The sequence below is a fragment of the Trachurus trachurus genome (assembly GCF_905171665.1).
Source record: "Trachurus trachurus genome assembly, chromosome: 11".
Taxonomy (NCBI): domain Eukaryota; kingdom Metazoa; phylum Chordata; class Actinopteri; order Carangiformes; family Carangidae; genus Trachurus; species Trachurus trachurus.
In genome coordinates, this window is record NC_139904.1 from 27,330,371 (window position 1) to 27,474,549 (window position 144,179).

The window sequence follows — 144,179 nt, forward strand, 5'->3', positions numbered from 1 at the left end:
AGTTCTTTGCTAAAGCCATCGACCAATACAAAACCAGCACTGAGAATGAGTACATCATTGGCAGGTCAGTGTTCACTACATGATACTCCTTGTGTAATTTGCATTGTCAAAGTTCATGCACATATGCACATGGCAATAAAAAAATATTGGTTGTTTTGTCCACTTGTGTGTACATCAGTAGAGGAAGCATCTGTGAGCATCATTACTGGTAACACCACAGCACCACTGTGGTCACTGTCCGTACTATGAACCGACCAGCCTGAATTAAATATTATTTTATTTTATTGAGTAGTATAACATGGTTACGGTACATGGCAAAGATAATTCATTACTAGGTTCATAGAGGGACATGCAATGTAAATGTAAGTGAAATTTCCGACCAAGTTGTTACTTTTACTTCGCTCAAGCCTAGATAAATGTAAGCCCATTTATGAGAGAGAGTGAGCTTCATTCTCACAGGTTCTATCTTCATTTCAGTTGATCGGCTGAAACACAAGAAAGGGCAAAGTTGTAAAAGTACTGCAGTTGAGGCATTTTATTCTGTGAAAAGTGATATTTTGAAAATAAAGAATGTATCTGTTTAAAGCATGTGGACACAATACATTGAGGGCTTTGGGCAGTGCATACTCTGAAAGGTAGAAGTATAGCCTATTCATCCAGCAGATGGCAGTATGTAACCAAAGTTGAAATTGAAACTGAAGCTAGGTTTCCTTATGGTGGAACCAAAATGGTGTCAAATGTAAAAATGTAGGAACTGATGATCGACATTAAAATATAAAATACTAAATCATTTACATTTTGTAATAAAAATTAGAGCAGGCAATAGAAAGATTTCCTGGCTTGAAAGTAAAGATTTGATGTTAAAATGCAGATTTCTCTAAGAAGGAAGGCCCTGTTGGCCCTGTTTCAACTGCTAATCAGCTTTGTCACAAACTCAGTTTTATGTGCTAATCTCAACCTCCCAGCACATCCAAACTGGGCAGACAGAACAAAGGTAAAACTCTTTTAAAATCAAATTACAGGGCATAAAGCCTCTTGTAATCCGCTGTATTGGAGCCTTCTTAGCTCTGCTGCTGTTTCTGCATTCACAATGCTAATCCCTAAGACAAAGCGATAAAGGAACATAACAAATCAGCTTCCCACTGCTGAAACACACACGCATCACATGTGGCTGCATGAAGACATTAACCACGTCCACCATGCTGTCAAGCAGGTTTGCTTGCGCTTTCTCTGAATTCACACTCTAACCAATCAAGCCTGGAAATGAGCAGGTACTGTAAGTGAGAGTTGTCACCAGCCAGAGCCCTATCATCCAGCCAATCAGGACACTGCTTTATGCACACTTTGTCCATTTGGATTGTAGTATGTGCGGTTTCTTTTTTTTTGTGGCATTTGTTGCTGTAGTTTACACAAACCTCACAACAGTTTGATGATTTTCTTGAAAGTTGGCAACACAGTAGGCTACATCTGAAATAAGGCAAGGAAGCCATTAAAAATCCAAAATCTACAGGGCTTTTGGAGCACACTGGAACAATCTTTGTCCAATTGATAAGATATAATATACACTGGTAGCAACTAGCTATAATTACTGGAACATATAAACCTTTTTAGGCATTTACCCTATGGTACCCTTATGGTCAAATAACCTAATTCAGGTAAAATGATACCTCGTTTGTTGTAAAAAAACAAAACAAAAAAACAGTTAATTTAATCCAGAGGAGTAGTAGGAAAACAACTCGGTGCTGACCTGTAATCTGCCTATTTTGTGATTTTACAATCAGCATCTCCTCCTTGGTGTCAATGGGGTGAAATGATGTCTGAAATCCTCTCACCTGTTGACTTCAGGCCTGCCTCTGCCCACCCTCCACCTTATGTTCATCAGTTGGTTCTAGCTGCCTATAAATACATCTATACAGCTGATCCCCTGTCATGCTAATTCGTCATCATAGAAAGCATAGAATATGTCCATTTGTCCAAAAAAACTGCCAAAACAAAACAGCAAATAAACTGACTTCAGCATGGTTGCATATGGGACCGAAACCAGAGAGACATGAATGTAGGCCTACAGTAAAGTTTGATTCCCCCTCTGAAAATCAGTTTATCCCCAATGTGACAGCAGGTCTTTGAACTGAGTGTCAAGTCTGTCAAATATTAAGCGCAATGCTGATGGACGCTTTTGTTGTTAAGATGGAGGAGCCAGTGGCCAGCTCATCATCTGGAGATGCAGCCAGCACAGTGGACAGACTGTCACATCCAGCTCTTTTGTGTGTCCATCTTGTGGGTCCATTGTGGAGGCTGGACAGAACCTCCCCCCACACACACCCCCATACACACACACACACACACACACACACACACACACACACACACACACACACACACACACACACACACACACACACACACACACACACACACACACACACACACACACACACACACACACACACACACACACACACACCTTTTTCAAATCAGGCGCCTTGACTGATCAACGAAGAATAATCAACTGGCCTTTTGTTTTAGCAGCCGCTTCAACAGGAGAAAATGAACTTATGATAATGAAGCCTTATCATATGCAGTTCAGACGGTGGGTGTGATGTGATTTGCCTTCCAGTGGTGTGGAGCTGTCCAGCTGAGGCTCCCCACTGTGAGCCGGGGCCTGCAGCCAGCTGATGGAGCTCCAGCACATTCTAATGCTCAAGTGCTGCTGCTGCTTCTTCCACTGTTTTGAAGCCCTGTGTCTCCTACTCTGAGCACCTGCCGAGTAATAACACATGGATGAGGGGTTATTTCATTCTCAGGGTTAGAATATTGTTAAATATCAGCCCTTTTCTCACTTTTCTCATCATCAGATGTGATGCTCCATGACATACTGTATGGGCAGAAATATGTGCCACTAGAAACTGAATTTGAATCATTTATATTTGAATTTGAATTGCTAAACTTGAATAACTGCATTATAAAACTGAATTTGAATCACATGATTTGAATTTGTGTTAATTTTAATTATTTTATTGAAAAACTGAATCTGAATAGTATAATTTGAAATTGAATTTATTAGTTTGGAACTGAATTCCACTAAACTTGAAACCAAATGTAAGATTATAAAATTTGATCCTCACTGAGAATTCAACTCACTTTCACATTCAGTTATCACAATTCTAATTCAGTTCTTGCAATTCAATTTCAACTCACAGAACACGTCACTTTACTGCACATGGCACCTAGCTTGTGGCAAAATTATATGAATGATACACATATCCCAGCATTCCCTGGTACACTGATAACTACGGCACAACCAAAGTCACAAAATACAAAACTCAAAGTCTGATACATCACACACCTTCCTTTAAATGACAATAAAGCATCCAGAGTTGAATATCAGAGCTTGTGCTTTCCTGATAATGCCACTGAAAACAATAATTCACCATAGTACAGAACAGCATTGCAATGGATACTGAGTCAGTTCTTCTCCAGCATACAGATGGTACATTCCATGTCTGTAAAGGCTATTGTAGGTTTTAGCCCCCGGTCACTCTGAGGAGGGGTGTGTCTGAATGAGAGAGTGAAGGTGGCAACCTAAAGAAAGGTTCATTTAAATGAAGCTGCAATGCAAAATGAGATTACACCGCTACGTGTGTGTAGGACACGTGCATGTGCATGTACAGTGTCAAACAAGCCAGTGTGATAAAGATGAGAAAACTGCAAAAATTACAGCACACCTCGGTGCTATCAGACCTCCACAGAGCTGGAGGTGAGAGATATAACTGCAGTAAAAATGCTGGAATGACCTTTCTCTACGAGCTGCCAACAGGCAGCAAGCTGAGCATCAGCATCTGTCTCTGCTCTGCGCTGCTTAAATGATTGATTTTCCTCAGTATCAGCTCAGTTTCTCTGGATGTGGCAGTCTTCCTCTTTCTGATGTATTTTTTTTTTTTTTTTTTTTTTGCTTGCCTGTGTTTGTCTCTCTCTTTGTTAATGTGTGTATGTCTTCATTAGGGTGTGGTGCCCTACATTTCCTGTGTCCACCAAATCACCCACACACCTGCTGCTGCTCGCCTCATCAAGCCTGAAGTACTAACACCCTGCTCCTTCACTCCACTCTTCACCACCGTGTTGCATTTCTCCAGCTCCAGTTGTTTATTAATTGTCTCTGTATTTTCTTTAATCCTGTTTCCTTTATATCCTGTTTCCTATAACAGAGGCAGCACAGTGCAGCGCTTTCTCTGGGTGACCAGTCTGCAGTGAGTCAATGATTTGTCCATAATGTTTCAGTGTTGAGTCTGTGGTGCACAAATAAACTTTAAGAGGGAATTGAGGCAAACAAAGATTAAAGCAGATATCAGCTTCACGGCCGTTTCGGCTAATGCTGCGTTCAAGGCAGGCTTTTGAAACCGTAAGTTACAGCTTCAAGTCACAACTACGACTTGGTAGCGTTCCAGGTAACCCGTAGCTCGTGTTTTTACCATCCTGTTGTCTGTGAAAGTTCCCTATAACGGCCACTCGTAACTTCCGACCCGTGAACTCGTACCAGATCGAACTGGTATGACTTCACAGGAAGGAAAAACACAAAGTACGAGTTTCTTTGAACGCACCATGAGTTAGCAGCCCCCGCCCTTGTCAGGCATCAATTGGTCCTCGTGCTACGTCACCACATTCACGCGCATCCCTTGGCTGCACACACAGCCCTTCATGCCGTTCTCTCTCCTCATTGGATAACACTTGTATCCCACAAGGAAAATTTTCTCCTCGGGTTACAGCAGAGCAGAGTGACGGAGCGACTCGTGTTTAGGCTGAAATACTTCATGTAAGTGATTGCTGACGGAAAATAGGAATATTTAGGACTTATATTAACAAAAACATTCCACTGATATCTGCTTTAAATGACTGAAGGTAAGTTTTAGAAAATATACTGGTAGACCAATGTTTAATATTACACACTAATGAGCACTAACTTACAAAGTACCCTACAGCCAAGGATAAGTATGATAATGGAGGTTAGTAGAAAAAAATGTAGGCCTCTCCTGGAAAACAAAGAGTAAAAGTGGCTTGGGTGGCCCTTTGTTGTGTGTCATTCCCCCTCTCTCTGCCTCCCCATTTCCTATCTCTCTTGACTATACTATCAAATTAAAGGCAAAAAAAACCCAAAATATATGTACAGAGGTGGAGATATAGGCTGATTAGAGCTCCCATCCTTTTTATACTGTTTTAATCTGCTGGGCTTGAAAAGTTCTCTTTTTCAGTTCAGCGTTTCAAAGGGCCATTTTCATCTACACTTGCTAGAAAGACACAGACCATTATCCATCCATCCATCCATCCATCCATCCATCCATCCATCCATCCATCCATCCATCCATCCATCCATCCATCCATCCATCCATACAGTACATCCATACATCCATCCATCCATCCATCCATCCATACATCCATACATCCATCCATCCATCCATCCATCCATCCATCCATCCATACATCCATCCATCCATCCATCCATCTGGCATTGGGTGAAGGAAGTTACAACCTGGACAGTTCTCAGCCCATCAGGGTTGAAACATAGAGACAAACAACCATTAACATTCACACCTACTGGCAGTTTTGAGGCAATCAACGTAATTTGCCTGTGTCTGGACTGTGAGAGGAAGCCAGGCCCAAAGGCTTGAGGAGAACATGAAAACGGCCAAAACCAGGATTCAAACCAAAAATTAAAACGCACCACCATGAGGCAGAAATGTAAAACGCATGTATCTCAGAAATTGTTGCCAATAGTCATATTCTATTGAGAAAAAAAGCATTTAATTTATATCAATGGCAGTTACTAATGTTTACACGGCCCTTGCCCACCTACAATTTCCCCCCCAAAAAAAAAAAATTCCAAAGCACCACCCACTTTATATTTCTAACATGTTGCATGACATTTTTGATGTCTGCTGACCAGTGCCTCCTCTCCTGGTATCCATACCTATATGGATACCATAATCCCCATAATCCCATAGTCCTGGAGACAGTTTCGGGAAATTTTGATTATGCGATTTACTGGTATTTTAATTACTTTAACTGACTTTTTTTAAACAAATTTTATGAATCTGTAAAGGAGTTAAGTAGAATTGGGCATCTTGAAAACTCAATTGATAATAAATCAATACCAATAATGAAAACAATTTTAATGTTGAATATGAATGAAAGTTAAATTGTCAGCTCAAACCTCTGCCAGTCTAACCTGAGCACAAAAAAGCAGTCTCACATCACTTGTATTAACGTTGAGCCTGAAGTCAAATCAGACATGAACCAGTGTAGGGGTTTCAGGCTGATGTGGACCCCCTGCCTCATTAAGAGCCAATCAGCAGGTCTATTTTTAGAGGCTGTGAGCAGAGTGCTGCTTGGGCAGCAGATGGTATTTTAGAGGGAGTGGGGTGCAATTTACAGTAAACAGATTTTTTATCCTTGGCAGGTCATGGAGAGAGCTACAATGGTACATCGATTTAATAAGAGTGCTCACACAAACTCAGACAGGATGAGCCTTAAGTGAAATAAAGTAACCTCAGCGTGACTCTGAAACAAGCCGGAAGCCACTGACTTGTTCTGGTATATATTTTGATGCACAGAATGGGTTGAATAACTCTAGGGCCTGTTATATGTTCAAAGAGCCAAGAAAGAATGAATACAATCTTTAAAATCTACATGTGTGCATGTGAAAATACGTTTTAGTGTTTATAACCTTTCAACCTAGTTAGTTTTGGTACAGTAAAATGAATCAGGCTTCACTTTCTGGGAGTCACTCAGGGCTGCCAGTTTAGTCTGTGATGCTATACACACTGTAAATGAGCTCCAAATCTTGGTAACACTTTAATTACCCCAGTGGTTCACATGGTCAGATCTACTTTATCCCTCTCAATAAACCCATGGCAAATCTCAAGAACCAACCAGTGTAAACCTACTGTTTTGTATATTATGGCATCAGCATTTGTGTAGAATTTTTTTGGGGAAAAAAAAGAAGCAATACGATACATTTTATTTAAACAGACCCCCCACCCCACTTATTTGTAAACTTTGGGAATATTCTCACGTACTGTTTCTATTCAGGCAATACACCTTTTGGTCAGTAGATGGTGGTGGTCTTGTGGATTTGCTTGAGGGACAATTGCCACATGTCCAGTGGGCCTGTTTGAGAACTGTGGTCAGGTAGTTTTCTAAAACTAGTAGACAATTTTGAGATGTGTAAGAAGTGATAGGAAACGTGGGAACGCCTTGGGGTCCTCCCGAAAAAGCATGAGGAAGTGTCCAGGGAGGGAAGTCTGGGGATTCCTGCTCAGACTGCTGTCCCCACAACCCGACCCCGGATAAAGCGGAAGAAGACAAAGATGAAGAGGAAGACAAAGTAAAGACAAAGTTAAAACTGTTAACTGTCAGTTACATGACAACAACTACAACAACAATAATAATCATGATTATGACTGCAAAATTATGATTAAACGCATTTCATTGAAAGTAATCAGACCAACCACAGTTTTTTTCCCCCCAGGAAAGACACTCAGTGATGGAAGAAGGCTCCACTTAGAGCTACAGATAACATGAGCAGTGAATAAGCCTCCTTATCCACTCCTCTGAGGTATTTTGGAGGTGTATGGGCTGATCATTTTCAGAGGGACACAATTCTCGGTTAAAGCTGGTGGGTGATGTCTGTATGAATTACACCTTCCATAAAGCTGTAATAGGAAGGACAATTGGCAGCTTGTATCTGTGCAGCCTTGTACGGTATTTACCTTTTTATGTGGATATAAATCTGACATGTGCCAAGGACAAGGCTCTTACCAGATGCCTTTTTTTGTACTGGCTCACAGGGCCACACGTAGAACATACACACAGTGGGAAAAGAAAATTGCATTAAGGGTCATTCATAAAGCTCTAAATGCTGGTTTAGAGGCGCAAAAAAAAAAGAGAAAAACTGGTTGAAAAGGCTTGTAATAAAGTACAAGTTCAAAATTCAAAAACATATTTTATTTTCCTAAAAGGTAATCAAAAGCAAATGAAACCTAAATATCCTGTAGTTCTTCTCTTCTGTGCTCCTCTGATCAGAGCGGCGTCGGTCTGTTATAAAAAATGGACCGTATGACCAGAATATGGACCCATTCAATAACCATGTTACATATCAACATAGGCCTAAGCTACAATCTATAATCACAATAGATTGTTAAAGCTATGGTCTAGCATTTTGGAAGATTGGTAATTATTATTTATGCTGGGCGGCTCGCCAAGTTTCTATGGTTGCTTGTGTCTATGTCTGTTGAAGCCATTTATTTATTGTTAATATTTAGTGTTAATTAATATTTAGTGTTTAGTATTTAGTTTAGTTAGTATTTAGATACTATTATGTTTGTTTCAGCAGCATGCTGTCTTCTTGTATACTTTAATTTTCTTCAGAATTGCTATGCTTTCCAACTTTTACAATAAGCATGCCATTGAACATGCAATAACAATACCATAACAGAACACTTTTGTGGCAAGTCTGCAAAAAATACACATTTTTCATTTAAGAATAAATTAATAACAAGTTTTTGCCTCACATTCAGAATCACACAGTTGAACGAATCTGGCCTGAGGTCAATAATTGTGTCAACTACCCCCTGAAGACAGCCCTTGGTGGATCCACGTGTCCTGCCTGACTGGTCAGCTGTGCCAGTTCCTGTTTCCTGTTTTATTTTGAAGTCCATGTCTTAGTCCTGTCTTCCTGTTAAGTTTCCCGCCTGTTTGATTACCTCATGTGTCTCACCTGTGTCTGATTGCACCACCTGTGTCTTGTTTCCTCGTGTATATAACCTCTGTGTTTCCCTTAGTCTCTTGTCGGTTCATTTGTCATTTGTCCACGTGGTTCCATGGTGTGTTTCCTGTGTTGTGTCGAGTCTGGTAAAATAAATGTATATTTTAATATAAATGAATATTTTAATGAATAAAGTTCATCAAGAGTCTGCATTTGGGTTCTGAATTCCTGAAAAACGTGACACTGGCTGAAAATCAGTTTGCCGACAAATATTCTGACATTTCAGAATTGGAGCAATGAACAATGATTTCGCACCATACAAAGAAGCACTTCTCTTTCTTATAACCACAACCACAAATACCATTTGCTCTATTTGAACTCTATTTTGAACTGCAAGTGTGTCCCCAGTAAAATGTTCTTGGTGTATTGGATGAGCGTTATATTTTTAGACAACTGATTATAAAAATGTCTGTTAGCCTATATTACAAAAAAATGAAGTGGATGGCACACAGCTGACCTTGGTTAGATAATGTAAAAAATGAATGTTTATTTGTAAATCTTAAATTGTGGCACACACCATATAAAATAGATCCACATACACAGGAACCCCTGCTTAATGGGTTGTAGCTGGGAACGAGTCAGGGTCACTCTTTGAGCGGCAGCCAGACTGGTGAGCTCCCTGATTGCTGAAGTGACATCCGGTAGACTAGATGCAAGTACCTTCAATTTTCTCTGTGACCTCTGTAATGCCTCCAACATCTTCATCTTTTCGGCTGTTACACAGAGGTGAAAACAAAACACACAGGCTAGATGTGATGCACTGGATGTGGTGAACAGGATTGGTGGTGGTGGGGTGGAAGCTTAACCTTTGGTTTGAAAGTTTAGAAAAGTGACTAAAAGTATTTGATTTATGAATGTAGCTTTGCCAGGTCAGGGCTTTAGGAAATTTATTTATTAGGAAAAAGACACAAAACAGTAAAATTGGTAAGGGGTGAAAAATTCCATTCCTGAATATTGGAAATATGACTTTGGCTTTAAAAAAAATAAAAAATAAAACAGGAAATGAATTCCCACAAAAGGGACACGCCAGACATGACAAGACAGGGAATAACATCACAAGACACAAACAGGAGACACAAACCATGACACCTAGCAAAGCTTAATGGTCTTATGTAGGAACTGATAGCTTCAGTAAATATAGTGGAGTAACAAGTTCAATATTTTCTTTTGAAGTGTAGCGGTAGAAGTATAGAAGCAAATTAAAATACTCAGTACTTACTGTAAATAAAGGCAGAGGCAACCCACTGTGAACCACCGGTAACTGTTTGCAAAGCGTTGCCCGTTGTGTTCGATGCTGAGGCGACATCGTCTTACAGGGGCAGTCACTTTTCGGCAAGGCTTTGCCAAAAAGTGACTGCCCCCTGAGTGCAAAGGGTGACACTGACCAAATTCACCGTACATACATACCTGAGTACATACATACCTGAGTTACAGGGGGCAGTACATACATACCTGAGTTACAGCGGGCAGTCACTTTTTGGCAAAGCCTTGCCAAAAGTGACTGCCCCTGTAACTCAGGAGTGCAAAGGGCAATATTCATAGAATTTTCTGGAGTGATAATAGACGGTACCAGGTGTATGTACAGTGAATTTGGTCAGTGTCACCCTTTGCACTCCTGAGTTACAGGGGCAGTCACTTTTCGGCAAGGCTTTGCCAAAAAGTGACTGTCCACTGTAACTCAGGAGTGCAAAGGGCAATATTCACGGAATTTTCTGGAGTGATAGTAGGGGGTACCAGTTACAAGTACAGTGAATTTGGTCAGTGTCACCCTTTGCACTCCTGAGTTACAGGGGCAGTCACTTTTCGGCAAGGCTTTGCCAAAAAGTGACTGTCCCCTGTAACTCAGGAGTGCAAAGGGCAATATTCACGGAATTTTCTGGAGTGATAGTAGGGGGTACCAGTTACAAGTACAGTGAATTTGGTCAGTGTCACCCTTTGCACTCCTGAGTTACAGGGGCAGTCACTTTTCGGCAAGGCTTTGCCAAAAAGTGACTGTCCCCTGTAACTCAGGAGTGCAAAGGGCAATATTCATGGAATTTTCTGGAGTGATAGTAGGGGGTACCAGTTACAAGTACAGTGAATTTGGTCAGTGTCACCCTTTGCACTCCTGAGTTACAGGGGCAGTCACTTTTCGGCAAGGCTTTGTCAAAAAGTGACTGTCCCCTGTAACTCAGGAGTGCAAAGGGCAATATTCACGGAATTTTCTGGAGTGATAGTAGGGGGTACCAGTTATGAGTACAGTGAATTTGGTCAATGTCACCCTTTGCACTCCTGAGTTACAGGGGCAGTCACTTTTTGGCAAGGCTTTGTCAAAAGGTGACTGCCCCTGTAACTCAGGAGTGCAAAGGGCAATATTCATAGAATTTTCTGGAGTGATGATAGAGGGTACCAGGTGTATGTACAGTGAATTTGGTCAGTGTCACCCTTTGCACTCCTGAGTTACAGTAACTCAGGAGTGCAAAGGGCAATATTCATAGAATCTAATGGAGTGATAATAGAGGGTACCAGGTGTATGTACGGTGAATTTGGTCAGTGTCACCCTTTGCACTCCTGAGTTACAGGGGCAGTTAAGTGACTGCCCCCTGTAACTCAGGAGTGCAAAGGGCAATATTCACAGAATTTTCTGGAGTGATAGTAGGGGGTACCAGTTACAAGTACAGTGATTTTGGTCAATGACACCCTTTGCACTCCTGAGTTACAGGGGCAGCAAAGCCTTGCCAAAAAGTGACTGCCTCAGTCTGAACAGCTCCAAACACTCAGATTGGTTGGCTATCCGTGACGTCACGCTACAAGTGAGTTCTTGTCGCTCTCGCAGTTGACTTAACACAATATGCGCTGAATGACGCCTCTGCTCTGACATCGTTGCTACAGCAACCTCGGTCAGTAATGTGGCCCAGTCTGAACAGAGCCAAATCTGATTTGAGAAGAAATCTGATTTAAATGAGATTCGCCTGCAGTCTGAACGCGACCATAGTCTACCGCACCTCGCATCACATGTCACACTTGACCTGACGAGACGATTTATCAGTTTTAAATTCCATGACTTTGCCGGGGTTTTTTTCAAAACGTATTAACCTTTTTGCAAAGATGGTGGCAGTTATTGTGGTGAGATAGAGCAGCCTATAAAGAGAAAGAGTTTCTCTCACCTGTGAACACTTTTTTGGAATAACAGAAGGAAAAATAATTCACGCATCTTACTGATCTAACACTGCCAGTTTGGAGCTGCTAAAAGTTCTTGCATCTCCATATTCCTGGGTTATTCCAGCATACTGCAGCAGTTTCTACTTGGTTGTCTCAAGTGTGCTGTCCCAAATACTTGCATTATACATGCATTATAAAGAGTGAGCAAGTAGGAAGGGTTCCATCCACGCAGGACCCACTGAATGAAATATGTTTGGGTTTTTGACCCTTGTGCACTCTTCATTAGTTTTTTTTTTTTTACAAGCAATTTAGTAAATCAGGCTGTGAAATGTGTTTGCACAGGCTACTACTACTACTACTACTACTACTACTAGTGTTTCCTTTCTTGTTAAGCACCATTCCTGTTCTTTGAAACAGGAGCTGTTTAGTATGCTGCTGGTGTAAATGGGAGATTGGTGGGGCACTGGGTGGCAGAGTGGGCCATTCTATCATCAGTATGCCCATCGCTGTTATCAAAAGTCTAATGACATCGCTCTCAGACGGCATGCTGGGAGCTTGACCGCGGGGAGCCCGGCTCAAATGTCTGCAGGCGCCAACAACTCCTGTCATCAATTCTCCAGATAATGTCTTTCACGGTTCAGCAGACTTACAGGGCTTCCCTCCTGTCTGGCCTTGAAATGGGCAAATTAATAGTTCCTTTGAAACAAATTGGAATTACACCCCTCGATGCCTTAATGTCAGTATGCAAGAGTGTTGATGCCTCTGGTATGACTGCTGATGGCGATATGAAGATCTGAGGAATGCACTGGAGAGGAGGGCAATGTGATGGGGTGAAAAGATATGCACTCATTCATTCACTCACTCACACAACCTTCCTCCCCACTCAGCATGGACCTAAACAGAGCTCTGTGGTCTGTGTGAGGAGTGAATACTGGATGTGTTTAATCCTCAGCTTGAAGAGGGATACCTTTTGCTCCTGTGAAACACTGTGACATTAAAATATCTCATGCCTCATTATCAGTTAGTACCCATTATTTCATGGAGCTGTTTATATTGTAACAAATAATTTGAAACAGAAGGTGGCATATTCTCTATGTCTCATTTCTTAAAAGGCCTTCAGTTGCAGCCTAAAAAAAATAATTTGCAGTATTACGATTCTGTTGCTACAGATTCTAAATTAATTCATACATTTAAATAACAGATTCATGTTTTTCGGTTTTGTAATAGAACTGGTTAACTTTTTTTTTTCCCTGACATGTGTTAAACTCTCCAGGCACCATGTCAGATTCCGTCCAGATACTCCTTGGAGCAAGAAGAAAGTGCAGAGTCAGCAACAGTTAACGGAAAGGGTAACAACTCAATTTCCAGTGAGGCCAGCATTAGGCACATTTCAGATTTTATTAGAATTGAACATGTCACCAATTTCTTTGATTATGATGAATGATAAACTGATGATGACTTATATGGCCTCATTTTGGCCTTTTATTACAGGAAATATCTGCCAATGTCGTGCCACCACAGACAGACAAGAACCACACTGACAGAGAAAATCCAAACATTTAATGTGCATTGAGAATCAGTCAGAGACAAGCAAACCTTTTTTGCAATTCAGATTTATTGGCACTTGAAGGGATAATTCCAAATGTACTGTGAGAGTCTGATGGTGCTTTAACCTGTTAGCAGTCTCTGGTCTCATCCAACTCTGTGACATACTGACAAATCCATTATAATTTGTAAAGTCATCATATTCAGCATCAAATTAAAGCTATAGTGCGTAACTTCTATCGCCCCCTAGAGGATTTCTGCATTATTACAACGATACGGCCGGCACCTCAATATGGCGTATGGCCCGGTGTAACCCGCCCCTCCCCTCCCCACCGCTACCGTTTGTCACTCTCTTTCTTCGCCAACAGACCTGCCGGACGGGAAGGCTTTTTCTTTTTAGTAGGATCCACTTCTGAACCTCTTGGTCGCTTCTTCGGGTTCTCCGCCATGTTGCTTCTAGCAGCGCTATCCTCCCATATTTGGAGAGGTGCGGCGGTTAGCCGGCCGAGAACCCGCCCACTGGCCTCGAAGCAGCGGTCTCCGGACCTGTCACTCAACGTTTCCGCGCCCTAATTGGCGAGAATTTTAAACCTAATAATAGTAAAACGGTAGAGTTTTAAAAAATGAACCCCTCTCAGAGTGTGTGCGGGGGTAGAAACTATCGGTTGAGACCAAAAAAATAAATGGTACCAGGCTGTAAATATGTTTTTTAAAGCTGTAAAGTCGGCTATTTTAACATGGCGGTCAATGGAGAGTTGCTCCCTTCTGGTACCAGCCTCCAGAGGAAGCCGAGGGGATTGCAGTTTTTTGAACGCGGAAGTGAGCTTCACTTCTCAGACCGACAACTGCCCCCTTGGTTCCAGGCAACCCGTTTTTCCGACCTGTTACCCGTGAAAGTGCACTATAACGGCCACTCGTAACTTCCGACCCGTAAACTCGTACCAGATCGAACTGGTACGACTTCACGGAAAAACACGACTTACGGGTTGCCTGGAATGCACCATTATTTCCTGTCCGCCAGCGTGGGAATGTCACCAACGTCACCAAATACAAAAAGAACAAATACTGAAAAATACTGCGAGGTATTAGAGGAGCCGAACGGCTTAATCAGCGTTGTATCATCTCCTCTTGTAGTGGCTTGGGTGAAACGGATATTTACAGACACGTAGAAGTTACGTACTATAGCTTTAAGTATGTAGCAGTTGATTTGAGAGAATTGAAACCTATAAATGTTTATCTCCATCTGTGGCTTCAGTAAATTTTCAATGCTAAATGTTGATAAAAAGTGAGAGATGATATAGAAGGACACCTAAGTCCACAGGCCACAGACTACCAGCAGGTCACACTACCATCAGACTGAGAAAAAAAATCTACCTTACAAATTGTGTTTATACAATATCTGAGTAGCCACACTGCCTAAACATGTAAAGTATCTTACAAATCTAATGGTGGTATATTCATATTATAAGAACATAAAGATACTGAAAATCAAAGATAAATATGTTTTTAGCATTAAAACAAAACTCAATACTTAACAGGTGAAAAAGTTAGTAGATAAATATTCAAAATGACTGATGTAAGAAGATATGCATAAAATATAAAAATAAAATCCTCCATGTCTTGTGAGATGTATTTGAAGACACTGGAGTGCTGCAGTCCAAAGAGTGAACATGCTCCATGGACTCATTAGTGTATGAAAATAGATTGCATGGAAAATGTCCTCAATACATTAGGTGGCTGAGCAGGAACAGTCAGACACATATCTCTGCTGCAGAAGAAGCACAGTGGTGTATGTGCACTTACTGTTGGGCACTTTAATGTGCTGCCTCATGAAGGTATCTGAACTCTGTGCACTCTGTCAGCTGTGTTCCTTAAAAATACAAACTCTACCTTGAATCCAAAGATATCACCACTTAAATTGTGTTTTCCAAAATAAACCTCTGGTTGCTAAACTATCTGGAGTTGAAACTACCTGCTGACTTTGGGAGGCTAGTAAAAATTTACATGTGCTATATAGACTGAAGGTGAGGGGGCAATGATGTGTCCATGTCCTCTTGGTGTTCAATTTGGAATCTCCTGTTCTGGTGCTTCCTCCTTAACTGAGTCATCGTCCTCCAGCTGCCCCTCTTCTTCTTCCTCCTGCAAGACAGAGGATGATACTGTTATATCATACAGAAAAAACTGAAATGTCAGCACTCACGATAGAAACGTATAACATTTATTAAACGCACAGCAGTGTCAAATGCCCAATGTGTGTATGCAGGCAGATACAACTACATACCCACAATGCCCAATGTGTGCATGTAGTGTTGTTCTCTATATCATACTGAAACACATCAGTATCTACAGTATAATGCAGAAAGAACAACTGAACTGGCTGTGTATGACCAGTGGGTGGCAGCCAAGCCTCAACCTCAGGGGAGAAACTGAAGCCAGCAGTGAAGTGCTCTAATGACCACTACAGTCTGATTCCAACAGCCAGTCCCCATAGACTCCCATGTGAAAATGTCCAACTTTACAGCAGAAATAAATACAAAGGCCTACAGTAGATCTACATTTTTTGAGGGACATTTGTGGAATGTGATATCACATTTCAGTATTAAATAAGATGACATTTGAGTGAGGCAAAGGTGACTATTGGTCAGACGACCAATAGTTCGTATAGCTTCAATACTATTAGCTTAATGTTAGTATGCTGCTCTTGTGTAAAACAAACTGTGGTGAATAGGAGAACCTTAAAATTTTTGGCTCAGACAAACTAAATAAAACTACAAAATGGCACTCCCAAAATTTCTGCGGGAAAACGCAGACATTTGGGCTGCTGGTGGTGTAATCTCTATCAACATGGGGAGGTCAATACAGAGCTAATCAGACAAACACATGATCATCTTTCTCTGAGGACACTGATGAGCTGTCAGCCTGTCCGTGTGCATTTGTGTATGTGTGTGTGATTGTGTTTCACAAAGACTTAAAGGCCCCATGGCATGAAAAATGTGATTTTGGTTTTCGTGCTTGGGGAGGTCTCTGGGCCACGTATATACTGCCCCATGCATCAAACTGGATCCTTTTGTGTGACGTCACACACAAGGTAACTCCGCCCATCGTGACCAGTTTTTTTTTTTTTTTCAATTTTTATGAATGCAGCTTAGGTTTCAGTTACTTGCCTGTGATTGGCCCGACCACACGCCACTCAAAAACAGTCAGCCAATCAGAGGAGAGGTTCTCATTCTCTCTTCTGATTGGCCAAATGACCTGTGCCTGCTAGAGCTCCAGAAAGAGGCAACAGAAAGGGGCAGTAGAAACGATATTAAGCAGATCACAGGTACTCAAAACCAATGATACATCTTGTTAGGGATATCAGCAGGTAAATAAAACCCAGAGAAAAGTGCACAGCATGAGGCCTTTAAATGTATGGAAGACACTGGTCAGAAATATCAGGTAAGCCTGTGAATATTCTCATTTGTCCAGGTCATCTTTATCCCCAAAGAAATTTAAATCAAACGCAACTGGACTTGGTTATTTGTCTAGGAAGACGTTTCACCTCTCATCCAAGAGGCTTCATCAGTACATGTACGCATCTGACCAGGCTGGGACTGGTCCGACCAAATAACCAAGTCCAGTTGTGTTTGATTTAAATTTCTTTGGGGATCAGTGAGGTAGTTGATGAACTGCAGAGATATCAGAGGAGTCCCTAATTCATAAATTGGGGTGGTGTGATCTCTGTCAATATGAGAATCAAAGCCAAAACCTAAGGATCAACAGTCAACTATTGTACAGACAGAGCTAATACAGGTCATTCTCAAAATACGGTGAAAAACATGCCCCTGCATTTTCCAGACACACAAATGCTTGAAAATTTAGGGAAAAAAATCATCCACATTAAACCAAAATTATGTAATTTAATACCATTTTAAATGATGATGATAATTTCAGTTAATATTGCAGTTTTATTTTATTTTGTTTTAGTTTTAATTTCCTTTGAATCTAAAAGAAAGCACTTGTCCCACTGCCATGGTTCAACGCTATTGGACAGTGTACAAATATTTCCTCTTTTTTGTAAAAAAAAAAAAAAAGTCTAAATTGGCTATTTAATAATAAAAATACTTTTAAAAGAATATCTGTCCTTTGATTTGGTGTCATTGGTGTTACTGGTATCACAGACCATTATTTTGAAAGGTCAAGAATATGTAAGAGAACTCCCAAGGTCAGAAAGAAGAAGAAGAAGAGCCATTTAAAGGGGAACTATGCAAGTCCGCTCGCTTTTCCGCTGTTCTGGTTGCTGCTCTCAGCCATGTGCATTTGTTTACAAAGAAGCTGGCGAAAAATCAATAAATTGAAAGGTTACATAACATAAACGATGTTACGGCGTGCTTGTGTAGTCTTAACCGTCATAAACAAAAGACTACGTGTAACGGAGCGCGTTTGTGTCGCGGTGTGCAGAGACGAGAGCTGGGACACCGGGGCGGTCCAATTGATTCTCTGGCTGTCGTGTAAAAACTGTGTCTTTCCCACCACCACTCAACTCAAACTAATCAGCTCTCCTGATCTCAGACAGCTGGGGCAGCTGCTGGGGTAAAAGAAAGGAACTCAAACAATACTGCACCCTTGTGGAAAAGTAAATACCTACACAACATAAAAAATGGCTCCTACAAATATATTATCCATTACAGTTGGTAACATGGTCAACATGCTAATAAATAGTTCCCATTAAATTAAATTTGTGAAAACTGAATTCAATTTAACTCTTTTGACTCGGAAAATCACCGTATTTTGTACTAACATCAAGGAGCAGTCAACCTGTGTGTGTGTGTGTGTGTGTGTGTGTGTGTGTGTGTGTGTGTGTGTGTGTGTGTGTGTGTGTGTGTGTGGTGCGTGCATGTGTGTGGTTGTGTTTCACAGAGACTTCATATAAATGTATGGGAGATAGCCAGAGATTGATTAACTGCAGAGATATCAGAGGATAGGAGTCTTTAATTAATCAGCTGGTGATCTGGCCTGAGGTTCAGAGGTTGCCATGGAAATTTGAGGGCGTTGCCATAATTAGATGCACCCCAGGCCGGAGGTGTAACGGTTCACCTAACCCATGGTTCAACTTCAGTTCAGTCCAACTCAGAGTTGGGTTCAAACCTCAGTGAACCGTGGAAGGGGCATCTCAAAGAATCTAAAAGGCAGTTGTATAATATTTCAGTTTAAAGAGTTGATATGTTTACTCTGGTTCGATTGTGAATAAAATTTGGGTTTATGAGATTTGTAAATATTTGCAATCTGTTTTAATGTCCCAACTTCTTTGGAATTGGGGTTGTATGTTGTTTCTTTACTTTGTGTATTAATTTAAATCTACATGTATAAATGTTTTATGTGCTAATGATTTAGTAAATTGACGGGTTACAGTGACTAATAAATTAGTGCTGGACTGTCTGGAAAGATAATAATTTTTGTTGTTTTTTTCCTATAATTTAGGAAATAGCCTTCTTTAAAAACAAACAAAACAAAGTGACACATAGGAGCATGAATAGGGTTAGGGAGTGGGTCCACCTAGAAGTCAGCCGAGTTCGTAAAGCAGATAAAGTGAAAGTGACAGTGATGAGAGCGATGGAGGTGACTAAACAGCTCTGACAAATACAATTATCCCCCATCTAGAGGTTAATAAACACATCTACACAGAGCAGTGTGTGAATCCCAGGTTTGGATCTGCAGCCCACAGCACCTCCTGAATCCAAATTAGGTCACATTTGTTAGATTCTAATTCTCTGCCCGTCAAGCAGAACCATACAGATGAACTCTTTCTGACAGACTGTTCTTAGCTCAGTCTGGCATCTGCCTACAAAAAAACATTTGGGATCTACAAACAACTAAACAACTTCCAAAAAAACCCCAAAACAACAAGCAAAAAACATTATATTTTTGTATCCTTAGCTTTCCCTGTAATGTTTTCTTCATATTGAGCATCTAAGCAACCTAATTGCTTCAAGTTTAACAAGACCCTACAGCCATTGCTGCTATTTTGCAGCATGTCAGGACTGGCACAGAGACAGAGAGGTGTTCTACAGTGAATCAAGTTTTAATTCTCACATGTGCAAATGCTGATTCTTAGTGTACCATACTTTGTGTGTTGACTGTCTTAGAATGTCAGCATTAATGCTAGTCATGAAAGTAGTAACATCACTAGTTTTGCAGGAACTTGGTGAAAAAATAAAGTGAAAAAATGTTAATTGAACCTAATGGTGGAGCAGAAGATCACCACAGCTATTGCATATATTCAATAAATGTTGAATATAGACTGATGGACTGCATTATGGTGGTTTAATAGACGAGTCAATTCCTCACACAATATGCATCTCATTTGCTTGTGTACATTTTGGGCTCAGGCTAGATCCAAAATAATTATGAGCTGCAAATCTATAGAAGCGTGTGAAAGTCATGTGTATGTGTCATTGTAGTTCTAAATGCATCAGCAACAGAGTCTCCAAACTGATATTTTTGCTTTCGTTTTAAAAGAGAAGTAACATATTCACTTAAGGAAATTCACCTACTGGCAGTTTGTCTTAAGTATTTTTGTTTTACGCGCCAAGTAAATCTTTGCTGCTCAAATGTTTTTCTTTCTTGTGTTTGGTCTTCTCAACAGAGAAACCTATAGAGGCTCTAATGTCCTTATTTTAGCCAAATACTAGAACCTCTGCACAAGGTATCAGGTCCATACCACCTGATGACACTGATACTGGATTTGGGAATCACAAAGACTTTTAATCCAAGCAGAGGTTTGTGTGTTTGATGAGCAGATTCTGAGCTTTAGGCGAATGACTGAGTGGCCGGCAGCAAATCAAATCTGCATATTCATGAGGTGCATTTTTTCCAGCATCATAGACACTTTCAAAAAAAAAAAAAGATTGCTGTCTCGATCTTCACGTAATCCCACGATCATGTATTTATCACAATTTTTTTCTTTTTTTTTACCAGGCCTACTGCTACTCTCGTCTTTTACTGACTTATTCTCTCTTTTTTCCGGCCATCTCGCGTTTTTAGTAACGTTGTATTTTAAAAATGCCACTTATTTCGGGGCTTTCTCTTAGTGCACATCCTGCTTTGAGTCTGACCAATCAGCACAGAGTAAATCTCAAGCCCCACCGGGACTTTTTCAGGGCCGATCTGAGTACCTACCCCCAGGCAGGGACTCCGTTCGGCCCCGTAAAGGTTCCTGTAAACGGCCCTGTGGGGGAGGTTCCTGCAGTGGAGACACACACCAACGGGGCTGGCCCCGTAAAATTACCCCCAAGTTCCTGCAGTGGAAACGCGCCTAGTGAGCAGAGGTGTAGGCACATCCAAGAAATCCAAAGGCCATGAAGGGAATTTTGACATGAACAAAACTTCAGAATGAAGCACAGGTGTATTTAGAGTCACTGGTTTAATCAGTGTCAGGAGAGAAGTTTAAACTCCAGCCACTCTAACAACATTCACCCCGTCAGTGTATCTATCATGTAAACCACTTTAATATAATGTAATGTGTCAGGTAGGCTGGGATGAAGATGAGTTGAACTTGTGCATTTCTTGGATTCTAGTTTAAATAATTCAGAGCGGATGTTGTGTGGAGCTATTCACAGCAGTTGTTAGGACGTGTGCAGAAACAGTGAATTAAGGTTAGGGGTAATGCAGAGGACAGACCATACATCATCTCTTTATTAACAGGAACCTTGTTGGAGCTTCCAGAGCAGTCTTGATATGCAGTCTCCCCCTGGAGAAAAATGTGCTACTTTTTCCTGAACTCTGGACACTTACTGGTGATGGTTCATTGGGCTGATATAAATCCAGCTCTGGGGTGACACCTCATGAACTCCGCCATCGTATACACTCGTGTCATCCACCAAATCTCCCTGACAGGCCTGCCAATTTTCCAATTACCTGTGGCGCCATCCGTTATCGGAGGGCCAGTCAGCTTAAATGGGAAACAAGAGGGGAGGAGGGGCAAGTGCATGCTAACTATCTCATAAAGCCAGAGATGTACCTCCCAAGCCTCCTCAACTGATTTAGAATGTGTCCCTGGGGAAAGGGGCGACACCAGTCCTCCTGGCCTTTCAGAATTTCTCATACGCTCTTTATCCTCCGTGCTCCAGCCCCTCAGCCATGTGTCAGTCTTGTGTCTGCCTGAGGGAACGCAGATAGCTCTAAGTGTTCCACGGCATCGCTGGCGCTGGTCTTATCCTGCTGCCTATCTGCCTGCAGAGCGGAGACAGACATGGCCCCATCTTCATCTGTTTTCATGTGTCTTTGAATTCTAATGAAATACCATGCTGGAAGTGATACTATATTTGAAGATTGCCTCGGCTTATGAAGTGAGTCTACAGATGCTGCCTGTGCAGCATGCAATTTGAAGTGTCAGACAGATGGAGAGGGAGTGCTGTTAATCATATTTGAAATCCTCATATCACTGGGGAGTATCTGGTGACGGGTGTTTTTTCCAGTGAGAGAGGATAGAACACAGACATTAACATTATAATTCATGTGTCATCTCATTGTTTAGCTGTTGACCTTAAACTTTTTGAGAATGAGTGTGTCTGTGTTTTAACAGACTTAATCAGGAATCACACTGAGATCAAGATATCATTTACAAGTAAGACCTACTGTATGCAAAGGAAAAACAACTTAAAAGAAATATTAATAGCAGACATTTTGACATGTTCATCATGAACACAAGTGGAGGTGATTATAGAAGCAGCAATCAGACTGTATCTAAATGCTTTTATATCATAATGCAGAAGAGGGAGACAATAAGATAATGACATTCGTGGTCATTACTGCAAATAAGAAAAGGTAATGAGGAAAGCAATCAAATAAATCAATAATACTTCAGGCAACAATTAGTGGGACTTCCGTTCAAATCTATGAATTGGCCTATTGGTATCAGTGGGCTATGCTTCATTCTGCTCTGCAAGATATTCCACACAAATGGGTTGTGTTATCTAAAAAAAGATATCCTGGCAATATTAGTAATTACTACTGTAACATATGAGGTCAGTCAGTCCTGAGAACATATTGAAGGTGGAATGTCTTGGCCACAGGAGTGATGGTAGTTTCTGGAGGGGGGCTTGCTGTGGGTAAAGCCTGATCCCTGCTGTTATAGCAGCCCTCAACAAAAGGCCTCGCTGAACGGGCTGAGTGTGGACTTTGTTAAGGGTTGACACTGTTCTGTTTGTATGGTCTGTCCCTTTTTGTACATTTGATGATACTTACATCATGTATCATCAAATCAAAATACATGTTACGTGTAAGTATCGCACTCGGCGTGCACGTTCAAGTGTAAGTGCACAAGTGTGTCCCATTTCCCCAATGACCAAAAGTGCAGTGCGCTTGATTTGCACAACGTCACAAGTGTGTGTGTGTAACCAAAAGCACTCACTTGGCCTGTCCCACACTTGGACAGGCCCTATGTTTCCTAATGTGTGTCTTGTTCTGCTCTGTTCTGTGGTGTTTTTTTTTTCCATCACGCGGTACGTCTTCACTTCCCGCACTCTTTACACAAGCGTAGGTCGCGTTGAGATCGAAATAAAGTAGAGCAGTGCACACCTTATCTGTTGTTCACTTAGTTTCCTACTATAAAGAGGTGCATCGGTGCCAGTAAATCGTCGCGGGCCGGATGTTTTGCTCTCGTGAGCCGGATGTGGCCCGCGGGCCACCTATTGGGGATCCCTGGTGTACTTATTATAAAGTGTTACCACATCTGAATATTTGGTTTCAGTGGAGTTTCAATATTGATTCTGAATACAAGAAACACATGGGACGATTTACAAATGTTTGTCTTCTCTTGCCACGTGTAGTACGTAGCCAAGCCACAGGTACAACCTTCACCAGTAAAAGCACCAGGCTGTTTAATATCTCCTCATGTAGTCTACAAACCAAACCCTAGGGCAAAGAAATCTAAAGGTTCTGGCTGTGTGATCATGGTAATGATGCGCCCCTCTCCTAAAGAGCATTGGATACAGAGTTTCAGTAAGGGTACCAGAGGGAGGGAGATGATTCCTTCCCCCCTCCCCATTTAAAATCACACTTTTGACAATCTTATATTTTCTAGATAATTTTAAAGATTTCATAGTCACTCTGAATCAAATATGATCTGTGTGAATAAAATCAACAGCATGTTAAAAATGCAGTGATCTTCTGCCTCCTGCTGTTCTCTCACTCAGCAGCACATGCAGACGATGCGGCATGGGTTCTGTATCAACATCCACTGTTAGTGTTAGATATGTTAGTTTTACAGTAAGACATACTCCCACCTGCCAACAGAGCTGGAGGAGCCACTGGGCTTTGGCTCCATCAATTCCCTGGAGACCCACCCTCCTCCCATCTTGAGAGGAAGGTGGGTCTTTTTCCCACTAGCTTTCCATAGGCTGACAGGCCCACTGGCACTAACATATACAAATATCATAAGGAAATGTCACATTTTACATCATGTGGAGGTCGCCATTTTAGAGGGCAGAAGTGGAGTCAGTGTTGTCAGTGGATGTACAGAGAGGAGAGCTGAGACTGAGCACTTACACTAATTGCTACCATGAACACAAACACACACTGCTCACTAGGGATGTAACAATATCAAAATCTTACAACATTACAATACCTCAATAACAAGTTACAATATCTATTTATTGAGAGGCATGTCACAATATCAAAATCTCAGCGTAAGCTCCACAGTAATGTATTCCTATTTTAAAGCTCCAGTATGTAACTTATTTGGCTTTTTATCAGCAAAAATCAAATATTGCTTTCATAAATACGTATTTCACTGAAATCGAATCACACCCGCATACAAATGAAAGCTTTCTCGTACCTTAGAATGAGTTGTTACAAGTCGTTACAAATACATAGTATATAGTATCTCTAAGTGGGCGACGCACCGAACCGAGGCTGTCATGTTGCATCGCCATTTTTTACGTTTAGTGGCAGCGTGACCGTACAGTAGGTAACTCTTTATTAGTTGTGTGTGTAACTGGCCAGAAGCATTTTGAGAGGGACACCATGTAACCACTTGAAATGTCTGTGTTACAACTGACCCCATGTTAAGATCTACCTGTTCTCCCCTACTCAGCTGTAATGGAAAAGGACCTAAACCGAGTCGAGCCGAGCCAAATAAAGCTGTAACTGTGTAATGGAAAAGTGCCACGACATCTGTGGTCAGTTTATTAACAGGGAGAGTTGTGTGAGTTGAACTGCAGTGAAACAACTCACACAAACACTTAACAGTCAGCTGACACGGCGACACGGACGATCGTCTCTCGCACTAAACCTACAGTTTTTGCCAGAAGCGTCAGAAGCGCCGTCATTTCATATCGTATATGACTTTGATAATATCGAGACACTTTTCTTATTGCGATATGGCAGCTACCATTACATCCCTACCGCACATACACACAGACAAAGAAAGAAAGAAAGAGAGAGAGATGAAAAGAGAGGGAGAAGGGGAGAGAGAGAGAGGGAGAGGGAAAGGGAGAGAGAATAAGAGAGAGAGATTGATCAACCTCAAAGACTTGGATTTAAATTCCACCAAAAAGGAATCATTCTGTGCAACACTGTGTGTAGATTAATAAACACTGCCATCCTGTATCAAGCCTCAGAGGAATTAGCAGTTAATTAGTGTGGCTGATTTTCTTATCATATTTTCTGCTTTCACTGTTTGTGCAGAAGAGGCTCACTGTTGTGGCCTCTCACCTTTAATGGAGTCGTGACTCTCACCGTTAAATTTTCAAGCTCACAGATGATGGCAGAGGTACGCACGTTTTGGTACAACACTACCAAACAACAAAGGGAAACAAGGGAAAGTAACTGTACCGCTTCTACAGGCATTATACAGGTGGACAGGTTGCCAGCCAATCACAGTACTTACATTCACACACCAATTTAAAAAATCTGCATGTCTTTGGTATGTGGGAGAGAACTTAATTAATTTAGCCCTTAATTTCTTTTTTTCTTTTTTTATTATAATTATTCACTGGGATGGTTGATATTTAAGCAATATATCACGACAGGCCGTGGTATATGCTCATTATACCACGGCTAAGGGGCGTTGTTCGGCCCGACGCGAAGCGGAGGGACGACAACCCCCTTGGAGTGGTATAATGAGCATATACCACGGACTGGAGTGATATATTGCTTTTATAAAACGGTTACGAATAAAGGCAATATAAAAGAGGGATATGCAATCAATTTCATGTAGTTTTATTCAACCAGAAATGCATATTATCCAATAAAATAGCCTCACTGTGAAAAAAATAGTCCCACCTCTCCAGACGTTAGCTCCAAGTTAGCTCTGCAGCTCGTCTTTTCCTCCGCATTTTTTCAGGTGAAAGTCACTGCTCAGTCCCCTCTACCATTGTTAACCCTCCCCAGAGGTGAAAGTTAACCTTAAACATGTGAATTCAACTACTTTAGTCCGTTTTATAACATCGTAAAAACATCAGCTGTCTTTTGCTACGGACGGCAACAGTCCGTTGTCATGGATACATGACAACAACTTCCACATACCAGTCATACGTGCCTGAGGCGGAGTGATAGCATGCGCTGTGATAAGGTTTTAGAATAGTAGCCGTGGTATATGCTCAATATACCACGGTTAACAACCAATCAGATCGCCGGATTTCACCTTTCCGTTTTATAAATCAAATATAACATCTTACATTATTCTATTTTTTACTTGTTGAATTTAAAACTCTATCCTCACTGTTGTTTTTTCTCAAACACTATTAATAGAACAATTACAATTCATATCATGTTACAGGTGGTCGACCCCAGAGCGCCATCCCCTCTGCACCAACCACCGCCTGCATTCCTCTGCTCCTAAACCAGCCTGCGCGCTAGTATTCCCAATAAACTGGCCTGCTTTCCCTGTAAACGACCCAACCTGTCCACCAGAAGCTTGCCTATTATTATATATATTATATTATATTGTATATTATATTGCCATAATCCCTATAGTCTTAGGGGTAGGTTAATTACCTTTAATTGTGGGTGCATGTTGTTTTTAGAACTGCTCACAAAACGATACTTTCGCCTTTCTCTCATCAAACTCATCAAATACACAATCCAACAACGCCAAAATGCTCTTGTGAAGAAGTTATGACGTGCACATTCGCCACGGTAGGACATAATAAAAGTATAATTATGTAACATTACGACACATGAAGCAAATACTCTGAACTTGCGTTTTTGAAATCACTCGTCTGGAATATAGTTTCTGCTATGCATTTGCCTCTAAAACAACTCTGTCTTGTAATGTTACATCATATTTCATAGCGTGGTGAATGTGCAGGTCACAACTTCTCCAGGCGAAGGCTGAAGACTGTCTGCCTCCGTTGCGTTAGCTGAGCAGCTTGCGTCTCTGCCCCTCCGATCTTAAAACAGCTTGCACCGACAAATAAAGGTAACAAACGTACAACAACAAATCAATCACTCCTCTCAGTTAAAGCTTAAGCTCCACCCACCTCCACTCACCCTCCAAGCTTGCAGGATTTGGTTTCTCTAAAAATCTAATATATTTTTAAAGGTTTACACAGAAAACACAGATCAGAAGAGAGGCTCAGTGACTCCTCTGTTCTGATTGGCTCAATGACCTGTTGTTTCCAGAACTCCATCAAGAGAGAGAGGAGATGTAAAACTACACTGAGATCATTGTTCTTAACAAATAACAAATACATCCTCTGACGGACACACATGAGGAGGAAAAGGATCCTTAATAGATTTTTGAGAAGTTCATCCACTCCCACTAAAATTAGGCCAATTAACATTAACATTCAACATGATATATCAATTACAGTGACACAGCAGCAAACTGGAAATATGGGACTATATCCCCCCCCAAAAAAAGAGGCATTGAATTGAAATTGAATTTAACTTTCCCCATGACTCTATGTTGCTGTATTACAGATTTGCACATACGTATGCATGATGTGGTTGTGTACATGCTCCACTCTAAAAAATGGGGAACAAATAAAGACATTTATTTAAGGCACCACCACATTTAGTCAACAATAGTGTGTGTGTGTGTGTGTGTGTGTGTGTGTGTGTGTGTGTGTGTGTGTGTGTGTGTGTGTGTGTGTGTGTGTGTGTGTGTGTGTGTACACAGGAATCTTGTTGCCATTCAAGAGATGAGACAATTCCAGTGGGTCGTAAACAGCAGCTTCATTAGCCTGTTCCGGCAGTACGTTACTCGCTACATTTAACCACCTCTACCCCCAGCATTTCTCCCACACTCCTGCTCCTTAGCACCTGCAAACCAGTCACCAGAGTGCACAATTAAATTTCATGACTATGCATATTTGCAATTCCCATTTCATTTATTACAAAGGGCATTCTTTAATGTCCATTTTTCCCCCCCAAAAAACCTATTTCAGTTTTAGTGAGGCATGACCGATACTGAGGTGAACTGCGTAATTTAATCAGAGGTAAAATGCACAATCAGGTTTTCCCTTTTTATTGCCTCGATAACTAAAGATACCTCCAAGAAGAGGACATGCAGTGAGGGGAAAAAACTACTTTCTCTCTGTCTCGGTTTCATATTTACCATGAACACCACGATTTATGAATAAAAATTCATATACTGTATATTATGGCATGCCATTCAGGAAATTAATATTTGAATATGTGGAATGAACCTTGAATATATTGAATGAAACTCTGAATATATTGAATGAAACTCTGAATATATTGAGTGAACCTCTGAATATATGGAATGAAACTCTAAATATATTGAATGGACTCTGAATATATTGAGTGAACCTCTGAATATATTGAATGAACCTCTGAATATATTGAATGAAACTCTGAATATATGGAATGAACTCTGAATATATTGAGTGAACCTTTGAATATATGGAATGAAACTCTAAATATATGGAATGGACTCTGAATATATTGAGTGAACCTTTGAATATATGGAATGAAACTCTGAATATATTGAATGAAACTCTGAATATATGGAATGAAACTTGACTGACGCCATCAAGGCACTTCTGCGATCTTGTTTGTTAAAGATGTGTAGGCTATGGTATGCTGCTGCAATAAGTGAGTGACAGTAGCCAGCTCGGAATCTTGTAGCAGCGCCTCAAGGCTCCCGTTGCGGGCGGCGGCCGGGTCTTGGCGTTTTGCTCGGACTGTAATTCCTTTTCTTTGCAGACCTGACACACATTCAGAGTTTCATTCAATATATTCAGAGTTCATTCCATATATTTAGAGTTTTATTCAATATATTCAGAGTTTCATTCAATATATTCAAATATTAATTTCCTGAATGGCATACATACAGTATATACACATACATAATACAGGTTTGTAATGCCAGGAATCACCCTGATTACATTTATAGATGTTTCAAATTAGCCACATACATGAAGTCAATATATTGTTGGGTCCTTAAAGCAGAAGTAAGTGGTCCGGTCGTTTTCGCTAATGCTGCGTTCCAGGCAGGCTTTTGAAATCGTAAATTACAGCTTCAAGTCACAACTTACGACTTTGTAGCGTTCCAGGCAACCCACTCGTGTTTTTCCGACCTGTTTTACCGGTGAAAGTCACTATAACGGCCACTCGTAACTTCCGACCGGTGAACTCGTACCAGATCGAACTGGTACCACTTCACGGTCGGAAAAATACGAGTTTCCTTGAACGCACCATAACAGTCCTCGTCCCTACGTCGCCACATTCACGGCGTTCCTTGGCTGCACACACAGCCCTGCATGCCGTTCTCTCTCCTCATTGGATAAAAACTGTAGGATACGATAAATGTTTTCTCTTCGGCTCAGAGCAGAGCAGAGGGACTGAGAGACCCGTGTTTCAGTCCAAACACTCTATGTAAGTGATTGCTGTCGGAAGATATAACTATTTAAGACTTATATTAACACAAATATATCACTTACTTCTGCTTTAACCTGAATATCTGAATGCTGTGTGATGTCAACATTTTCAAGGCACAGTTTTCCAAAAACAAATGATTGAAACGAGCCTACGCCTAATTCACCCGCTGTCAAAGATTGTGGTGAGGAGAGTTTGAGACGTTAGCGATGGCAAATGATCTGACTCGGGGTTCCTGTAATGAGCCAGCACAGTGAAATAAGGTGTGTAGCAGACAACACCGAGATCCATGTAGAGTAGCAATACAGAATGTCATGCTGATAGCAGAGGGATGGAGACTTCAGCAGGCTGTAGTTTATGAGGCCTCTCTGTTATGATCAAGAGGCTTTCTGCTCATCCCCATTAGTGTGATTTATGGCAGATGAGATGCAGTCCTGCACACCAGCATTTTGTTAAATGTATCTGTGTCTGCACTATAAGTATGCAGCTCAAAATATCTTATTTTACTTAAAAGAAAGAATATCCCAAATATGTTTATTGTTGAGCTCTGCATTAGAAGATGACGTGTGTATCTTCTGACTTGAAACAAAGCTATAAAGAAAGTTATCATTTGATCATATGTCTGCACACTTACAATATACACAGCTGATTTTGCACAAGCCTCCAAGCTACACACAAAAAGCTATGTAGCTGGATGCATTACCTCAGTGTTTCCCCCCGGTCGGACGATCCGGTCGCAACCCCCCACCTCGACTTTTTAGTTTCTAACAAGAGCTGGAGTACACATAAATAACTTTATCACTAGTTCTGCATCTACAATTTATGGTCCTGTCACTTTTTATGCACTTATTATTATGACAAAACCACTTATTTACATGCAGAGAAAAGGAGGAGCTTGCTATGACCAGTAAAGGTCTCGACCTCCAGTCACTTCCAGGCAACTAAAATTGCATTTAGCCCGACCACAAAGGGATAAAAGCTTTTTTTTTTTTTTTACTGTGATACACTGCACAATTGTTATATATTTCCTATTCTTTTTACTTCCCAATTGGAGCTGGACACACAACTGAAGACTTGCTCAGCTTATCCAAGCTTTATGTTACATATATTATATGCCATAGCTATATAATGATGATATTCAAGGTTATTTTGTTTTCTTTCTTGGTGCAATTTGCAAAAAAGGACCAGTGAGGATGACATCAGGCTTTTTTCTTTCTTTCTTTTTTTTTTAAACACTGTTACATTGCCTCGAGCAACTGCAAAGAGAAGCTCCAGATTCTTTTGTACGTGACAGGCTGTATGGAAACCATCATTATCACCTTCAAACTATATCTGAATTCAAACCTTTAGATGTCATTTCTGCCCTTCAATTAAGCTCAATGCTCCAGAAAAACTTAATAATGCCTTTAAAAGCCAGCTGAACAAATTTGGAAAACTCATTTTAGAGATGCATGTACTAACCATTTATAACAAACCAAAAAACAGAAAATCTTTAAACAATTAATTAGCTGTTATTTTTGGTAGAAGAAAATTGTTAAACATTATAAAATGGAAAGGTGAAATCTGATTGGTTGTTAACTGTGATATACTATAATGGGGCTATTTTATTAGATAATATGTATGAATAAAAACTACATGAAATTGATTGTGTATTCCTCTATCATATTGCCATTATTGGTAACCGTTTTATAAATATTTTTTATTTTATACTTTATATATTCTCATACAGTATACCATCACTGCCATGATGTATTGCTCAAATGTAAGCTTCATTGTGTTCTATATGAGTGAAAAACATATTCTCAAACTGTATACTGTCCTCTCAAGAGAACTTCAGAAGTTGAAAATGTATTTGGTATAGTCCAGAGAGGCCAGAAATGTTTAAGGGTGCTTTTACCCAGGCAGTGTTTTGGTTGACCCAGCTGGGTCAGAGTGAACACAACAGTCCAACTCTGGAGCTGAAAAGTGAAACAGTGAGTCATTTTCGCTTCTGGTGGGCACCTGTGGTCCTTATCAGTATGTGTGAAAGCACCCTAAAACACCACAATATGCAGCTGTGGTGGCTTTGCAAAAAGAAATGTTAAACCAAACTTTGTGATGTACAGTTATGGAGGAAAAAGTGTTCACATCCATGCAGCAGCAGGAGAATGTTGCTGCTACATGGTTTATAACATACTGTACTGAAGGAGTCCAACAAAGTGGTCTCATATAGTACACTCCCTGCTAAGAGGGTTATTAGAATGGAGCTAGGTCCAGAGAAATGGTCTGTGGTGGCCACCAAGGACCCTGACAGCAATCACACACTCCTGTTTACTCCACAAATTGGCCCCTGAGAGGGGCCTGGGCGTCTGTAATGCCAAGTTAAAGTGATTGAGGTGACTCCCAGCTATTGATTTTCTCTTCATCTTTGGCATCCTGCCTGGCCACCGTTGACCATGTCTTCTGGTCCCTGCAGGCTAGTTAAGCTGCCCCTGCTCACCTTTAAATCACATTAAACTGTGGTTAAACTGGCCGCATCTCAAAGACAACCATCATTGATGAGGTCATCATGTTTTAAGTACCTAATACGCTTGAATAAATGACCACACTTGAGTCTCGGGCTTATTGATCGCACACTCCTTGTGGCATTAAGATTAAACTTGAATACAGATAAGGGAATGTGGAGAGCAACGTGATTTATATCACACAGGGATTTGTCTTCATTCCATAATGCACAAGTGACTAACCCATTCACACTGCTAAACAAAATACCTCACTGAACTAGAATAGCCATCTTCTGGTTATACACCTCTGTCATCATGTCACATGAGGTTGACATGTCTGTCCTTGTCCTAACTCACGTAGTAAAGACTAAATGGTATGTTGTTTTTTTGGAGAGCTAAAGTAATGACTCTACATCTATTTAATCACCACAGTTATGTTACAAAAAAGCACGAAAAGTGTTCAACAGTCAGAGTGACTATACCTTTGACGTTTTCAATATAAATCGTTGTCAGTGAAACAAATATGCCTGCACAGATCAAGTGTACATTTAAACCAAGTTTTGGAAATATTTCCTAAATGTTCTAGAGATTTTGGGCGATATACTGTCATGAGAATGGGACAGGTGGAAAGACAGAAAGAGGGACAGGTATTGGCTTCTTCCACCCATTGGTTGAGGAGTTGGTAGAATGTGTTCCCTGTACCTCACTAAATACCAGAGTATGAGTAATGATGCCTATTTTTTACTTTGAATTTAATCCACATAGTAAAGTCAGCCAAGTGTGACACTTTATTAACTTAATTAGGCTAAATTAATTACCGTCTTTCACAGGTCAAGTGATGAAGCCTCTGATTGATAGCACAGCTTGTAATATTAAAGCAGAAATAAGCGATCTGGTCGTTTTGGCTAATGCTGCGTTCCAGGCAGGCTTTTGAAACCGTAAATTACAGCTTCAAGTCACAACTTACGACTTTGTAGCGTTTCAGGCAACCCACTCGTGTTTTTCCGACCTGTTTTACCTGTGAAAGTCACTATAACGGCCACTCGTAACTTCCGACCCGTGAACTCGTACCAGATCGAACTGGTACGACTTCACAGGTCGGAAAAACACGAGTTACGCCGTTGCCTTGAATGCACCATAACAGTCCTCGTCCCTACGTCACCACATTCACGCGCATCCCTTGGCTGCACACACAGCCCTTCATGCCGTTCTCTCTCCTCATTGGATAAAACTTGTAGGATACGAGAAAAGTTTTCTCTTCGGCTCAGAGCAGAGTGACTGACAGACCCGTGTTTCGGTCCAAACACTCTATGTAAGTGATTGCTGTCGGAAGATATAACTATTTAAGACTTATATTAACACAAAAATATCGCTTACTTCTGCTTTAAATATTTGTAATATCTGTCTGAAATGCAAATGATATGAAAGTGTAGGCTATATCAGCTGCTACGGACCATCGGTGTCACAACCACCTTGTGGTGTAAAACATCAAACAATAACCTTAAGCACACAATTGTCACACGTAAACAGAGCTGAAGACTCTGAGGTCACAACAGAACTTACAAAGTGTTTGCTGAGTGGGAGTACGCCTATGGTGATGGAGGAAGTAGAGAAAATTAAACTTTCATGGACAGTAATTTCCACTGTTGCAATCCTTTTGATGACAACAAGTCAGAGTGCAACGAAAGATGTGCATCCCACACAAGTTCACATCTGAGTACTTTAAACACTGCCTGAGCGACTTTAAGAGCTTTTGGCATTTCAAACCTTTTATCCAAATCTTCTGGTCTGATTCACCGTGGAGCCCAGCATGCCAGGCAGTGCTGCAAGGGTGTAAATAAAGCCTTAAACAAGTGCCCTTTGGCACAGTAACCGACTTGAATTAAAGGCCATCCTTATATTATGGCAAGACTGTCACTTTATTACTGAAATCAATTCAGTAAGAGCCCGAGGAGACAGCAAGAGGAGTGTGGCCTTGGTCGGAGTGAGGTTTATCTAAGTTGAACAGGCTGAGAGAAACACAGCGTCTATAATGAACTCAAGCCTGTCTAATACAGCCTTTTATTGCCCCTTTGCACTGCAGAAATGTGTGTAACACCATAAGAACTCAGCTCCTGCACTTTTCTGCAACACTGTAAACCAAGCAGCTTCACTGTCATTCCTACCAACACATCAACACAAATCAGAAACACAAACCATCATCAACCAGGTATTTTGTGAGTTATCATAACCTCATAGACAGAATGCACCCTGTGACCTTTAGCAGGAGAGAGACACACATGAGCCGTGTTTCCACTGCAGGAGTTCCTGGTAAAGGGAGGGGGTAGGAACTTCTACAGGAACCGTCCTCTCTCTCGGCCTCTCGGTGGCCGTGTCTCCACTGCAGACAGGACCCACCAGGATGTGCGACAGTTTTGATCATCGCGAGGTCGTTATGCAGCGTTTTTTTTTTTTTTTTTTTTACTGCTCTTGTTCAGAGTGATTGTTTTTTTCTGGCAGTATAGACACTTTCTAAAAAAAAGATGGGGTTTTTAATTGCCGTCTCGATTGTCACGTAACCCCGCGATCGCGTATTTATCACACTTTTTTTTTTTTTTTAACCAGGCCTACTGCTACTCTCGTCTTTTACTGAGTTATTCTCTCTTTTTTCCGGCCGTTTTTCCGTTTTTAGTAACGTTGGGTTTTAAAAATGCCGTTTAGCTTCCAAAGCGTCAAAAGCATTCGAGGGTGCGCCTCAGACAAGACAGCTTCCAAAACGGCAAATATTTTCAGCCGCTTTGGTTGACGTCAAAGTTTGACCGCGCTGGTCATTGGGGAGCCGAAATACAAAAAAAAGAAAGGCCGAAGGACATCTCTATTCTGACACGTTGCTGCCAAACCGCGTCATAGCTAATTACCCTAAAGCTAACCAAGGCTCAACTTCTCGTCTGATGACGCTTTGGAAGCGCGGTGACGCACAATTAGCGTCACATCCTGCTTTGAGTCTGACCAATCAGCACTGTAAACGGCCCTGTGGGGGAGGTTCCTGTTAAAATACCCCCAAGTTCCTGCGGTGGAAATGGTAACAAGAACACATGCCAGGAGCTATAGTTGTAACACTGTACATTTGAATTATATACATCTTTTCCAAACCCAAACACGTTGCTATAGTAACAATGGTGAGGAAGGTAGACATTCTGCCTATTTATTACTGTAACCATGACAACATAGGGGCACTATTTCGGGACACTGCTACTATGGGTCATATGAGAATGTTGATGGTTGTTCATGTTGGAGGGCTGGCTGTTCTTATTACATCAATACAATGAGGTGTGTGTGTGTGTGTGTGTGTGAAATAGAAACATATGCCAAACATAAACAGACTGGTTTTCAAACAAGAGATTTGAGCAAAACCATGGTCAGCATCACATACTGTAAGATACACTGTGCTGCCTCCTGCCTACCTCTTTCCTCAGATATCATATGCCTCTAGATAAGAGCAGAGGCTGCAGTGGGGCTATGACAAATCACTTCCTGTAACGTTCTTTGTAGCAGACTGTCAGGAAGAGGGACTGACTGCCCACTATCTCTGCCAGCAGCTGAATCTCAGCCGCAACAATCAGGTAATATTCTGCACTTAATGTTGGCATTTAAGAAACATTCTCCCCCGACAGGCAAAAACGGTGCATGGCTTGGCATTTAAAAGAAGATAATAAAACTTTCCTTAAATACAGCTCTCATCTCAGAGTGCTTTTTAGATGCCCTTAGTGGAGTCAATTATCTCCCCACACTTGCTATTACTGAGACACTCTGAGCACCTTGTGCCTTAAAAGGTCTGCACACCATGCTTTCTCAAAAATGTCACATTCTTAACTGTCTCTCAAAATGGAGACCCTGCAATATCTGAAATGCTGTACATGTGTTGGCGTTTTTCATCTATTTGTTGCTTATGCATGTTTAGTGTGCCAGAGTAACTCTAATGGATTAATAGAAATTCTATAGAATCAGAAATCATCCACCCCTTATACAGTAGCTGTAACTTTCCAAAGTTGAAAATAAATTGATTGGTATCATGGATGCTTTGAATCAGCTTGCAGTTACTGAAAACAAGGGATATTTTACTTGCTGGAGGAATGGTGAAATATATTTTCTGCCCTAGTCTTGCAGCGAAGCAAGCCAAAGCCAGAAGGTTCTCCCATTTGATGTACAGTAAATAAGTGGGAGTGAGGAGGAGACGGATGGAAGCAACTTCATAGGGAAAAGATGCTTCAAAAGACATAGATACTGTATGGAAGCTAGGTGAGAACTCAGTGAGTTCTACTCCATATGTCAAAAAACCTTTATAAAAAGGCTACTTGAGTCAATGTGAGTTAAGGGGCCGACCAATCATACCTCTTTTCTTCTGGTTTCAGATTAGGGTATCTGCTGATACAGTATATTGATGTTATTGTGAAAAATAAATGGGTAAATCTGAGTTTTCATGTTTGGCAGCACGAGGTCACAGGCAGCAACTTCTTCCCCCTCTAACCCTATATAGCCTTTGAGCATGTTAAGGCCATCAATAATGTGACAACTACAGTAAATGCCACAAATGAGACCACGCCTCAGGCCACATCCTTAAATCGATAGTCACACATTTCCCACCATGCCATCATCAAGAACTATTTATTTGTAGACTAAGCATGAGTAGGGTCCGAACAACCTGCTGCGAGGAATACTGAGTGAAACATGATGTCCTGTACTAAAGGTACTGTAGCTTGCAGGCGGCATAGCTACCAATAGCATTACTTGATAACAACACTCTGGAGCAAGATTTTTTGGCATAGTTGTGTAGTTGGTAGACAGTGTGATCAGGGATGTGATAAAAAAAAAAACCCACATTTTTCATTTCAGTTGGACTTGGTTGTAAATGATGTGGCCATAAAATGGCTGAAACATATGGGATAATCATATTGATAATAAACATTTAGCTAGAAAACATACATACTGTAGCCTTCATATTCATGAATTAAATTTTAGGAATCGTCCAACAGAAGGAATAAGAATGGAAGGAAAGTCAAATGGAAGCCAGTATGAAACATGTAGTATTTTCTACCCTGGCGTCCTAGCTGCTGAACAGCAACTTGTAAGACATACTCTTGTAGATGAAGTTCACCTCGAATACAAATGGCTACAAAATGATATAATGCTAAAAGTCTGTTATACTTAAGTAGAAGCCATCAGTTGGCTCATCTCTTACCTGCAATCTGTTATCTGTTTACCTTTCTTTGACTCTGAACAGTCTGTTTAATAGTACCCAGAAACATTTTTGTGCAGATGTTGACAATGAACTTTAATGGTGTATTACATCATACTGTATAAATATTTAAACAAAGCTTGTCCACCTCATTACAGCACTACACTATGATTAAGTAGAGCATTCATGTTCCAGGTGAATCCAGTTCACCTTGCTTACTCTGATGAAGATGTTACTTTTAAACTATGTTATTATTATGATTAGAGATTAGATTAGATTTGTCAAAGCAGGTCAGTCAAACCCCAAAATACATTTCTCTTCTGCTGTGTCTGAAGACATGCACACACAAACATACATACACACACTCACCTTGGACGAGGAAGTGTCACACTCTTGGCAGATCCAGCCATATCCTGTCTGCTTAGGGGATTTCTTCAGTGGGGGGTCCAGACACCCAAAGTGATAGCAGAGTTGGCACTCATCACACCTGAGGTACAAGGGGAAGGGCAGGTGTTACACCTTACATAAATAAAGCCACAGTCTGTTCAGGAGTAATGGTGACAGGGCAGCCATTTGTCAGTCAGTCAGACTTTGTTAATGCATCCCAAATTCCCTCCAATCTGTTCACTTGACCTCACACAGCCGATGACTATCCAATGGTTCGTATTAGGCCGTAAGGTGAACCCTGTTATCGTTTCATCCCACTTTGACATCCACGGACTACACGATCTTTACTTCATAAAAAAGATCGATTCACGCTCAGCTAATCGGTGGGAGTTCGTAGCTCATAACTGCGCAAGAGTCCTGTGATCGAGACCGTAATTTGGCACTAATTCCTTCTGAGCGTAATCAGATTTTGGTTTGCAGGTGGAGGCACGGCCGTCACGCGATCGTGCTACACCAATGAGACACCCGCTTTTAGTAAACACAACGGCAATATGGCGGCCGCCTGTTGCTCACCCTGAGGTTTCTCCTGTTTGTTTTCTTGGGAGCGTTCCTCAGTGGATGTGAGGGTCAGAGGATGTTGTCATCATGCTGTGTAAAGACCTTTGAGACAAACTCTTTGTAAAAATGGGCTATACAAATAAAACTGCCTTGCCTTGTTTTTTGTAATCTGAAAAATGACATAATGTTAATAATAATAATAATGATAATAATAAATGTTGATATGCTATCCTAACATGGATTTCTTCTGGAAAGCGATTCAAATCAAGTAAAGGCAGCAACAGTAGGCTGAACAGTTTTATTTAGGGCTATGAATGCTATTACATTTTCTCATGGTGAAAGTTAAAATTATTTCTTCTTCTTCTTTTTTTTAAGTATATTTTTGGGGCTTTTTATTGCCTTTAATTGACAGCACAGTAGAGAGAGACAGGAAATGGGGAGGCAGAGAGGTGGAATGACATGCAGGAAAGGGCTGCCTGATGCGGGATTCGAACCGGGGCTGCCTGCAGTGTAGATGGTAGCCTCAACATGGTGCATAAACCTAACCTAATGACAATAAAATAATTAGTTAATTCATTCAATCAATCATTCTAATTCTAATTAATAATGGGTTAGGGTTATAATTAATTATTTATATTTATTAATTATAATTAATTAATAAATAATTGGGCGGCATGGTGGTGCAGTGGTTAACACTGTTGCCTCACAGCAAGGGTTAGGGCCGGCTGGTGCTCTTCTGTGTGGAAATTGCATGTTCTCCCCAAAGTTCTCTCCAAAGACCAAAGACATGCAGGTTAGGTTAACTGCCCATAGGTGTGAATGAGAGTGTGAATGGTTCTCTGTCTGTATATGTCAGCCCTGCGGTAGACTGGCGACCTGTCCAGGGTGTACCCCGCCTCTTGCCTGAAGTCAGCTGAGATAAGTTCCAGCTCACCTGTGACCCTAGTGCAGGATAAGCGGTATAGAAAAATAATGAATAATACATAATTCTAAAAAATCATGCACCTTTTCTCGTTTTATATGGACAATATGCTTAGATTGTTTAGATTTCAATAGTCTCTCTTTTTGAGAACTTTCTGGTGTGTTTTCCTCTTACCACTGCTGCTGTGCTGTGCCGGAAGACGCCATGACAGCAGCCATATTGCTGTTGTGTTTACTAAAAGTGGGTATCTTATTGGCGTAGTGCGATCGCGATCAAACCAAAATCTCATTACGCTCAGAAGGAACTAGTGCCGAATTACGGTCCTGATCACGGGACTCTTGCAGGGTTATTAAATGAGCGACAAACTCCCGCTGATTAGCTGAGCATGAATCAACATTTTTTATGAAGTAAAGATCGTGTATTCCCCAGATGTCGGAGCGGATATCAGTTTCTGTAAGACTTTTTCAGGTTCACCTTACGGCCTTTATATGGATTTTCAATATCTGAGCCATCAAATGAGGATTGGATTTTGATGAGGAAATTCCAGACTACTGTTTAAGAAACCAAAACTAAAAACTGGAAAACAACTAAACAAACCATTATCTGTTTGGTGTGATTATGAATTGGAATAAATAATTAAAATATGCTAAATGTTATCCTGATAGTTTGCCTACTGGTCATGTACGCCAATAGCTTGACTGTATATCTCAGTAACGAACTTGGTGACTTGTTATCACTACGAATGATGGCCAAAAGTGAAAAAAAAAGATCCAAGTTTGATTAAAGCAACCAACAGCACCCAGCAGGTATTCCACCTTTATGTAGACTGAAGCTAGCCAAACTTTAATTAGCATGAAGTTATGGAATGCAGTCCTCTGGCACTAGACTAAGAAAAGCTGTGAAACAGGTGTAATAATATGCCTGTAGTGTTTTCACATTCAGCATGGTAAATTTACTAAAATCAGAGTAGAAATTTAATTGGCATAGATAATTGGCATCTTATGAGTTGTAGGGGCATAAGCAAACAGCTGCTGCACATTAACACAAATATGCTGAGGCAGGTGGATCTCTTCCCCACACTTATCCAGAACAGACACACCGACAGACACAGAGAATCTTGGATGGGCTGAGCATGCGTATCTGCCTGGAAACAATGGGAATTTAAAGTGCCCCCTGGCTACCAAGCAAATAGGAGACATATGACCAAAGCGTGTGTTCCTCACTAATGAGCACACTCCCATTGTTGCACACAAACTGGCAATTGATTTCACATGAATCTCCAGCTTTAGTTTCGCTGCTGGAGACTGTTGAAGACCTTCCAAACTTCACAGGAGTGCTCTTTTCATTATACAGGACTGTGATGACTTTGCTTCTGAAAGTACTACACTACTACACCTCCATGATTCCTTTGTAACAGCTGAATGTAGAAAGTCGGTGGGCTAAACTTCATCCTTATTTTCTGCAAAAACGGCCACTCGCAATAACACAACCACAATCTAATACTGTAGGGGCTTTGAGACGGACTGTAGTTCTTCTCAGTCTGGTCCGAGGAGTCACATGCAATGACAGTTAATCCACAAGGAGCTGTTTCATATAGTTCAACTTGAACCTTGACATGCTCATCTGCATCACAAGAGCAAGATGTCTCCACTATGCTGATATCTGACAGAGCAAAGACCAGCCCAGAGCCGCGTATATCCATATAATGCGAGTCTACAGGACAGCGGAATGCTGCCTCTAAATAACACATTATCTGCTGTGAAACTCGTTCGTTATGATATGCTAGTGCTATTCCCCTTTGAGTCCTAGTTAGCTGTTATCAACATCCGTGGTCTGTAGGTTGACCTACTGACCTCTGACCTGGATGATGTCATCTCTTAGTGCTGCACAGCTCATTCTGATTATAATGATTCGGCATTCGGGTCCATTTTTAGCGCAACTAGCCGGAGCTTTAGTGAGTCCAGGAAGCCTGTGGAAGCTGAACTTCATCCAGCTGCTCATTTTGTTCTGACAAGTTGGAAACACGCAGAAATGAACCATAGTATTAGCGGTAGCAGCCGCACGGCGCTCAGAGATGACATCATCCAGGTCAGAGGTTAGTAGGTCAACCTACAGACCCCGGATGTTGATAACAGCTAACCCCGGACTCAGAGGGGACTAGCACTAGCGTATCATAACAAAATATTGGTGAAATAAACAAGTTTGGCAGCAGATAATGTGTTATTTAGAGGCTGCATTCCGCTGCCCTGTAGACTTGCATTATACGAATACGCGGCTCTCGGCTGGAGCTAATTTTGTCGGAACGACTTGTAATGACACCAAAGTTATCTGGGTGAGTAAATGATCGTATTTTATGCTAGAAATAAGGTCCAGATTGTAAAAAATGGCAAGTACCCTTTAATCATTAGTATTTGCAGTCAGACATAAGACATAGTGTAGTTTGCCTTGATTTGCATCTAGCCAGGCAGGCTATTTTCACTGACAACCACTGGCACATCATGTATTTACTACTGCCACCAAACGTTCAGTACCACTAACTTGAGGATGTAAGAATGAATTTCATAATGGTACATCACAATTAATTAACTAGATATTTTGTATCACAAACCCCATAAGAAAAAGCTCTCGGACACTTGAATAGATTTATTGAGCTGAACAACGTTTTGGTCCTGAGACCTTCGTCAGGTTCTGAAGGGTTAGGGTTAAGTATCACAAACCCCAAATTCAGATGATCAGTTTCCCCTCAATCTTCCCTCAACGCAGACAAGCTACAGGACAGATTTTATGTTGTGTACGTCATCAGGCTTCATTCACTCCTTCCTCTACAGATATTTAAAGGCTGGCCTTCAATTTTTCAATTTTGTCAATGAAATACACTTGTTCAGGTGTCAGAGGTTAGATCTACTCTATCATTTCACCTTCTTGGCCTGACATTGAAGGTTATACAGCACTACAAGAAATGGTGAATCAATCTAGTAGCTATTCGTCAAAGTCTTTTCATACATTCAGTTTATAGCTTTGTGAAACCAGACAGCAAAAATATTGTTTCTACCAGAACATTGTGTGTCATGACAACTAAACTAACTACACAAAAAACAAGATGCACAGTAAATGCCATGGTTTCAACTCTGGTGGCTGTACTAAATGCTAACCCCTGCAGCATGGTCATACACTCACAATGAAAATGCTAATTATAGCTGCTGCGCAACGATGGGTCAGGTCCGGGCTATTTTTTTTGGCAAATTTAGGCAATTCTGAGCACCAAACAGGAGAATAGGAAAACAAGTACATTATTATTAATTATAATTAATTATAACAAAAAAAAAACAAAGTGATGGAATTCATAATTATTATTAATAATAATGAGTTTAAGTGGACAAAAAGTTTCAGCAGTATTGGGGCTACATTTTGGTGAAAGTTGCAAAACAGTAGCATGTACCTTTGGTTTGGTAGGAATTTTTAAAGTTTTTAAATTTAAATGCTTATTCCCCCCCTGGGAAGTATGATTTCCTCGGAATAAGGATGAGAAGAAGAAGAAAGAAGAATTCCTAGGAATACAATAGGGTCCGACGCTAACAAGTAATGTATGTGCACACAAATCCACAGTTGTCAAGAAATTGGCCGTTTTTTTTTTTTTTCTTGCCATAATTTTTGGTAGATTCAAATTCAAATTCAAATTCAAATTCAAATGAAGTAGCACCATATCATGCAGAAGCAGTTCAGAGTGCTTTACATAGAGATAGGACAAAATATTAAAAAGTAAACAGCAATAGATACTAAGATACACAGAAGTTCATACACACAAAGAGATTTAAGTTTGGCTTTGAAGGAGCACAACGTCGGAGCATTTCTGGGATCATGTGGTAGACTATTCCATTCTTTAAGTGCATAGATGCTAAAGGTCATGCCACCTGATTTGGCAAAGGCTCTGGGCACATGGAGGAGATCTCTACTCTGTGACCTGAGCAGTCGACCAGGACCTGATACTGTACAGTAGGTACTGTGGAGCCAGACCTTTAAGTGCTTTGTAGACCAGAAAGAGTATTTTAAATCAAATTCTGAAGACAACAGGTAGCCAGTGAAGGTTGCGGAGGATTGGAGTTATATGGTCTGATCTTTTTGTCATGGTTAGAACCCGTGCAGCTGAATTTTGGATAAATTGTAATCTGTGGATTGTTTTGATTGGAAGACCCATAAACAGAGTGTTACAGTAATCGAGCCAGCTCATGACAAAAACATGCATACATTTTTCTGAATTGGACTGGGAGAGAAAGCCTCTAATCCTTGAGATATTTCTGATTTGAAAAAGGCAACCCTAGTGATGTTGCTGATATGGCTTTTAAAACTTAGATCTCCATCCATGATAACACCTAAGTTGATTTGTTCAGATAATTCACAGGATACGTTTAAACCTCAGAGTATCACCCATTCAGTGGATCACTTTAGTCATTTTTACTTTTGGCTTTTTTGGCAATTATGAAGGTTATGAATGACTGCCATTAGCATCACTAGAGCCACGCTACTAGTGTAGCTACAAATAAGGGCTTAAAAAGACACACTTTTAGGTGATGTGTGTAAGTAAAAATGTGTCTCATCCCAATAAAAACAGCTGCAATGGTTTTAGTTTGCTTATCCACCTGATTCCCCTTGACCAAATTTGAGTGGTGCTGGTAGTGGGGAAAAATGCATCTGGCTGACGTTTGACCTGAGAAAGACACATTTTGGCCTGATCTGTGTAATGTAACCTGTGTTATTCTCAATCTCTCAGAAAGTGTCTGAGTCACCTGCTATGACCAGCCTCTATCTGCTCCCCACACTGCCCTTACACATGCAGCCACTGCAAGGTCCTTGATGCTATCTAAGCAATTTGACCCTGCTTTAATCATTGAGAAAATTGAGCAACCCCCCACACCCTCCAACCGCCATCCCCACCTTGCACGTTTGAAACTGACAAATCCAATCACTCATAAGAGAGGTTATTGATTGATGTAATCTTATTGGACGTGAGGTGGTGGTGGGGACATGATTGATTGCTTTTGTCTGCTACACATGTCGCTCTCAGTTGGTGATTTGTGTCCACTTTCATCTGGTGTTTTGATCTCTTTGCAAAGTTCTTAGATCCTCCCTCCCCTAAGGCATCAGTCCTGAAGCAGAATGAGGGTGATGGCCCACAAATCTAAGATGACTTTGTTTGATTTTGTCCATCTCTTTAAAAAAAAATCGCTGTCACATTTCTTTTCAGGTCTCATGTAGAGGAGTCATAGCTTCAGGAACTGCAATGAGCATCCATTAATTCATATACTGTAACTGGTGGGGATATTCACACATATATCAATACAACTAAAGTAAATCATACTGATCAGAGCAAAGAATAAACTGTTACATCGACTCCATTGTGTAGAACTGAAAATGTGCCGACCAAGGAAGAGATGTTCTCTTAATCAGTGTGTTTGCATATGGATTTAACCAGCCAAAACTTCTACACTCCTTGTAGCGTTAGTGGACATTCATGATACAGAGCTCTTAAAAGTGAAGGGGATGTTTTTTTAATTATTCATAAGTTAATTGCACTCAGCAACAAAAAAACTATTAAATGTCAACGCAATTGGGACAGCCAGCGGAGGAGCATTTTAACAGGCTCATTCCTTGTCCATATGTAGAACTCAACCCCCTCACTGCTCTTTCTGGTCTCTGAATTCATGTAACATATGAGCTCATTTTGAGTTGAGTTGACACATGTCAAAAAAGTTGCCATCAAACTCAAAATGAGCTCATATCTTACATGAAGTGGTAAAATGTCAGTTTCAACATCAGATATGTTGTGTATGTTCCATTGTGAATAAAATGTGGCTTTATGAGATTTACAAATCAATGGCTTCTGTTTTTATTTACATTTTACACATCTCACAAGTTTTTTTGGGAATTGGGCTCGTAATCACAATGATTTTCAGACACTGTAAAAATGGGCTATACAAATAAAATTGCCTTGCTTTGTCTTTTTTCAAATCTTTTCTGGGTGTTTAGCAGAACTGTACCATTGCAACTATGTTCTTTCAGACAAACCACAGTCCAAATATAAACAATGTTAGAAGCTACTGGTTTAAATCTCAGACAGCGCTGACTGACCGAGGACCCAGTTGAAACTGTAGTGTTTATTATCATTATTTGTCATAACCCTCTCACACTGAATCTTCTTTTTTTCAATTCAACTGTTCGAAATATTTTTCTTTAAAAAGCCACATTCATTGCAAATACATCAGTTCCAATAAGCTTCTCAGCTGAAATGCCAAAGAAAATATTTAGAAATTTTCCACATTGATTGATTCATTATAACAAAAACAAGACATAAGTGAAACACTTAATCATGCTTGTTGTGTCCCCTCAGAGTTTTACCCACAGTTACGGGTCCAGACACTGATAGTTGGTTTTTGGCATCAAAATCTCTTTTGTCTCCAGTAGCACTAGTGTCTGAAACCAAGTGGCTGAAACAAGGCAGTGAATTTATCACAAGTGAGCAATGCAATTACTTTGGGAGTGGGCACGTGATAGAAATCAATATGTCGCAAAGCATTCAGCCATTGACTCTCATCCATGACAAAGTGCACCAGTGTCTTTCTATAGAAAGCATTATTGGACTTTGTGGGCCCCCTTGTTTTTGATTTACTGTTGGGTCATTGCCACATTGTAAAAAAGCCATTGTTTTACAAAATGGGGAAGTAATGTATTGACTGCTGAAGTTGCACCTATGGAGAAAGCAAAGTTAGAGCGACTGCCTTTATTAGCTCATCTGGACACAACTCATTCACAGCTGGATAAGAAGGGAAGGGGAATAGAATAGAATAGTGATCTGTACACCTCTCAGCTCTTTGCCAGCAGGGGGCCTCAGTAAACTGGGTACAGCACTGTACAAGAGTTGTTATTAGCAGCAGGTCTACGTCCTCACCTCTGTGCAAACTCAAGCCCCTAACCTAGCCAGAATCAACTGGCGCTTTGCTACGGGAATTCCATCAGATATATGCAGCTTGTAGCACACTGCATCTTCTTTAAAGCAAGTTTATGACAAGCTAGTCAGTGGTTCATTGTTTGTGTCTAATGATTTAAAAGTAGGGTAAGGGGAAACACGGTGCAGTTAAGAGAGGATAAGACAGAAACCATTTAAGGATGAGGAGAAGGAGGAGCATGTACCTCAAGAAGTATCTGAGCAGACCTAGACTGTGACAGATTCAGTGGGATAAAGAGAAGAGGAAAAAGGCTGGGGAGTAATAGATTTTAGCTGCTTGGCCACACTTCCCACACAGCCCCAGTCCCAGCTCTTGTGTTTTCTGTTTTAATAGGGGAAAAAGGGTAAAGTCAGCAAAAACAAAATGCCACCATTAAATCATCTCCCCGGATCCAGTGTCAGAGCAGTAATGGAAAACGCACTCATCATCGGAAAGGTTACTGCTTTCCAGAACCTCCCTGCTAGCTTTTCTCTCTCTTTATCTCTCAGCCCCCGACTTCCTGCATCTCATGGCCTCAGTCTCAGCCCCCTGAGCAGAGGCCATGCTGTAGCAGTGTGCTAGTCTATGGTTTGCCGACTGTTGCTCAGTTCCTAAAGGCTTCTTGGTTGGGGATGAGGGAGCGGGACAGCTAGAGTTTGGTAAAGTCAGGTGGTTCCATCTTGCAGAGATGTCATGTAAATGATTCTGCCTCCATATTAAAAACCGAATTGCTCTCCCATCCGTTACACTCGTGTTTTTACAGAACAATTTGAAATTTGAAAGCACGGAGGGTCAACCACTGCATCTTAGTGGGTATTTTGCTCAGTTGTCATGGATAGCTGAAAAATCTTATTTACATCCAGGCAAACATTTTCCTTTGAAAGCCACAAAATGTACTTCCTAGTGAATGTCAGCATTCACTAGGAAGTGGTCTGGTGCAAAAAAGTAATTATAAACAAACTGCCACAAGATTTGTTGTTGATCACTCCTAATGAGAGATCTACAGTAGGGGCTCACAGATCCCGTCTCAAACCTACTCACCACTTCAATAATATCAAATATATTTGATAGGATTTGGGGATTAAAAATCTGGATTGCAGAAATATCACTGTGGAATCGCAAACTACTGTTGACAGGTATTGGGAAATTAAATCTGAATTCCATGTCGCACTGAAGAAATGAGCATGCTGACGCCTCTGGGACAGTAGTCACAGGTCATGTGATGTTGGTCCGCTACGATCCTTCTGACACAATTATATCATTAATTTAAAGGTACATTGTGTAGGAATTACTCCCATCTAGCGTTGCGGTTGTATATCGCCAGCAACTCAATTGTATTTTTCATGCTGCATTCACGTGAAATTGGGCAGACGGCAGATGGACGACAGCCGCTGCACGTAACGGCATAAACAAGCCTCTATGTAAACAAGTGGTCCGTCAGCACGAGGCAAAACAATACACGTGACAATATGTTGTCATGGCGATGTCGTATTGTTTTCCTGACCCACGTTTTACCGGATTTCTCTCCACTTCTGTGACTAAAATGACATTTGGTTTGTTACTGACGGCCGTCTGCCCGACTGCAGGTGAATGCAGCATCAGTATAACGCTCCATTCCTCCTCACTGCGTTACCGCGGTGACTTTTCACAGACGCCACCTCGACCTGAGCCGACAGCTCCGGTGTCTCCGCTGAGTTTCTGTGGTTTCCTACCGTCACGCTGCCACTGAACGTAAAAACATGGTGACACGACATGGCAGCCAGCACCGAGCTTACCCGCTCCATGGAGATATGAATGATATGAACGGCAAATTCAGAGCTTACCGGAACACTTCAGTTTGTTGATGGGGGTGATTACTGATTAATGAAAAACATACTTTTGAACGAAATAATCAATTTTCGTGAATAGATAACAGGAGAAGTTACACAATGTCCCTTTAAGGCACTGTCCAATGTGCAGTTACTTTGGCAGAGTAAAGAGTTTTTCATGGAGCAATTTCTTGAACTTGTGTGTTTCTCATCATCCAACTTTTTGATTTGACGAAGACTAAGATGTGACGCTCCCAGTCCCCCAGGTTCCTTATCCCAGCCTGTGAAATGTGTTGACGCTGGTGATGATGGCTCTCACTGGTGAGGGTGTAAGGTTCCTATCATCTGTGTTGTCACATTTAATTATGAATATGCGTGACACACACACACACACAAGTTGACATGATTATATATTCTTAATCATTGGTTTTTAGGCTGTCAACTTTAGTTTCCCATGTTCTAAATTTAATATTCATGGGTCTTTTTTTGTTCTGACAAGAATCAAAGAATTACACTGTACTCTACCTCAGACGAAAAAAGAGCAACATTTCTCAACAAGAAGGCCACTTCCCTGGTGATAAATCACAGATGACAGAGGGCATTACATGCACAAACGGACCGCTGCTGCCGCACCTTTAGAACGATTAATTAGCTGGCTGACACTCATTTATCACTGCAGCAATAAGGTGAAAAAGTCAAGAGTTTATTAAAGCTCTGCTTAATTTTCAAGAGCTATTGGCCAGAGGCTGAGACACTTTTCATACACAACTGGAGCAACATTCATATTGTTACTTCATACAGTATCACAATAACACAGTACACATTTCTTCTGAAATATTCCCTTTAGAGCATGTCTATAAACAAAGATTAACACATGTTTGGAAATCAAAAGAAAATATGGTGGTCCCTTCAAGACTACATCACATAAGAGTTCAACTCTGTTCACAAGCTTGATATATAATTAAGTCTGTAGGCATAAAAAGAAAAGATGTATGTTTGGCCTCTTCAATAAATACTGTACACATCGTCACACTACCTGGCATTCAATTTCTACATGACCACACCACTGTTAAATTACTATAAAGATCAGGGTAAATAGATAAAGCCATGCATTGTATAACTGACACACAGTCTCTGAGAATAACTGAGTATGAGTGATGGAAAGGAGCTGGTCAGAAGTCAGCAAGCCATTCTGCACTGACACCTCATCTCTAAAGACAAAAGCAGTGAAACTGTAAGGGTTTGACTGCTCCCAAAAGCATGCATACTGGGTCCTGGATAGGCAACGGAGTGACACATGAGGGCAGAATGTGACACTTGTCTTGAGCCCTGACAGAGCAGCAAGCAGCTGCTGTTTTGACAGCATTGACTATGGACCACCAGGGACATGGACAGAAAGCTGGGATTCTGTCTGATGATATGTCAGTTCAACTGTTACTTCAGTACGTGGAGACAAAGAGGAAGAAGTCTAAAGACACTAAGGACATTGGACTAATATCTAAGTGTTATTACCACTAACTACACTACAGATGTTTTCTGGCAGCATTAATTCACTGCTACAATTGGTATTCTGGAAACAAGGACTTTTCTTACTACTGGTCTTTCACTTACTCAAAAAAACACAACACAACACTCACGTCTGAGAAATCCTATGTTCAGCTCAGCCTGTAATTAACCAAATTCACACTGAAATTCTAAAATAGGCCTGGATTAAATCAATACTGCTGATTGGCTCTGCAGATAAGTGGCGCGGGGAAGTGAACAATGTGAAGCATGAGCCGGGTACCAGCACAGACAATCTGCTGATCTACAGTATTTCTCATATATTTTGAGCAGCTAGAGGCACAGAGAGTTAGACTGCCACAAAGAGGGCAGTGGGTTTTATGACTTTTAGAGCTCCGTTAGCTTTTTGTTTGTGCTTCCACACTGCGAGCAGCAGGCCAACAGGATTTCACTCATTTCCTACGGAGTGAAGGAGCCAAACAAGTGAAAACAAAAGCTCATTAGTCTTGGAGCAACTAATTACTCACAACAGCTAGATTTGAATGCATTGCTAAAGATCCCATGAAATGGGCACTTGACTTTTATGGAAAACTGCAACTACATAGAAACAAGTGCATCGCCTTCAGTGGTGACGTCACTGGGGTGTAATACTGTTACTGCAAAACTTCTGCCTTTCAAATTAAAAGTACTACATAGCGAGCTGACTCCATCCCATAGTTGATAGCCCCTTGGTTTACACTTCATATACCTTACTGTTTCACGTTTAATCCCCCACATCTTATTTCCAAATAAAGTACATCACATTCAGGAAGTAATGATGCCATACCACATAACCTTTGAAAATAACAGGACTCAGGGTCTGATAAGAGATAGACATGGAACAGTTGCATCTATCACTTGGCTTTAATGATAAGCTCTTTTGTCATTGGGCAACAAAATTAACACAGTACTGTGTTTACTTGCCAAGATCGTTTAATGTACACCTTTGCATAGATGCAACTGCAGCCACAACTGTTAAAAAAAATAACCCATCAACCAATTTACTTGTAGTGTATACAAGCATTTCAGAGGCTACTGTAACATTAACCAAACATTACTGGCTGAAAGAACCTTTCATGAATTGGACTCCATAATTTAGATTCAGACACTTCTGCTCAATTTTCGTTGGACAGTTGTTGGTCCAGTTTGGATCAGAGGTGGTTGCAGGGCGGCGTGATGGTCGCATTCTTCAGCCTGACCCGAGTGCCATCCTTCAAACGCCTCAATTTGCCTCTCTGTCTCTAAGCCAATGGTCATCTGTCCCGAGTTTTTATGAGAGTTGAGGTTGGCTGCCCGGGCTCTCACAACCTGTGCAATGCAAAGATACAAAGAGTCAGGGCAGCACACCTCACACCCCGACCAGCAACCCTCACAACGTAAACGCTGCCTCAACAGCACAAGAGAAACACAAACACTTTGGCATACAAGTGTTCAGGATATTGTATTTACTTGATACTAGTCTTGCTATGGGCATGGATCCTTTTCAAAAAGCTGTACAAGACATCACTGCATAGATGTAAATTAGCTTTACCTTAACTGTAACGTTTCTTGTGCTGATTTGATTTTAACTTGTTTTTTTTAACCTTTACATGGCTTCAGTCTGCTATGTAAAGTGTTTCCAGGTGAATAAGGTACGTAATATAGTGTTTATATAGGACTCAAGGCTCTTGAGGTGAATTTTCAAATAACAGCCAATATCACAGTCTACATGAATAAATACAGGCCGACTGACAATCTAATAATTATTCGATTGGGGGTGATGGGTGGTTAAATTACCTATTCGCATCTGAAATTCAGCATTTGTACAATCTCACAACAATAATTTCGTAAGAATGAGTCAAGTCATACTCAAAAGCATGCTGATTTCTCAACTTCACAAGAATACATTCACAAAACAATTCTACACACTTCTTTAAAGGAAAAAACACGTCCTTGCAGATATTTGACATTAAAATTCTCCCTGTAATAAATGGATTTCAACCTGCAACTAATCATTTTTACTCTACTACTTTTAATCCTTTGATTGTTTTCCTGATTAATTTAATCTTCTGGCAGAAAATGAATGAAAGTAATAATGAAAATAACGAAAACATCAATGCCATATCTTCAAAAATTGTTCAAGCAACATTGCATAATTCTACAATTGTCAGATCTTTCTTTTGCTGACTCATGTGGAAGAAAATGTTGCTTTTCAATGACTGAAAAAATAGCAAAATTAACACATTTGGGATTAATTTGCGAGTGACAAAGTGTTTCTTTTAAAATAGCATCAGAGTGGTTAGAATGCCATGATTGCTCATAGAGTAATTTAGCGTTCTGTATTTATGATGACGTGTAACGATGGAGTGCAAGCTACAGCAAGTTAAAACAGAATAGATTAGAAAAGCAAGAGGTTCCAAACTATATTGATGAAAAAGGGGATATTAGGGAAGAAATTCTACTCTTTAATCCACTGGTCCATGTGGCTGAGCTATGTTTCAACACAATTCAAATCTAATTAAATGGTTGAAGTTGAAATGAGCCAGTTTCAGGAAAGAGTAAATTCTGTCAACTAAAAGGTGAGAAAAGAGTTTCATGTACAAAATTCTTATTGTCATTTGGCTGACATGGTGTCTGTTGTGATCTAGATGTCTTTTTCTCCAAAGAATTCCAATGTCAAAGAGGAATCCTGTTTATTAGATGCCTGACACCTGAGATCCCAAGAAAGGAGCAGAATAAACTGAGCTATTCATTATATCCTAATGAACTGTGCAAATGTATGTGGCAGGTCAATACAGGTGGCCTATGGATAGGATACTCTCAGCCCGCTCATTCTCCACAGCCCAGGCATCCAGAGCCTAATGAAGACTGAACTTTAATCATGAGGAGGATATGGCTGCCTCATGAGACACAGACACACACAGACACACACACACACAGACACATAATAACCCACCCCCCTGCCCTGCTCCACACATTCTCTCACCTCACTAGGTTTTCGTTGTCACCCGGCCCTTTGCAGGTTGTACACTCAGTCCTTGTGTCCTCGGCTTTAGGTTTTTTCTGCATTACAGACTGCCGTTGTCTACGTTCCCGTGGCAGTGGTTCCTATGGAAAAGCAGCTGGTTAGAATCAAGAGCTGTGAGGACACATGTTGGTGGTGAGAATATATACAGGAATGAGATGTTTATATCAATACAGAAACATCACGGGTGAGATTCATAAAACTCTGTGTCATGCACATTGTATTTTTTATTCTTGTTAGAATTATGAAGCTGTATGTTCCCATGGTTTTGTGTGTATAAAAATGCTGTCAATGCCACAAGTGACAGAAGAAAGATGAGACAGAGGAATGTAACTGGGGTAAAGACCTGCATGAGTTTACTCTAATAGAATTACTGTAAATGTAAAGTCAATCATTCACTGAACGTCACTTACTGGGACTAAAGGCGTTTTAAAGAGGCTCAGACAGGCTCACTGTGATTGGTAAACATTGAAATAGTATGAAAATGCAGGATGACTCACAATATGTAACTGAGACATTCAATGATGGACAAACCTCTAATTAATCAGTTGAAGTAACTGTGAGCTGTGTTATTTATAACTACATTTTTAAAGGGACAACAAAGAGTTTTGGAAAGCAAAGTGTTTTCACACTACATTTCCCATTAACCTTTAATTCTTGGACCGGCACAAGACGGACGAAAGCGAACACATTTGCCAAGAATGTTTTCATTTATCAAGAATGTAAGTCGGAGGTTGTAGTTGTAGTTCCGACCATAAATGGCGCTCAGAGATGATATCATCCAGGTCAGAAGTTAGTAGGTCAACCTACAGACCCCGGATGTTGATAACAGGTAACCCCAGACTCAGAGGGGAATAGCACTAGCATATCATAACTAAATATTGGTGAATGAACGAGTTTGGCGGCAGATAATGTGTTATTTAGAGGCTGCATTCCGCTGTCCTGTAGACTCGGATTATATGGATATATGCGGCTCTCGGCTGGATCTAATTCTGTTGGAACGACTCGTAATGACACCAAAGTTATCTGGGTGAGTAAATGATCGTATTTTATGCTAGAAATAAGGTCCAGATTGTAAAAAACGGAAATTCCCCTTCAAGCAGAAGAGACAACCTGGTTGAAAGGGGGTGGGAAAAAAACAAATGTAAAATAAGGTAAAAAAAAATAGGACTGAACTGGTTCCTGAGGAACTTTAATATTTACATAGCATGTGAACTACAACAACAGAATATGTACAGTTGGACCAAGAGACAAACCTCAGTTTTATCTTCTTTATCTTCACAGATCGGAACTCTCTTCCTCTTCTGTCCTCTGGTTCTCTGTCAAACACACACAAAAAAGAAAAATATTACTTTTGAAGCTTTGATTAAAATCATTATGCACCACAACTCAAAATCTAATTTTTATTTTCATTCAGCTTAGCTCTGAGTGGGTCAAACCTGCTTGAGATCAGGGTATCTATATGGTTCTAAGGATTAAACAATATAAACAGTGTCCACCAACTGTCATCTGCTAAACTCAAGATGACAGAAGCCAAGTTGAAAAGTAACAATCATTTAGTTATTATGGTGTACTAATGGACATTAGTTTTAAAAGCCACAGCAAGTTCTTGGTGATATCTTTGCCTTTGACTTTGCATGGCAAGAAACCCACCCTCTGATTCATAAGCAATAGCAACCAAACAGGAAGCACTGCAGACACAACTTAAAAAGTAGGTCTATTCTTTTTTTCTTTTTTCTTTTAATAAATCCACAAATTATTAAATCTACAAATACTACAAAAAGTACACTTCTCATCAGCCTAAAAATGGCCAGAGTTGAACTGATCTGACACACAGTCCTGATGAGTTTTGGGACTGAAATCCCCCAAATAATGACAATGATTGAATGAAAAAATGAATGTTGTGTTTAAATACTTTGCTACAAATAAATATGTTATAGAGAAAGATTACACAAGTTTATTCTACGCATGAATGTATGACTGAGCTGTGATTTTAACTGAATTTGTTGTTGGGTCAAAGACGTGACGCTTGCTTTTTCTGTCCGACGGAACTTTTTACCTAATAATAAGCATTAAAATGAATATAAATATAACATGTATGTCTAATACCTTTCTTATACATGTGCCCACTCTTATTTCTTTAAACATATTGGTTATTGGTCATTTTCTGCCATCTGAAGTGTGAAAACATCATGTGGGGTGACCGTCCGGCCTTGACTTCTGTTTGGACAACTGGTTTTAAATCACATTAAAACAATTTAAATATAATCCTTACCCTATTTGGCATAATTTCAAACTTGTTTTCCATTTATTGACAAAGTTATGAAGCATTTGTACATACATTTCAATCATAATACGTAAACAAATCTTGTCCGAATATGTTAATTGTCTGAAATATCATCTGGGGCGACCATCAAGAAAATACAATTATGGGACTTTTATTTTGACAATCATCTCAAGGAGGATGTTGCATCTGCCAGCCACACTGTGAGGGTCCCAGAGAGACAACTTGCAGGTCAGTAGTCTCTCCCATCTTTATAAATAAATCCTCTTTTTAACTGCTGCAATGTATACGTCACATTTGGATGTCATGTGGGGCGACCACCCTAAAACTGTGAATAATTAGTTTTATTCACAAATCTATATTTTGAAGGTAAATTTGTAAGTGATATGTGGTGAGAAGTAGCCATCTTGGATTCTATAGCTAACTGTTAGCCTGTTATATTTGATTAAACTTGGAAACATCATCTGGGGCGACCGAGCATCATGTGGGGCGACCACCGCAGACGGTTTAAATGATAGATAATACATATCCTGTATTTGTAGTTTCTGTATGCTTATGTTTTCATTAATGATAAACATTTAGTTATTTGTTTTAACATAACTCTTTCTATATTTCAACATATATTTTCCTAAATTTCAATCATTTCCATACTACCTTAGAGACGACCACTTCTTTTTGATTATTGTGTTTTTATCAGAGAAATTTGTGAATATTAAGCATTCATTCTATTTTTCAGTTCCTTTTCAAGCTTCATGTATGTTTTACTATATAACTTTTTTCTAGATGGCCCCACTAACAAGCAAACAAAAGACTGCTTGCTACAGGCAGTGGATCAAAGACGTGACGCTTGCTTTTTCTGTCCAACGGAACTTTTTACCTAATAATAAACATTAAAATGAATAAAAATATAACATGTACGTATGTCTAATACCTTCCTTATACATGTGCCCACTCTTGTTTCTTTAAACATGTTGGTTATTGGTAATTTTCTGCCATTATCTTTTCAGTTCTCATCTATACCTTACATATGATAAAGGGTACGTATTTTCAGAACAGTTGGATATATGACTGCACTGTGAGAAGCAACTGAATGTGGACAAATTTGGTGAGTGTCTCATTGTTCCAGAGATACATGTGAAAAAGAATATCCCGTCCTTTTTATAGAAACTAAAATGTTTACTATTGTTGGTGTGGAAGAGACGAAATACCATCCAAACTAGGCCTGTACAATATGAGCAAAATGTCCAATGTGCAATGACACTGTTCAATATTGCGATGACGATATGACTCGCGATAAATAAACAAACATAGTTGTGCATATTAACCATACAGTTCCTGTGTCTTTCTGAAAACGATCAATGGCTGTAGTACATACACCAGGCCTGTAGTGGCGCTGTAACACTGCCACACAAATACACCAAAAACAGAGAAGAAGAGTGGACAGGTTGCATGTTCAAACCTCTTTTATATACAGGCTATGGTTCAAAGAAACTTCAAACATAAGTCGACTAAACATGAGAAGTTGTGCCAGTACAAATATGATCGATGCCGCGTGGATGCGTTTCAGGCACAGTACAGTATAGTAATAGTCTCCACATTACACCGCACCAATAAATGTATTTTTATGGTAATTGTATATATTTCTATAATTTACAGGTCGTGCATCGAGCAGAGGTCGACCATGGGGCAGAGGTCATGTGACAGCATACAAACGTACAAAAAAGTTCATGCATTTTTACTGATATTTGTAAATAAATTATTACTTTGCCATCAAAAGTCCTTTCTCAGTGTTGTTTTTGTTGTTATATAGAAGGAAAACACTGTTCAGATGTTTGAGGTGACACTAAAGCAAAATATATTAACGTCAAAGTCACTGTTCTGCTTGCTTTCCACAAAAAGCTCATTTTCTCAGTGTTTTGGTCACGAAACCAACCTATGTTCTACTGCTGTTTACTAAAGAATGGAAACAGGTAGAAACAAACTTTTTTTCCCAATAAAAGAAGAGAGTCTACTCTTTCTCTGGGTAGTTTTGGTGTTTACATAGTCATAGAACACAATATTCTGTGGGTCTTGAAAGATTGGTCAAAATGCTCTAAAACGGCTGGCAGTATGGCTCTCTGCTCTGAAAATGGCTGGCAGCCAATGATATGAAAATAGTAAGGAAAATGCTAATGTTATGATGTTTGTGTCAAATGAAAATGAAATGTCAAAAGTTATATGCTAATTCTTTAATAAAAAAAAATTAAATTTGTCTCAACTCTGTAAATTATTGAATAGTCTGCTGTTTCTCATCATTTGGGGCGACCACCTGTCATGTGGGGTAACCAACGATTGGCAATTCTGTACTAAATTCAAAATTTAATGTCTATCAGTTTTGGTTCAAATATTAATTATTGGTATAGCATGCATAAGTGGATACTATCTGTACACATTTTAAATCAGTTTTATGAATTCTAGAGTCAAAAAATTGTATGTAACGGCTTTATGAGGGAGACACTGCCATTACAGATAAAAATTATTTAAAAATTGTTTACAAAAAATGAAAGTACACATGAGTCTATCTTTCTTAAACAGTTAATTTAATTACTGATACTTATTAAAATATAAGTTATGTTAAGGAAATGTATTAATTTTGAGATAAATTACGGTCGCCCCAAATGACTTTTTTAAGGTCGTTGCCCAATTAATTTAAGTTTAAAAACACTAAAATATCTTTGTTTGAAGTTTTCACATACATGCATGTGTACACTACATTCCAAATGTTTGGAAAATGGCCAAATATATCTTTATTAGTAGTATTTTAAAAATGGGCCACTCAAATGTCTTATACGTCTTTGACCCTGTTACATGACCACTCATATCAGAGAGACAGTTTAAAGATCGTTCACATCAGCTGCAGTGCCTGGAAATAGACTTCTTCAGAAAGCACTGCAGTTTTGTCTTTGTGCTTTTTTGGAAGGAAAGTCACTAAATGGGACTAGGAAGTTGGTTCATATAGCAACTAAGGCATTAAATTAGCAACTTTCTTAAGAAAAATATAATTTTGAGAGACCAACAACCAATGAAAAACCTCATACACTTCGCCAGTCAATCATTGTTCTAACCTTATCAGTCAGTGAAAGGGTCACAGTACTGTATATAGTGTAGATTGATGAGTGAAAAACATTTCAGCACCAGGCTACATGACAACATGGAAAATGTCTCAATGTATTCTGAATACACTAGATGTATAGTGTGTTTATATTGAATTGATAATTCCTTGACTTATTAAGAAGGCAGAGAGAGGGGGAAAGGGCTGCCCGATTGGGGATTCGAACTGTGGTTAACTGCAGCAAGGACTGTAGCCTCTACACATGGGGCGCCTGCTCAACCCACTGCTCTACTCGGTGCCCCAAATTCCTTGACTTTTAAACCGAAGCATACACCTTTAAATTGTTGGACACATTCGTCTCAGCCAGTAGAAGAAAAAGGTTGATTCTTCTCAATGAATGTGCAACCAAAAACTTGATATTGTGTTTCAGACTGAAAGGGAGCATTACAAGAAACAACTTATGCCTGGTACACACATAAAGATTTTATAAATCTCAACCGATTTTTATCTGTGAGAGACCCCACACATAAAGATAAAAAATCTTTGATTGAACAGTTTTGATCGTGTTGTGTGTGGTGTGCTCCGATATTCCAAATACAGCACACCGCACACATAAAGATTTGTCTTATGACGCGCCAGAAATCTTGCATGATCAAACATGATCTGACGTACTACGTTGATTGTAGCCATGGAGACGTTAGCCACACTGGTTTGTTATGCTACGTGTGCTGCAGGTTACATTCAATTTCACGTCACATTCCGCGGAGACGGTGACTCGGGATTGTCGGGTTCCACCACACACAAGTCGACTTTTGATCCAAACGGTGGCGATTGTCAGGGGGCCGACAATCGTAAATATTGAACATGTTTAATATTTACGTTTGTCGGCGCCGACCGTTTTACGAGCCGATTGTCGGGAGAACTCTTAAAACACCACACACCACAGGAGAATCTCATAAAATAATCTTAAAGCAGAAGTAAGCGATCCGGTCGTTTCGGCTAAAATCTTGTCAGCCGATGGAGTTAGCAGCCCCCGCCCTCATCATGGATCTATTGGTCCTCGTCCCTACGTCACCACATTCACGCGCATCCCTTGGCTGCACACACAGAGAGGACTGCCCCTTTATGCTGTTCTCTCTCCTCATTGGATAAAGGTTGTAGGATACAAGGAAGTATACAAGAAGTTTTCTCCTCGGCTTACAGCAGAGCAGAGTGACTGACAGACCTGTGTTTCGGACCAGACACTCTATATAAGTGATTGCTGTCGGAAGATATAACTATTTAAGACTTATATTAACACAAATATTCCGCTTACTTCTGCTTTAAGAGCCTAAGATAATCGGGCGATTTTTGTCCTTGGTCGGAAGTGGGAAAACCGGGGCAAAATCAGCCAGATTATCTTTATGTGTGTGGTAGGCTTTACACAGCTGGTCATGCTGTGGCAGTAAATATGACTTCTAAATATGCCTGTTCTTCCTGCATCAGCGTAACAGCTATGAATAGATGTTGTGCAACCCTTCCATCTTTTACACAGGTCTTAAATGGTTCTTTTCCCTTACATGACTTTGAACAGAGCATGAAAGAAAATAAAAATCAAACATCTCCTCCTTGATGCTAGCAAGCACGTGTTGAAGCTACAAAGGAGGGCTTTAAAAGGGGTGGGAAAATCAACAACATACAGACAGACTGTGAAAACAATTCCATCTGTTGCCTTTGGCTCACCACCACTTGCCAGATGGAACGTTTCTCTTTAAGAATGCTAACTGCAAGAGTGCTGGCACTTGGTTCCTCCAGATCTTTGCCATTTTCCTGCAAATGCAGCACCAAACAAAAGGCCAGACATCATTCAATAATTTCTGCATTAAAGTGGTGTCTGTTAAAGTAATCTATAAGGCTCAGTAGCTGGCTCAGCTGAGGGCCACTCAGCCACACTGCACAGCTAATCTCAGGCTCTGCTCAGGTGAGAAAATTAAAACTGCAGGCAGTTTAAAAGTACGACGCAAAATCAATCTTTTAATTAAGTACAGTGCATCTCTAACAAGCATGAATCATTTCACACAGGATTTAAGAAATTAATAGAGCGAAGGAAGTGGTAGTAACTACATATATTAACTTAATTCTCATAATTTCCAAATGATTAATGGCATATGTTCTCATGAGCAGCTTCAATGTTAGCACTATGGTGGGTTGCAGCAGCAGTAAATCACGTCCCATTAGGAGGATCACTTTATTGCCACCTTCAGCTATCCTTTTAAACCTTAAATTTCCCCTTAATTTCCACCTAATTTTCTTTCATGTTGAAAATGGATAATCATTGCACTAAATAAAAGCAATGTTTTCAAGTGGATACTTACTTTCCTACACTTTATTAACTAGAGTTTCTTGAAAGCAAAATAATTCTAAAACACACTTCTAATTCACTTTAAATCACATTTTCCCATCTTGAATTTCTTGAATACTATACTGAAGAACTGTATAATCTGTGTTTCTACTCAAAAAGGTAGCTTAATAAACCATCTGAATATATTTTTGCCTTTATTTGCCAGTCTACATTGACTACAATGACTGCATGTCTTTTCTTGGCATGGCGTTTTGATACCTATGCTGTTGAGTAATGGCATTATCTGACATGTCGAAGGTAGTAGTGTCGAAGTGGTTAGTGGTGTTAGCCCTGCTCAGTTTAAACCTCTATTGGAAACAGCCAGAAAAAGTTGAAAAACTAATGATCGACTGTTGGGATCTGTCATTTTACACTGTTGTGACTCCCATTCAAGATGATGGAGACTAGGACAGACCAATTAATCTTTTTTTTTTCACCATCATCAAAGTGTGGGAGAATTCTAGACAGAGACCCCACAGTCTGGTGGTCTATAAACTGGAAATGGCTTACAGATTACTGATGCAAATATTCAATCCATTGTATCCAATGTATCCATTAAACTCAGTGTAATATCTGTTTAGGTTGTGTTCAGTCACACAGCCAATCTGGTAATCGCAGTATTTCTCTTTCCATTGTATTGGTCTAGCAAGCCAAGGACAGTCATGCCAAAATAACATTCTTTTTTGCTGCTAGATTGTGACAACAGCTGCCAAAATTTCACAGGCTCATTACCATCAACAGGTCTACTAATGGTTTTACTTGTACAGTGTGAGCACTACCACATCTACACCTATATTATCTAGGAATAGTTTTGAGTCATTGATGGGTACATTAATCTTCCTGGACCCTCTCATCCTTCAAGGTAGCTGCTTCGCTGAACAGGGCAGTGGTTGTAAGAAAGGGTGATGGTACATGGGAGGTGCAGACTGGCCCGAACCATATCTTAGTTCGATGAATGCAAGCTAACATCATTTCTAACCTGGCACCTTTGGACTAAATAAACCAGACTAAGAAAGTTTCCATCCCTCCTCCCACACATCAGGTGTTCTCATTAGTAGTTTCTGTTTACTACCATCTTGTTTAGTTGTCTTCCTTCTTTAGGCCATATGGTAACAGTGACCATTTTGTATAGGCCATATTGCCTCCGTTTGAGTCCCCATACCATACCATATACTTAAAAAAAAAAAAAAAAATTCTCTGATTAAAATTCTCTCCATTTAAGAATGACAAACTTGTGGTTGAACAAACACCCTTCACTTAATTAGTGCATTGATTAATTCATGCATGAGGAGCATCAGGGAGGGGGAATAAAACCTGCTGACAGTGAGAAATGGATAGTATTAAAACTGATTGATGACAGAGTACCAAAAACACAGACTGTGTTTCTTTTACATCTCCCACACTGAAGAATAAATGTGTGTTAATGAACTATCCCTATGTGAAGCTCAGTCTATCTTAAGCAGTGCTGCGTAAAACCAGACAGAACGTTAATTTTATAGCTGCGTTATTACATACATGCAAAATAAAATTCAGCTCACAGGTTGATTTTTAAGGGTTTTCCTCCAGTAGGCTGTGCCCACAACGGGCTGTGAGTAACAGCCACAAAACCCTTGTCTTCATCAATGTGGCACTGAGCCATGCTAGCCCTTAAGGCCAGCTGTGTGCGTGCGTATGCATGTGCGTATGCGTACACACACACACACACCCCTTCGCGACATACACACTTCCTACACACACACACACCCGCAGCGCAGCCTCGGAGGCCAGCAGGAGGTCGATTAGCCAGTCCTGATAAATTGAAACATGGTTTTAGAGAAGTGCCAGCACTTGGGCGCCCTGGTAAAAGCATTAAAAATGCAAAGCAGGGCCCTTTTAGTGGCTGCCATTGCAGGCATTGCATTTGAAGATAAATGCTGCACTGAAGTGCTGCGCCTGAGTGGCTGTGGTTCCAGAAAAGAAAAAAAATTAAAATACCAGGAAGCCGCTTAATCCCCGAGAGCTCAAGCAGAGTCCTCAGCACATATCTGGACCTAAGGTTTCCAAAACTAAACAGAGAAACACATTAACCCAGGCAGCCACTGTGGTCTTGTGCTAAGATGGATGGAGTGCAGAGTTTGGGAAGTGGACAGGACAGGAGCAGCTTCAGTCTTACTGACTATACTCTGAGTTTTCAGTCACGAGAGGAATGCTGCTTTACGTCCCAGGTGAATGACAGTGGTTGACACAATGACAGTGGAAAAACAAAAGAGGAGTTAAGGATAACTCCAACACCACCCCCGCCCCCCGCCGGCACGACCACCAAGCTGTCAGATATCAATCTGGGAGGTTTCTTGAGGGAGCGAGGAGGTAGCTCAGTATCTCACCATCAGTGCATGGTTGGGACAGATAAGTACAATCCAGCGAGGGTTGGAGAAAAAGGTCTGCTCCCTCTCACAGATGATACAAAATGTTACACCACAAACTGAAGCAGCCCACATACTGCCGTCCTTTTATTGACAATTTAAAGACTCATAGGGCAGTTTCCAAGACGATTTATGGTCATAGCCAGGTTGACTTTCAAAATCCATAGAACACTGAATAATATATGCATCTCAGTGTTTCCGCCAGGATTTTTTTAAAGAGTGGCGGCGAGGGTGGTCTGATCGACGGGGGGGGGGGGGGGGGGGGTGTTGCGCGCGAGACCGGATCGTCGACTAGTCGCTGATGACATCATTCATATTTTTCCCATCATAACTAAAATCCCAGGAGGAGGGAAATGCTCTGCAACAATCTGTATTCACTGACTGACAGCTCACGCACAGAAATGACGCCACAGAACAGCAGCTTTATAAACAACAAACTGTAAATCAGTTTGTTTTTTGTAACATATACAGGTGCAAAAGAAAATACTGTAGCTACTGTTCATTAAACAATTATGGAGGAAAACGACACACAGGCCTCGTCACCATCACAGTCCTGCTCAGTCACAGTTTCACTCACAGTTTTTGTTTTTCCTGGTTGGTTGCTGCTGTTGTTGTTGTGCGCGCCGCGACGTAAAGCTGTCGATAAGAGCGGAGTTTTTTTTTTATTTTTTAATTGCCGGCAGCCCGGACACACTGGCCGCGGAAGCGGCAGTTTCTCCTGCTCTCTCTCTCCACGCCGGTCAAACATCGACCCGTCTGTAGGCTACTCGGTTTTCCACACACACAGGTCTGTCTCTAGCGCTGTATGTAGCCTATGGATGTGTCTTCTGTGCAGACGCAACTGACAAATATTTATAGACGGACAAGCAAACGTAATCATCATTTATTTTATTTTGAAAATTGACCGGATTCTCTCGCCTTTTCTGTGCCTGACTTCCTGTCTGGTACGCGCTCGTTCTATCCAGCTTGACGGCGCTCGTATTTTTTTCATTCAGCGCACTCAGCTGTTGTTTCAAGCCGCTACTCTTGTAGCCTACTGTTACATGATCAGCGACTAGTCGACGTCAAGCTCAAAATGTCATTGTGGAGCAGGGGACTAGTCTGTGCAACCCCTAGTGGAAACCCTGCTTTACATTGTTTTAACATTAAAAAAAAAAAAAATAAAAAAAATCATCATTCTGAAGGTGTGGCGGCTTTTATTTTGCCGTGGCGGTGCGCCACGATCAATTACATGTAGCGGAAACCCTGCATCTAATGTTTACCATCATTCTCTATGGAGTTGGCTTTTGTCCTGTCTTGAATACATTTTAACATAATAAAGAGACTGGTAATCAAATTCTGAATTCATGATTTGATGGACTATAAAACACAGGTTAAAAAATAGACACATTTATCATTTTGTCTAGTTTGGTGGGTGTTGACGGACGGCGGAGTTTGAACAGGTTTCTTGTTGCTTAGGAGCCTTTAACACTATTTGACTGACATTTGTTTCAGTTGCTTCCCACCAGGCATTTTAACAAATTAAAGTTGCATGACTTCTGAGGCTAACAACTATTTTTTCTAGTTGAAATATTTTTTCAGTCTGGATGGAGGCATCATGTCGCTTCCTCTAACAAAACCTTTGATTGCAAATGCTGTTGTTGTACTCAGACGAGCACACTACGACCATGTGCAACTTTGTGATAACATTAACAGGTGCTTGAGACTAATGAGAATCCAGCCTAATTATTTGAAATCAATACAGATCAATCAATTAGCCAACTGGGTGATTGGTTACCTACTAATTAGAGTGTAGGATGAGGGGAGCATACAGAACAGTTCATTCTTTCAGATTTTACAGAGAATTTCTGCTAAACAGTGTGGATACACACCGTGCCTCTCACTTGATGTTTCTTGGGCTCTGGTGACATCTCCTGTGGGATAAATTTGATTGGTCCTTTGATCTGCCTCCTAGACCTCTTGGTCCCATCTGGTAGTGTCTCCATGGCAATATCGGTCTCATCGCTGCTGGCCTGGTCGCACTCAGAACATTGCCTGAAACGAAGAAAGAGAGCTTCTATCACCAAACTGCATCGACTTAGTCATGAAAAACAGGAAACAGACTTTTACAGCTTGTTCTGATCAAGAGACCAGAGTGGAAAAAGATTTTTTTTATGTTTACGTTTCCATGATTTTGGTAGTCATGGTAAATGCATGGATTTTTTTTTCTTCAATGAAAATCTGTAAAACGCATGGATCATCACACCAGATTTTAACAATGGATATCACACAAATTGACATCGGTGTTAAAAGCCAGCGTTAATAGATCCATGCGTTTACTGCAACTATGACAACGACTGAAAACCATTGAAACGTAAAGGTACAATTCCACCGGAGATGCAAAACAGGCTTCTGGTTTTGACCATAGATGACGTTCGGAAACTTGTGGATAGAAACACGAGTGACCTTCTGAGGGAGTCTGTCATACAGGTGGCAAAATGCACAGTTCACAACCAAGTAGCTTGCAGCTCATCTGTTTTTTGTTTGCTGCAGCCTGGAGCCCACACAGTTGACTACACTGTACATACATGGGTTAATGTTGGAAAGTAGGGACTGTTAATCCCTCCTCATCATTCAGTAGCTCATCTTCATCTTCATCAACGTAATGTTCTCCTCGCTGCGCTGTCAGACCTGGGTTTTTTTTTTTTTTTTTTTTGACCGGCCTGTATTTGGAGCCGGGCTGCGTTTACTTTACCATCTTGATGTGACACCCACTGTTGTGTGTGCATGTGTGTGAGTAGCGCTGGCACACACATACATCCTGCAACTCTGCACAGGACCCTTAGTGCATGTTCGGCACTCTGTAGATGATCATCATTATGTTGCACTAAATCCAACATCCCAATGGAACCATAGCTTTGTGAACTGTTAAACCCCTTTTAGCAACCGTCCTGTAGGTCATAGGGTAGACTATACAAACATAATAAATATAATATATACCACAGAGGACTAAAATTATTCTAGGCAAAATCAGAAATGACATCCTATTTGGAAAAGAAAGAGACTGATGGTGATAACAAGACACAGGAATGGTGGAGAGCTGCTGGAGGTGATGGTTTGCATCACTCAATAACCCCATACCCAAGACATTTTAATCCATGTTTGTTTTTGTTTTAACATTTGTTTAAAGGTACATTGTGTAAGAATTATTCCCATCTAGCATTGCGGTTGTATATCACAAGCAACTCAATCGTATTTTTCATGCTGCATTCACGTGAAGTTGTCACGTGACTTTTCACAGACGCCACCTCGACCTGAGCCGACAGCTCCGGTGTCTCCGGTGAGTTTCCGTGGTTTCCTACCGTCACGCTGCCACTGAACGTAAAAACATGGCGACACCACATGGCAGCCAGCACCGAGCTTACCCGCTCCATGTAGATATGGATGATATGAACGGCAAATTCAGAGCTGAAAGGAACACTTGAGTTTGTTGATGGGGGGGATTACTGATTAATGAAAAACAGACTTTTGAACGAAATAATTGATTTTCATGAATAGATAACAGGAAAAGTTATATAATGTCCCTTTAAGCTTGACCTTTCCATTTCATTACTCAATATAATGTCCATCATTGATAATTAAAACTAATTATTTTGCTCTACAATGTATGAAAGTAAAAAATAATATTTTAATTTACTTTTGACTTCACTTCCTTTCTATGAAGTATATTAGTTAGTTTGAAGTAGAGGAGGTTTGCATTTGCTTTGAAAGCGCCATTATTATTATCTAGATATAAATCTAAATTGACTAAATCTAGTCAAATGAAGCCAAACTTTATAACTTCCTTAAAATAGTAAGAAATGACAATGGCTCTTTTGCTGATAGAACTGTGTTTTGAGACTTGACCTGAGATTTGTACATTTGTACATTGAAGTTTTTCTTACATTAAGTATAACTATAGTTAAACTCAAGTAATAATCTGACTGAACAGTTTACTCTTGTACTGGAGTGCTGTTTGACCAGGAGGGGTAAGTAATACAATTGTTTGCCTCTGGTCAGAACTAGCACTGATATGTGTTTGCTGTGAGGAATCTTGAACTACATGGTCGTTATCTCAAGTTTACAATGGTTTCTGAATTTCATGACTTTTAATGTACAGAGTTTAGAAAACTTAACTGTACTTGCAACTTGGCTAATGACAATTTACTCTTCATATTTGGTGGCTTGCTACAGACAAGTGACAGATAAATCCATACACAATATATTCCCCATCCACCATCCATCTTCTCCTATACCCCCCTTGTCTTTCATGTCTCTCACCAGTAGCTGTTCTTGGTCTTCTTGGGCATGCGTGTTAGTGGTGGCTCCAAACAGCCCAGGTGATAGTACAGTTTGCAAGTGTCACACAAGACCAGTAGATGCTGGTCCTGGTTCTTCTTACAGATGCCACAGCTACAGGGACAAACGAGACAAATGTATGTGTGAGAACATCAGAATGTGCCATTTATTGGTTAGTCGTTATTTTGGATGTCCAAAATGAAAGATGATAAAACTTCAAAAAAAAAAAAAAAATCATTTATCATCTTTAACCCTGCATTTGCACAAGTTTGCATCTCTGCATCTCTTTAAGCACAGCATGTTCACCTGTAGAGGATTGCTGGCAGGCTGGAGGTCTTGCCTGGGGTTCCTCCCTCCTTCTTGCTGGGCTTTCTCTCTTTGGGGGCTTTCAGAACAGCTGGGGTGTTCAGTTTCTACCAAAACAACAGTAAAAAAAAGGTCATTATTTTCTTGTAGCAGCCGTCGTTGTCTTTCAGTGGTACTGGTGGTGGGGACAGAACAGCCAGTGGGTTACTGGAAGATTACTAGAAATTAAATTTCTGTTCTCCATTGCATGGTGAATTTGCCTTTTTGATTGGATCTCACAAAAATCAACCGCAAAGAGCAATGTCATTAGATGCACTTATAGAGCTACAGTAAGTCACAGAAACAGACGAGAGAGTCTGTCTTCTTGGTCCAGATGTATCTTCAAGGGATATTTTGTGTCACCACTTTATGATTCATGATGTTAGTACATTTAATTTGATGGATTTGCTCTCAGCCACAGAAAGTGTGCACATTTTGATTCCTTTTCCCTGAGGTCACAACGCTGTGGCAAGTTACCATGCAGCTTTCAGCTTGTCTGTGCACCTGACCGGTTCCACTCACTATTTATACAGTGTACATTTAAACGTATTAATCTGTCTGATAGAGCATGTTAACAATGTTAAAACTGCCCCGTATCAGCAGCTGAGGCACTTTTTTTTCTCGTAGTCGGATGCAGACGGTGGTCCAGTTGGGGGGAGATAACCTCTGCAGCCCCTTGTGCTTTGGTCATCCTGCCCCCCCATCTATCAGGCCTCCCTGCAGGGATGCTACTCTGGGCTACAGGCAGAACAAGCGTGCACAGATTAGAGGTTCCCTAGGGAAAACATTGTCTGTTTAGTGACAGACTTGGTCCCTACGAGATAAGTTTTCTAATTAACCTGAGTGGCAGCAATGCACCTGAGATACAGGGAGAATAAACTGACTATCAGCTGCTGCTTTTCACCTGCCACATACAACAGGTTTCTCTCCATGCTCAGCAGTAAGACAACTTTGCAGGTCTACTTTAGCTAATACTTTATTTGTACAGTCTAAACTCTCAGGTAGCAGATATTCAATAAGTGTCACTTGACTCTTGCATCTTTATATATTAGTCAGTAACCACAACTCTGACTGAATCAAAGCTGGGGTATAATTAGTTTAATAAGATTGCATGTGGTTTGTTCATACAGAACATGAAAGCTTTATTTCACCCAGTTTATGCATTTTGTCACATTTCTGCTAGAGGCCTCAAAATTAATTTTAAAACATTCAATCACTGATTCAAGCATGTCACGGCAACAGATTTGATACTTTTACAGGACTACCAACCCATCTGTTTACCCCGATGCACAGCTCTGCCAATGGAATAAAGTTGCATCCACTGGAAATAGTATATATATTTTTTTTAATGAACTGTGTTGGGACTAATGAGTGTCAGAGAACTTCAATTGAGCAAGCGGTCCTTCAATGTGACCAGGACCATTTGCATTCACACTGCTGAAAGAATATGACCTCATGTGGTTCAGATCAACTCCAAATGTGGCAAATTGCTCCAGGTATTTTCCTTAGCCTTTGTAGTTCAAAACTTCAAATGCTGCCTTCTGTATGATCCTCAAAGTATTAACAATAGGTTGGTGGAAAATATCTTCTTTTTCAAAAATATTTGGTGAAGTTGCCAGGAGTGCTAAATTTCTTGGAGCATCCGGAACAAACCCCCTAATTGTGTACTGGAAGAGGGATGAGTGCCTCAGTTGGGCACATCAATAATTTCTGCAAATGCACAGACAGGATGACAAATAGAAGATGGAAATATGGCAGATAGGTGGCACAAAAGCCTGTGCTGCTGTGACTGATGTTTCTACTTAAACTGCGCATGTTAATAATTAGCTGATTTATCATGGTCATTTCAGATTCACTGCCAGTCTCCTCACTCCTGTCCATCCTGCTATCCCATCACCATATTAAAAACATGTAGTTTTGATATGGGTTTACAGGGATTTAGCCAATTGATTGATAATTGATACAGAAAACCAGAAAAGAATCAGTAAAAAGTAGAATTATTATATCAATGGTGTAACAACATCTGTAATATCAAAATATTGATTACCGGTACTATCATGGACATTTATAGATATAAACTCTTCTAAATATACAATTGGCTACAGAAATTATTCTGTTCTCATTAGTCAGGTGACCACATGGTTCTGACAGCATGATCCTTATAAATTAGTGAATTCTTACCCTTGGGGGTAAATGAACTATCCATCCATGCATCATTTTGTCGCTTGAGCAAGTTAATTTTTTTGACCATGTGGTCAATTTACAAACATATTCTAGAGCTTTTTACAGAGTCTAATGGCCACAGCTGACCTAGGAGTTGATCAGGTGATGATTGTTTCTTATGATAATAACAATTATTATTTGTTCCATAATAATAATAATAATAATAATAATGGATTACATCTATATAGCACTTTTCTATTGTTACCCAATAACCAAAGTAACCATTATTCATTCATACACATCAAAGACTACTAATGTGTAAAGTTTAAAATGTATACAATAACAAAAGATGAATTCAAAGACAAACATATCCAGCAATGAGAGGGGGACTTATGATGAGGGAGATTCACACTGATTCAGGCTCCATCCAACCATTCCACTGCAGTATTTACACCAATTATCAACTGACTACTGAAGGAGATATGACACCTCCTTAACTTAACAAGGTAAGAGACTAGTGTTAACGTACATTGACCAGTCTGAATTTAGTTTTTCCCAATCCTAAAACAAATACAATATAGCAATGTCACTACAATTATCTGCCAGCTACAGCTACTGTGCTATTACAACCTCTGGCAAAAATTATGGAATTGCTCTCAGAGGACGCTCATTCAATTGTATAATTTTGTAGAGAAAAGCAAATCACAGACATGCCACAAAACCCTCAAAATGCCAACCTTCTGGTTATAAGAAACACACAAAAAAAAAGCAAGAAAGAAAACTGTTGTAGTCGGTCACTCACAATAGCTTTTTTTTTTTAGATCAAGCAGAGAAAAAAAATATAGAATCACTCCATTGTGAGGAACATGTTATTAAATCATGAAAAAAAAAAAAAAACTACACCATTAGTACTTTGCTGCACCACCTCTTGCTTTTATAACAGCTTGAATTCTCTGAGGCATGGACTTAAAGCAGAAGTGAGTGATCCGGTCGTTTTTGCTAATGCTGCGTTCCAGGCAGGCTTTTGAAATCGTAAATTACAGCTTCAAGTCACAACTTACGACTTTGTAGCGTTCCAGGCAACCCACTCGTGTTTTTCCGACCTGTTTTACCGGTGAAAGTCACTATAACGGCCACTCGTAACTTCCGACCCGTGAAATCGTACCAGTACGTCTTTTTGTACAGTCTATGTACCAGATCGAACTGGTACGACTTCACAGGTCGGAAAAAAACGAGTTTCCTTGAACGCACCATAACAGTCCTCGTCCCTACGTCGCCACATTCACGGCGTCCCTTGGCTGCACACACAGCCCTGCATGCCGTTCTCTCTCCTCATTGGATAAAAACTGTAGGATACGATAAATGTTTTCTCCTCGACTCAGAGCAGAGCAGAGGGACTGGGAGACCCGTGATTCAGACCAAACACTCTATGTAAGTGATTGCTGTCGGAAGATATAACTATTTAAGACTTATATTAACACAAATATATCACTTACTTCTGCTTTAACTATTGACAAACAGTATTCTTCATCAATCCGGCTCCAACTTTCTCCTACTGCCGTTACGAGATCAGCTTTGCAGGTTGGAGCCTCGTCATAGACAATTTTCTTCAACTGCCACCATAGATTTCCAATTGGATTGAGATTCTGACTACCGGTATTTGCAGGCCATGCCATTGACATTAAATGTCTTTCTTTAAGGAGACTTTTCACGTATTTTGCCAAAACATCCTTTCAATTGATGGAGTAAGAAAGGTGTCCAACATTTCAGTGTGAACTTGTGCATTTATTGGTGATGTAATGACTGCCATTTCCCCTGGGCCTTTAAAATTTGCATGTTTTCTTCAGGCAGTGTTGATCATATGTTCTGTATCACATATCATTGCTAACAAAAAGCTAAAAGGAAATCAATAAGTAATCTGAACATGAAGAGTACAGTGGTGAGGAGACTGGAAAAGGGAAAAGTTGTCCAGAAGCAGATTGTGGTCTTACCTGTCCTAAGATGCCCCCGAGCAGAGTCCATATGGCTTGGCCTTCACCTCGCAGCTCTCCATTCACATTCAACAACTCCTCCAGAGACTCACAGAGCTGAGGTCAGAGACAGATGATGTCACAACAAGAACAACACAGCATCAACCTATTTTATGAGTTATTGCTGTGTAGACGAATCAAATGAAAGACACTACATTCCCTATACTGACACTACATTCCCTTTTATTTTAATTATTACAAATGTAAATGTGGTTATAATGAGGTCTTCTCACTTGTGGACTGCTTTCACTTCCTCTCTTCAGCTTGTACTGACATTGAGTTGCCAATCGTGAAGGCAGTGGAGAAATAGAGACCCTTCTGGTTTTGTCTAAGACCTTTTTTTTTAAAAACTCTTTATTTATAGATAATTTTCATCTTTTAATACAAAAACTAAAACAAAGGACAAATAAAAAAAACTGAACAATTAAGGTCCAGGGGTGGTCTATCTATGCAAAAGAAAAAATATCATACACAACACATCAAAAATAGTCTCACTCATTGGCCAAATAAGCATGCCATTTCTGCCATCGTTTTTCACTCTTTCTGGAGTCGGAAAGTTGGAAGTAAGTCATTTGCTCCAGGACATACAGTTGCTTTATAATATTAACAAAAATATCAAAAAGTTGTGTTGGGGGCATTTTTCTGCAGCCAGAATTTTGGGATGTCCTTTTTACTTGCAGCTAGCAAGACCTTAAGAAGATAGATATCAGTTTTACTCAATCCATCCTGCATATTTCCAAGATAGAGAGTTGAATGAATACATTGAATACATTGATAATGAAAAACAGAACCTTTGAAATATGTTTGGATGGAGGGGCAAGACCAAAAACCATGGGTATGATCAACAAAGACCTCTCCACTTTCTCTCCAGCAGGCCAGTTGTGTACCAGTCTGTTTGGACTTCTGCTTAGGATTTATAGGTTTCGTCTAAGACTTTGATTATAAAAGCACATGGTCAAAGGCTATATAGGCAGGCAGAAGGGTCAGAGGTTGAGTAGAAACTCTGACCCCAACTCTGGCTATAAAAAAGCCTGATAAATGTCATAATATACAGAGTTATAATGGAGGAGGTGAACCTTTGAACCAATCATTGTAAGTTTCATGTTAACACTGCATATGATGTACAGGAGCTGAGCCTTGCATAATGGGAAAGCCTTGTGCTTCCCTCTTCTATAATATATCAGTCATGGTTAGACTTGTACTGACATTTTCTCCAAGGCCAAAGTCATGTAACAGCAACTCAAGCAATGCAATTAGCAACACACACTCCATTAATAACTCTAAACACGCACGGCAGAAGACTGAATGCAACATTAACTCTTGTGACTTTTAGTCCACCGCAGTATTCCCTTACTCATGTTGACGGATAGAGTAGCAGCCACTACAGAGAGGTCACATTTGAGGAAAGACGAGAGGAACTGGCCGAGGATTTCAGGTTTTATCAAGCAGCACGGTATAAGGCTGCATTTAATGTGGTAAAATGCTTTACACTGCTGATTCATCCTGACATAACCACCACCTGGTGGAAAGTAGAAATTAATACTGGAAGAAAGACAATGGATAACAGGCTAATTCAAAACATTTTTTTTTAACACTTTATGTTCAAATTCCTCTGCCACTCAGACTTGTCTAAGAGTTAAATTCAGATTCTGATTAAATATTATCATTTGTGTAGGGGTGACCTCGAATCATTGACTATTCAACAATTTGATTCAGAGAGGTCTGATTCAACTATCAACCTCGTAGTCGAATCCTCTCAAAATGTGATTATGAAAAACAGGCCGTACCATTCTGAATATATAGGAGTGCTCTTGTCCACCGCCTGCGACAACATCCTTCTACAAGTGACCGACCGTTCATCATTCTACCAACATGTCAGTCAATTAACAAAAGTGAATGTACTGTAATGTAGTTCCACTGACCTGTTGTTGCTGGTTCATAAAACATGCCGGTTGTTGGCACAATTAAAATTTACTTACTTACAATAAAGAAAACCCTAACCCTAACCCTCCCCCTACTGTATATACATACATAATTGTGATTGCATTCTTGACCAAAAATAATCCTGATTCTAATTTTTCCCATAATAGAGCAGTCCTACTAATTAACTAATGTTAGAATGCTAAAATGCTGAACTAAGGTGGTGAGCGTAGTGAACATTAGACCTGCTAAACATCAGAATATCAGCTTGTCCACTTTGTGATTTTAGTTTTTAACTCAAAGCACTTTTACAAGTCTTAACCTTAAATAATTAAATGAGCACTTTCTTATAAAAGGCTGGAGGCTGACTGATAATTCTTTAGTTGCTCACTGATGTGTGTTTGACTTGTTACAGTCATCATCTTCTATATTGCAAAACAAAGGTCCTGTGGGATTGGAGTGTGCTGCTCACCTTGTTGTACTCCACATGCAGTTTTTCTTGCTCATTCTCCAGCTTGTCTTTTAAGCTCTTCTGTTCGGAGATGTTGTCTTGGATCTGGATCATTCGCATGTTCCTCTCTGAATATCAATGGGACAAAAATCAATAGCATGATCACAATCTATATACGGGAAAAAGCACATAAAGAGAGTGTACTGATGGCAGATAGGCCCTCTGCTGCAGGCTGATGCAGTGTTGTCAAGGTTACTACTATTGCTTCTCGTCCATATCTCATATCATCATCATCATCATCATCAGGTTTTGGTGGAGAAAGCACCTTTACAGACATTCACATCAACTTAGCAACAACTGTACAACAGTTAGTGCTTTCAATATGGATGGATGTAAATGGTTTCACCTGTAATAAGGAAATGAGTGGGGATGCACCGGGTTCGATACCGGGTGTCGGTTCGATACCGGGCATAAGTACTCGTACTCATAAAATTGCCACCGATACCGCGACATCGATACCACTTAACTGCAGCACGCAGTTTACAGCACTTGACTGCAAGGTATGCAGCGAGGAGTCATGTCAGCGGCAAATTTATGCAAATGAGAATGACTGAGGCATCCTGGGTAATTTTAATTTTATTTAAATTTTAAATTCCCTCAGGTCTGCACTCAGTGGTTTTTTGTGTTTTGATGGAGCGTAGACTAACTAACTATCAATCAAATTTTGAATTAATTAATCTACTGGTATGCCCATTTAGCCTCTCACAATCTACCTGTATTTGGTCGAATCACCAGGTAGGTTTTGGCTAAGTGTTGTCTGTAAACAGCCTGTTAATAGCCAACTTTTTGTTAGTTAGTTTGTAACTCTTCACCATTTTGAACTTTTCAATGGAGGAAATGCCGGGCTCTAAATTACCCAGGATGCCTCAGTCACTCTCATTTGCATAAAGATGCCGCTCGGGTCTATCATTGAGCCCAAGAAATTGTTTGTGCCAAAGTTCTGAAGACGATGGGTTCACATAGCCAAAATTATAATTGTCAGTTTGTCGTCTTTTGTCTAAGTGGAATATTTTCCCTGACAATGTTACCAGTTCATGGCTTTTTAGGAGGCAACTGTGACATTTAATCTTGGTTTTGTAAGGTCATCATGCCCTTGAACTTTAACTCCCAAAATCGTTCATATTATTACAATATCATGTCCACAAGAGTGGGACGGATGTACAGACAGGTGGAGGCGAAGTCATAAAAAGCCTCCGGTATATTATAAAAAATATTTTTCTGATGTTTTGCATAGTGACTCCTAATAAATGTGCAGTTTCACCTCAGATCTTGTCTTCTGAAGGAGAATGGAGGAAAATGGGGGGGGGGAAAGATGAACCAAGTGAAATAAATTCTTGGGATGTTAACAGACAGACTCTTTATTTAAAGCCCTGGTCACACTACATGAATTCAGCCTGATTTTGGCCCGACAGACACGACAAAGTTGTCACTGAGGTTGTTGTGGTTGTGATGACAGAATATGGTTGCGGTGAAAGTATTTGGTTTTACACATTAGGATTACACATAACTTGTGAGGAATTGTGCAGTGGCTATTCTGCTGTGACTTGTTTGTTTTCAGTCCATTAATAGTACTCCAATAAAACTGTTGGACCTACAATGACCACAAGTGTTCACACCCTTGTGGTAACTGAACAAATATTAATGTGTGTATATAGTTCTGCTGAGTAAAGCTGAATGAAGATCACAGACAAAGGTCACTGTGGGTTCTCCTTCTGCAGCAGAGGGAGGGGGGTGCTGTCTCAGCCTGTAGTCAAAAGTCTTCAAATGTTTGTGACAAATAAAGCTGTCGTCTACACACACAAAGTTTTTCTTCCGGTGCTCATGATCACAAATGTTGTTCAACAGGTGTGTGATGAAGTCTGCAAAACACCTTTTTACTTGCAAAGGTTACGATGACGTTCACAGAACTATGACCGTAGTTATTGTCAAATCCATTCCAGTGTGAATGCTGCGAGCTAATTAAATAATGACTGGGTTTTAAAAAAGTTGTAATTGTAACGGTTCTGTAACAATTTTTATTTTGAAAGCCAGTTTCCAATCCAATTAATAGTTTTCTCGGTAAAATAAGATGTGCAAGAAAACTGGAGAATGTGAGGAAAATAAGTAACAAAGCTGTGGTGACTGGAAGTGCAAGGAATTCTTCTCACCCAAGTAGTAGTTGACAAAGTCTGCTGTGAGGGCCGGTTGCTTGTGTTTCCGACGTCCGTCCATGCTGGCGTTGGCGTCAGACGTGTCCACGGGGAAAATGTCAGTGCTGATGCCCATCAGCTCCGCCTTCCTCATGAGTTTCCGGATGGCTGAGGCACTGGAAGTCAGAGGTCGTGGCAGCTTTTCCCGGGGCACCCACGCCTGAGGCCGCGTGTTCCTGGATAACTCTGCCTTTGCCCTGTACTGCTGCAGACGGGTTGTGATTCGGGCCTGCAGGTGGAACACACATGTTCACTGACATATTCCCCGTATTAGCCATGTTTTCCCTTTATTGGTAGACACAGTGATGTCCTGCTTTGGGGCTCAGAGTGTCCATATGGGACATACTCTAACCACCCACCCACCAGAACTCCCCATGCTCCCACAGATCTTTACCGACAGATTGATGATTTAAAATGACAAGTGCTCTGTCACACCTTCTCGTTTTTCTGAATACAGCATTTTGTGTTATTGAAGCGTTTTGCAGTCATTTTCAGTTGTGACTGACATTTCTTCACGATAACACCTGTTTCTGCCCATCATCGTGCAGTCACACAAGTGTACTGTCATTCACACTGTATAGACTAAGTCACATTCAGGCTCTCCACAGACATGTGTCACCTTAAAGACTGATGTCATGTCAACATAAAGAAAGGCAAATATTCATATGGCTCTGATAGACAGACACATTATGTGACTAGTGTGTGGCTAGCGAGTGTGACTGTGTCCACATCTCCATAAATGTGTACAGTACGACTAAAAACCCTCAAAGCAAAAAAACTGAGAATCAAAAGATGCAGGGAGAAGTGGGAATAGTTTTGTGCTCACAGTCGAGCTGCTGACTAGCCACCATTTGTCTTTCTTTTATTTTAAAGGAGCTGTATGAGTGTGGCCAAAACTATTGATGCAGTCAAATTCAAAATACTGCAGACTCGAGGTTGCCAGATAGTCACACACTAACCTCTGCCCTGCTCCAGCTTTGTGGCTATGGTACCCGAGACTCACTCACACTGTCTCAATATTTTAAATTAGATCAATATTTTAAATTACTGTAACATGATTCCTTAGTCTCTGGTGAAATATTGGGTGGTTTTATGATTGGCTCCTTTAAATATTAGATTTTTTTTGATTGACTGGCTGACTGTTTTGTGTATGATGTATGGCCAGACTAACCACAGGTAATGGGTTCTACCCTGCTACTGTCACCATATATGAAACTAAAAGGTAAATGCAAAAGGCAATTGTTCAGTCAGTCTTGAAATGAGTCAAAAAGACGGTCAAATTCAGACTGACTCTCCTTGGCTGCTAGACCCTCCAGTTGAACCATTACATTGGCAGCATACAGCAGGGCCAGCAAGGAGCAAGCATGCATGGGCACATAATCTAAGCAATTGTCCACAGTGGTGTTAGATTCAGGGAGGTGGCCAGCTTTGACAGCAGGAGTGGAAAATGGCAAATAGATTACTAAGAGAAGGAGGAGAAGCAGTCATCCCAAACCATGTCACATCACTTGTGTTAAGTTAAAAAACATTAACGGCCCATGGAACTCATATCTCACTCTTTCATTGTCTTAAAAATCAATAAACATTTATCAGCAAAAGTCACACATCAAATATAATTACAAGTACAAACAGAAAATAACAGAGACCCACTGTGCTCTGTGAGTGGCTGAAAAACAATGGTCAACAGAGGCAGAACAAAGTGAGACCAACACCTGTATAGACAGAGGCTGACACCTGGCTGTACTGAGAGTGATCCATCTAAACCCACATCTCCACTAACTGATGGGAAACTGACAGACCACAGAAAGATCCACACTGCATACTGTAATATATAAGAATCTAATGAGATGTAATATGAAGCACACTGCCAAATGTGTTGTTGTACAGAAGCTTGCAGTCAGAGCTGCTGTTTAACTGTTCTGGAAGTTATCAGCAATTTTTTTTTCAGACATGGAAATGCCACAGACACAGAACTAACAGTATATCAACCAAACAATGACATCCAGGTCAACGTCTGGTGGCTGTGGCTCAGGACATAGAGCTGGTCGTCCACTGACCAGAATGTCAGTGGTTCAGTTCCTGGCTTCTCCAGTCCACAGGTCGAAGACACTCGGGACCTGTGAACCCACACTTCCCCCCGATGTATCATCATCGGTGTGTGAATGGTTAGACACCGTGTGCAATATGTACAAAAAAGAAAAGCAAACTAGTTCGGAGAATGTTCTTTTGTTTGTAACAATATCTTCATAAAGCTGCATCAGCAGCGTTTCATCAACTGCTGAGACGACAGTAACTTTCCCCACTCTGTGACTTACTTGATTATCTTATCATTCATCCGCTCATTTGGGCTTCTCATAAAGATGGTGGTAGTTTAAGCCTGGCTTTCTTTAGTGACCTTGTTGGAATACCCCCCAGGTGAGTCAATTAGCTCGGCTGGAGGGAGTTGACAAATCCACCTCTTTGTCTAGTAGTGGCCAGAGAAGAATGCAGGCCACGCAGAAAGCAAAGTGCTTTGTAGTTGAAGAAAATTACTCAACTTCAAGTTCATTTGTGCCTCTAAGTTTGTGCACTTGGTGGAGCCCTGATTGAGCGCTGAGTAACCCTCAGAGGCTCCAGAACTGCTGAGTTTGGAAATAGTAGAAAGGTATACTCAATCGTTGTCTATGCTCTCTGCTGGGGGTAACTCTCTGCCGTGGAAACAGTGCAACATGTTAGATCAGTTAGAGTCTCAAGAATTCAAACATTGAGTTCATTTTGCGTTGATAATCAGCACATGAATATGATTTATCAAGGTCTATGGGCATTAGTTACCAGCAGAACCAGCATTCAAACCACCAGATGATCACTACCCTTTTGAAAGGTCTAGAAGTCTGATTCTAGACCTTTCTCAATTATTTGTCTGCCTGAAATCAGCATGGTTCAACAGATCACAACAATCAAGGAAGTATTTTGTCCTCTGACTTCTGGATATCACCATGAAAATCCACTGCAGAACTTGTGTTTTTGAGCCAGCTCTCCCTCATTTTTCATTCTGTTTTCTCTTTCCTGCTGTATCTCTGCCTGCCTCAGTGGGTATCTTTATTTTCATTAGCTTTCTGGCAAAAAAAAACAAACAAGTGTCACAGAGTGCCAATAAGACACAAAGATGCAGCCTGTTTTTTTCACAGCTTTTCTGACTGAGTGGGGCTTGGCCCTTCCATGTGCGTCAGGATCATAGGATTTGTATTGGAAACCTCCTCATACCACTGCTCTGTTTCCAGCCACAGTGCCCCTACTTTCTACTCTGTTGGTCCTCTGTTTGGGTCCCGTAGCAGCTTGCTCAGCAGTATTCTCCTGTCAGTTGATGCTCAGCAGCACATCCCTGTGGGTGGGTGCTGGGAGATCTCCCTTATTGAGGTATCCTGTAGCAAACTGTCTGAACTTTGGACAAAAAAAGTTGTTCTGAGGCTGAATGAATGATTGAACCTTACCTGAGCTTCAGGAGTAAGCTGTTTTTCTCGCTCCTGAAGAGAGACTTTACAATAAGACTGTAAGGCCAGATAATTCTTCCTTTTCCACTTCCTGTCAAAGCGATCTGCATGCTGTTTGCAGTATGCAAAAAATGGATCTGCAATATCCTGGAAAAAAAAAAAGACAGTTAACTTTAATGCAGTCAATCAATCAATACCCTCAATATCTATACCAAAAACTGCCAAGTCTACCAAACCCAAGAAGAGAAAAAACAATTTCACAGCAAACATAAACATATTTACAGTATAGATTGGTATAGGAATGGGTGCCTAAATCCAATGGGCAGCAGGACAACATTTTTAAATATACTATACAATCAGTAAGATCCAATGGTTCGCCATCAGTACTAGGTAAATTATTCAACCTACATTGTTTTGGTTAGTAGACATATATGATGATTTTTCCCAAAACCCAATAAATTGAAGAAATTTATGCCAGGGCCTGGTTGCAAGTGGCTGGGCGAACTCTCCCATGCAGCAGCACACAGACACAGACACAGAGACACCATAGACACCAATACAGAGAGAAACCCTTTCCATGATTTCAATGGCAGCAAGATCTAAATATTCAAACGTTTGGTTGCATTTGGTCGGAGACATAAGCAGTTGTATGTGGGTTAAGTTAATCAAAGTAGATGCACTAGTAGCTTGTAGTTTATCTGTTAAGGCAACAGGTACATTTTGTATGTCTTAAATATTTATACAGACTAAACTAAATTATACCAATTTGGGTTAGTAATTAAAACTTACTATAAGTTGTTATGGAGGCATTTATAAATTTACTGGTTGCAAGCAAAATATACCTCAGTAAAAATGTCTTGCACTTTTGGTAACCAGCAAATGCGCAGTGTAGTAGATTTACTCAATATCTATTTAATGTGGAGGTTATTTCTTGAATAATAAATACAGTTTTGTGATGCTTTACGTTGTGAAAAATAGGCTACTATGATACATGTTACAGTACAAAATACAGTGATCCTAATTATGTCCTTTTGTTTTTTCTTTCTTTCTTATATTTATTTTTATTTATTTATTTTAAAGAAACGTTTTGGGAGTTTTTTGCCTTTATTTGAGAGTCTCGGTCGGGAGTTGGATGATGATCAAACAGTCAAAGTTCTGAATAATTTAGGGCAAATTAAACAAATGAAAGCTGTCTCGTAGCTTAGGATGAGTTGTTTACAAATACATAGGTGGCCGCACTGGCCGGTGCACCCACCGGAGTGTCATGTTGCATCGCCATCTTTGAATACAGTATGCGGAAGCGGACAAACTAGGCTCAAACGCTCTACTGAGTGTCTGTGACTCGGCTTGTGCCCAGAGGATGATCGACGTAGTTGTTTTCGTTTTTTTTCTGCCGTTATAAAATACTCACGGTTCTACAGCTGAGCAGCATTAGCAGCTAGATCTTACAATGTTGAACTGTTGTTAAGTGCACGGGAGGGGTGAGCGAGTGAGCACTATAGAAACTGAACGCTGGATGTCAAGGTTTAACCCCAATAATACATACTGATGCTTTAAAGTCCCACTCCCGCGACCCTTTTTGGTCATTTTAAAACCAGCTCATTAGCCATGCACATTAGCAATGCACCTCTGGGGGGTGGGCGGAGACTGCGCTGCTCTGCACCAAGGGGGCAGTTGTCGGTCTGAGGAGTGAAGCTCACTTCCGCGTTCAAAAAGCTGCAATCCCCTCGGCTGTCGCTGGGGGCTGGCTCCAGAAGGGAGCAACTCCAATTGAGCCCCATGTTAAAATAGCCGATTTTACAGCTTAAAAAAACATATTTACAGCCTGGTACATTTCATTTTTTTGGTCTCAACCGATAGTTTCTACCCCCGCACACACTCTGAGGGGGGTGAATTTTTTTTAAACTCTACCGTTTTACTGTTATTAGGTTTAAAGTTCTGGCCAATTAGGGCGCAGAACCGTTGAGTGACAGGTTCGGCGACCGCTGCTACGAGGCCAGTGGGCGGGCTCTCGGCTGGCCAACGGCCGCACCGCTCCAAATATGGCATGTAGAATCCAACATGGCGCAGCTCAAACCCCCATAGTAGCGGCACAAAACAGACTCCCCCAAACCAATGGGTGACGTCACTCTTTTTACAGTCTATGCTCTGCACCCGCCCAGCCACCTCCTCGCACCCCACCCCCCGGTTGCTGACAGCTGGACATTGTACAACTACAGATTCAGCGCGTTTAGCGTAAAACTCCACACTGGGATTCGATCCGAGACTGGAACATAGTCTTTGCTCACGGTGCAAGCTGCTCTACCAGGTGAGCTATACCTGTTATACCTTGACAGCTACACCGAGCTGCCAAGCCTTTCACCTCTGAGCCAGATGCAGAGCGGGGCGGGAGCTTGTAGCACTAGTGCCCTCCCCTGGAGCTGTGACACCCTCAACTCCAGTCTCCCTGAAACTGCCAGTTTGCGTCTGCCATTGGTTCACAGCAATTTGAAGGCAGAAAAACTCAGAAATGCAATTGTGCACTTCCTTTTCTGCTGATATGTGCTCTAACACAAGAAAAATGCCACAGGAACATGTGAAAAGCTCAAAAAACACGATTTTCACGGGAGTGGGTCTTTAAGACAGTAAAGTCTAAGAAAATGAGTTAATGATGTTTTTGTAGTAAAACAGAGCTGATTTTAGATTTTATAGGTTATATTTGTGTAGTGATCACCACTGACTAAGATATTATGGCTTGTATGAATGAATGTCAATTAAATTTAATGAATGTGTCAGAATGTGTCAGCTTGATGTCAAGGAAGGCATTGATACCAGCAGCCGACACCTTTTGGGAACTGTGAGCAACGACACAAAGGATGCTGAAGAGCACTATAGGAGATGCACAGTAAATCTGGCAAGCCACTTTTTCTTGTAGAAGACTACATTTTCTTCCTTGCCCCATGGTGCGGTGGAACATTGATATCAATTTATGGGCCCCAATGAACTAGATCTGAGCAAAGTCAACGGACCAAAAGAACCAAATTAAAAAAACAGGGACACATTTTTTTTTATTTTCACTGCGTCACTTGTGATTTCATTTACCGGGTAATAATAATTTTCATTCACTCCAAGCGCATTCCTGTGTGTTTGTCGGCTTGTGTTTTCAACAGTGATATTCCTCTCTCAGGCTCCACAGCGATCATTTAATTTCTGATATTGATCCAATTGAGTACTTTTAAATTGACTAATCCAATCAGATTTACAAAAGTGGGTTACTATTAATTGTTAATAAATTCATTATGAATATGGCATTGTGTTGTGGACATCCAGGTTGCTAGCCTTACCTCCTCTGCAGCAGCCTCAGACAGGAGTCCCTCCCTCTGTGCACAGGTAACATGGAAGTAAGAGCGACACATTCCTGCATCACAGCTGATGCACACACCGGTCCTGGCAAAACGGGTGTCTTCACAGAAACTGCATTCCTACGTGCAACAGAACACAACACTAAGATGCTTATTTTTACACACAGGTGCCATGGTTTTACCCAATGGTAAAGTCACATCTACTATAAAACAATGCATATTATATAATGAGTAACTGAAGACAATGTTCAAGTATGAAAATGTTCAAATGTTCTGTTCTCTCTTGGAGCTCATCCTATTAGCCAGGAATTCGGTGGATTCAAGTACAGGCAAGATGACAGCAGGATGGCCACTTTGAGCTTCAAACCCACTCTTCAGAAACCTGAGGGTGACTTCACAGGCTACGTCTACATTTATCAACAGCCTAGGAGCAGATAAGGAGATCTGCAGCATGAATATGCAGCTGAAGAATCTGCAGGAATTCGTAATGTCTAAGTTGAGATAAGTTTTTAACATGAGAAAGCAACTACCTAGTATTTCTGTGATGCTCCCAATAAAGTGCTTGGTGAATGCATTTGGAAATAAAATCAAGATATAGCAATCAAAAAGCACATCTAAGACTGGCTACTGCAGCATATTAAGCATGTCAGTAAAACCTTCCTAATGGTATGCATCACTAAACTGCATCAGTATGTAAAAAGAGTACTTGCCTTGGCCCCGTATTTTGAATAATTCATTTCCGTGAGCGTCACTGGTCGTAGTTTATCAATGTCTCCAAATGCTACTCCAGGAACATAAAGTGCACAAACCACATGCACCCATCTGAAAATGAAGATGAAAACATTTAACTGGCTGATGAACTGGTTTGTTAATACAATACACCAGAAACTATAACACATTAGTATGAAAATTGTAACCTGAACATTTTTCGGGATGGAAAGAATATACAAAGGTGCATGTTGATTGCGAGAAATAGTGCTAAAATGATCAAAATCTCTCTTTGGTTACTTCTGCATTCCATGTGGTGAGTTACTGCAAACAATAGAAACTTAATATCATGAAATTGGCTGCAGTAACTTGCTCAGACACTTCAAAAAGAAATGGATTCATAGATTTATGTAGCCCCAGACTCTTGACTACATTTTGCTGTGACACAATTTCAAATGCGGACTTTAGGGAAGAGAATCCGAAGTCCAATATAAAGATATCCATCTCTGGCAAGCAACCGCTTCACAGTTTAATTTGCTGTGTTTTTCATGCTCTAGTGAAGTAGTAAATTCGGGTGCAGCCTGGCTGAGGAGCACTATCAGCGATAACGTGGCTGAAGTCTCTACGCTTCACATAACACACTCTTTTCTCTCATTTCTTTTCTTCCTCTATCTCTTCTCTTCCCTCCATCCTCCTCTCTCATTCCTCTGCTAGTTCTCTCCTTCTCTCTCTCTCCCCCCAACTTCTTTTTCTTACCAACACTGAATACATGCACAATTTAGATAGGCTTTGGCTGCCTGCAGCATTTCAACCAGCTGAGGTTATTAGGTGATATTTGTTTCTGAACATGTTCCACTTGCTGCCCTCATAAATAGCAACTGACCAGCAGGTCAGGATGTTACTGGATCTCACCTCCCAGCGTCAGTCTCTTTGAAGATGCCGTCCTGGTTGGGACAAAGCTCACAGCTGGGGGTCACTCCATTCTTACAGGCATCACAGAACCAAGGCTCTGTCGAATTCTCCGACGCTGAGCTCATGATCGAGTCACTTTCGCCATCTACGCCATAACACCCTGGAAAAACAGCAATGCAATGTATGGCAATGTCAGTTACTTTGTTTATGAAGTTAACTGTCAGTCATCCCTTTTTCCATGTCACTGCCTTTGATATGGAGCGAAAATGTGTAATCACAATGTAAAAATGTAATGTACACTGTCCATTTTCAAATAAACTAATAAATAAAATGAGGTTGATTTTCTGTTAGGCTACTTACTCTGTGGTATTTCTTTTACTTTCAGTTTGTGTCATTAAATATGATTATTATTTTTTCATCCATCCATCCATGCGGACAAAGTGATGATTTACGATCGAAAAGTTTGTCGCTGCATTTTATTTTGAAATTTACTGGATGCTCAGTGCGTTTGACTGCCTGTGTGGGGCGATCTAATACGATGTGGATTGATGCGTGATGGCTTCGTCATCCGGCAAAAATAGACCTGCTGTGTATTTCTGCTGGACGCCGGAGCTATGACGGACCAGAGACACACTGCAGCGCACGTGGTGGAATTGCTCTGATTGACTTGAACGGGAGCAAGTTGCTCCGACGTTCGCAACAGCGTCGGAACGGAGCGGAGATGGTTCCAGTGGAAATTGGGGGTAAGACGCTGCAATTGCTGGTGTTTAAATATGTTTAATAAATGTCTTAATAACACATGATTGCATAGTCATATTTTCAAATTTCCAGTCAACTTTTGACATTGATCTAATGCAAGGCCTTATAGAATTACACCTTCTAAATTCTACTACTCCATTCATGAATCTGTTACCTATAGGGCCCAAACATGTCACAAGTTTTCTGGGGGAAACCGTGAAATAGGAATCAGGTGAACCATGTCATGGTCAAAATAGCACAGTGCTGACAAGGGAAAGCTGTAAGCACTGTTGATTGTCAGGTGACAGTAATCCAGTGAGTGACCCCCACTGACCTCACAATGAATAAACTGTCTGTACTTGACTGTGTTTCTAATGTCCAAGCACAACTGGAATATGAAGGTAGTTCTCTCCACACTGAGCATGCAATGTGCCTCCTGCACAGTGGCTTGCTGTGGAACAACCACCAGAATGAATTAAGTAACAAACAAAACAATGCACACCAACACAATGAGGTATCTATCCGTGGCACCATCTTAAACTGGTAAACTACCTGCCAGAATAGTTACATAGTACTGTAGTAGTATTGCCTTATAACAGATTCAACTGACTCAAATTTGCACCTTGATAAACTCAAATTCTGTGAGCTCTCTCACCCTATGTAGTCCAAAGCTGTCAATCTTCTGTGACACTGCAGATACCCAGAATGAACAATGAATACACACACACACACCTATATATATAATATAGTATATATATATAGCCTGAGAGAAGCAAACCGAAACCAAGTGAAAGCATTTTAATGTTGTCCTCTTAATTCTCCTAATTTTCTGAGGCTGCCTATACAATTACTAGGCTGATGTGGTTTCTATGGCAGCTATTACACCGGGCAAACGTGCTCTTCATCACCAATGAGGGAAGCAATTTACTCTCACTCCATACAAAAGATAACATAACTCCTAATTCAGTCAACTAGCCCTCAGGCTTTTTGAGCAATGGGAAAGACTCACAAAACAAAATCCGAGGGTTTTGCATGACCATCAATGTGTGCTACACTGGGGAGCTGGGAAGCATCGAAGGCAAACAAAGGGACAGGCGGACTTGTTTATTCAGCTCTACACTGGGTAGAGGTATGTCTTTCTCTGATTGAGAGACCATTTGTTCCGTGTCAGTTTTCATAAGTTCAGTTTTATTTTCTTCAACTATAAGAAAAGATAAGACAAGCTACTCACTCCCCTCGTGCAATTAATTCACAGCCCAATTATGCCTTAACAGAAGAGCTATCAATAATCTACAAGACTACCAAAGATGTGGAGATCATTTCTACCTCATATACTCGGCCATATTCTTTCTCCACAGTATGTGGTAAGAGCAGCAGTCTAACTCCAATATACGTTCATTCACCGTTTATTTTCTTAAAAACAGGTATTATTGGAACACCTCTGGCAACAGTTGGGTGCTTCATCTTCACTGATTGGGCATTGAACAGTGAAACTGGGGGCAGTGAATGACCACCATGCTGGCTTAACCGACTTATGGCTGGACTGTGGCACAAATCTTGGATGTTCCTTTTGAACTATGATACAAACCTAAGACCGTTAAGTCACGGGTTGCTGGCTAATATGAGCTAAGCTGACAAAATGTGATGACTACAGGATAGCTTCATAATCCCTGGAGAAAGATTATCCTCGTCAGAAATGACAACCTTTGCAGAAAAAAAGACAGACAGGGTAGAGTCTGCTGAACCAAGAGAAAACTTTAAAATGAAAAAATAAATAAATAAAAAGGACTGTCTGCCTACCTTTGACAAACATTAAAGGTACATGGTGTAGGAATTACTCCCATCTAGCGTTGCGGTTGTATATCGCAAGCAACTCAATCGTATTTTTCATGCTGCATTCACGTGAAATTGGGCAGACGGCTGTGCTGCATGTAACGGCATAAACAAGCCTCTATGTAAACAAGTGGTCCGTCAGCACGAGGCAAAACAATACACGTGACAACAGTATGTTGTCATGGCGATGTGATATTGTTTACCTGACCCACGTTTTACCGGCTTTCTCTTGACTTCTGTGACTAAAATGACGTCTGGTTTGTTACCGACGGCCGTCTGCCCGACTGCACGTGAATGCAGCATCAGTGTAACGCTCCATTCCTCCTCACTGCACCGCGGTGCGACATGACATGGCAGCCAGCACCGAGCTTACCCGCTCCATGTAGATATGAATGATATGAACGGCAAATTCAGAGCTTACCGGAACACTTCAGTTTGTTGATGGGGGGGATTACTGATTAATGAAAAACATACTTTTGAACCAAATAATCGATTTTCATGAATAGATAACAGGAGAAGTTACACAATGTCCCTTTAACAAACAATATCCAGATGTGAGAGTATGAAATTGTGTATGTATGAAGGAACAGAGTGAAGGTACATGAGCAGCTCCTCAGAGAGGTTCATGGTCACGTTTCTACCAAGACGCTGAATCACAGTCATGAGGGCACCCTCTACCAACTTCTCTTTAAAACATATTCAACAGCTTAAGTATAGGGGGGATGTTTTTTCAGTGACAGCAATAACTTCGTTTTTTTAGTAGTTGGTGAATGATGTCCTCAACAGTCCCAAACCCAACAACGTAACAGCCTCACTGCACCTGTGTATCAAATGTGACTCACTCTAACTTGTGAGTTTGAAGTGAGTCTCTCTTGGGTTGTGGAAGAAGAATGCTACCAGTGTATTACTGCAGTGAACTGAGCGCCAAAAGACACAGGAGTGAAGTTAGGGCTGTGCAATTAATCACATTTTAATTGTAATTTAGATTTTTGGCTCCAAACCATCTCAAAACTTATATAATTGAGGAAAGACAATTATTTTGTAATTTTCCAAGACTATTTGGATTTTGTTCTGAAGGTCACGTGCATGCACAATTCTGCCCCTGAAGGCTGCACTGCACTCAGTCAGTCAAAACTGTGAATCAGGACGAGTGAAGCAGGCAGAGGGAGAGCAGTGCTGTTGGTTCAACAAGAAAGGTAGAAGAAGTTCTCTAGTGTGGGAACTAGTGTTGTTTTTGGTGTACAATAAAGAGCCCCACCTTCAACATAATTGTGATTTCAACATTGACCAAGATAATCATGATTATAGTTTTATCCATAATCTAGCAGCCCTAAGAGAAGTCACTGTAGTCAGCAATAAAGTGTCTGGCTAACTAAGCATAGTAGGCCATCTACTAATGGGCAGTTATGCTTTTTAAGAGTGAGGGGAGAGACGCATCATCATATTTCTTAAAACTTAGTCTTGTTGAATATCACTGAAATTTGATCCGATGGATTAATAGAGAGGGTGAATAAACATACTGTACTGTTGATATACAGCAAAGAAGAAACGGGATTAATGATTATGATTTCATCCATAATGGAGCAGCCCTATTTCACATCAATGAAAAAAGACAGTTATGAATTGATAACATTTACCTTTTTTTTTTTTTTTTTACGACAAACTATCATTGATGAGAAAAATCTGCTATTGTTTAATGACAAAACAAACAACTTGGGTTGAGAACCAGCAGATCATAACACTTTTCAGCATTTACAGTTGAAGGGAAATGGAAACAAAATAAGATATGTTATGGCCAGATTCTGATCACTAACAGGCTGGCCAGTAACAGGACTCCTTTCTTTGTGGACACCCGCTCATCCCATCTTTTGATCTCTTGCTACCTTTCATGTCAGCCTCTTTTTCTCTGAGAAGGAATGATAGTGTCCAGGCAGTGATGCAAACACAAGAACAAAGAGAAGCAGCAGAAACCTGCATCAAGACAGACACTGCCAGCTCATCTCTCATCTCTACCACAAGTCCTATCTTGTTTAAGCATGTTTCAACCTTGAGTAATGCTCTTTGTGATGGTAAAATGGGCTAGGTGTCTTACAAGGACACATTTTCAGCAGAGGTGAATGATATTTCTGATATGAGGCCTCCCCGGTCCTCAAATTACTAAATCAAGCTGTCAGAAATAAAGACTATTTCATAAAAAAAATTCTGATGATCCATGTAATTTAATATTTTTGTCAGAACAAAATACTTATGCAAGTATAAAACAATGAATGTTTTCTTTGTCTGATGAAATATATTGTTTTTTGTAAATCAACAGAATACAGTTCAATAGAGACTGGTGGCTTTCAGGTCCAGTTTAGGTCTCGTGAATGTGAAGGCCACAGTAGATGATCCACATTAGGGATTGGAGTTTGAAGCAATGTCCTGATTATGATTCTGGGCTGGCTGAGGCAACTCTTAGCCAATCCAAAAAATGAAAAAACAAAACAAAAAAACATTCCTCCTGCAAGCGTTTTAGCGTTTTTCAATCTTATTGGTTAACAGTTATGCACTCTGAGCTTCAACAGGGTTGCACTGAGACACTAGATGTATGAGAAGAAAACCACATCAGTCGACCTGCAATAAATAGCTGATTCTGAACGAACTTGTCTTAAGAGTTAAATGTGTTCTAACGCATTTTTAGTCAATATTCATATTTGACCATTGTTTTTTTTTATATTTTAGAGGAAGCAGAGCTTCACTTGCGACTTTCATGTATAACTGGAAAACTACATAAATGAAATGTTTTGAAAAAAAAATCAATCAACATCACTGAAAAGAAAAACAAACTACTGTTTAACCAATAAAGAGCTGGAGTCAATTAAAAGCCAGGTTTATGATAATGGGTGACACACTTCTTGATGGTACACATAAAGTGACGGAAGAGGTAAATGTTAAGAATATAAACAGTTCAAACCTACTTTCACACAGAAAGGAAATTGTTGGGTGAAATGAGAATGATTTGGAAATTTGGTTTGTGCATTTGCCTCTGTTCAAACTGACCACTGACCTGTTCAAGCACAGGTCAGTGGCATGATAGATGGATGCCTAGAAAACAATCAATCAATCTTACCATTAACACAATGTCAAACTGAAACAAATCAAAGTTGTGCAATCACCTTTTAACTTCTCACTGTAGTATACTTGCAGTCATAACTAGACCCAGGCATCTGTGTGGTGCTACAGTCCAACAAATCATAAGGAAACATGTTTGTTGGATCCAATACCCACAAAATCCCATCATCATCATCATTTTTAAATGGTTTTCAGTGAAAATGAAAACTATATCCATTAGCTAAACCGGTAATCCATGTAGGGTCGGTCGCAAGGGGGCTGGAGCCAGTCTCAGCTGACATAGGGCAAAAGTGGAGTACACCTGGACCAATCGTCGGCCAATCACAGGGCCAAAACACAATTATTGTAATGAAACACCAATTAATGAAATAGGCTTTCCCCCAGAAAACTTGTGGCAGGGTGGCCCACCGGCTGCCAAGCATGTTTTTGTTGTGACAGGGGCCTGATCCTAACCACCCTAACCCTGACCACTGACTGATGGTAGGGCCCGTTAGGTAACAGATCATGAATGGAGTAGTAGAATCTAGAAGGTCTCGCTTAAAATGAATAATATCAAGTGTTTGCATTAAAACCTAAAAACAACTGCCTCTGTGTCTTGTGAAAGTTTAGCGTTACTTTTCAGAGATTTTTTTTTTGTCAGAGATTTTTTCTGGAGTCATGTAAACATGACATATCACTCGTGTTTTTCCAGTCAGTGGACATGGAAACGTGACACTCATCTACAGTTTGGACTAGGGATGCAAATTATCGAGTAATTCATTAATCGATAGTTGATAGACCTTATCGATCGATGATCGATTAATTGATAAGCGGCGATTTTCCTGAGAAACTAAATTTTAGGGGAAAATTTAAGATCAACATTCCTTATGGACTTACACTAGTATTTGTTAGTTTATTTTAAGAGCACAGCACAATGAAAATGTTTAAGTAGCACGTTATTGGGACATAGAGCTCTGAGGTTGAAGTCCTATCATAATGAGATGAGATGAGAGACACCGCTGCGTTTCCATTACAGATTTTTGCAAAATAAAAGCGATATTTCTGAAACTTCGAAAAAGTGCAATTGCCATTTGCGGGTGTTTCCATTGAAAGGTATTTTGCTAATGAGCCGTAATGCGTCTTGCGTTTCTATGGTGACGGCACAGCGATCTCAGCTGCCGACAGCTGTTGCTGTTATTGTTTTTAACATTGACAAAAACAGCGCTTGATTGCTGAAAGGCAAAGCCCGTGTGGCGCTGCAGCGGCCACAGATAAGGGCGCACAGATAAGGGCGCACTCACACTAGGGCCAGTTGTTCTGTACCGCGCTGAAGCTCTAATGCCCCCTCCTCTGTCCCTCGCTGGCTCGCACTCACACCACCTCCAACCCAAGCCTGCAAGCACGGTTTCCTCCGTTGATATTTGTTTACCAACACGGCGGATGTGCGCTTTAACCTGACTGCAGAAAGAACGGAGCCTTTTAAACACCAGCGGTGATGAGGCGCTGACAACAATATAGGTGGTTGTGTCCACACACCCGTACAGGTTTATGTGACTTAAGGTGACATGTCGGCGCAGGAGGGAGTGGGAGTGTGGATGCGAGCCAGTCTCCTTCAACCATGCACGGAAAAGGGGAATGATAGGAAAGGGTTTTCTAATTTAATGAGAAACAATGCCCAGGTCAGCAATGCATGACAATAAATATGTGGTTCATTTGTCCCCTCAAGTTACATAAACCAACACAGCGTGGACACACGCGCTGTTCTCCGCGGCACCGCAACGAGCGCTTTCTTTTTCTTTTTTAATTAAGCTCCGGTAGCGACCGGCTAAACTACGGAAGGATACTGTAAACCAGCGCGGATCCGGTGTGTTTATCAAAGCTTGGTCGCCGTGCTGAGGCACCGTGGGTTTGAGCTGCGTTCAGGCTGCATTACAACTCCTCAGGCAGCTCCGTGTCGGCGGCTTTTTGACTCGTTACTCACTGGTCGTCTGTGTGTTAGCGATGGTACAGCCTGAGTCCCGTAAAGCTACAACAGGTGTTGTTGTCTCTTTTCACCTCCTCTCCCTCTCTCCCTTGAGTGCTGCAGTGCGCTGCGCTGCACACGTTTACACAGAGATCCGCTACATTATGTCGGCTTTGCTTGTTTACATTTCACAGTAAAACTCCCATTGAAAAGGAACGATTAATTGCAAGTAATTTAATTTAATCGATTAAATTCTTATCGACAATTAATCGATAGTCGATTAATTGTTTGCATCCCTAGTTTGGACCAGAGTGAAAACACATTTGTGTGAACACGAACCATATGAGTTGAAAAATGAAACAATGGATCATTTTCACATACATGTTAAGCACCTTAAACCAGCCTTGTAGCGCTGCTCCTCTGGTTCGGTGTTCAGCAGCTCTGACGCTGCAGGGACGACGTGCTAACAGCTAACGGTTCAAATCAAAGCAAGTCTCTGAGGCATAATGTACTTGCACATAAGTAGGTTGTTTGATCCTCTGAGTTCCTCTGAGGAGCAGCCCCTGACCAAGCAGTTACTACAAATACTCCAGACCACTGTCTGACTGATTTAGATATGAATCTATTCCAGGTCTACTTTTGTCACTGCACTGATAATGGATGAAGTCTGCAGCCTACCTTCATGCACGGTCACTCCACAGTTGTCACACTGGATAATCTCATCTGCATCCTCGCTGTTGTCTCCCAGACAGACACAGCAGATGAGGATGTGCTGGGTGCTCCAGGTTTGGGATCTGTCCAGCAAAGCGTCCTGAGGAATCAGGAAACAGAGACACATTAAAGCCACTTATCTAAAACTCATCTCTCTGTTCTTACTGATCTAGTAAGTGACAGAAAATGTCACATACAAAGCTTCTGACCACAATGCTAAGTGGATTAAAACAAAGCATAAGTATTTTGTTGGAATCTTCTAAACCTCTCATAGGATTTTGTGGAGTTATAGTTGTGACTCATTGTTGATTGGTATTATGGGATACCAAAATTGGCGATGTGGAGTCTAAATACCTACTAGCTTACATATCTGGAACAAGATATTAGACTGTTTTTAGGACTTCAGTACTTAAGGAACTATGGGCAAAATTGTTGCTGCAGTCAAATTTAAAATACTGCAGACTCGAGGTTGCCAGATAGTCACACGCTAACCTCTGCCCTGCTCCAGCTTTGTGACTATGGTACCCCGAGACTCACTCACACTGTCTCTTTGTCACCTCAACCACAACGATGTAGCAATAGAAGGAAATAAAGCGGATAAAGCTGTATACATGCACTGGGAAAATGGATCATTGTGCAACAAGCTAGGTGTGTGTCCAGGAGAAAATGAGGCACTCGGCATCTGTCCTCACTTTCTTCTCCACTTTCAGCCGTCTCCATCTTTCCTGGTTTTGTTTCTGCTTTTGTCAATTTGTTTTTGAGAGTCAAAACGAGGTCTTTTAATGTTAGTAATGTCAGACATAATCCACAACACTTGTAGCTGCAGCTCAGTGGTAACTGGCAACCTGGATGCTGAAGTGCTACCGACAGTGTGACTGGGAGAGAGCAGTGGGTGGCGCAACAGGCCAAAACACAAAATCAAAACATGTATATGATTTTAGTGCTGCAAATAAAATTTGGAAATTTGCATGATCTTTAGATGAGGCATCTGCAGGTATTAAAACTCAACCCTTCTCTGATTGTAATTAGAGGTGGGTAAAAATATTGATACATTGCGCTGTGCGCCCGCGGGTATTGTCTCCTCTCCCCCGGAGGGAGAGGGGGGGGTTCAATGTCTCCGTTTTACCTCCTCGTGTCTAGCGGTTCGCGGTTGTTTGTCTATGTTTGTCTATGTACTGTATGTCTATGTCAGACAAAAACGAACATACAGACTCAGAAACAATGGCACTTTTTCAGCTTTACTATGGTTGCACTAATTTATAAATGATGATGGGTGATCGCGGGTAATTTGAACACTGCACAATTAGCGCGATTCAGTGCATTTAGCGTTTATTAGCGTTTCCAGCATGACCTGTCCATGCGCAAGTGTTTGTGTGCGTGCGAGCGAGTCCAGCAGGAGGAGTGAGGAGGGGCTGACTGATGAGAGATGGTGAAATGCATTGTTTTTCTCTGTATGAGACCATGGCAGCCACAAACGAGACTGGGGCGGGCTGCCATAGTCTTGTTAATTAATGGGAAACACTATACTGAATCGGAGCATTTAAATCAATATTGAATCGAATCGATATTAAATTGAATTGTGATCTAAAGAATCAAAATCGAATCGTGAGGTTCTTAACAATACCCAGCCCTATTGTAATCACAATACCTTCAGTTCAAGTCAGGTAAAGTCCTGATATTTGTGTAGATTAATGTACATGTAAGATGTGTAAGATTCAAATGTCTAATGAATATATGATTATTATTAATAATGATGAGCTGATGGACAAATGCTGCAGCTCAAAACAAGGGTAATGAGAGTGTAGCTATCAACTCTGAATGAAAACATGATTGATTAGTGCAACTTTATCTGCATTGGAGTAAATCAGAATCCCTGCCTTTAAACAATAATCTTATATTTTAAAAGTGAGGCCATCAGTCTAGACTTGTGAGACTGAAGTTGTACTCACCTCATTGCCTTTTCCCTGCGACATGCTGTCATTAGTGAGCTCTTCATCAAAAGTACTGCTGTTCTTAGCTTTCTTCATGGGCTTCTTTACTTCTTTCTCACTATCACTGCTACTGTTGTTGTCATCACCGTCTTCCTTGTCGTCATCATCATCATCATCGTCATCGTCGTCGTCGTCATCGTCGTCATCATTATCGTCATCGTCGTCGTCATCGCTAGCGCTACCACCTTCCTCCTCCTCAGTGCCTCCTTTCTGGGCGGCTGCTTTGCTTTTCTTCTTCCCGGCCGTGGGCCTCCAGTCGTTATCATCCTCACTGTCGTAGTCGTCCATCTCGTTCAGCTCCTCCATTGTGGTGAAGTCAAGCAAGGGACGGTTCCTGCGGAAGTTCCATTTCTTGGGCTCGGTCTGACTCTCTTCAGTGTTTGCGTTGCCAGACATGGGAGTTGAGGCAGGATCGGCGGTTGGAGGGGGCTCGGGCTCGGATGTTTTGCGGCTCTTGCGGCGGCCTTTAGGTGGAGTGGCAGCAGGGGTATCTTTGGTGGAGCTGTCTGAGGAGGGCTGCTGTTTGCTCTTGTCTTCATCTTCTGTCAAGATGTCCTCAGCAGCCAGGTCTTTGGCCTCCTCCTCGTCGATACCATCATCTGCTGAGCCAGCATTTTCTGACTCACTTTCTGAACCTGCAGCACTCGCTTTAGACCCTTCTTCATCACTGCCATTTCCAGTGCCATCTGAGCCTGTCGGAGCACAAAACAATGACAATCAGTGACAATATTAAAGGATTAGCATAGTCATACTGATGGGTGTGTTTAAATCATACATTTCTCAAGCTAAAGTAAACACACAGCTTAAGACGAAATTATTAGCCCCCCCCTATGAAAATGTCACTTTTTTTGTAAGTATTTCCCCAGTGCTGTTAAACAGAATGAAGATTTTTAACACAGCATTTTCAAACATCTTAGCTTTAGTTTGAACGCTTGCATTAATTTACTTTGCACACAGAAACAAAATTATTTCACAAAAACCAAAAAACTATGAGGGTCAAAATTATTAGCCCCCCTGATGTTAATAGTCGGTTGTGTGTCCTTTTTGCTGGATAACAGCGTGTAGTTGTCTGTTTTAGTTTTCAACAAATCTCTGACACGTCTCCTGTTGAGAGCGACCTATGATTTTGTTCATTGTCATGTTGGAAGAGGTAGCAACAACCCAGACCCAGTACTGTGCTAACTGCTTATGGTTTTCTTTCAAAATCTTTACATATTCTTCTTTCTTCATGATTTCTTCCACCTTGACAAGATTCCCAGTTCCAGAGTGACACACTAAAGGATCACCACAGCATAATACTCCCACCACCGTGTTTCACTGTGGGGTCGATTCTCTTTAGGTTATATGCCTCTCCCTTCTTTCTCTAAACATAAGCAATATACCTATGGCCAAAGAGTTCTAGTTTAATCTCATCTGACCAAAGGACATGCTTCCTTCCAGTATGGATTATCTTTCTCCAGGTTGTCCTTAGCATACCTCAGTCTGGCTTAAAGGTGTCTCTTCTTCAGAAATTGAGTTTTTCTTGGTCTGCAATCTTGCAGTCCGTTACTGTGCAGAGCTCTAGAGCAGGGCTGCCCAAATTATTCTCAGTGAAGGGCCAAAAATGAATCGTGGTGGAGGGTTGCGGGCCAAAACTAAACATTCATGTTGCAGTGCATTAAATTAAATATGCCTATAACATAGGCTAATTGTGCAAAATAAACACTCATACAAAGTATTTTGAAATAACACTATTGATTATTGTGTTTCACTGTTGAAGCAAAGCAAAGACGTGGGTCTGTGACAACACTGTTTGACCGTGTTAAAAGGATGAAGAGGACTTGGTCAACAAACCTTAATTTAGAATGGTACAGTTACTGTCGGCCGTAACCATGACAACAACAACAGCATCAACAACAAACAGATCAGCTCTAACTAACCTCTGCTCCTCTCTCACACACACAGGCGCTGTCTTCCTCACACTAGTTATGCTAAACTATCATGTGTGGGAGTGTTATGGTGGTGAGAGTCAGGACATTTATGTTACATAAATAAGAAAAAAAGGTAACAAGATTCATCATGAGAAGTCAGTTATATTTTTATGACTTAGTATTCATTCATTCATGTACCAGATTTTGATTTTTGTGTACATTTTTTAATGTAGTGGGTTATTCAGCAATCCTCTGCACTTCAACAAAACAAAACAAGCACTATCGCCACCAGTGTGCCTAATTTGGATGTAAAATTTGACATACTATGGCAGTTACACCATGCTTACCTGAAGCGTCTCCCACTTGAAAGTCACTATCATCTGAGCTGTCATAATCCAAGGCGTCTAAGAGAGAGGCAGCAAGTGGCTTCACCTGCCGGCGCTTCAAACTGCGGTCCACTATGAAGGAGAATCACATGAAAAAAAGTTGTGAATATTCTAATGCAGTGATAAGCAATATAAAATCAAAAAAATATATACCAAAAATGTCCCTTTCACATTGCTGTACTGTGTATTTTTTTCTTTTGTCAGACAACAGAACAAATATGAAAGTGACTGAATCAAACAAGCCAATTAACACATGTTAACCATCACTTAGCCTACTTCCTAACCATTAAATTGCTAGAATCTAACTTCATTGTTTAAAGGACAATTCCCGGCAAATTCAACCTGGGGCTACAGTTTCCTAATATTTTAGGTCTAAAAGAATGAACCTGAAGATTTCCTTTTTAATGTATCCTGTTACGTAGGCAGTAGTTCTGTCTGTCCCCACATCGTGGACGGATGGATCTCAGGCTGTTTAGACTGTTTACATCCCACAAAACTGAGTTTTTTTTTCACAGACTTCGTCAGGGGGGTATTCAAATATACACTGAGGGGTTTGCTCACTTCAAGAAAGCCAACGTGTTTGTAAAACTGAGCTGTAATACAAAGTCCTGCGAAGTCTCACACAAGAGTCAAGTTGACAGCTCAGTATGTTTACAGGTCGTCTGAAGCTCTTGCTTGTTTTATCAATATAAAGGAATATAAACTCGGAAACACAACGTCTTCATAGCAGTAAGAGTAAAGGCTCCCAAAGAGTCGGCCTTACTGCGAGCGGCGCGGACTCCGGTTGCACTCAAATGTCTGCGTACACGGTGTCACTCACATTTAAAAACAGGTCGATGTGAAGACTTCCTGCCGAGCAATCTATTGTGTGACACGCGTACGTGGAGTCCGGATTAGTGAAATGTTCCACCCTTAACAAACATGAAAGTGAACTCATGTCACCCCTCTGATTTCTTCAGGATTCAGTCAGGATGCTCCTTGAACTGGCAGCATCAGCAAAAAATACATATCGAATTGAAATATCGAGAATCGATCAATATGGAAAAATAATATATTGTGATAAAGTTTTTTGCCATATCGTCCAGCCCTAGTTTGAAGCCATCTGACGTTGTCTGTGAAAAAACTTGCAGTTTTGTGGGATGTAAATAGTCGAAACAGTCCAAGATCCATCCGCTCCCATTACACGCTGCTGTGGCGATGCAGGGACAGACAGAACTATCACAGGAGCAATTAAAAAGAAAATCTTCAAAATCATTCTGTTAGACCTAAAATATTAGGAAACTATAGCCCCAGGTTGAATTTGCCTGGAATTGACCTTTAAGTAGACTATTATGATTTCAGCTATTCTCTTTTATGAACTATATTCTAGTTTTCTCTCTTAAAAAAGCATCAAATTACAATATAAGAGTCAGTGTAACATTAACTTTTTAACTCATGGAGAAGACTGAATCTTTAAAAAGCTGACAGAACACTACTAAAGAGAGAAACCCAACCACTATCTCACATAAAATAGTGCTTATTTTTTTGGAGGGGGGGAGGCTGTTTTCCCTTACTCCAGGTTTGAGAGGGTTATCCCTCCACAAGACATTCGGACAGTCGCGACCGATGTTTATTTATATAACGTTAGTGTACCCTTTAAATTGACCATTACCGCTCAGTCAAACGTCAGCAGCAGAAAGACAATTGACATGTCTGACCGAATACAAGCGTACTCCGACGCAGAAACTGGAATAATTTTAAGAATCGTGTCCCTCACGCTGCGTTTAGCATCTGTAGACTGTTAGCAAACAAAGAGAAGTGCTGCACCTCAGCCTATCAAAACGCTTAACAACGCAATAATGTTGTTAATAAAGTATTCTCTGTATTACAAATAAATGCACACAGAAGCTCGTTCTGACTTAATGGCTTGAGTGTACACATTAATTCCGTCACCTCGACAAACAATCTCACATTTGCTGTTAGTCGCGTTGCTCGTCTACCAGACAAGCTAGCTAATTGTGGCTAGCATTAGCGCTGGTCACTTACTTCGCGTCCACAGATGAAAGATTAAAGTCTTCAAATAACATTAAAGGGAACGTTTCCTGTTAGACTAGCAATAACAAAGTGTACTAAGAGCCGCACCTTTGACAAAAAGTAACTTATTGACGTAGTAACACCAGGTACCATTCATGGATTGGCTAGCTTATCCGGCTAGCTGCTAATTAGCAGCACTTGCAGATCGCTTATGCATTTCAATCGGCGCATCGGTGAATCTAATGTAACAAACGGAGCAGAATATTAGGGAAACACTGCAGTGTGTAAAGTTGCACTCACTTTGTGGTTCGCTTTTACAAGGTACGAGGCAGGTCTACAAGCGGCATGTTATGTGGACAATAGAAAACACAGTAGTGACGTACGGACGACAGTGGGATGTTGTTGCTATGGGGACAGTTAAGGTTAAAGCGACAGTGTACATACATCCGTGTGTGTGTGTGTATTGCACACCAAAAATGTGGCATGTATGTATAGTAGGCTTAGGCTACAACATTAACTTGCTACCCCTCTATACTCGGTTCTTTTATTTATTTATTTATTTATTTATTTATTTATTATCATTATTATTTTATTTTTATTTATTTATTTTTACAGTTTTTCTCATTTGCTTTGGTGCATTTCTCACATCACTATTACAGTTTACTGAATTGCTCAAATACTAATTCCTGTTATGTGAATCAGTTGCTCAGTTGTCTAAATAATTCCCTGAATCGAACATCTTTTGACAAAAACCATAAAAAAAAATCTTCACCTGGTTAAACAGTTTGCAGATCTCCTTTTGCAAAACTATAGCCTATACAATTCTCATGCAATAAAACACAGCTGTCACTGTAATGTAGGCTACCTAATGCATAAAGTGGAAAAACATAAACACAAATAAAACATTCGTCATCCGTCAAACACGACTGAAAATTGATCACACTTGACTTGTTTCTCATGATGTGAAAACCAATCCTATAGACAACTTTAGAATGCAAGAAGACAAAGAGATCATTTCTGATGATATTCTGACTACTGTCATAGACCATGTCCTTGTGCATTGAATGACAATGAGGAAGGCAGGCCAATGGGTCCAACCAAACATCAGTAGATTCCCTGTGTCCACAATCTGGAGATTATGAGACAACAGATACAGTCTATTTTACTGTACTGTTTTATCATTGAAAGTACATTTTCTATGCATTCACTTTTTGTAGAATTGCCAGACTGCCATACTGGGGTGGGAGGACATCCATGTTGTTCACACCCCAGCAGGAGAACATTGTGGTTAAGATGGTCCATCAAAACAATGCGTTAGGTGTAAATAGGACAAATATGTATCATGTGATGTTTATGAAGAGCTGTGATCTGACCCAGCCTAAAGACCAGCAGATGAAGCTCAATGACTGCATGATTTGTTGTGTACAGTCTTTTGATTTTTCTGTCCTTTACATTGCATTATAGGCTGTAGACTTACGGTATTGATCAATTTTGGGATGATGATGTAAATGATTTTTTTCACAGTACCTATTACAGTTTTTCCACAATTGTTAAAAAACATTTTTTGAATCCTCCTGTCCTTTTCTCAGAATTGTAAACACAAAACTATTTTCTCACACTATATTCACAAAACCTCTGATTCTTTTTGCAAAACCAAACCATCGCCTCAAAATAGTTTTACCTGCCCTGAAAATCAAACAATGTTGTCAGATCTTGCTCTAATCGGTCAAAATAGAAACACCGCTGCGCTGAGCAGTCACACCAAAACATGGTGTTCAAGGATGAAGGAGAATAATTGACAAAATCTACACTGTAAAGCAACTGAAAATTACTGAAGAAAAAGAAAAATCTGCATCATAGCTGCTGGTCATTCACAGATCTACAATGTGAACTGCTGTTCACTTCAGCCTTTAGGTTCAGTTTTGACAAACAGTGCAAAAACAATTGAAAATTTAGCAGTTACTGTAACATCTACTGTTTTGGTCTTAGTTGAACTTGTGTGTAAAAGAAGTTAAAACAAATTTCAAAGGAAATGTATGTATATTGTGTCAAAAGAACAAGAAATGTGTTTAGTGTATAACCCACATAGGCTGATGTTTCGCTTACTGTGTTAAGAGTTTTGAAAAGGTGTTAATAGTATTGAAAAACGGATCATAGTGATCGTAAAAAAATCTGTAAATGTCATCCTGACAATTGATTTACTGGTCTGGATAAGAACCAATTTTCACACAAAACCTTCATGCACACACACACACACACAGTTCTTCCAAAGTTTTGTGCAGAGCCAGGACAATTAATCACACAATGCAACATAACACACTCTGCATGGCATTGTTGGGCCTCTAAATGGGGTAAATAACCCCAGCACTCACCATGCAGAGAGACATTTCGTCAAACAAATATGATCAAAACAAAACTAATGACGTGTAAATTGTTTATGATGCATTCCGAAATGAACAGGCCCTGTGCGATGTCTGGGAGTAATCATAGACACGAGAAAGACATAATCAGGAGCAAATGTATATGAACATAGCCGAAGCGCACTCTGACACTTAGTGCTGTGTGCTGGATGTTGGAGTGGTCTGAAGGTGTGTGATGAAAATGTGTTGTGCCTGGCAGCAGGAAGACATGCGGTCTCTGCTGTTTGTGCTTGGTGGGAAGATGCTATTTGAGGAGTGAATGACTGACAAATATGAAAAGTGTTCTTCAATTTCATAGGACCGCAATCACAGTACAATGTGAAGCGCTATTTGCAACAGAGGGGAACTCATCTGAATCTCCTGAACTGGCTGCTGTTGAACAGTGGGTCAGTAAATGAACTCCACACCACCGTCACAATACATTTCAATCAGCTCTCACACACTGGTTGCCTGTCTTTATTTAACAAGATATTGATAACAATAATACTTACTACTATAATAATTAACGAGAGCTCAATGAAACTAATCTAAACTCTGTATTAAGACAGTAGTAATAAAAATAATCTGTGTAACATGAAAATTAAACTGACTTGTTGAGTACATTGTGTAGGAATTACTCCCATCTAGCATTGCGGTTGTATATCGCAAGCAACTCAATCGTATTTTTCATGCTGCATTCACGTGAAATTGGGCAGACGGCAGACGGACGACAGCCGCTGCACGTAACAGCATAAACAAGCCTCTATGTAAACAAGTGGTCCGTCAGTACGAGGCAAAACAATACACGTGACAATATGTTGTCATGGCGATGTCGTATTGTTGACCTGACCCACGTTTTACCGGCTTTCTCTCGACTTCTGTGACTAAAATGACATCTGGTTTGTTACCGACGGCCGTCTGCCCGACTGCACGTGAATGCAGCATCAGTGTAATGCTGGTAGAAAAACCTAAATCTTTCATTTACAAACACATTCAAACTAGATTTAGATAGATAGATAGACCTATCTATCTATCTAAATGGATGGATAAATGCTGCTATTTTGCCCCTACCACAGAGGCTCAGCGTCTCTGGGAGTGGATGGAGCAGTGGACGGGCCAGGACGCAGGGCTTCTGCATGGTGATTGGAAGATCTGTCTAAAGGCTGAATCCCTCTCTTCCTCCCGGATTCATGAACGGTGCGGGAAACAAGAACTGTGACTGAGTAGGACTGTGATGGTGACGAGGCCTGTGTGTTGTTTTCCCCCTTAACGGACAGTAGCGACAGTATTTTCTTTTGCACTTATATAGGAATGTATGTTACCAAAAAAACTGATTTACAGCTTGTTGTTTATAAAGCTGCTGTTCTGTGTTCTGTGCGTGAGCCGTCTGTCAGTGAATAGGGCCTACAGATTGTTGCAAAGCATTTCCTCCTCCTGTGATTTTATTCATGATGGGAAAAATATGAATGACGTCATCAGCGACTAGTCGACATGGACTCGACTTCCATAACATTAGAGACAACTTTAAAAAATCTGAAGCCATGCAAACCCCTAGTGCGGATCAATACTCAAGTATCGATACAAAACGTGTCTACAGTTGTATAAATCAATGCAGCCCTTCCACACGCAGCCACAAACACAGGTGGCTGAACTCATAGACCTCATGAGAGCAGGAGGATTAAAATTGAAATTGAAATGAAAAAAAGGGTTTCTTATTAAAAAATAAGAAAGATATTATGTGATTTATTCGCTGCTATCCCAGAAATTGCAGACTATTACTTTACAGTAAATGTGATTTTAAATGGTCAATGTAGTCCTCAAAAGTATGTTCTAAATGAGCAAATGTTCATTTATTAATATCAAAGCATCACTTAATAACCCTCCTGTTGTCCTTCTGGGTCAAATGGACCCAATCTATCCCCTTCCTCCATCCATCCTTCTTTCCTTCCTTTCTCCCTTCTTTCCTTAATCCCTTTTCCCTTCCTTGGACTCACTTGCTATTTCCTCTTTTGATCCAATTGACCTGATCTGTTTCCTCCCTCCATCTTTCTTTCCTTTTCCCCTCCCTTCTTTCGTCCCTTCTTCTCATTCTTCCCTCCTTCTTCTTCCTTCCTTGAACGAATCTGTTTCTTCCCTCCATCTTTCTTTCCTTCCCTTTTCCCTTCCTTCTTTCCATTCGTCCTTACGTCTTCCTTCCTTTTTCACCCAATCTGTTCCCTCTCTCTTTCTATCTTTCCTTCCTTTTCCCCTTCCCTCTTTCCTCCCATCTTTCCCTTTGTCCTTCCTGCCTTCCTTCCTTCTTTCCCTTTGTCCTTCCTGCCTTCCTTCCCTTCGTCCTCCTAAAAAAACATTCTGTCACAGGGCTCTCATTTTGACCCCTCCATGGTTACGCCCTTGCATTTTTTGTGTGTTTTATTTGATGTTATATTGGCAATTCAAATTAAACCACAGAAAGACAGTCTGTGTTTCAGTGTGTCTCACTGTGTAACTATAATTTGTAACTGTCATTTCTTTTTGTTTGTTTCCCCCCTCTTCACACATGAAGCTTTTGTACTGTAAATGTTTCGGTACACACACACACACACACACACACACACACACACACACACACACACACACACACACACACACACACACACACACACACACACACACACACACACACACACACACACACACAGTCACAGTCACAGTCACAGAGACAGCAGCTACTGAGTATTTTCTTTTTCACCAAGTACTTTCTTACTCTTACTCAAGTAAATATTTGGATGGCTACGTTTTTACTTTTACTTATTCTAAAGTATACAATACTCTAACTTGAGTAAAATCTTTGACGTCTCTACCCACCTCTGCTCCTCACACTATCAAAGCAGTGTGGCACTGTAGCTACTGAGCAACATGAACACCAAAGCCAGCCCCTGCCAAGGCAGTGAATTACCAGAACTAATCCCACAGGCAGAAGCTGAGAATCTTACAATAGAAAACAAAAGCTCTATTTTCTCTCTGACAGAGGCACAGCGAAGGTTTAGCAGGGTTCTCAGGGTGTTGCCCTGGAGGATTTAGGGCTGTACGAAGGTGTAGGCACTGTTTTTGAGAGAAATTATTTCTTAGAAAAGGGAGCCGCTTTGTGCAATAAATGACAACAATCCTCCAAACTACTTGTGGCATGAACTCAGTCCAACCACTAAGCTACGTAGTCAAAGCACAGGGGCTGGAAATACAGAAAAGCCGTGTCTGATCTCAGAGACTGGAGGAAGCAGGGGATGTGAAGGATGTTTTTCTGGCATACGTCGACTATTCGATTCGGAGAGGTCTGATTCGACTATCAAACTCGTTGTTGAATCCAAAATGTGGTTATGAAAAAAAGCAGCCAGTCACAGCGCCATCTTGGGTACCGACTTCCAAAGGCTGTCTATGGGCTTTCTCACTTTCTACTATATCTATTGAATGTCGCATTCCGATAATTCATTGATATTACTGATATTTATTTACATTCTGATTTTGCATTTTACAGTCTGTTATTCCTGTTTAACAGACCGTTGCTAGGTAAAACACACCGTTGTTGGGGACGTCGCTCTGATCAGCGGAGCACAGAAAGGAGAAACTATGCAGGATATTTACCTTATGTTTCATTTTTACCGTAATTAAACAGCTTCGGGCTAATTGTGATGTTAGATATATGACTTGTGGAGGCTCCTTCCACATTGTGGCTGAAGACCATTGATCTATTATAGATAATGTAATACATCCATGCTGAAAACACATGGAAAACACAGCTCTCCTCTCCTCTCGGTGGCACCGTGAGTCCGTAACGTTAAAGGGGAACTATGCCAAGAGTTTCCTTAAGAAATAGATATACATAATTACATCAAAATGACCCACAATTATATAAAGTAGTCTTAGACTTTTTATTCTTATTATTATAGACCCATTATGAAAGAAAGGCTACCACATGCTTGAGCTTTACACTGTTAGACTATCGGGACAGAAATTTCCTGTGGTTTTCAGCCTTTTATGATTAGGCTACATTTAGCCTATATGGTTTAGCTGAGAACAATATTGTTCCTGCAGTGAAAAGTATTTGCCCACTTCTGGATTTCTTACTTTTCTGCAGATTTGTCACACGTAAATGTTCATTTTATTTTATTTTAATTTTAAATTTTTACACAGGACCAGGTAGATTTGGATAGCTTTTTCCACCCCTTAGTAAATTAAATCATCATTATAAAAATATTTCCACATGCGATTCCTTCGCCTTTCAAACGGAGCGGAACCGGTCTGACACAACACCGGCGGTAGAAGCAGGTTCATGGAGCTGTGTGCCGCGGACGTGCATGAAAAAACAAGCACACCGAATGTGCAGCGCGTGCATGACGCATGTCTACATTGAAAGTTATGGATGTGTGTGTGCAAAAGACGCTTTATTTGAACGAATTCGATTAGTGAATGCATCCGTGTTGAAATTTTCTGCGGGATTGCGGGTATATAGCGCATAATTTAACCGATTCCAAATGTAACACTCATAATGCAGGAAATTCCCGCACATATTTCAAGCCAGCCAACATTAATACACACTACAGAAGCGCTGCATCATACCATCTGACTTACACGTCTTTGTTTGTATAGTTTACCTACTGAATAAAGTTGGATATATAAAACACACACATCTGTTGTGCTCTGGCTGAGACAAAAATGGACACTTTGGGCACAATTTGGACATTTTCACTTAGGGATGTACTCACTTTTGTTGCTAGTGGTTCAGACATTAATGGCTGTATGTTGAGTGATTTTGAGGGGACAGCTAATTTACACTGTTATACAAGCTGTACACCTACTACTTTACATTGTATGAAAGTACCATATTTTCAGTGTTGTCCAATGAAAAGATATAGTAAAATATTTACAAAAATGTGAGGGGTGTATTCACTTTTGTGAGATACTGTTTATAAGATTAAAAAAAAAAAATCTGATAAAATTCAAACAATATACAGTATGTAATTCAAAGCAATAAACAAAGGTAAGGTTGGTACACTCACTGCTGCCTTTGTAAATGTTTGGAGAGAAAAAGAGAGGTCAAAGGTTTGAGGGCTGGCTTATATAACCTCAGGGGGTGTGGTGATGCAGGCTGGATGGAATCTTGTGAAGTCAGCTTGCATGTGCATCCATCACAGGCATTTGGTTTTCAGCATTAGCCATTTTCTTGTGCCGTCCAAATGTAATGTGAGAATTCTTAGCGTTTAAGGTGAGAGAGAGAGAGAGAGTAGTGTGTGAAAGTGTTTTTTACACTGATTTTACTAAAGAGCATGCTACAACTCCATTCTCACTCTCAGTGACTCAAATATCTAACCTAACCTAACCTTTTTTTCTTTTTTTTTTAATCATTCTGTACTTTCGGTAAGTGGTAGTGAAACAACATGCTTCTCATCCTAATTTTCCAGCCTATCTTCTCAAAGGTCTGAGAAAAGCCCGGACAGAAAAGCACTGTTGCTAAGCAGTTCTCAGAAAACAATGACCGTCACCCAACACATCATTCTATTAAACCATGTGTTGCAATGTGCAGTGTTGCCAAAAGTTAATATACCACGGCACACACATCTCACACTGCTCTACTGTACCTCTTTTGATATCACTGTAAATGACTGTGTTTAAGGGCTTGAGGAAACATGATTTCTACCTACCGTCTGTGAGCACAACAGATGTATTTTCCCCTCCAGGAACTAAATGAAGAAAAAGAACATTCAATATGTAATTACCTCCCAGAGACATTGTCACAGTCTTCACAGTCTTGTCGGTAATTCAATGTGCCCCATAACACTGACAGTTTATGCAAAAGAAATTCATGTTTGTTTGGTTTTGTAGAGGAGGGTAAAAACCACCTCAACTCTTTATGATGAGAACCAGGTCAAACCCTATCTGATACTGAGACATCTCACCATGCCAACGGGTTTCTGACACACACACCCACACATACACACACACCATACAAGCTATGCGGTATTGTAATGATTGTGTGTGACAATATAGTTTTTATTCTTATTAACAGCATGGGTGCAATTTATTTTCCTCTCAGGCAATGAAGGTGGTTAGGAGAGCAGGAAATTCTGGTTGGAGCTGATAAGCTGCTGCTAACATGCAGGCCTGCTGGAGGGACCAGATTTACCAGGGAGACAATGTCCAATAGGGTCAGACACATACACATGCACAAAACCACATGAATATACACACATGTATAATGTATAAACCATATTTTTGAGGACATAATACTACAACAAACTCCTTAACACTACTGCCTTTACATTCAAAAAGATAGAGATTTCTGGTACATCAATTCAGTATACAAATTGTATCATCTCCCTGCTCCTTTCCGACTATGGAATAGGAAAGTATTGTTTTTTGGTATGTTTGTTTGGGAAAAGTCATAAATAACCTTGGTTGGAAAAAAGAAAGAATAAATAAAGAGTTCTCCCGAACTGCACACTACAAAACTAAATGGACCAGAATAAGAACAAAATAAACCTGCCTCAAATGCAGACCTGCCCTTTGATAATCAAGACAATCTTATGGAAAAAACGGTAACACTTTACTTGAAGGTCTGATCACTGTCATAAGAGTGACATGTCACAGTCATGAACATGTCATAAACATTTCGTCATTAGGTAATCGTTAAAGGTGTACAGAAATGGCCGTTTGTCCTGTTTGTCGCGCCGAGTTGTCACAAGCTGCAACACGAGTTTACCCGAGTAAGGAAAACGAATTTGATTGGTCGTTATAGAGCGGGCGGGATATTCAAAGCTTGGGGCGAGACCGAGCTCCGTGTGTGTGTGTGTCTCAGACGTTTGAATGACGGATGACGGATCCAATATCAGTGGCTGGTGAATCGTGTACAGGCTGACGTATAATCCGTGCGCCTGCATTATCCAATGCGGGAAAAAAAATACACACTTTCATCCTGGATTTACTCAAAAATAGAATTTTGCACAAAGTTTGGCCTACATCGTCTGATAGATGAGTTATTACATTAATTTTATGACCCAGAGTGGGCTCAAATTCAGTTTTCTTTTCTGTACACCTTTAAATCGTTACGTCGTTAAGTGTCATTCAGTTAATCCTAACCCTAATCCTACAAACCTGGGTGTTATGACACTGACATAATGTTTATGACATGTTCATGACTGTGTCATGTCACTCTTATGAGCAGACCTTCAAGTAAAGTGTTACCAAAAAAAAAACACACAATCCAGACTGCAAACTGCACAGCAGCCATGCCTACTCCCTATAAAAGGGAATCGTGCGTCATGGATGCAGCATCTACAGTATCTCATCTATTTGTCTGTATCTGTTCATGCCAAACTCTGAAGCTACCATCTGAATATTGCAGCAGAAATCCAGACCTATTAAACCAGGCAACATTTTTCCAATGCTCTATTGGTGAGCCCCTGCAAATTGGAGTCATTGTCCTGACCTAAGCTGACAGGACTGTCAGTGACAAGTGACTGTGTTTTCTTCAATCTTTTGTAACAGTAAAACACTGTATAATATACTGTAAAAACAGAGATCCCACATACATGACAGCAGTATCATGATCATGGAAGCAATTAACATTGTTTACAAGGCAACAAATTAGTTTAACGTTAAATCCCCCCAAAGTCACAATTACATAGTTGTCCCTCATGAGGGAGAAAAACTACAGCTTGCAGTGCACAGTCAGGAGCAGAGAGATGTCCATGAAGGGAAAAAAGCACTGCACTGTCGAATTATGACAGCCAATCCATCAGAGAAATGGGGGCTGTGTCTACAATGCCAAGGAGAGAGTGCCTGGAAGTTTTATAAATAGTTGCACCTTTTAAAGGATACTAGAAGTTGTCAGACACATGCCCATCTACATTTTAGTGAGAATGTCTCCAGTAGAGGCGCTCTGAACATGGCTAAAATTCATCAAATACAAAGTGGCAGAGCTGAAAATCTATCTGGAAACAATTGGATATTTGCTGCACTGAAAGGAGAATATTCAAAGCCTAGCAACAGTGTCAAAATGCCAGGACTAATGAATACAGCAGCAGTACTCAATAGGTGACACATTTGCAAATAATAAACTAACAATGATACCTCCATAGAAATATGTACCCTTCTTGAATTTATTTTTTCAGTCATGCTGTTTTTTCATTCAAAAATTCATTATTCCATCTATAACAACCATTTACAATTGAACAGTGTCAGACCAATGTTTAAGTTTTAGAAATATGAAGACTTTGGAAAAAAACACAAAAAAACTGAACTATCCCTTTTACAGTTTTTCTCAGTTGCTTTGGTGCACATCATAGTAACAATTCCTCATTCCTTTGAACAAATTGCAAATGCTTTTAGACATGTATCAATTGCTCTCATACAATTCTCAGCTGTTTTATAACATTATCATTTGCTTATGTTAAGTCAGTCAAAATGAACTATGAATGCTGAATAGTCATTCCCTATAAAACGAATAGTCCTCATTTCATTGCTTGTGTCATTACATACAAAATTGTTGAACTAGTTGTCAAAATCTGTCAAACTAATTCTAAATGTTGGGAGAACCAATGCACATTTAATTATTCAAACATTTCCTAGGGAGAACAGGTATGTACACTATTGGACAATTCAGCACCAAACAATCTGCTCTGTACTACTGTCATTGTGTCCACATTAAAACTTACAGTCGGACAAGAACCTTTTACATTTAGACTTACAGCTACTACAATACAGATTTGCTGTATTGAGGTGTATTACAGCAACCTTCTTACAGTAAACATAGGATTGCAAGACAACCTCACAGAGGTGGAAGAGGGCCCTTTTTACTCTGCAACAAGAGGAAGCCATTTGTGCAGTGGTGATTGCAAACAATGCCATGAGGTTGAGAGAGATACAAAGCGAGGATTATAATAACTTTGGGAATATTGAATCCGTTTCAATGTTGACAGAGTGATGTAGATGAAAATATGTGGCCTGACAGACAGGAATGTCTATCTGTAGGTATGATTTATAGTACTCTGTACGTTCAATTACAATGTGTTCTGCAATATTGTTTACAGTTGTACACAGCTCTACCCAAAGAGTGTTAACTACAATGTTCTCCTGCTGGGGTGTGAACATAGGTGTCCTCCCACCCCAGTATGATATAGGCTATATATATTTACACACATTCATTGATAAGCAGCTGATTCACACAACAGGAATTAGTGTTTTCGCAGTTCAGAAAAACTGTAATCGTGTCAATTATTTTTTGGAACATGTCAGTATGGTGATTAATTTCCTGCTGTGTACTGGATAAACAGCAGCTTTTCTATACTGCATGCCTCTAAATAAAAAGGTAAATGTGTGTAAAATGTAGCTGAATTTGTTGAGTTGTGTCTGTGGAGTGAACAACAGATTAAAGCAGACTGTGACACGGAAGAAATGAAAGTGTTTGTGGTGCCAGTTGCTGCTGATCACTTGCCCACAATCAGTTAATTGGAAGGTTGAGTAAGGCTGTGTGCTGGCAACAGGTTCAGCCTCAGCTTTGTTTTCTCTTTTTATGTGTTCACTGTTTCGTGGCTCTTCCAAAGGAAGTTGATTCTGTGGCTTTTCAGCACTGGCACCACATCAGGATGAATGCCCAGAAAAGCACTGTATTCCCTTTTGATTCACTTTGACTTGATAAACACTGACATAAACACTAACAGAAAGTCGTGTATCATGCAATTATCAGTTGAAAAGTCAATTAAACCCCTTCTGTTTTTTTGTTTGTTTGATGTCAGCAATTACTTAAATACATAAAATGTTTCCATCCATATATGGCGACTCTTACATGACATCCACCCTTTACCAAATGAAATAAATTCACTAGTAAGGACCATGACACAACAATGTGCCATTATGGGTGGAATGTAATGTTGAGGTTGGATGAATGGATATTGTACAGAGTGGTAAAGGTGAAGGAAGGTTGATATCTGTGCTGCTGGTCAGGGAGGATGAACTGGAGACCGTTGGAGGGAGAGACATGCCCAATTGCAATTCTAATTTTCATCCCTACCCCTACCCCTACCCCTTAACCCTTGCCCGTTGAAACGGAGCTACAAGGGATAGGAGTTGAAAGTCAACCCCTACGAATTGGGACACCACTTCAACAATCACATACGTCATCATAGTCTCTGCTGGCTTTCACATAAGCAGACATGACAAGCTTTTGCCACAAATCCTGTATTCAAAACCATGTTAACTTAATAAAATAAAATAAAATGTAATGCAGACTGATCGGTTCATTGTAAAACATTTATTTATTGATGTAAATGTGGTGATTTATGTACGTATAGGCTACAGAGCCCCCAGGCAGCACTGCTTCTGTGTCCAATACACACATGAAGCTTCACTTTTAATTCAAACAAATTAATGCGACTGCCACAATTGTTACATTTCATCAATGAGACCAGCATTTATCTCCTAAAAAGAATGTAACTACCCGGCGGTAAACCTTTAAAAACCTGCGGGTAAGTTAATTAGCGATCGTCTTTTCTACCGGGACGAGGTCGGGAGGTTGGCCGGCTGACAAGCTCTCCGGACGGGGTGGTGTCTCCGTGACGAGCCGCTGATCTGCTCCACAGGTGGAGGCTCCACCGTGGAGCTTCACTTCTCCGAAAAACATCGGAGCAAATGTCTAAACAGCCTCATGTGGATAAACCGACCGCACATTGGGGTTTAAACAGCTACTTTCTCGCATGAAAAAATATTAAAACTTAACAAAGTGACGTAATAACAGCGCTACAGCAAGAAATAAAACAGCTGCCGGTTGCCGCAAGATGCATTCTGGGAAACTTGTCATACCCCTCGGTTTGTAGTGTGCCCCTAACCTTCCCCCTAACCCTCGTCTGAACCAGAATTGGGACACCCCTACCACTTCACTTGAACACGCAAAATGAAGGGGTAGGGCCAAGGGCTAGGGCTAAGGGGGGAATTGGAATTCACCCTTATAATGTTGAGGTTGGATGAATGGATATTGTACAGAGTGGTACTGTAAAGGTGAAGGAAGGTTGATGTCTGCGCTGCTGGTCTGGGAGGAACTGGAGACCGTTGGAGGGAGACTCAGAGTTGGGGTTCTGTCTCCCCTGGTTCCGTCCAAGCTGGATTCATGCCCCCCAGACAGTACCTTGGAGGTGACCTGGAAGGGGATGTGCTGATGGAGGAAGGGAGGGATGAGAGTGAGGATGATCTGAGATCTGATGTAGTTAGAAGGTGCTTTGATAAGGGGAAGAAGGGAGGGTGGGTCAAGAAATATGAGGCAAATGGAGGAAGAAGGGGTTTACCATGTATTTGTAGGCTTGACTAGTGATTAGAGGGGGGTTGTATTTGATTGCTCCTTTGAGTATATGCAACAAAATCTGAACAGATTTCATCTTTGTCCAAGACAAGTGAATTGTGGCTCTCAGAAAATGCAGACCCCAAAGAGCTGACATGGTCTCCAATAGAATTGTCTATCAGACATGCTGAGCTACAAAACCAAATCTATCACCTACTGTACCATCAACCAATGAGGATGGAATATTTCTGCCTCTAGAATGCCTACTAACTTGAGAGGTTATGGGAAAACTGGAAGCTGACTTAGAACCAGTCTTCTTGCTATGAGCACCACTGCGCAGGCCCTGAGATTGTGTAGATGTTCTTTGTTGCGGTGCATGAACTCCATTGTAGTCAGGGGGCCGCCTGTGCCTCACAAAACAGAGGTTGCTGTTAGTCAGGGACGAGTAAAAAAAGAAATGGTGGGATGTCGGAATAACAGCATGTAACCCACACAGAAGATATAGATAGGGGAGGGAGAAACACTCGGAAAAAAGTTTTAAACATATATAAAAAAAAAGTTTTAAACTTATAATCACAGTTGACTGGCAGTTAGAATTATTGGTCTCAATACTGATTAGGTTATACAAACATATACTGTAGATTCATACGGTAAGAAGCACATGGTCAGGCTATGATACATATTTCCTAAGTTGTGTACACTTTGTGTTTATAAAATAATCAAATACTTGAATATTGCAGAACAGTTTCCATTCACCTGCATGTGTAGCAGCAGCTCCATATCTCTGTTGACATGCCTGAGTCCTGGAGCATGTTGTTGTTGGTCTGATGCTCCTGTAAATGAATGCTAACTGCACTGACCGATTATGAGTTAGCACATCAAAGCAGGGGTGTGAGCTCGGCAGGCACTCGGCTCTACTGTCTGATTTAGCAGATCAGCCCAAACAGCCTAGAGTCAATTACCAGGCTTAGCTAAGATATGAAGTCAAGTAGCTATGATGTCAACCAACACACAGGAAACAGAAAGGCTGAGAAGGCAGGAGGCAAAGCGGGAGAGGAGAGAGTGGGGTGGGGGTTGGGAGTACCAGAGAGAGAAACCTTGGAGGCCATTTCAATATTTTTCTCGATTTATCTCCCTGGTCTCTCCTCCCCTGCCTCCTACCGAATGCCCACAGGTACAGAGCAGACTTCCACTAAGCAGTATTATTTGAATAATTCCTTCCTGCTGCTCCTCTTTTTTCTTTCATATTTTCTTACTGGTTGAGCAGAATCAGTGTGAGAAGAGATGAGGAAGATGACTTTAAACACTCACATTACAAGTGCACCTAGCAACTTCCAATTTATTAACAATACCAATCTATGTAATCTATGCCTAAAGGCTTGCGAAGGCAGAAAATATTGTTAGCAACTTGAGAGGCTTACGGTGTATTACTGTCTATTAAAGCTGCAATACGTAATATTCAAAATTATGCATCAACTATGTGAAATGTGAAATGCACCACTAGCAGTAAGAAACCACAGAGTCATGACTGACTCTATAATTTTCCTCAAATAATCAAATTATGGCAACATTTCAGGCAAGGCCAGGCAAAGCAATTTTATATAGCCCATTTTTACTATACTAAAACAAGATCTAAAATATTAGGAAACTAGAGCCTCAGGTTGAATTTGCCCGGAATTGTCCTTTAAGTCAAACATTACACAGTATTGCAGCATCTCAAATTTCCGAAAGTGATCACAACATTCTGGACTGTAGATAATGAAATCCATTCCTCACAATTATACGCTGAGAAATGTTCTCCTTAAACTGTGGGACTATTTGCTCTCACATTTGTTCACAACGTGGTGAACGTTGGCCCATCCTAACATGTCAATGGCTGAGCCTTTTGGGGATGCTCCTTTAAACCCAATCGTGATACCTGTTTACCTGTGGAATGTTCCAAACAGGTGTTTTTTGAGCGTTCCTCAAATTTCCCAGTCTTGTATTGCCACTGTCTCAGCTTTTTTGGAATGTGTTGCAGGCATCAAATTCAAAATGAGTTAATGCAAAAAATCTAACAAACAAACAATAAAATGAATCAGTTTTAATAATTAAATATCTTGTCTTTGTAGTGTATTCAATTGAATATAGGTAGAAAAGGATTTGCAAATCATTGTATTCTGTTTTTATTCAGTGTTTTACACAATGTCCCGACTTCATTGGAATTGAAGTTTTTAGTATAGCTAGGAGCTGGTTTGTTTCCTGAAAAAAGCCCTCAAAAAGCCAATCAAGATTCCTGAGAAAATTACTCAACAGAGGAAAAACAGTAGGATGCTTGATCCCTAATAAACAGTGAGGTTTCATTAGGATCCTCACACCCACCTGTGTGCTCAGAGCCTGATAAGAAACATTTGAAAAACAATAGGGTACTAACATGAGGTTATAACAGGAAGAAACACAAAACATTTCACAATAAAACAGGAAACCATGTACCCCAAATGATGGATCTAATTTTGGTGAAATCATCATCTATCATTTAATATCGCGAGCACTGACATTTTAGACGTTGGAGTCTCAGTTAATAAACCAATCACATCTACAGAGCTCACATTTCAGTGGTGATAGTGAATTATGTTACTACACAATGAAATGTATGAGACACTTTACATTTAACTCTTCAGGGCAATTTCTCCCAGAATCTGAGACTTGCTGAGTGGGAAAAGAATCAGTGCACTGTGCATTGCAGTCACAAAACCCCAGATTTATCTGTGAGGGTCAGATTGATCTATTAGAGACCCCATGTTGACATCACATCCACCATGTTCTGTGCTTATGTTAGCTAAATGCCCGCTCTACACTGAAGCTTTCTGCTGAAATAAGCAGCGTTTTGGCTCCTCTGGGTGGGACAGGGCTGCATTGGATCATCCATAACCATGTACCTGCAGCTCTGACAAACATTCTCCTCACAGTGGAGGGAGAGGGGGGAGGGGCACTGTGCCTAACAATGTGTGTTTCTTTGGGTGTACTGGGTAATACATTCATTCAAACAGCTTTGTCAAGAAGTGGTGTAGCCCCAAGATGGTACTGTATTTGATTTTCAAGCTGGTCTTTGATTGTGAAAGGGAATGGCACCCATGTGACACTGAAAACAAGTCACGCAATTATTCTACCATGCTGCTTTCCTCAGGAATTAATTCATTTTGATTTGCTGTGTATTTTCAGGGCCTCCTTCCTAATTGGTAATGATTTATCACAGAGAAACCTGTTCATGTCTCAGGCTTTAGTCTTTTGTGATCCCTAGGTTTCGTGTCACAGTTTTACAGTGGTTTAAAGGGACATTGTGTAACTTCTCCTGTTATCTATTCACAAAAATCGCCATGTCGTGTCGCCATGTTTTTACGTTCAGTGGCAGCGTGACGGTAGGAAACCACGGAAACTCAGCGGAGACACCGGAGCTGTCGGCTCAGGTCGAGGTGGCGTCTGTGAAAAGTCACCGCGGTAAAGCAGTGAGGAGGAACAGAGCGTTACACTGATGCTGCATTCACGTGCAGTCGGGCAGACGGCCGTCGGTAACAAACCAGATGTCATTTTAGTCACAGAAGTCCAGAGAAAGCCGGTAAAACGTGGGTCAGGTAAACAATACGACATCGCCATGACAACATATTGCCACGTGTATTGTTTTGCCTCGTGCTGACGGACCACTTGTTTACATAGAGGCTTGTTTATGCCGTTACGTGCAGTGGCTGTCTGCCCAATTTCACGTGAATGCAGCATGAAAAATACGATTGAGTTCCTTGCGATATACAACCACAACGCTAGATGGGAGTAATTCCTACACAATGTACCTTTAGTAGACTTCATTAAAGAGACATCATTGAGACACATTCTAACTTTGCTCCAAATCATTTCCCTGATTGTCTGAGGTGCATTTTAATTAAGATATAAAACTACAAAATTAGCTGGATGAGAAAGCAATATTGGAAACAGTCAGAAAAAGAATAAACTATGAATTCCAATCTCTCTGATAACTGGTAGTGTGGAGCAGATCCGGGGAAAAGATTGTCCAGGCTTTTCAACAACAGCAGTTCTCCCTCTCTCCAGTGGTCTCTTCCAAATGGAAGGCACGCAGTAGGAGAGTGGGGGTGGTGGGTGGGAAGGAGTGGTGGGGGTGCAGAGAAGAGGAAGTTATCACCAAATTGCCATATCTACAAAGCTCTCCCTGCACGCCACAGATTTCCCCTCTTTAATCTGACACATACAGCCTCATGCCTGCTAAAACCCTGCAAGGCGCTGTGAGGCTCAGCATCCTGGGCTGAAAGAACACCACAGCCAAGAGAGAGGGGAGTCAGAGGGATAGACGGAGAAATGTAAAAAGAAAAGATAGTGTGTGTGTTTTATTTGTTCTTTGGAGCAAACACGTACCCGGCTTTATGAAGGGAGTTAAATCGTGGAGGTTAATTGAAAAATGAGATAAACAATGGCTGTGAAGGGAAAGAGAAAGATTGCAGCTGGCAGTGCAGGCGAGCCACCACTGAACCTCCCTCAGACTGTGAAACTCTGATAAAAAAGCACAGTTAATTGTCTCACAATTTCTTCCACTTAATTTCAGTCCAATTAGTGAAAAAAATAGCGAGGAACTGTCTTCTTCCTTTCATTGCCATGCATGTACTGTACCTCCATGGAAAAGAATGGATCTTTCTCTAGACAAGCTTTCATTTTGTCATGAAGTCATGCTCAGCAAAGATGCTTCAATGTCGAACATTATTTCCTAAACAATCCCCTTCAGAGCTCACCCATTTTCTTAACGTTTGCAATGAATTTTCAAGTCCAACTAAATGAAGTCCAACTCATTGGCTGACTAATAACTCCTATGTGAATAAACGAGGCAGAAATGTGGCTGCCTCACTGCTTCCATATCACAATATACAGTGGGAATTTCTGAGGATCAAAAGCAATCCATTTAGTTAAATCCTTCTTTAAGGCAAGAGGCAAAGTGAAATGTCAAAGCACTTAAACGTAGGTAAATGACCTGTGAGATCACAGCAGTGAATGTTCTGCATGGATTCACTGTGAATGCATCTCTAATAAATAACAATATGAGGTTAAGTTCGCTAAACTAATGTGGTTTGACTAATGTATGTGAAGCTCATTCAAAAGTGAGGTGACATTTGTGATAATGCAAATGACTAAAAATCCAGTTACTCAACACTGTGTTGTGTAAGTTTGTTTGTTTCTGGCCACAAACACAGGGGCAGCAGAACAAGTTGTAAACATCTGATATTCAATTGTTCTAGAAAGAAGTCTTGTATCTACAGTAGACCCAGCAAACACACAGTGTCAGTGTTGAGTAGACATATACATACTGTACAAATAGACGGGTCCATGCCTATGTTCCCACAGCCTTATGTTCCCACAGCCCTATGTTCCCACAGTTCTAAGATTTTTCTCAAAATTAGGCCCTATGTTCCCACTGGACTCTCTCTACCTATCTGGACTCTATCTATCTGGCCTGTCTAGCCTCTACCGGGTCTTTTTACTAAACTTAACCAACTCTTTTCTTCATTGCCTAAACCCAACCAATGGTGGGACCAAAGGGCTGTGGGAACATAGGGCCTAATTTTCAGTGACAACAAAAGTTAGAAATATGGGAACATAAGGCTGTGGGAACATAGGGCTGTGGGAACATAGGAATGACCCCAAATAGACAGTTAGCCTCCTTACAGTGTGTTCACACCGGGCGCGAGTAAAATATTTGTCTCGCTCTACTCGCTCGAGTTTGCCCGCTGGAATATTTGTTTTTACATGTGGCATTCGTGCGAATAGTTCGCTTGAGTTCAAGATTTTTAACTTGCGCGAACAGGCAAATTTTGCGTGTTCGCTTCATTCGCGCCACGCCATTCGCGTCATTCTCACTGCCGGCACAAATGTGCGTCTTTACATTGACTTTGTATGTAATCTTATTGCGTGAAAAATTTGCCTCACGCCCGGTCTGAACACACTGTTAGAGTCAGAGAAGATAGGAACAGAGTGCATAAATAGTAAAAAACAAACAAACAGAAAAACAGCTTTTCACCATTAATATTACACATCGTCACCAAGTTAAACCTGAACATGAAGCAGATTCCAGTAAGTTGTATATAAGGCAGCTAGAAGAAAGAAGAGGGAAAAAAGTAGGGGAAAAAACCTGTCATTGCTACATTAATTTAGTTATAATGATCATGTAATCAGCTTCAGCATGTTGACCAACATTTTTTACATATTTTGAATGCATCAATACAAATCATCCACAGGTTTACCCCATTTAACAGATGTTTCTTCTTTTTGTTTTAGTCTTATTTCTTCTAGAAATGGAGGTTACCAAATGTGGCAAACTCACAGATTGATTTGGTGCAGGGGTGCAAAACAACATGAACCAACCTCAGCGTTCTCACATCATAACACTAAACAGAGGCAGGAAAACATAAATCAATTTGGCAAGGTTGTTTGATCTATAATTCTTTCACCTATGGGTTTTTGGCCCCGTGACTTCATGCAGATATTTCACATAACAACACAGAAATTTTGATATTAATGCTTGTTGTATTTATATATCTTGAATTCAAAATGGGAGTTTTATTTAAAAATGTGTAATTGCTATTTCTCACCCCAGAGACACAGGAAACTTTTGATATATTATAAGTTTTAATGTGAGAAGCCTTCTTTATCTAATATCTTCATTTTAGATTTTTGGCTGACTTTGAAGCATCATGCCTTATGGACACTGAGGCGTGATTAGCATATGTTTCCAGCATGCAGAATGAATCTGAGGGGGGATATACATACATTAGGAGTTGTCCCATTAGCAGCCTGGCAGAAAGGCTGATTTATGTTTTCTGCTGGCATCACCTGACAGGGACATTAGTGTTACAGATGAGGACAGGTGACGTTGTCAGGACCATCAGTCTCCAGATGACGCACTGCCAAGATGATGTTAGAAGAGCCGGCAGTGAGGATTATGGGTAGCATCAGATTTTTTGGGGAAAAAAAGCTTTTCTGGGGGCTCCACTTGCTTCCAGAGCATCTTGTGGAAGATTACCTTGTCAGCATCAGGAAAAACACTTCTGCAGTAAGACAAATGACAATTCAATAATTTTGAATGCCTTGCAAGTGTCTCTCTCTTGCAGACCTCAATTACAGTGATAAAGGTAACTAATAGAAGTTCATTCCCAGATGCTGACAAGATTTATTGCATAATGTGATCTTATGATTTATTCACAGCCTATGATACTTTATGATTACTGTCACAACGGCACTTAATACAGTTACAGCACAGTACTGTATGACAACCTGTTCAGAAGATTGGGATTTTGTGTGCTCCAATAGGAACCTATTCCTAAGGACATACGGTAAGTAACTATTCAATGTGTTGACAGCCAGTTGATTATTTACATACACAGCTGAACAACATGAAGATTCAACTGGAGTTACTGTATGTTTTTAAATATATATTAGTTTTTATCACTTTGGGTCTATAACTACAGCAACATTCCAAATTATTTCACTAAATCCTTTACTACTATTTTAGTCTTTTGTATTTTTGGTAACACTTTAATAGGTATTCATAAGATTGACATAAAACTGTCATAACCATGACATAACAGCTGTCATAAACATCAATGAATACATGACAGCTGTCGTTAAGTGTCATTCGGTAAGTTTTAATACAAAGTTGACATTGTTTTTGTTCTGACAACCTGACATAAAGACAATTTAAACTGTCATAGCAGACCTAATTGCCAAACTTAACAAAATTATGTCAAGTTCTCATAACAAGGACATGTCAAATAATGTCAACTTTGCATCAAAAGTGACATAACTTACCGAATGACACTTAACGACAGCTGTCATAAGTAGTCATTGATGTTTATGACAGCTGTTATCGTTATGACAGTTTTATGTCAATCTTATGAATACCTATTCAAGTAAAGTGTATTTTTTTATTTGTCTATCTATCTATCTATCTATCTATCTATCTATCTATCTATCTATCTATCTATCTATCTATCTATCTATCTATCTATCTATCTATCTATCTATCTATCTATCTATCTATCTATCTATCTATCCACATTTTGATATGTGTTGTTTTTATTTAATGACAAACTGCAATGATAAACTTTTGCCTCACACATTGTAATACAGTGAGAGAGATAGACAACAGGGAGCATGAAGGGGAGGAGGGCTGTCGTGGCATAAGGGGGAGGGGTTGTATGTCGACACTGTGTGAGTGAAAGGGGGGGGGGGGGAGAGAGAGAGAGAGAGAGAGAGAGAGAGAGAGAGAGAGAGAGAGAGAGAGAGAGAGAGAGAGAATCAAACGCTGGCTGAATTGGGCCCAAATATCCAAGGTTAATTTTGTGAGAAAGCTGCAGTGCCCAGATAAGACCATCCCTGCAAATGAGTTCTGCCTGCCTGGATTACAGCTAAATTTATGCAGCTTTCCTTATCCTTTCACAAGCTCCTCTGAAGTGGCATAATTAACTTGCGCACATAAAATGTGCACATTTTCTGCATGGTGGTAACATTCCTCATTTTACTGCTTTGATTTTTTTCCCTCTTCATGAAGGTACTTTAAATGTTGCTTCCTTAAGTTTAAAGATGTCATTGTAATGGCACAAGAATACAAGAATAGTCTTTCTCTACTTAATCGTTCTAATTACTCAGTGGTTAAATCTTTGCTGTCATTATATTCCGCGCAGATAAGGCAAATAAACAAACACAACAGTCCAATTATACTCAAGTGTACATGCTGTGTGATTATATACAGTAACAACAAAAGTGAAAAGATTAACATATTTAACCACTGACTCATCATCCACGCTGTACCACAGTATGTACATAAACAACACATGTGTTTCCAGAGCAGGTAAAGCAATATTAGACGATTTGTCAATAAAGAAACACAAATCCTTGCTATATGTCCAGAACCTCAGACATCCTTGAATCTTCAAAGCACATGCAACCGAGATACAAATATGGTAAGCTGCACTCGAGGACAGGAGGATATGCTTTGCTATTACAAAGCTTCTTTTTTTTTTCTTTCCCATCATGCCATGGGCTTCTTCATTTATCTGCCTGCACCCCCCCCCCCCCCCCCCCCCCCAAAAAAAAAAAAAAAAGCTGCCCAGGGTGGGCTTTCTCTGTAGCAGTAGTGGTCCCCACACCCAGCTCCACCATTTCAATTTCTGTTTCCATTCCCACTATTTCATCTCTATCATCAGCATGTTTAACTGCAAGGCATAAACACTCCAGCAGTATGTATCCTGCAGAGAGCCAGTAGTGGATACATACAGACAAGTATCAAATCAAAATAACAAGTAGCTCATAAAGAGCAGGGACACATGTTTGACCAAACCGACACAAACACACGAGAAATGTATTCTAAGTAAGTTGTGCTCATGAATTGTTATGACAATCATGTATAATTCACAGCTGACCACTCACCACTTTTTTCCATGGAGGCAAGCGGGAGTGCAGCAGCTTCTTAGCTCCCGGCAACAAGTATCTTCAGAGCAGACACAACCAGCTCTGGGGGAAAATTCATGGAGGTGGACTCTTTCTTTGCTTCCATCAACAGAGGTTGGTGGGTGTGCAAACTGTTCCTTGGTTAGCAGCCATTGTTCTGAAGCAGCTGAGCACCTGGCGCTGAAATGGCAGCCACACTATTTGCTCTGGGAGTTTACAGTGGTGTTGATTGTGACTATTTACATGGCCCCGAGCGCTAAACCCAGATTTTCACTGTATAAAACCGATGGGTTGTTTTATCAGCATGTCTCCATAGTAACCAGAGGAAAAAAACATACTTGACAATGTGTATAGAATCAAATGGGAAGTGTAGCCTGCAGAGAGTTGTGGGTTGAGGGTGGCCACGGACGCCACAGGCCCCGGACAGCGCCAGTGGTGGTAAATCATAACTCGCTTAGTTACCAAGGGAAATTAGAAATGACCTGAACTGCTAACTTTTAAGTCATTGGTACTAAAATCAATATTTACAGATGCTCTCAGTCTCTTTTTTATCACATCTCAACAGGCTTCTCTAGTGGCCATATTGTCATGGCTGAAAACCATGAAAACATTTGCCTTTTGGAGGAACATGGAAAATGTGAGGCATTTTACTACTCCCATTTCAGAGTGCAACTTCATCCAGAATTTTAAATAAAAACATGTCAGCACAAAACATATATAAAGTACATTAGTATAAAGGCAGATGCAGCAATAATGTAGACATGATGAAATGCACATTACACTATTACACAAATTAACCACGGCAGTAGGATGAATTTGCAGTCAGCAGTGAAACCACGCATATCTACAAAGAGTTTTAAAACCAAGAAAACTATTAATAGATGTATCAAACTGTAGACCTAAAATTTCAGAATCACAGGCCTTGTTGTGAAGGAGGAATCGTGTTTTCCTGAAGCGAGCGCACATCTAACAGGCCACCGTCCACCACAGGAAACACTCGCTGACATAGTTTACAATTGGCGTGATAGTCATTGTTGCCGAAGCGGAAGCAGGAAGTAACAGTGGCCATGGGTCCTCAACTCGGAAAAAGTCTCCATGTAAGTGAACGGGGGTCAAAGATTTATTTCGTGAGAAGATAATATGACCTCTACCTGTTTAAAACATCACGTTTCATGCCGAGAAATCAGCAGTTTGTTGTAAAACTATTGTAAAATAGAATTTTGAAGAATCCATAACCAGAAAGACTACAGGTCGCGTAGGTGATGTCACACCAAATGCCGCCCTTTCCCGTGTCAGTTGGGTTCACTTGTCTTAAATCGAATACTGTCTTTGTGCACTTACCAGAACAATCGCAACAGTTGCCAATGTCTTCCTCTTTTTTGGACCGCTATTGTTCAACAACAACAACACATCTACCGGCTTTTTTTGCTTGTGGCCCACGTGTTTAATGCGAGGTGGAGATTACGCCACGTCATACAGCTCCTGTTACTGGCGGAAATTTTTTTCCTCCTGGTATGTTAATTTACATTATATTCCGCTACATAGTCAAGATGGCAATCATTGAGGGTGGGAGGTCTCCATTGTTCCACACTCGACTTTTTGACCGTTATGAGTGAACCATCCAAGTACTTATAGTACACTGCATCTTGCCATACTTGTCAGTGTGAAAGCACTAACATACTCAAAATAGTCAGTAGAAGTATGGAAGTATTTGAATTGAGTCACAGCTTGAGTTTAGAGTTAGTGTGACAGTTGAGAGCTGCAGCAGACACCTGAAACAGGAGCAGATAGGATGTCAGGAAGAACTCCTGACACTGGAACAGGAGTAGTATCCAGTGGGACATCTGATCACTCCCATGAGTGATGTCCATTGGGACACCCAACACTGGAACAGCAGTGGTATCTGTAGGGGGTTTATGCCAGAATCTTTACAAATACTACTGCTGAACAGTGCTAGCTCCATTCAGATGAATGAGATGATGCTAAAGGTCTGATTAATATCAAGAGTTGAAATCATTGGATTACATACAGATTGAATTTCCAACCCCCCCGCCCATCACAGTATAGTTTACAGCGTACAAGACCAGCACAAGCATCTGAAGTCGCACTGAATAGCCTACGTATGTGCTAAGTAAATAAAATGATTATTATTTTTCATTTTCAATGATTATTATTCAAAATGAAAAGTAGTTTATCAGAAATTCAACCTGTGGTCCCAGCTTTGTCTCACAATGTCACCATGGTAACAGCGTAATTAGTGAATGTGCTAAATCACTGTCAGCAAGATGGGACTGAAATTAATTTCCAACATTTCACAAATGAGTTGATGAGCTTGAGATGGAATGGATCTCTGGTAGTATGGACAGATAAAAGGAACAATGACGATTGAGATAATTTCTGTTCATAATTCAAGGTTCACGAAGACTCCTGAGTGTCCATATCCCGCGCATGAGGCAAATGATGTGGTTTCTCTCCCGCAGACATATGCAAGCAGTTTCATCAAATAACTTTCACAATAATCTTTTCAATCATGTATGCCTTGCATGTTGAATGAAGAGTGGGGATTACAGAAACCATTGTTACAGCTCTAAGCATTGAGTAACTGTTAAAATTCAAAAATTACTTTTTTTCCATATCTGACGTGATGATCTGTGCTTGTCGGACAGAGAGGCGCTTTGCAAAGTCTCAATCACTCCCATTGTGATGACTTTCTGCGTAATCCAGCAATTTTCACAATCCGGATTATCTTATCATCTCCCTCCTGATAAACAGAGGCAAAAATAAAGTCAGATTTCATTTACACTATCCAGGCCAGAAAAAAATGACTCTGGAGTCCAGTAAATCATTCATGAATCCGGGTTCATACCCTAGTTTTTTGGCAAATAAATTTCACGAAACTTTTTGTCCCAACAACACCATGGCCAAAGTATTGATACATGTGGCAGCTTGCCTTGTCTTGACTTCTACTTATTTTAAATAGCAGTGGTTTTTGCTGTCATTGTCATTTTATCAAAAACATTCAATTGGTAAATATTGTGTGCTGTAGCTGACATCTTCTCCATGTTCATGTATTACTGTTAATAAACTGCACCCCTCAAACTGATGCATGAAGTGGTAATGAAACTATAGTGGCTATGTGCTATAAACACCTTCAGAAGACAAATGCCATATCTCAAGGAGGCAGTTGGCCGGATTGAACAACAGAAAAAACAGTTAGGTGAAGCTCCTGTGATGTCACCACCAAACTGTCATTACTGAGTACTCTGCAAGGGAAGCCAGCCTGGCCTCACAACAAACCAAATAATAGGAGGTTTATGACATCATTGAGATTGAAATGACAAGAGAGAACCACCGACCCAATGACATAGGAAAGTACAGTTAACAGGTTTTATATTTAGTATAAAAAAAAAGCTGCCTTTAGTATAAGGTATAATGTGTAGGAATTCCCCCCATCTAGCGGTGCGGTTGCATATCGGAACGTATTCTTGATGTTGCATTCACGTGAAATCGGGCAGACGTCAGACAGACAACAGACGCTACATGTAACAGGATAAACAAGTGTCTATGTAAACAAGTGGTCCGCCAGCACGAGGCAAAACAATACAGGCATGACAATATGTTGTCGTATTGTTTACCTGACCCACGTTTTACCGTCTTTCTCTCGTCGAGTAAAATGACATCCAGCTGGTTTACCGACAGCCGTCTGCCTGACTGCACCTGAATGCAACATCAGTGCCTCCGTCCTTCCTCACACTACACAGTGGTGACAGTTTTAAGCGCTACCTGGAAAACTTTCTCCCCGAGCCGACAGCTCCGCTGAGTTTCTATGGTTACCTACGGTCACGCTGCCACTCAACGTAAAAAATGGCGATGCAACATGGCAGCCTCGGTTGCGACGCCCACTTATGTATTTGTAACGACTTGTAACAACTCATTCTAAGGTACCAGAAAGCTTTCATTTGTATGCAGGTGTGATTCGACTTCAGTGAAATACGTATTTATGAAAGCAATATTTGATTTTTGCTAATAAAAAGCCAAATAAGTTACATACTGGGACTTTAAACTACAGGGGTAGAGACTGTGAGAATGAATGAGACAAGACAAGTTTGTCTCAAAGGTCTTTACACAGCATCATTACAACATCCTCTGTCCTTAGACCCTCACATCCACTGAGGAAAGCTCCCAAGAAAAAACAGGAGAAACCTCAGGGTGAGAGACAGAGGAGGGATCCCTCACCCAGGACAGGCAGACGTGACATACCATAGATGTTGTATACAGACAAGGAATCTATTTACAACATGGAATATGGAAAAACATGGAATATGGGATAGTTCAGTGAAGAGGTGATGATACATAGAGGGCAGACGGGCTTAGGAGCAGAGGAAAAGAGGTGATGCAGGCGGAAGCTGGTTGTCAGAAGTCAGAGAAATCCGTGGACCACAAAGTATCACAGATAATGAAGAGGAGAGGAGGGGAGAGGAGAGGAGAGGAGAAGGTTCTTCCTGATGTGTCCTCTAGGCCTATGGCAGCATAGCTATACAAAACTGTTTAGGGTTACCTGAGAGAGGGGTGAGGATTAGTATAACACGCATGTGGTCTATCCATTTTTGTTTGATCCTGTAGTTGTTCATCTTGTTGATTTATCAGCTCATTTGGCACACTGCTCCTGAGAGGATGTACCACAAACAAAGCAAAACTAAAATTAGCTCTGGTTGTCTCATAATCCAAACACAGAACATATCAATGACACTGTAGCTGTGTAATTTTTTACATCTACAGCCTAACTAATGTCAACACGATGCCATAGTGCAGTGACAGCATCATTAGTACATCTTACTGTATGTTGCATCCAAAAGAGCGCTGCAGCCTCCAGGGGGCACTGGTGTGGTTTTACTTCTTCTTCTTTTTTTTTGCCATGTTTTGTTTAAAGAGCTCCATCATTTTCATTTGAATGGTTCTGCAGCTTACATTAGATAAGAAGCTTAAGAAATCATGTGCATCTCTGAATGCCCAAATGATCAAGTGGATGAGCAGCTGATTTGGTTAAATTAAAAAAAATATATATTTAATGCATTATATATTGCATGCCATCCTGTATATGAGTCATTTACATGCACATGCTTGCGTCATTCTTTGTGGAAAACTACAATTTTAGTTAGAAAAGTAAAATGCTCCAACTTGGTCGACAGAGGCATTTAAATGATTTCAATCAGGGTCAGACCTTTTACCGACAAACCCCTTTAAAGGTGCTTATTTAATCTATTGTTTGTCAAATAAAACTTCACACTGACACTCACAGTCCAAGTATTTCAAAATGTTCTAGTTGTGATAAGGATGAGATTGCACCATGGAGGGATTGCAGGGTTTGCCAATCCCATGTCTGAATGTTCCCTGATGAATACTACTCCATTATTAAAACTACCAAGCAAATTTTCTGCCACTCCTGCAATCAGGGCATTGATTGCAGGACAATGGATGTGTTTGATTGAGACATAATCAAACATCTCTAATTCAGCTTCAAAGGAAAATCAGCGACATGCAGACATGAGGTAAAAATCACACAGCAGTCGAAGTCCTTCCTCTGAAGAGGTCAAAGCAATCCATTCAAAGAACAGTGGCTGTATTCACTCTCACAAAGTTGAGTTTGCACTGAAGCAAAGCTACATTCAACTGTTATGTTATGTTCAACTGCTGCATTTTGAAATGAATAGACAAGAATAACAAACAAACAAACAAACAGATGTGGATATTTTTTCTGAGAGTGACAGGCAGTGGCAGTCTGTCCAGCACACACCGTCTCTGGACTGGACCGTTAAGGGTTGACTCTGAGCTTCTGGATTTCCCTAACTCTCAATCAAAGACAACATTCATGACTTTAAGAACACCTGCCACCAGCTTACTCATGTAAATATCAAATGAGCCTGTCACATGGCAGCATAAAATCACAGATTCCAGATGAGGAGCCTGCATTACATGAAACGTCAGAAATGTGATCTTAACGGGAGGTTCTTGATGTGAAAAACAACCAATAGTACCCAGTGAGTAGCAGCTCTTTGTTGATGAGAGAGGTCAAAGGAAAAGCATGTACAACATGTATAAACAACAGAAACAAACAACTCAGCTGTTTTGTTCAATATGTTTTAGTCTAATGAAAAACATGTAGACTAGAACATACTGTTTGATGACAGTGGCAGTAGTAAATCATTCTTAAATTCATCTTCAAAATAAAATGTGTTTCAGAGATCTTCTGCTCTCCACAGACAGATGTAAATAATAGTCAATAAAACAGTCTCCATCTTAGGGATCCCCAGATAACTGTGAGTGGGGCTCAAACAAAGTCCCTCCTGATATGGACCATGTGTTTAAAACTGAGACACTGACATCATAGAAGGCTGATTTAGTTTTTGTCCACAGAGGAGGAATGACACAGGAACAGCAAAGTCATTATCAAGCATTCACTCATTCATTCATTATCAAGCAATTATTATCAGAGAAATTCCATGAAGACACTATATGCAGATAGATGTTAATCAGTGCGCACTGATGACAATATATATTTATTTATTAAATATTCAAATTGGCCTTGAATCAAGGAGCACTTGGCAACTTCTAATCAGCCCAGTGTGTCTGTAACCTCTAGAAATTAGCTTGCGCTAATTATCGCCTGAAGCTTTAATTTGTTTTGCAACAATCCCAGAGCTGTGTATACAAAATGGAGTGGCTCACCAGAGACCATCTCATTCACAACTCCTCAGCCCTTTTTTTTTTTTTTTTTTGATGTGGAGGAGGAGAAGAATCCCTATGGACCTTTCTATCACTACCGAGCGCTCTCTCCGACCAGCCACAAAATACAGCAACAGCTTGTAGGTAATTGATCAGGCAAGTGAACTGTAAAATATTCATTTTCTACTTCAACAGCCAGATAAATCTCTAGGGAGGGTTTGGTGAGAACGCTGGTGGAAATATTGCTTATGCACCACAAGGTAGGAGCTGCAGCAGCATGATGGTGAGGGGTAGATAAGAGGGGGAAGCGTCACTGGGTTTGGGTGTAGCTGCCAGTGATGGCCAGTCATGCAATTCCCTGCTTGGCTTTAGACCAAGAAGCCAAATCCCCCTCTACAGCCACAGATTTCATGCTGCAGAGCTGAGGGGAACCGTCTGCAACCTCCATGGCTGGCCGGCTAAAGAGATGATTCCTGCCCCAGCCTGCCTGACCTTTTTTATGTATTGAAGCTTCAAACACACACATACACTTGCAGCATCACACACACACACACACACATACACAAACACAAACACACACACACATGCATGCACACACACAGACCAAGACAGTGCCTCTTCAGTCACATATTGTGTTAGTGTGATTGACACTTGAGCAGAGGGGAAAGCAGCAATTTCAAAGGCTCTCTTTTATGTGTAAATGAAATTCATCAATGAGAAAGCCAGTGTAACAGATGAGAGACAATGTCACTTAGAGAAAGACAATGATGATGATTAGACCACAGTGCTAGAGGCCAAAGCTGATTTTGAAGTTTTAAAGCATTTTAGGCATTTTGATTGAGCTAATTTGACTAAATTGGCTAAATTTCATATTTAATTTCCTTTTCTATATTCTAAAGGGAGTGACTGATTACATGTGAAATGATTATACAATGCAACTTCCTTTTTTGTACAACCTAAATCAGTAGAATATCACATTTATTCTGTTGGTTTGCAAATTGAAGCTATATGTCATTACAGTAAAACGGCATTACATTTTTTGCAGATGAATTCTTAGTGTTCTTCTTATATTTTGAAAGTGACTTAAATTAGACTGTAAGTAACACAACGACAGTCAGGGGAATAAGCTAAACTGTAACTTAAAGATGTCTGTATGTTTGAGTAGTACCCAAGCCATTACTAGATGGGATAACACTGATAAAACCAATCAGCAGGTAGAAACAATGCCAACAACCCGAAGAGGTGCCCAAGACATGACGCGACCAATGTTTGCAGCGGTTTCACTCAGTGAAAATTCAGTGCTTTCATGTGTTAGTGGAACGACTGGTATGACTGAATTGTGTGGATAGAAAGAGTGTGGATGTACCACACTGTGGTACATTCAAGTGTGAGCTTGCGTTTCTACGCTGTGAAGGACCAGGAAGGACCAGGGGAGCAACACCGTGGAGGTGTTACCACTGGTAGAGCGTGGTAGTTTCCTGGTCACTGAAACTTCAATGACTGTGAAATTCCGACCCTTCGCAAAGCTAAGACACAGATTTCTGGGAATATCCACCATAATATGACTGCAGGCTCAGTCACATTCACCACAACCAGGTGATCATCCCCCGCCGGCTGGGGCCCATTTTGTATCCGTGTCACAGTCGCCTCATCACATTTGGCTCCAGCAGTTGATTTTGCCTGCCAGTATCTGCATTCATGTATGTTTGTGTGACCACAGCCTATACTGCCAGACATGACATGGAAGCAGCGGCAGGGATCTTGTAATCACATAGGGGTTACACACTATAGTTTTATGGCTAAAGTGAGAAACAGTAGTTAGAGGTTCAGTGTGTAATAATTGGCAAGGTTTATTGGCAAAACCTGAACATACTACCCATGAATATATTTGTATGAGTGTATAACTGCTATACATTTGTTTGGTTTTCGTAGCCTTATAATTCTTCTTTTATAGCAAGGGTCTTGCTTTAGAGAGTGGCCATCTTGCACCGCCATGTTTGTACGGCAGCCTGAACGGAAAATCCAGCCAACCAGAGAGTACGTTTCAAGAGTTCTGCATTCATAAATAAACCAACGAAGAAAAGAAGAAGGAGAAGGAAACAGTAGAGAGTGAGTTAGTAGTTAGTCGGTAAAAGAATAGTTAGAAGCGTTTGAGTTACAAACCTGAAAGTTTGCGAATGGAGCACAAGTTTTTTTTGTCCTCAGCGGGAGGGGTGAGCGCTGCAATCTAGAATCTGAACGCTAGATGTCACGGTTTACCCCCCCACTCCTATTTTACACACTGGACCTTTAATTGAACTGTAACTTGAGGCTTAGCCTAAGTGAAAAAATATATAACAAGAGAATTCAGAACTTGAGAATTAATTGTATGCAGGCTAGCTACTGCTTCTTACAAATACCATAAAAGTCTGACTTTGTTAGTGCACCAGAGGCTTGATAGAGTGAAGGAGGTATGGTATGGTGTGGGTTTGCATCATCGAACAGTTAGAATCCAGCCTCTTTACACCAAGAAGACAAAACCAGCTCTGTGACACCTTTTTCAAATGAAATAAATCCCATTGCATGTGAAGCTATGGGTTGTGTGTGCAGGACTGGGAGGCCCTCATACCACTCACACCTGCTTTTCGCTGTGTGCAAAGTGCTTTGCTAAACACTTTATTGTCTGCAAAAAGACGATGAAATGCCCAACTTACAGTGCAAAAGCAGAAAAGTGTGTTTGCAATTAAGTAGTTAGAAATCAAAGCAATAAGTGGAATGATTAATATTTAATAACATTAAGTTTTTATGGCTCAGTTAATTGAATACCTTATCTTTATTATGCAGATGCTTCATAAATATGAAATACTTCACATTACAGATAGCTGCTCTTGGAAACCTCACTGAAGCATTTAGAAATATAATTAAGCTTAGCAAATATAAACCCGGGACTTTTTTCTTTGCATTTTTCTTCACAAAGCTTTATCTACAATGAACCTACATCAACAAAATAATAAATAGCTCTGTCGACTCTATGAGAATAGAATTTCCAAAAGATTGCTTAATGTAGTGGAGTTTCTCTTGCACTCTCCCTCTACAACTTTTATTCTTTAAAGATCTATATACACAGTTGGTGTTTGATTAATCATGGGATAACATCGGAGCTCAGCTGCTGAATATTTCAGCCTATGTAATCTTGTCATTGTTGACATGTATATAGGGCAGGACAGCAACCAACTGCTGCAGATTACACAGAACCAAGCACAGTATTATACTTTTTATATACAGTCTATGATTATAGCTGAGGATCCACATGATACATGCTCATGTGAGTGGCCTACAACGGATTCTTAGGTTACTTTCACATGCACAGTTTATTTGTAGGGTTCAGACAGGTGTTGCATTACAACAATGTCTTTTGCAGGCAGAGCTGAAAAATACTTACAGAGTCATTAGACTAAGGAGTGAACGCTGATTGTTGTTGAATTTAGTTCACAAATATACCTACTGAGTCCTTCCCAACACTGCAAGGTACATTAATTGTGCATAACAGCAAGTTTTGGCAGGACATAGACTGCGACATAGACTTCTCTGTTAAAATATCCACATTGACACAAACAGAAATAAACATGTGTATACCTGCAGTCATGCTCTCTATCACAAACTCTGTCCCTCGTGACGGCTGTACCAGAGGGAAATTCTTACTCTCTGTAAGACCCATATGAGTCCACCTTGCCACACGTATTTATTTTGAGCACTTCAACTATATTTATACTCAGTATCGTAGTCACATGCTTCCCATAAACACAATAAAAGAAAAAAAAATCTCGTTACTTTCAGTAGTTGTGGCTCAGGAGAATAACTGGTCCACTAATCAGTAGGTTGGTGTTTTGAACCCTCCAATCCACATGTTAGTGTCTGTGGGAGAGATACTGAATGCAAAAATTGCCCCTGATCTATTCCCAGTGCTGTCTTTCCGAAATCCCACCATTCCAACATTCCACCACTCCGAAATACCACCATTCTGACATACCGCTATTCCGACAAGAGAACGTCCCACCATGGTATCACTAAAATAATACAATTAAGACTAATAAATAATAAACTTTAACATTTATTTACTGATGTAAATGTGGTGATTTCTGTACATACAGAGCCCCGAGGCGCTGCTCTCCTGTCCAATACACATGATGCTTCACTTTTTATTCAAACAAACTAATGCGGCTGCCACAATTGTTAGATTTCATCAATGAGACCAACACTCAATTAGCGATCGTTTTGTCCCCCGGGATGACGACGGAGGTTGGCCGGCCCGAGTACATCAGCAGACCGGCTGCGGCCTCTGTGATGTCGCGGCCACTGCTCACACAGGTGGAGCCTGTCATTCGGATAAACTGGCCGTATATTTGGGATCTAAACAATTACTTTCTCGCATGAAAAAATATTATATATTTTTGTAAACAGAGAGGGTGAAATGTCTGTTTAAAAAAAATAGCGGGACACGTGTAAACGTAGCCTGAATCTGTATAAAACAACCATTTCTTTTTAGCAACTTGTCTGATGTGTTTTAAACTATCCATTGCTAATCATTCTCTGATCAGTGCATTCTGATAAATTGAAGCATCAACATTTTCAAAAAGTCAAGTTAGATGTTGAATTCTTATCATGGAAAGGTAACTGACAGCCTGTTTTCCTACCTCTTGCCTTTGCCATAAGCTATCATATCAGTCATTTTGGCTGAAGGCCTCTCAAGTTCCCCTGAGGGCCTTGCTGTAATGCAACATGAGGACAGACATTAGCCTGGAATTAAATCTTAAAGGTAAGATGGCGACAGGGATTTGCAGCTGTCACAGAAGCTTACAGGCGATGTGGTGCATTTTTATTTCATTTTATTTTGTAGAAAGGTGAGGAGAAGGGAAGAGAAAGAATATAATTAACCTCCTCGGTGGGGGAAATTCTATTACAAGCTCCTATTCTGCCATGCAAAGTGTGGTGCAGGCAGATGTCACAGGCCATCAAGCAGAAAGCCAGGGCTGCCTGCATTTTAAACCAAACTTCCAATTTTCTCCCCGTATCTTTCTTCATTCTCACTGAAGCTGGAAATTGAGAAGGGCACACTTATGTGAAGAGGGAGGGAAGGGAATAAAAGGTGAGCTGCATTTCAGGAGTTTAACAAGTTGTTTATTCAATCTACATTACCTGTATATTGGCAAGGGTATAGCAGCAGTCGTTTGTTCTTTATGAAGTAAGTGGAATATATATGTCGTCTGATTGAGAAAAACAACTTGCATAGCGGTTGTGTATAGTAGAGATTTGTATTTAGTTTTAGGACCTGACATTAAATTATTTGTAAAATAACTGTCAGGACTCCACTCTTAGTTGCAGTTTGGGACCAGAATATTGGAGTTGTCAAGCCAACCGGTTTGGTACATTGACAAATCAGGTATCTTCAGTATGTGTTGTCTCCTTGTTTGCATATGGCAGAGTGATGGGTTCTCAACTACACTTCTTGGTTTATTAACACTCAGAGGGGGTCCTGATGCATATCATCATCACATGACTAAACAACAACACTGAAGATCTTTTGTCTGTGTATATGTTGTTCTAAGACTGAAACCTATTTAAAAATGTTTTTCTCATACTGATTATTAGTAATCAAGGCCTATAACTTATTTGGAACTGATATACCAACACAACACTACTACACCATTAGGACACTCACCTTGCCTTCCAGGTGTTTTTATTATTTTGTCCACCTCATGCAAAATTAGAGAAACACCTCTAAATAATGCAATACATCTCAAGGTCTCCAAACAATACATCCTCCACAATGCTTATACAGTTGAATCAACAACACTTTAAGCTAATTTTGCTACAAACTTTTATGATTATGACTAGGCTATTATGAAAATATTATTATAACCTTCATGATGGAGGTTTTCTGCAAGACTTATGTATCAGACTGCATCAGTTTGAGCTAAATGTTCCTAATAAAGAGAAAACTGAGTGGTCAGAGCTGTGCTTGTTCTGATAGTCTCTGTGGTATTCTGGTGGTCTCACTACTTTTTCCATTTAAAGATGTTCAAAAAAGAAAAATGATTTTGAGCCCGTTATGGGTCTTAACATTAGTGTAATAACTCATCTATCTACGATGTAGCCCAAACTTTGTGCAAAATTCTATTTTCGAGTAAATCTGGGATAAAAGTAGGGTAGTTTTTGTTCGCATTGGATAATGCAGGCACACGAATTATGCGTCACGTTGCTCACGATTCATCAGCCACTGATATTGGATCCGTCATCCGTCAACGTCTGAGACACACACACACGCCGAGCTCGGTCTCGCCCCAAACATTGAGTATCCCGCCCGCTTGATAACGACCAATCAAATTCGTTTTACTCATGAAAACTCGTGGAAGGAGCCGCGACAAACAGGACAAACGGCCATTTCTGAACACCTTTAAGCAGAGCGACCATCACTTGCAGAAGTGGGGGCCACAGACACTACTGACCTTTTATCCTCTCCCAGGAGAATAAACAGCCACCCACATTTGGCCTCATGTGCCTTTAATAACTGTCATCCACACCTGGCCTCAGGTAACCTTAACCACTCTGTCGACATTCGTCACAAACCAGCCCAACCAATCAGCCCTTCTCAGAGTATATATCACATTATCCACTGGCCTGTGTGCCTGAAAATCTACATAGAGCCCTGACAGAATAAAATGTCCACCATTACGCTCTCTTTTAGCCCAAGAAATTAGCAGAGGGGTTCAGTATTGTTCTGCAAAGTGCTTTTCACATTCCTGTATTTCAGTTTTGGAAGGGAAGTTAAGCGCTGAAAGACCCCTTTACACTCAGAATGGTGTGAGCATTAGAAAGGGAATTAAAAAGGTGGGTTTAATGGCCTCAAGGAAATTGCAGGCCGCATGAAACCCCCCTTTGGTTCTGCTTCCCTAGAGCTTTGACTGACAGCTTCGGTGCTGCAATTGTGTTATTCCCCTGCCACTGGAGGCTGCTTTGGCTCCAGGTGTAAAGAGGCAGCTACACAGAGAATGACTGTGACGAAACAAGCTCTTTGTGCTGCTTCCTGGTACTTCTCAAGACAGATACCATTCTCCTCCCAAGATCAACAGCAATGCCACTAAGTACTCTAAGGTTGTAGTGGATCTGAACAGACTGTGAGCAAAAGGGCCAAACAATGGCACAGAAATATCCATCAGCAGTTAGCAAAAAATGATAAAAACATGACAAAAAGAGGAAAGTTTGAGTTCAGAGCTAACAGACTTTGCCGCTACCACTTGAAGTTAGGAGTGTAACGATTCAAGATGCCCGTCAACAACAGCAGCATTGCCACAACCAAACAAATGGCTTCCCAAACATCCATCTCTGCTGCCATTATGTAAGAACTACAACTTCCAACTTGCAGCATAACCGCAACGTCATTGATCTCAGCCACTCCCTTTGTTCGCTGATTGGCCTGTAGGTTCTCCCAAGACAGCATTTCAATCCCAGTACTGAAGGGAAATGGAAATAGAGCACAAGTACTCCTTGTACAGTAGAATATGTCCCCCATGTGGCACTATGTCTGTTTTCTATGCGGCAAAAATAATTTTGCCTTCGGGGACAATACAATCTAAAGTCCAAACTCAGAATTACCCATGCATGGTATTATCTATAATTTAGCCTTATATATAACAATTTTAATAAAATAATATTAACCATTTGTTTCTTGATTTTTGGTACAGCCCCTTCCTAAGGAAAGTCCACCAGCCACCACTGCAAAGAAAGAAACATAAATCAACTCACTGAATGCATGGAAGCACAAATGGGAAAATTTAAAAAATGTGAATAAAGGTAAACTGTGTGTATGTGTGTGCATCATGATGAAACAAAGTGGCTTGAATGGGTAGCATCTGCATGGCCAAGCCTCGTTTTATGCAGTTATGAGACTAGATGTGAGTATAAACCACTTCAGACTTTTCCCAGGCAGGAAATATCCTATGTGTCAACCTGGATTCTGTCAGAGCTCTCACTGATTACTTCCTACATTTCATTATGCTAAATGTGGTTTTTTTTTACACACACACACAGTAAGGAGTGTTTTATTGGGAGGACGGCCAGGAGATGCATCCTGGGAGCATCTGAGCATGCCAGGCATGAACAGAGAGCATCCCCAGCCAGCTGCTTATTGTGAACAGGTTTTTAAAAGCTTCTGACAGGGTCAACTGCAACAGCAGACAACCACATCATCCTCAATTCTCCTTCTACAATTCCAGTGGTTCTACAAGGCTTAAAACAAAGCCGCTGAGATCAGTTTGGCAGATGGATGCTGAACATATCTGCATTCTAAACCTGCTGTAGGAAATCCCCCTTTGGCTAGCTTAAGCTGCAATAAAACAACACAAAAGAGAGAGGCAGTAAATTAGTTCAATCAGCTTAGACTGCATCTATTGCTGCTGTCATAATGACACTATTTAGTATGGAAATGTAGGCCAGCACTTAAATTCAATTGGACTGTCTGTAAATTTAGCAAAGTTAAAACTGGATGTGAGGTTGTCCCCCTAAGGCCATATTACAGAAATGATCCAAAACAAATAGGAGGATCTCTGCAAGATCAAATGTCAAAACCATAGGGGTGGTTGGGGTTGGGTGAGGGGGGTTGTTCACAGGAAGGCAGGTGTCCTGTGGGTGACCCATTAGCTCTTGGCAATACAAATAGCCTTCAACTGGAACATGAATTAGCAGCTGCCAAATAAAGGGCTGGACTAATGTCAGGCTAGACCACGGATGCTTCCATGCAGCTGATGTGTGTCCTTTTGTCGCAATCTCTACTTTTAGGCAGCAGAGGGCGGGAGCAAGACTCTCACATTGACATCTGCTCCTCACCACATCCTGCAGTCTGCTGTTTGATCAGCTGTTTGCCAGTAAGTCTAATTTTGTGGTTTCTTATAAGACAAATATACAGTCATCTTTTATCTAAAGTTGTTAACTTGAAATGAACTTGGCTTTGGAAAATGTTACTGCAGTTTTTGAAGTGGACATGTCACTTAATGACCAAATAGCCATGAATGTTTCTTTGTGTGGAAATTCTCAGCACTGACTGAAGAGCCCTCCGTAAAGCCCCATACTGGAATTAGAAAAAAGGCTGACGTGTAGCTGGGCTTGACAGTAGAGAGGAATGGAGGGGCTGCCAGTTCTTCCACAATTTCCCACCAACAGGAAAGCGTCAGTGCATAGAGCTGATAACAGCAGTGTGAAGCCTTTGATGAAGAAGCTGCTCTTTCTCCTGACTGGGACAAACCATCATCCTGGGAGCCCAGACTTGAGTCTCTACCACTACCGGTACTCAGCACTTTCCAAAGGGCCACATTTTGTGTGATAACCCCTCTCTATAAACTCATGGCACTGAACTGCTTCATTATCATTAACACTATCCCATGTCACCTGCATTTTATCCATCATACTCCATCAATCTTATTTAGAAATAGTGCTTATTTGTGCTGTCTACTCAGTTTGTTATAGTACATCAGTTCAACAGTGAGTAAGTATTAAAGCTATATACAACTACTGAAACAAGCTTTGAAACTCACCTTTTAACGTTTTATTAAGGCTTCTGTTCTTCATGGCCTCTTTGAGGGTTAGGGTGGATCAGTATATTTGACACAAACTGGAATAAACTGAAGTCCAATGCAACTCACACTGGCAGTGAATAGCACACATCAAAACAGCCACTATAACCCCCCCATCCCAATCACCACCAACAGTGGCTCGCCTCTTTACACCATTGCTCTATTTCCAGCTGTGCTGCCACTGTTTTCTTATTTTCTATCCCTTTCATTGTCTGTGTTCTCATAGCAGCTTGTTCAGCAGTATTCTCTTGTCATCGACACGCCGCAGTGCGACGCTACTCATAAGTGATAGAGGGGGCTTTTGACGTGCAATGGCATGCAGTGGCTTGCTGGGTCGTGCCGTGAAGGTGCAGTGAAGACATTATCAACAGTCTGCCAAATGAAAATATGTGCCAAAAATGTAAGGCTACTGGGGTGGTGTTTAGCTCAGTTGGTAGAGCACCTGCCCCAATATATATATATATATATATATATATATATATATAAAAAAAGAGTTTCAGAGTTTGACCTCACAGGTCAAGCAGTTCCTAACACAGAAAGAAACCCCAAAGAATCTCCCACAACAACCCCAATCTATGTCATTCATCAAAGCAAAACCAGACATATACAAAAGTTGTCTTATGTAATTTGAGTCCCATAGACTCCATGAAACAATGTGTGGGTCTGCCAAAAAAAAATATCAGGAGATCGGGCAGTGGGTCAGGTGTCACAGCAGCCTTATATTAAGATTATTAATAACTTACAGAAACAGTGGTACCGTAGATGTACCTGGTATAGTATCTCATAAATTACTTTATAAATGAAGCGTTAAGTTCTTTCAGCAACATTTCATTGATTTTACTCATACATTACTTTGATTACTCATAAGTACAAAGAGGGCAGTAATGAACATATGGCCCTGACTATCTGTAGCAAAGAAAAACAAACAAACAAAAAGCTCAGTTATGGCTTAGAATATTGTCATTCCATATATACATATTTTTATTCCATATAGGATACTCAAACTTAACAATATATGTAAATGACAATTTCTGGCATAAAATCCAACCACCCACCCACACACACGCATGTGGCATGTGACATGTGACATGTGACATGTGACATACTCTGAATATACAAATACAAATACAAATTACTTTATTAATCCCCAAAGGGAAATTAATTTGTCTGTCAGCTCATCTACCTTTTGCAAAACAGCCTGATGACTTTAGGTACAAACAAAGGTCTTCTATATCAGTGAGAGATTTGAAGAAAAAAAAAAAAAAGTCTGAGTCTTCAACAATATCTTCAGCTCATCACTCTTGTTGGGCAGAGTCTTGACAATTCCCATGATGGTGGCAGAAGATGTACAGTACATCTCCACTTCCAAGCCTTCATCTTTGCACCAACAGCGCGGCAACCACTAAAGCACCTCTTCATCTCAGCTGGAGCAGGGGGGCATCCTCCAGACCTGCTCAAGTTTCAATGAAAGAAGCTCCTCTCTTGATGAATCTCCTCTCTCCATAGAAGTATCCATCAGTTGTTAACAAAATATGACAAAAACACAACAAGAGCAATGCAAAGGTTGAGTAAAAACTCAGAGCTACCAGACTTTGCTGCTACCAATTGAAGTGCATGTTCTGAAAGATAATAATTATAATCATACCAAACCTAAACCTTTGAATTGTCATTACAAATTTCATTATAAACCATGCATAGCTGTGCTGGTCTGTGCAGTTTGACCCATTAGATTAAGTGGCAACTGGTGCTTCTCTTTACTGAATGCATTTCTCTCAAAAATAGCTCAGTGTGTTTGTGACTATAAAACTGTATTTGTAATTACTGCATGCTTTTGACGACTTAAAGTGCAATCAAACGCATTTAATTTGAGTAAATCGTTTAATGCGAACTGAGTGCAGCCAGAAAATAAAAGCAGGAGCTCAATATAACAGAGAGCATCTCAGACTATAACACAAATTCTCTTTCATTCTGCAAAAGTGAAGCAAACAAATATTTATGGACCGATATGGTATGGAAATGCTGTAGCAGTGCTGTCTCCACCTCCTCACTCTCACTCTCTCAGGTCAACAGTAAAAGGATCCGACTCAAAGATTGACTTATCTACCTGAATCCAATTTTCATGTTCACTGACTGCAATGAGCCGCTTCATTCCAGGATGAATTACGCTTTTTCTATCAGCTTTTGATAAACAAATCGAGCGCTGCTTCAAGCCCCCAAATAGGAAAAAATGTTGAGCACTGAGTATGAATAAATCACAGGATAGAAACACACACTCCAGGCAGAGTTCAGAGCCCAAGTCATGATATCACTATCTGTCTGCATGTAGCAAAGAAAGACAAAGTTACTTTCTAAACCAAAGCAACTGTAAAATTGTTTTTTATCCACACTTTCTTTCTGTTTTTCTAGCTGTGATCTATGACCATGGTCATGTTTAGAGGCTGGAACACCGTAACTATTCTGATTAATCACATTAACATTTTTAATAAAGCAAAGCCTTGCTCAGCAGTTTGTACAGTGTAAAATGTGTCTGTAGCAAGTTACATTACATACATAATTAGATCTCTAAATTGTTACCGTATCTAACGTGTAATATATTTAAAGGGATATTTCAACATTTTGGGAAATTGGCCCATGTTCACATACCAACCCCCCCTCCTTCGGACCTCACCAATTTCAAAACCCTGGCTACGGCCCTGGGCGCTATAGATTTGCTGTAAGCTAACAAGTATTTTAGAAAGGGGAAACTTTTCTTTTTTAAAGTTCAATGTAAGTGAATACAGCTCCCACAACAGGACATTCTGGACTCATTAATGATAGTGAGAAGACATTAGAGAAGTAGAGAAGTGGAGTGGATCTAGAGAGACATGAGAGACAGCGGCAGTGACAAGTTAAAGAAGGCTGGTTAATTTCCTTGTGTAGCCTCTTGATGGATCAGGTGATTTATAGCAGGTGATAAGATATCTGGATTCTAATTTGATGTGACTACAGAGCTCTTCTCTGGACTCTAGGAAAGCAAAGCACACAACTTGTACACAACATTATAGTGGGTATAATAAGTTAAATTTGCATCTATTCAGTCTCTCATCCTCTCTTTTATCCCTTAGAGACACTAACACAGAAGTGATACCATCTTCTCTGATGCTTCTAATGTCTATATTTACTTGGAACATAACTGCTTTCTTCATCGGTACCCTATGAAGCAGTACATTTTAGTATTCTCAGCAATTCTCAACAAAAATTAAATAAGGTTAGGGCTGCACAATTACTACTAGTGCAACATCAAAAGTGCAGAAGCTGCAATATGTTTGTCAAAGTTAAAATGCATTGCATTGTTGTGCATTGTTAGTAGGCCTACATTAGCAATGTGTACCTACAGAGACTGCACAGCTACAAATCACGTTCTGCTCACTCACAGAAACATGTTAATTTGGTGTAAGACCCAAATCAAATTAAATCAAAATAGTTTTTTTTAGATTCAAAATGAAAAAAACAAACAACCAAAAAAATAAAAAATAAAAACGGACTGAAACTGCACTCTTTACCTACGATAATCAAAATATAGTATAATATTGTTTTGCATCCAGCCCTTAATTAAACTATGAATTTGATTTAGTTCATCACTTTGCTTCCAAGGGGTTTGGTTCTGTTTTTACTTTCATGGAATACACATAAAATGATGTAGGAATGATCTCTGCCATGTTTGTGCAGGAAGTGCATTGCTGGGGTCAATGCATGGTCCATGCAGCTAGGAATCAGAATCAGCTTTTTTGCCCTAAATGTGTACACGCAAGGAAATGTGAAACATTGCTGTGTTTACCTCCACACAGTTCAGTTAACATGCAAAACAGGGACATCAGAGCTCAGTGAACTATTGTAAAAAAGAAAGAAAGAAAAAAAAAGGAATTTATCCAATATACGTACAAATGTGTGGAAAAAATTATGTTTATATATTAATATAAAGCATGACAATTTTTTACCATGGTGATGTTTGAACCACTGATGGACAGTGACATGCATGGGACTGAAAACAAGCATGCTGAATTACCCACAAAACATCCAAAACACATTATAATGGTAATTTAAACATGAGCGCCAATTACGGTCACTCTACACATTATATCATACAGCATAAGCACTGATATATGCACCATGGCTGTAATAAAATAAGGGCTTTTGGGTGATTTCTAAGTCTCCTGTGCTGAAACTGTGTCCGTTGTTGATATGTTTTCTCAGTGACCTATCAATATAAATGTAAGCTGCCACAAATAGAAGATAATTGACCACTGAATAAAAAATTGAAGATGATATAGATGTTTAGAGTGTTGAAAACCACATCATTTATTCAGCTTGATGGAGTGAGTATCATCTGGTATATTCAACCTATAGCACCCCCTGCTTACTCAAGCATCAGCCAGCTACAGAACATTACATTTCGGGAGATCTCGATTTGCGGCCAAGGACAAAGGAGAACAGCTTGTCTGAATGTCACACTTGTTTGAACTGCAAAGGGCTCAATATTAAGACTCAGTAAGCTGGAACAGGCTGTAATGCAATGCCATTACAGTCGAAAAGCAGGTCAGGACTGCAGAGGCACAGTTCAAAATGGCACTCCAGGTAAGCTGGTGCCTTTTTCTCTCAGTAAACTAAACGCTCAATCTCCTTTGCTTGACCTTCGCAGGGGAAACAGAAACAACTTCTAAACGCTTTGAAATGATAAAAAAAAGCATAATTTATGAAAAAGTACATGTTTTGTGGTAGATTAGAAGATACTATGCACTGTAACACTGGAAGGTCATTAAAATAATGTGATAAATTAATATTTTAAGTAGGCTAACTTTTTAAAAAGTAAAACACAGCAGTCAATCAGACTAAAGGTGAAATTCTGGTGAAAATCTCTGGATTTTACCTGAGAAGATCAGCTTTATGCTTAGGTACGACTGGTGCAGGTCCCTTACTGCTGCAAAAAGGTTTGTGGTTGAAACATCTCAGGTTATTCCTGCTAAATTGGATTAGGAAGACATCCAGCACTGCTCTTCCTCAAAGGAACAGGTCAAAACAGGTGAGCAGGATGGAGGATGGAGATGCCACTGACACCAAGGTTTTTCCCCAGTGTGTCGGACACTATCAATCTCACAGAGGCATATACCCGATTATCCAGTTTGTTTCCATTGTAGTTCTTCAGTTTACATCTTCTACCTGTTGGTCTGTTTTGTTTGCATTAGGTTGAGAAATCCTAAAAAAAAAATTGATTAAAGGGATACCCCCAAAAAATTTTTTCACGTGTCTTGCCTCACTCCCGAGTCCATGACAAGCAGATAGACACCATCCTTTCGACTGTGCGTGCAGTAACAAGGGAGCTAGAGCCCGTATCGCCTGTAATTAGCTTAGCTCAAACGCTGGAAGTGTATAGGTAGTGTTAGCCTGCCTCCACCTAAAGTCATCAGAGACACTCTTCAGCAACTCTAAACGGAGACCGGCGGGCCGATCTTCCTCTCAGAGCTGACAAAACTCTCTGGGAAGGCATCGTGACCGGTCAAATGCCGGTATCAGGATGAGATCGGTCAAAACGGAGGGTTCAAGCAAAGACGGTTTATTTTGGTTCAAACTAGCTACATCGAGGGTAGGTCAGCTTCCTATTTCAAAGTTAAAGCACAAATTCTATCGTCATGGTTTTCTGTATGTAAAGGGCAACAGGTGTTTTATTTTGTGAAAGTAACCGGAAGTGCGTTGGTCAGCAGTCA

The 144,179-nt window shown here is 40.5% G+C and overlaps 1 protein-coding gene across 1 annotated transcript; it reads right to left on the minus strand.

The window, feature by feature from the left end:
- Window positions 1-15,530: 15,530 nt before the first annotated feature.
- On the minus strand, window positions 15,531-99,309 carry phf14 (PHD finger protein 14). Its single transcript, XM_083982778.1, has 18 exons — window positions 99,227-99,309; window positions 96,875-96,985; window positions 94,576-95,309; window positions 92,594-92,726; window positions 84,292-84,451; window positions 83,382-83,493; window positions 82,654-82,791; window positions 79,331-79,477; window positions 75,819-76,089; window positions 73,633-73,739; window positions 71,202-71,297; window positions 67,009-67,115; window positions 66,685-66,816; window positions 64,257-64,419; window positions 53,485-53,547; window positions 52,190-52,311; window positions 37,397-37,514; window positions 15,531-15,643 (listed from the first exon to the last, which is right to left on the minus strand). Coding segments are annotated over exons 1-18 (2,793 nt in total). The 5' UTR covers window positions 99,228-99,309; the 3' UTR covers window positions 15,531-15,565.
- Between the last annotated feature and the right edge of the window lie 44,870 nt (window positions 99,310-144,179).

What these genes read in the sequence shown, in the direction of transcription:
- phf14 (XM_083982778.1), bottom strand. An exon ending in TGCATGTGGAGTACAACAAG is followed by an intron (nt 71,298 to 73,632) that starts GTGAGCAGCACA and finishes CTCTGACCTCAG; the next exon opens with CTCTGTGAGTCTCTGGAGGA. An exon ending in CTGCCAGCAATCCTCTACAG is followed by an intron (nt 66,817 to 67,008) that starts GTGAACATGCTG and finishes TTGTCCCTGTAG; the next exon opens with CTGTGGCATCTGTAAGAAGA.